Consider the following 132,128-nt stretch of genomic DNA (forward strand, 5'->3'; position numbering starts at 1 on the left):
TCTCGACGCGTCAAATATCTATTTGAGAGAATCTTGACACTGTTTAGGTAAATATTTTCCATTGTTCTTTTAACTTCTTACTTCCCCAGACTCTGACTATCATAATTCTTTCAGGAATTTGATTTTTCTTTTTGGTGATTCTTGGGGATTCTGCTATAAAACCTATACATTACTTTTTTACGACATCGCTAATGATTTTAGGATAAGGATATGCTTTTCCCATATCCCTGCTACGCTAGGATTGTGATATGGATGTGTTGCCACATTGATATGTTGCGCATGCGAAATGTATTTTCATTTGATGACGCAAGCCCATTTGTCATTCGCTGTCCCCGCAACAAATGCGCAAGTATTATTTGGCGAATAGGAGCTCTGAAACTTGTACTTTGAAACCGGAACTACAGCGGCGGCAGACGACACACTTTGACGTGAATGGAATTTGTGTACTCAGGCGATGACAAATATACGAAAACAGCTATATTTGATAGTAAACTTAAGAATAACTAGTTTTACAAGTTATTTTCTCCGTGTTCTTTCAAAAAGGTGATTGAGACAGCGTTCATCAATTGTAGACCTTGGCTTTGGTATTCTATTCCCGACTTACTGGAAAGTCTTGGCAACTTTGAGCAACTCTACAATTTGAAAGGATTTTAAAAGTTGTAAGAAAATTTGAAACCTTAATTTCACGCTGTCAGTGATTTTAACATAACTTTGTTGAGTGACCGTGATATAACTGTGGATTTAATCAGTTGAATCTCTTTAGCGCTTTTGAATATGCAGAAAAGGTGCTTTCAAATTGATTAAAAGAGAGGACAAAAACGTTTGCACCACTGTGGATAGAGGGACTGTGGTTTGCACATATGAATCAGCGGAAACTATTGTGCCTTCTTTTGTCACAAAATACAAATCACAATTATTTAGTACCACACAGCCTTGGTTGTAACAGATCATGAAATGCCGGCAAGTCAGGGCGTTGTTCTGACGGGTGATCAAAGATATTGTCAGCTTCCGCCATCTATTGTTTGAAAACCCCGTGTCCTTAATTAAATGAAGGACATTGCTGCTTATTGTGTCAATATGTAAGTCGTGTGGCGACTATTGTTCTCTCTCATGGACGAATTTTCAAGTATAAGGAAACAGTTGCTCCATAATTTCAAGTGCAGCTCTCTCTCTCTCTCTCTCTCTCTCTCTCTCTCTCTCTCTCTCTCTCTCTCTCTCTCTCTCTCTCTCTCTCTCTCTCTCTGCTGGTACCACTCTACACGGTGTTATTTCTTTATGCCACAATTCAAGTTGCACATTTTAAGTACAGCCGGTGCAGCAGACCTTTTTGTTGGTGGCGCTATTCTCATGTCCCATAGCTATTATTACCATCAAAGACCTTAAGTGATTTACAGGAACTGGAAGAAAATGTTACTTATCACTATGGTAGAACTACTTGTAACTATTGTAAGTATTGCTAAATGAAAATGATCAATATTGGCAATTTTACTGCATTGTCGAGTGGTTTTGTGCTTACAGCAACCACTATGAAAGGAGGCGCTATACTTCTTGGAGAATAGTGCAGAGTTGTTGGCACGTTGTTGCCGTCTTGGCTAATTTCTCAGATGTTGTGCTGATTTGCGGTCTGTTTTCGATAGCAATGTTGGAGGAGAAATCCAATTCAATAAAACTTCTTCGACTAATGATGCATTCGTAATTTTGGTAACACTAGTTGGGGTACAAGTTTGGATAGTAAGGCTATCGGTAACTAAAGCTGCCGTTCCAAGTCTCGAATTCTCCCTATCGTACATTCTTTATAAATTTATATACTTTTTTAATACGGTGTTACTATTCGTTTTTTTCAAGGGGAGAAATTTTATCTCGCGGACTCGCCTTGGCCTGCTGAGAGGTACCTGGAGATTTTCAGTGTATTGACAACACGAGACGTTCAGAGTTCGTTGGTACTACATAGACTTTATTTCTCTGTAGACACGCTTGACAGTTGCCATCGCCCGGGATACGCTTCTCCCATAGTCTTAATGTCTTGGGTCCACTGAGTTCCTCTCTATCTCAAGCGACTATCTTCAAACAACTACCCTCGAGCGACTATATTCGTTGTATTGTTTTAGAACGGGATTTTAAACGTTTTCTTTAAGGCATGGCTTTGATCATACGATAGACATGAATTAAAGATAAAATGATACAAGCAATCATAAAGATCATTCAAACGTTACTGTGACACGTTTCTATCCCATCACGTGAAATTAGCATGTTCCTTCATAAAGTGCTGACTAGTTTCATCATTCAAACATATGTACTTTTTGTCGCAAATATGGTTTGTATGCATATCGACTTATTTTTGAGAGCTTTTTGTTTTAGTTAATCATTTTACTGGTGTGGGTGACCGCTAGGTTCATTAACCTTTGTCTGAGATAAAATATCTCCTTAACAACAGATTTATATACAAATTTATTAACACATTTATCGCACAAATGCGATGTAAATCCTAAGCAAGCAATGAAATATATATATAATATATATATATATATATATATATATATATATATATATATATATATATATATATATATATATATATATATATATATATATATTCGTCTGATGATCGCTACAGAGAGCACATGTAGCGTGAAACTCTGAGTAACGCCTAAGTCCTGTGTTCTACTTGTTATCATTTTTTACCGTATTATATATATATATATATAATATATATATATATATATATATATAATATATATATATATATTAATCACTACAAAATTCTCATCATTACACAATACTCATCACATGACAAATTTCATCAGTCTTTTATTATATCTTAGGATCAAGCAAGATCGCAAGATCACACCATGGAATGTCCGTTATTGCTTGTACTCATTCAAGTTTTTACCAATAAACTAACTGAAAGCTTCAGGCTATTTCCTGTCTCCTTCTCGTACGATCTTGACCCAAACTTCACACGCCTTTAGATAGTTTCTTTTTTATTGAAGAGAGAGGGTTTTTCACTACCACACCAGAAGAACACATTGGTCGGATATCTTTGGACTTTTACAAATGGCGTTTCCTTATCTCTTATGCTATATATATGTATATTGAATCACGCTTGGTAACCGTGGTTGATTATTTTGGCTTTGGCTGAATATGTGGATGGGCGGGGTAGAGTAACCGTGATCTGTGATATGCATTGTAAAACTGTCAGCTGACTTTGAGTGTGTTTGTGAGGTTGCATCTGATTGGTCGATTGTCGCTCTTCACAGCAAACCAGGGAGTTTATATGTATTATTCAAGTACAACGGAAAGATTTTACCAACCAATTAGATGGCAGCTTCAAAATCGCTGCAAGTCGGTCCTAAACTGTTCTATTCAGGTTTCATCGTATCTGCAAGTAGTGGTCGGAATCACGCGTACGCCTTGCGCTGGGAACCAGCATGGACGAAATATATATATATATATATAATATATATATATATATATATATATATATTATATATATATATATATATATATATATATATATATATATATATATATATATATATATATATATATATATATATATATATTCGTCCATGCTGGGGGAAACCAGCATGGACGAAATACCTTGTATACTGTAGGTTTATTCTTTTTCGTCACGCTCGGAACATTTTCACAAAATGACATCGCTCATTGCGGGCGTGTGGGTGTGGTGATCTCTACTATATATGCTAGACGTAGTTTATCATTTACATTTCAAGTATTTGTGGCTAGAGGAGCATCATCGACTTGATTTGATAGGAGCTCCACTAATTATATTCAGTTGCGCTATTATATCAATCAAAGCAATTTGGGATAATCGTAAGAGAGACAATTAGAAGGCAAACTGAATGACGATAAAACTGCGTTGATGTATAGCGGATAAAGTATAGGGTGTTCGAGCAATATTCGTCTACGAGTTATTAGTAATAAATATCATTTGTTTCATTAAAGAAGCCTGATCGATGTCATGTGTGTGCCTGTTACTTTTCCTTCACTCTCTCTCTCTGTATAGTATTTCAAAGAAAACGATTACCTAACCACCCCCCCACCCCCTCCAATAGCCGTCACTAGTATAATCTGCCGATCACCGACTTGGGGGGTTTTGTAATTAGCTCATATCACAATTTCCCGCAAGTTTTATCATGACCAGTGTCCATTGAATTCTCTGTATCCGAGGAAAGATCCTTTCACTGAATTGTGGCAAAATACATCTGAAAAGAATTTCCGGAATGCGCAAAGAGTTTCACTTTTTTGGAGATATCACGCCACTCTCAAACATTCGTCATTGCACACAGAAATTTGGGAAACAACATTGGCCGAAAACATTCAGTGTTCTTTTGGAAGGTAATGTGTTGCCTTTTTTAGAACTCTGATACGATTACGCTCTATGCCTACGGCTTTTTAGTTCTTCATGCCAGGTTGCATTGAGACGGCCGTGTAAGGCTAGGGCATCGTGTTATTATTTACTAAAACGTCTCAGCTTATGGCCCCCTTACTTGCTATAATTGTGAAATCCCGCCTAAAAATAAGACCAATATGTGTGTATGTTCTGTCTGTCTTCCAGGGAAGAGGGCGCTGTTTCAAATGACATCTTTCCTCCGACGCGAAAACTTCATCTCGTAAAAAATAGAATCACAGCCATCACATGAAAAAGGTTTGCAAACAGGATGACTTCTGACTTGCTCTAAAAATGTCGCCACCAAAACAAACATTATTTAACGAAATTCTCCACCACCACCGACTGCAAGATGATTGTACGCCTCTCCTCCACCTTATCCATTAGTACGTCAATTGCAATCGTCTGTTTTTAATAGCTTATCGTTTGCCTGACAAGGTTGCAATGTTGCGCGCAAATTCAAAACGCTTTGACAAATTTAAACTATGTCAATATGAATATTTATGATACTAATTGGTTAAAGTGGAACTTGTTGGGAAAATAACCACGTACTGCGTATAGGCAGCTGTGGCAACTGCAACAAATAGGAATTCCAAAGAGTTTAAGAAAAAAAGAAGACATATTGGGGCTCATACATACATCAGTTATTCCTCATAATTTCTTAGAGCTGTTACTTTTTATCATTGCCAGACAGAGGTGTCTCATGTTAAAATTATCAGGGCATTGACCGACTGTTGGTACAGATAAGTGCATTAAGAGTCATTGTCAACATTGTAACGCCACCACATGGTGGCGTGCTTTCGTCCCGTTAGATGGTCCTTAGGCCTTTCAGAAAACTCAAGGATCTATGGTTAAGCGTAAGTAAATTTTTGAATAACAAACATTTCTTGTGGCAAACTGCAGGAATGAAATTTGTGAGTGTTTATTCCACTAAAAAATACCAGCAACTGTCACACTTTTACCAATGTGAACGTGTCACAGTGATAAAAACTGAATCAGATTGAACCACATGTTTCTAAAAGATGGTGGGATGATCTCCATGTATTCTCATGGAAATGCATGTTATAATTCCAACTTGTGAGCTCCTCATCGCTTTGGATGGTACGACCCATCATCTCTATATGCGAAACCGACGCTCAATACTAGCTCAATCGTATATCACCACTGGGGAGGCACAAAACTTGTGTTCCCTGCACCGCCACTGCTAGAGAGAGAGACAGAGAGACATAGACATAGACAGAAGAAGGGGAGGGGAAAAAGGGAAAAAACTGACAGACTGAGACAAAGACAGCATATCACAGGCAGACAAGCAGACAAACAGAGAAAAACGAACAGAGACACAGAGAGACAGATCGAGAGAGGCAGAGAGGCAGAGGTAGACAGACTGACACACAACTCATATAGCTACTTTGTACTTTATGTCACGGAGTTTCAAAAACTCGACTGTTTTCTTTTCTGTCTCAACATCGGCCAATTGTAATATTGAAGTAAGGGCTAGCTTCATGCGACAACAATGAGAATATGGCATCGTCTGCGAACGCTGGTGCTGGGACATTCTGAATTAGTCCACGTTGGATAGACACTATATGATCAGTAACAGTTTTGAACTGATCACCAAAGCTGATGCTTTCCGGTCAAGGTCCAAAACTTACAACGAGTTCATCTCACCGAACCATGTCGAGAGATAAACACGGGCAACAGTGGGAAATAATAAACCCATTTAAGTCACCTACTTCTAACTGTATTACAAATGGAAGGATATGTACGACAGGAACCCTCAAACACAAACAAGTCATAGGGACTTGTCTAACATCAGCGACTGAATGCAACGGCACCAGAGTTAGTCAATGCCCCAGGGTTCAAAGGAGCTTGTCAAAGGGGTCACACAGTATAAAAAATGAATTACGTTAGACCTATTCATAAACTCAAAGTCGGAGGGACTTAACAGGTTATTTTGTCACCACACAGTGCAGCACGTAGCATGTCGAAATTTTGCACCATCAAGATACATATGATAACGCAATAATTGGACAATACATAAATACATGGTTGAAAGGTATAAGAGTAAAACTGAGATCACATCACTTCTAATGCAATATTCAGAGAATCGTTTACTTCTGAACGAACTTGACACTGACGATCATTCGTTTCTGTTGTGATTAGCTCTTTACACATTTACAAAATATTAAGTAACATTTCGCCGAAAATTCTGTTCGTCTGCAGATTTTGTCGGAAAGTTACAACTAGTGAGTAATCCCACAGCATTGATGTTCAAGCAGGTAATTTATTTTTGGATGTTGCTACTTCAACATGTTCTAAAATAAAGGAATGCCTAACACTTCGCCCTCTGTGATAGTTTATGCCTAACATGTTAAAATGTCCAGCCTGTACGTACTTCAATGTAATAGAATTTTATTGCCGTATATCCTGTACGTGTTGATATACAGTCATGTGATCGCCAGTAGTCAACTACAACCTTGGCGACGTGCCATGCGTACACTTTATTTGTCACTGTCCTGTTTACATTGATGTTTTGTTAGTCTTAGCGAAGTTGTCTGGAGGACGCGTCTGAATGTAGGCCAGGGTGTGATCTGGAAATGAAGCGCGCATAGTATTAACTATCGCGACTACTCGCAGTTACTGTATAAATTTACGTGGTTTAACAATACCGTCCATGCATTAGGCGTGACGGCCTCTGATGACCGACGTTGACGCGACCGGTCAAAAATTAAAATGGCGACCAGTGGTGGTGACGATATTTACGTTGAGAGTCCCGGAGAGGCTCAGGGGATTGAGGAAGGAAACTCCGGACAAAGTCAAGGTGAAACCCAGGTACGGGGTGACACTGAACCCGGTGCAACAGGTAAGGCACATTTTCATAAAAATAATGTGACAAAATGAACCTTCGAAATTAGCAAGCAATGTTGGGCCACGAATTTATGAAGCGATTCGCGGCTACACCCGGTGACGTCAAGCCTCGACTGCGTTATGCATTCAATAATCAAATGACTCGGATTTATTTTATTTCGAAACCTTATAACATATCTCTGTGTTGTTGTTTTATTATGTCGTTTGTACAGGGTCAGCTCTCTACGTAACTGAAGGTAACAGACAATAAACGAAATTACTTCCTCATAGACTCTCTGACCGCCATTACTACGAAGGGCATCTATACTGTAACCCGGAGATCACCCCTGACTCAGCATTATTTCAATCAGCCGAACATTTGTCATTCTTGAACAAGCAACGACCGATTTGCTTTTCATTGCAATTACCCGACTTTAGAAAATTCTATTGAGCGATTTGCAAATTTAAAACAATTAGTGTTGAAAATGCTGGACTATTTTGTTTCACTGGTAAACAAATGCTATGTGTTCCCCTCTTCCCCGCATACAAAGAAATCTATGCTTAGGGCACAATAAATTAATCAAGACATTATTCGCAAATCGAATTTTATAATTTACTCATCTGGAGCTTGCTTCAAAGTGGTCTGTTTAACAGTGACTACTGTCTCCGTGACAGAAAATATACCTTCAGGACTAAAACTTTAAATTGAGTCGCCATTTTCGTTTCTCAAGGTCACACGTAAGCTGTATGTCTAACGTACTGGCGTATCGACAATAGTTTTACATCAGGAGGATCATGTTCACATAGAAAAAGTACATAATATTAAAAGTATACACTCTTTTTGCAAATGAGGTGCCAGTCAAAGTACGGCGGACTTTGTAACTGAACAGCTGCTTGTGTGTATGATCAAGTGGGGAAAACTAAAACGAAGGGGGAAGGGTGAATACGAAGGGTTACGATATTCTCTCTGTAAGTAGATAAAATTTTGATAACACTATGCAAAAGTGAAATTTGTCCTGACTTTGATAAAAATACGCAAAAATGAAATATTAGCCTCACGCTTAAGGGACTTATGTCAGTAGAAGAAGGACGGGGGGCTGGAATTTATGCACAATGCAATATATACCAGCACTAGCACGAACCTGATGGGGCCTATAATTGTCCCTGATACCATTTAGGGGCTATGATATGATATGCACTGTGTTAGTAGAGAACACATATAAAAATATGCAAAAATGAAAAATTGTCCTTACGTTTAAGGTACTGTAATGTAATGTAATAAAGGGAAAGTGGCTTCACACATCAGCCATCTCGTCTTGTATGTGCTTTGATGTGTTTAGTGTCTGAGTTGTGTTTTGGCTGTTGGTGTGGAAATTAACAAGCGAGTCGTTAATTTTCAAATTAGCCATGGCGAGACGTGGGCGTAGTCAGATGTGTCCTTGACAGTGGTCACTTTTTTTATCCCCACGTTTCGAAACCAGAGCGGTCTCTTCCTCAGTCGCCTAAGATATGTGCATATCTTTTTTGTTTATGTCATGTCGATATTGTTGATCTCCTGTGCTTCTAGCAGTGAAGCCAGAATGCTTATGTTTGGATCGTAATGTGTTCGTTCGTTCATTGACTTGTTTCTAATGCAATGGACTTTAGCCTTAATCAGTGTGTCGCTGATGTTCGTATTTCTTTTGTAAGCGATGATCGGTTGTTTAGGAAATAAATTCCTTAATGTTTCGCCTTTTCTACGTGATCCCAGTTTTCACACAGAGCTAGTTTGATAGCTTGTGTCTTTATGTATGGGCTATATCTTGTTGTGAACACAAGTGTGTTTTTCGTTCTGTTTTTGTTCGCTGGTGTTGTAATTGCGTAATTCTGGTGGCGAACTTTGTTTGTGATGTAATTCTAGAGATTTCATCCTGTTTGTAGCCACGTTCAACTAATCTTGCATTGAATGACTTGACTTTAGCACTAAAATCATTCTCATTGTTGCAAGTTCTGATGTACCTTAGTGTTTCGCCTTTGATCAGGCCTTTAAAGGTAGATTTTGGATGGCATGATGTTCTATGTAGGAATTGAAACGTATCTGTGGTTTTCGTGTGCGTTCTTTACCCAGTATTTTCTCACTGTTATGTCGTTGACCTTTGTATACCACAAGATCGAGGTATGTTATCTCATGTGTCGAGCTTTCAAACGAAAATTTGAAAGTAGGGTGCATTTTGTTGATGCCTGATGTGAATTCGTTCAGTTCGTGTTCTGTTCCTATAAAGATCATGAAAACATCGCTCTGAATCTAAGCCAGAGTAATATTTTCGATTTGTATTCACGTATTGTTTTCATTTCCGTTTGATGAAATGTGATATCAGCGATATTTGGTGAAGACGGAGAACCCATTGATACACCCAGGGTTTGTTTATAGAATTCGTTATCGAATTCGAATGTGTTGTTTTGAGAATAAGTGTTAGCATGGCTAACATATATTCTGTGGTGGAATTTTCATTGTTGTGCCCTGGTTGCTGTTTTGGGATCGTTCTGCGTCTACTGCTTCGCCTATAAGTTGAGTGGCTTCGTCGTTTTGTGTGTTGGTGTACATAGAGACCACATCTAATGTGACTAATAATGCATTATCATGAATTTTGATTGTTTCAATTTCCCGGATAAATTCAGTGGTGTCTTTGATGTATGTTGACTGTTTTAGCACAATATGTTTAAGGTAATGATCGACGAATTTTGATATGTTGAATGTTGGGCTTGAGCACCCGCTTATGATAAGGTCACCTGTGAGTTTTGTCTTTGGTGGTGGTTGTTTGTGTATCTTAGGTAATAAATACCATCGTGGTGTTCGTATTTTGAAATTAGACGGATCACGATATTTGAAAGTCTGATAATCTATACGTTTTTTTATTATACATTTCTGCTGTCAGGCTGTATACTTGTTCGATAGTTGGTGCTGTGTTGTCCGCTAGCAGTTTTGTGTAGTATTGTTGGTCGCTGAGTTGCCGTTCACACTCATTGATGTAATCTATTGTGCCAATAATGGCTGTCCCTCGTCCTTTGTCAAAGGGCTTAATTGTAACATTCCTGTTCCGTGATAGCGTTCTAATCGCTATTTTTTCTGCTCTTGTCATATTTTGCCCAGTTTTGTGGAAGGAGATATTTACTAGAGCTAATTTTGTAGCTTCTAGGTAATTCTCTAGATTTGTGTTTTCACTTGTGTGTGAGTCCACGTGGACTTGATTTTAAATTCGTGATTTTCAGTTTTTTTGTGTCGCATTATGTATTGGAGTCTGATTCTCCTAATGAATTTGTTTGCGTCTTGTGCGAGATGAATTCTATGAGGACGGTTTGGTGTTGGGATGAATTTCAACCCTTTGCCAAGTGCATTGATTTCTGCGGTTGTTAACTTGTGTGATGATAGATTCTTGATGAATCTAAGATTCGTGTTGTTATTTATGTTTCTCTGTTCGGCTTTTGTACGGCGTTTAATTGTGTTTGAGATCTTATTGTGTCTCCTGTTGTACCGTGTTTTTCTGGCTTTTTTCTTTTTGTGGTATTTTCTGTTTCTGTGTTTGACACTGTTTTTGTGAATGTTTGTGTTTTGCCATGATGATTATGTTATGGTAGTTCTCTTTTTGGAGAATGTGGTGGCCTTGAAAAAGGCCGTTTGGTATGGGTTGAGATAACATACCTCGATCTTGTGGTATACAAAGGTCAACGACATAACAGTGAGAAAATACTGGACATAAGAACTGGACATTAGATAACATACCTCGATCTTGTGGTATACAAAGGTCAACGACATAACAGTGAGAAATACTGGACATAAGAACGCACACGAAAACCACAGATACGTTTCAATTCCTACATAGAACATCATGCCATCCAAAATCTACCTTTAAAGGCCTGATCAAAGGCGAAACACTAAGGTACATCAGAACTTGCAACAATGAGAATGATTTTAGTGCTAAAGTCAAGTCATTCAATGCAAGATTAGTTGAACGTGGCTACAAACAGGATGAAATCTCTAGAATTACATCACAAACAAAGTTCGCCACCAGAATTACGCAATTACAACACCAGCGAACAAAAAACAGAACGAAAAACACACTTGTGTTCACAACAAGATATAGCCCATACATAAAGACACAAGCTATCAAACTATAGCTCTGTGTGAAAACTGGGATCACATAGAAAGGACGAAACATTAAGGAATTTATTTCCTAAACAACCGATCATCGCTTACAAAAGAAATACGAACATCAGCGACACACTGATTAAGGCTAAAGTCCATTGCATTAGAAACAAGTCAATGAACGAACGAACACATTACGATCCAAACATAAGCATTCTGGCTTCACTGCTAGAAGCACAGGAGATCAACATATCGACATGACATAAAACAAAAAAGATATGCACATATCTTAGGCGACTGAGGAAGAGACCGCTCTGGTTTCGAAACGTGGGGATAAAAAAAGAGTCACCACTGTCAAGGACACATCTGACTACGCCCACGTCTCGCCATGGCTAAATGAAAATTAACGACTCGCTTGTTAATTTCCACACCAACAGCCAAAACACAACTCAGACACTAAACACACCAAAGCACATACAAGACGAGATGGCTGATGTGTGAAGCCACTTTCCCTTTATTACACCCTCTTTGGTATGTGGTGGTGGTGGCTCTATATTATGCATAATATTTATTTATTTTCATATTTATCATAGTCAGGACAATATTTTATTTTTGCATAGTTTTACCCAAGTTTTATCTATTTAGAATGTGAATATCATAATCCCATCGTAATCCCCCTTCCCCTTCGTTTTAGGGTCATAAGCCCTTGGTATCCCCCCTTCCCCCTTCGTTTTAGGGTCATAAGCCCTCGTAGTCCCCTTTTCCCTTCCCCCTTCGTTTTAGGGCCACCCATCAAGTGTTATCGGGTGCACACGTAAATACACTGTAAGTGACCTTTGGTGGCGCTCTCTATTCACCTCCCCGTCCGCAATTGGCCCCATAGTAAAGGAATGTTAGATAAGAACGTGTACTTTTTTATCCTACTCGTTGGGCAAGGTTTCACCGTTACAGATAAGTCTTTGAAATCACTCTAAACGCGACATATACAACAACGCGTCAAACACAGCATATTTGCATGTGGGAATCTATTGACCCGTCTGCAGCTGAGGAAAGCCCCGTGCTAAATATACCCATTGTTATGGCAATCAATCAAAGTCACTCATGTGACCTAGTGGAAATACCCAGCTTTTAAATAGATACGTTACCAGTTTGGTGTCTGGCTATCTTTATTTCTGTCTGTCTTTTGTTCCCTGGCTTTGTCGTGTTCGGTTTCTCAGTGCCGATAAGCCCAAAACACCTTAGGAAGACGCCCTCACACGACTTAATTTGACTATAGCAGCCGCAGTTCTCAGTCCCTACACTGGCTCTCACATTATTGCTTGTTGACATTGGTTTATTGTGTGGTGTTAGTCTTTCTTCTCCTTTGAAAATGGTGCCCTGTTAATGAATTTGTGTTTAGATGAAGCAGATAACAAACCGGCCCTTTCAATAAGCTCGATTTTCTGATTCTACCCTCTGAAGGGATGATGGAATTCATAACAGTAGTTTTACCATTAAAGATCCATTAGCTGTAACTTTGGTCATTTTTTTTTAATTTTGTTTCTTCTGTGTATCATCTGCAGTTTCTGGTTTGAATCCCTGAACCATGGAGAAATTCCTAATATTTAGCTCATAAATATACCCTATATGAGTATAATCTGCATTATTATTGTTGAAATTTTGTATTCAGGTCCGGACTAGAATACATTTATCAACAATAACAATGGTCATTTCACATATACAGGCTGTGTTGGCAAGCAGGACAACGGGCATTGGTCATGATCGGATTATAGTAAAATTCTGTAGTTGATACATTGAAACACAGTAGTGAAAAATTAGTCAAAAGTTACAGCTAATGTCCCTTTATGCAAACAATGAGCAAGTGTTGGCTTGGCTCTGCACGATATCGTGATATATATTTCGAAATTAGACAATTTATGCTACGCTGCATGACAATAAGGACAATTCCAATTTTGATATCATAACCTTTCCCCTACTTGTCCAGTTATATACCGTCAGCGATCATCAGGTGAAACTTACCGTGTACGCCTCGCACAATTCCTGATAAACGGCAGAGCTTGTAACCTATGTGAAGACTTTCGAGTGAGACACAGGGCCTATCTTCACAAAAGCCAGTAAGACAGATTCGCAGAATGTGGGTCAGTGGGATCATCTGAGAAATTCCATGGTAGATACGGGGAGATGATATCAAAATATGTCACATCCGTCTCTCAAGTGACATGTGAAAACGTTAACTTTTTTGCCGAATTACACTTTGTGTCGATCATGAGGTGTGGAGTATGATAGCAGGGTACGCTTACCGATTTTACATACCCGGTTCCACCAGTAATTAGTGGTTGCAGATGACAAAATCTTAATTGCCATTTTCTGTTTGTTTCTTGACTATGTAAATTATTCACCTGGAATTATACTAACTATTGGACCTTCTTGATGTCATCTGTCAAACACGCTGTATTTAAGTACAATATACAATATTATTTTAAATGAAGAACTTCAGACACCAACAATGATATCAACTGTATAGATTTAGACATGGATTTTGTAACAAGATATGTTTTTTTTTACAAATATAACAAAAATGCGGCAGTAAAATTATTACAGCTAATAGATAAATAATGTACTGAATGATAATGAGTTGAAACAAAACACGAAAGCAAAAAGAAAGCGATACATTATATTAGGACGAGACTGCTAGAACCACAGTCGTGGCTCACTTTTTACTGAACTTGATAAACACAGTTACTGCCTCGAAAAAGTTGGAAAACGAGCATAGATTATGCAATATATAATTACCAGGAGGAAGAAATCACCGAACACCTCTTTAAAACGCACCGCCTTTACTTGAAAGCGGTCAATAAAACTAAATTGATGTATTTCTGATCTGACCAGACCAAATAGTGAGAGTGTTACAGATAAAGTGTTGTTGGTCTGTTTGTTTATGTTTTTCTTGTTCCTTGTTAACCTTCGTGTGCCTGCATTTTGTGTAAACTTTGTTTTGAGTTTATCAGACTAAATAATTGAAATGTACTGCCTGTATTTAAGCGTGATGTTGATATTGCGTACTGTGTTTGACAAATACAAAGTATATATTATATTTCTTAGCAAGAACTCGTGCGACAAATATAAAATTAGTATTATTGAGTTGATATTTTCGAAAACTAATATGTTACATATTTCGAAGAAAACCTTATAATTTTCTATTTTCACAGATGGTGGTCTGGTTGTAGACTCCGTTCTCGAGAAATTCGTACGAGCGATGGAAAATGTTGAACGAAGTTCCATTAAAAAAATCGGCGCTAAGTTATATTTATCAGATAACAGTCTGTCTGACCTCGGTTGTGACGACAAAGACAAAGACATCAAAGATCTAAGACGGGCTATCTGCAAGAAATGGCTGGAGACGCACGGCGCAGACGCCAATGTTCCATGGTTCGTCAGCGCTCTACGGCACATCGGCCTCTACGTGGACGCTCACAATTTACAATACGGTAAAATGTCTCTTCGGCAATTTAGTCGCACTGTTTGTGAAAATGATCACGCATTTTGTCTTCTATACCTTGTAGATATTGATTGGCAAGGTAAGGACATTAAAACGTGTGTTAGTATCTAATACAGCAGTACCGAGACGTTCTGACTCTCAAAGCAGTGTTTTCTTTACATATTATCGATTAATAGCCGGCTGACGTCGAGGCTTCAACGAATATCGTCCATTTTAAGGAAGAAATTACTTTCTAAAATTTTAAACTTTTCTACGTTCTTACCAACCACTTTTTTGACGTTTTCTCGTTTACTGGCGACCTATTAACACGACTTCGCAAACTTTGACCCATTGAAAACTGATGAGACAGTGTACACGGTATGATTCGATAATGACTCTCAGATAACACGACGCTCGACACATCTACATCGTCGTCCTCATTTTTGCATTGTCAAGATATATTCAACCAAATCATGTCATATGTCCCCCCTACAGAAAATATCGATGAACGAGAACAAGGTAATGGGACCAGTGCTGCTGCCATGTCTACATCACCACCATCAAGAGCAGGCACGCTAGATAATTCCACAATACAGAGAGTTAACCCAAGTCGAAGAAACAAAACAGGTAACTCAAGCAGTTACGAAAGTTTTTTTGGTCTATTGTTTTAGCTTCTGACGTTTCGGCACTTCATTCGGACATGTCAACAGTTATATGTTACATTCTGTGTCCGTGAGTTCATGTATGCAATCATTAACATAATATTGTATATAAACATATAAACATACATATATACTATACATACATACATACATACATACATACATACATACATACATACATACATACATACATACATACATACATACATACATACATACATACATACATACATACATACATACATACATACATACATACATACATACATATATACTATACATACATACATACATACATACATACATACATACATACATACATACATACATACATACAATCAGATACATGCATACATGTTTTTATCGTAATAAAGTTCTATCGTCTTGTGCTGACAGTGTGAAATGTGTTCGCTGAACAAAATTATGTACTAGTGCATTCGTCACCTTTTAATCCTAACTGTTTTACAGTATCTGGCTGTCATTAATCATAGTGAACGGTTCCCAAGTGAATGCCTTGGTTTCATATTATTCAAGTAATTATCTTTATCTCTTGTCATTGTCTTACAAGGGTGTCCTGTGTCACTGAGGCAACCATGCGACCTTTTCACAGGGGTGACTCACATTGAATGCTGCGATAACATCGAGAAACATTACAACACTCGTCGCGGGCAAGGAAGCGAATCTCACAGGGTTTTAGTTGAGGTAAGAATATCTGGTAGGCTGCTGCGACCAACTTCAACACCGTCCAGATTTTAAAAAATCCAATAAAGTCGATTCATACCAACGCTGCTTCAGATAAGTGTTACTTGCGATGAACATAAGGCTCAACAACGTTATAGTCAATTGTCATTTGTTTCTGTGCGCATACTCATCACAGACACAATAAATTATAAGGTTCTAAGACAAGTATTGAACCATTGACAGTAGAGGGGGAACCTTTACTGTCTATGATTGAACCCTTCCAAGTAATGAACTCTCTGCAGAAAATTAGGCTCGCAGCCCCAACAAAGTATATAGTTTCTGAAAGCCTAGATATTGGCAAGTAGTGTGTTTTGTGTTATCTTACAATTGTTTACATAAGGACCACGTGACAGTCAATTCAATCTTCCAAAGTGTTTCAGCGAGTTTTAGTTTAGGCTCCGGAAAGTTTTTTATGACGCGACAATTATATGACCGACAACTGATCCCTGGCCTAACACCTTTCAAAGTATGTAACATTGAAAGAGGAGACATTAACAAAATTATTTTTCCTGCAGATTTTGATCGGATTGGGAGGTTGCGGTAAAAGTGAGATCTTGTGTCAGTATGTGTGGAACAACTGGTCCAAGTACAAGGGAGGTGTCTTCATTCTGAACGGGCAGTCCAGCAACTACATCGATTTTGGACTGAAGAGACTGTTGACCGTAAGTGAAAAACATGAACTATGTCATTTTATGAAGCAAGAGTTTTTGCATTGTTATGTAGATTCTTCTGTGGGACGCAGATGGCATCGCTCAACTTCTTGGGTATACACGGTGGTTTAAGGTGGAGCTGCATGTTGCCAACGCAATTTTTTTCAAAGCAATATTTCTCATCAAAGATGACAAGGAAACCCCCTAATACCATATATTTTCAAAAAGCATCGACTCTAAAGTGCAGTATGGTAAAAGTAGGTTTACCCGATGGATGAAGTGGGTGTGTATTTGGGGTAAAAATCTCAATTTTTGTATTAATGATAAAAATTAATTTATGTCAAAAACTTGATGCTGTTTTCTGAAATGTAACATTTCATTTGTATATGTAAAAAATACGACTATGTAAAAAACTTCTATTTTATTTTGCATTATCTATGCTCATTCTAATATGGCTTGGGTTGAAAGACTGACACTCCAAAAAAGTGATTAAAATCATGATTATGAAAATCAAAATGCCTCTTATTCAAAATGCAAGAACTTTATTACCAAACAAAATGGTCGTTTTGTTATATAGCACTTAAGGAACATAATGTGAAAATTTTGGAAAAATTGACCCAGTCAGAGAGGAGTTAAATTCTTTGGAAATCTTGAAATTGGGAGAGAGAAAAAAGAAGCCCGGAAATCGGGTGATTTGCATACATTTTCACAAATTAACCTAAAATGTGAACCCAACCAATGTTTAAATCTTGGGTTAACAAGTTAATTAAAATTAAATGAATATTTGCAAAAACGTGATTTTTGAGCAAAATGCACTGTGTCGGGTGCAGCGCCCCTTTAAGGAAAAAGTATCACCATCAAGGTGAGTCATAAACATTATCATGTCGCTAGTCTCAAACCACTGAAAAGTGGATCTGACGAGTATTCCGCTATTTGTCATAGAATTGGGAACGCTTTGTAGAGACGAATGGCCTGACACATAAGCGCATCTTATTAACTGATTGGGAAGTATGCTATGTAGCTTCGTGGTTTTACGAAGAAAAGTGGCATCTTTCTTTGAGAAGGCACCAATTGTATGTTCCGATAAAAGAAAAAGATGGGAAGGGTCGTTCACATTGAGTGGATGCATCACGCTTTGAAAGCGAAATAACCTGTAAAGATATAGTCATTGACAAGAATAGTCAGTAACAAGAATATTTAAATTTGTCTTCTGAAATCTGAAAGTGGCAACCACAGGGAAAGAAGCCGTACACATCAGAATACTTTTAGTTGAAAAGTTCGATCAGTATTTTGACCTACTTAAACTCTTTTGTTACAGTATGTTAAGCTAAATGAAGGACTGCTAGAAGAAGAGACCACCCCAAGTAACATAAGACGCCTGGCTTTAGAATGGCTTAATCGGTGCCAGGATTGGTTGTTAGTCATTGACAATGTACTTGAACCCGAACTGATCAAGACGTACTTCCCCGATCAGCCGCAGTTGCACGATGGCCACATCCTGATTACGACGAGGGTCACTCAAGGCTGGAACAACTGGTACAATGCAATAAAGACACGCGTCCCGCACATGACGGCAAAGGACTCGGCCATCTACCTGCTGCGTCAGAAATATTCAGAGCCCGACCAGTCTGTCTCATCCGCTGATGCTGAACAGATGCTCAGTGATCTGAAGGAAAATAACTTTTCTGAATACGAGGCCTTGATGTGGTTAGGGGATGACGGTGCCTTGCAAGGGTTGCCTCTTGCTCTCTTCCAAGCGAGCAGGTACATTTCGACTTGCAAAGTGACTTTCAAGAAGTACAAGGAGCTATACTTCAAGTGTAGAATGGATGTCTTCAAGAACATCAACACAGATCCGTTGGAAGCCTGGTTGGTATCATGCAAAATTGACAGGAAGTTCGGGCCGGCACTACGAGAAATTGTTCACTCGAACACTATTTTGGTCAAAACGTTAAAAGACCAAGAGCTGAAGGAAGTCGGTATGAAACCAGATGAAATCACAAACTTCAACCAGGCTCGCCAAGAAACAGCGATTGAGCGCTTCGCCCAAATGGTAGATCCCAGCAAAGATGATATACTGACGACGTGGAAGATGAACTACGATCAAGTCTGCCAGAATAAAATCGCAAGAGAATTCATACAGCTGTGTTCCTGTTTGTCATCTCGCGTCCAAGTAGCACTTTTGGTTGACGGAGTTCATCACCTCAACCCAAGTAGCCTCAAGGACTATATACTATCAAGGCGCAGAGGTAGCACAGGGTGTTGTCAGACGGTGATCCACGAGAGGGTCCTCGAGCTGTTCCAGCATCTGCAGCAGTATTCCTTCGCGACCATGATTATCGGGCAAACAGATGATCGTCGAGCCAAAGTGGATCTGAACCGACTTGGCGCGTTCATTGTCCCAAACCTACTCAAGGAGGTCGTCTTCCTGAAGCTCATCAGCAGGGACGAGAAGATTCGAAGCCTCAACCACGCCATGAACATCTTGGAGAAGCTCTTTCCAAAGATAGAAGACGTCCAGGCAGATAGGCTCGACATCCTTTACAGCGAAGCAGTACGGGATTACCACTCGATCATCGCTTTCCACACCCTCGCCCTGGCTCATCAGATGGAGTCGCTGGAACAGGATGACATAACGCACCTCAACAACACCAACCGCCTTTTCAGTAGCGTTGGCACCTACTTGCGACGCCTGGGGCGCTTCCGTGATGCCAAGACTCTCTACAAGCTGATGGTGAGGTTCAGCCGATGGCGAAGACCACCAAGGGAATGCGATCTTGGGGAAGGTTTGTCTATGTTATTCAAATTCAATTTTACATTTCCTTTTCGTATAGGACACAATTATTAACGTTCTAGCTATAGCTAAACACGAATAAATATATTAAGAATAATATTAATATGTTGAAACGTAACTTACCACGTCTATTGAACTGAAATGCTGATGAACTATATATGACTATAGTAGTAGTAGTAGTAGTAGTAGTAGTAGTAGTATAGTAGTAGTAGTAGTAGTAGTAGTAGTAGTAGTAGTAGTTGTTGTTGTTGTTGTTGTTGTTGTTGTTGTTGTTGTTGTTGTTGCGGCTGTATGACGATGACTATAATGATGGTGGCGATGGTGGTGGTGGTGGCGATGATGATGATGATGATGATGATGATCATCATCATCATCATCATGATCGTCATGATGATGATGATGATGATGACGATGATGATGATGATAGTGATGATGATGATGATGATGATGATGATGATGATGGATGATGATGATGATGACGAAGACGATGATGATGATGATGATGATGATGATGATGATGATGATGATGATGATGATGATGATGGTGGTGGGTGGTGGTGGTGGTGGAGAGGGATGATGGTTGTATCGGTTGCTGTATTTGTTTATGTGGCGATAATGGTGAAGGTGATGGTGATTATATTCCGGTAAATGTAATTTTTTCTCTCTGTCCTTTCTGCTTGGGAAAACGTCATGATTTCAGAGCTCCGCTGCCTTGGCAAAGTCTACTATAACATGAAGCAGTTCAAGAAGGCTAAGATCTATTTTGAAGACAGCAGAAAGGTTTTTGAAAAGATGAATGGAGAAGATGACATAACAGTGGCGTTTGGTAAGTGCTAGGCATCATCAATCATCATTCTTCTTGCATTCAACAGATTCATGAGTAAGTAACACGATTGGAACTTATTTGGGAGAATGGAATCTTTTAATTGTTCAAGTTTGTCAATAGTGCTAGATGGCCATATGGTTGAACGTTGCAATATTACAAATTACCAATAAAAAGAAGTGAATCGAAAAAAGTGTATGGGCTTAAATTTGCTGATTAAACTATAATCACCACAATATCCTATTCTCCCCAATTAGTTACAATCGGTGTAGATGAAGACAACACTAGGAAGACATCATTAGATTTGTCCGTTGACCCTATTGCTATGAACAAATATCAGAAACATGTTCCAATCTTTTTGTGACTAATCTTTCATTTACCTTCGTTTTCGGTTCCATCCAAGCTATGCAAGGGCTTGGCAGGGTTTTGCAGAACGATCAAGACTACATGAAAACGGAGCAACACAGAGATGAAGTCGAACAACTCTTGAAGGCCACCCTAGAGAAGAAGATGGCATATTTTAAGAAGTCCGGTGAGAACGACCACTACAGCATTGCCCATGGTAGGTCAACCACATTGCTAATGTTATTCAACATACTTAGATGTTCCTTTGATTGTCAAAATAGCCTTGTAAGAAGCTAGAAAATCACAGTAACGAAGGAGTTAATCTCTCTCTCTCTCTCTCTCTCTCTCTCTCTCTCTCTCTCTCTCTCTCTCTCTCTCTCTCTCTCTCTCTCTCTCTCTCTCTCTCTCTCTCTCCAGCAAAACACCAACTTGGGCGCTTTTACCAAGACACGGGCAACTGCACGAAAGCCCATGACCTTATGAAGGAGTCGTACGAGATGAGAAACAAGTACTGGCTGAGAAAGTATGGTACCATAGAAACAGTGGATGTTGCTGTGGGGATGACGAACTTTGCGAGAAATTATCTTGTAGGGAAAGGCAACGGGGAGTGCAGGAGTCTTGATGAGGCAGAGAAATTACTGTTGGAGGCAGAGAATATCAAACAACAGCGAATGCCTGATTCGAACGAATCGTATCAACTAGGTGAGTTCAGGTTTGAGCACAGAGGACAATTTATATTTTTATATCGATATCGTAATATCCGGCAGGTGATGTGAATTGAGGCCTGTAAGGGAAGGTGTGATGAATTTCTGAGTCCAATGGAATTATTTTGAAACATCCCTATTTCGAATCCTGTGTCTCCAGAGTTCAGGAGACATTAAGAGAGAATGTCCGCGACAAGAGTTGTTGTTTTTGAGATCTAAATATGAATCTCTCTCAGTAAAGCCTATGGTTCACTGTCCTCAATCAGACTATGAAAACGAAGCATCATTTCATCACTATCATCACCAACAGTCGTTCTTGTTAAACGAGGCGGAAAAAACTCACTAAGGGTCATGTCGTGTTACGTATACAGTGACGGCGCTTCAACGTACCGTACTGACTTTTGTAAATGCAAAATATACATCACTTCTGAGAAGTCTCCCTGTATCTGTCGTCATATCTGTCACTATTTTGCTCGACAGCACTCTATTACCTTGCCACTCTGTACCGTGAAAGGGGTATGCTAGAAAAGGCGAAAAAATACCATGACAAGATCATCCTTGAAGAATATCAAAAATTGTTCACAGACATGGAAGGAAAGAAGAAGTATGCAGAAGGTAATCGTCAAATCGCTGTCTGTCTGTTTGTCTCTGTCTTTCTCTGTCTGTCTGCCTGTCTGTCTATCTGTCTGTCTGTCTGCCTGTCTGTCTGTATGCAGTGTATGTATGTATGTATGTATGTATGTATGTATGTATGTATGTATGTATGTATGTATGTATGTATGTATGTATGTATGTATGTATGTATGTATGTATGTATGTATGTATGTATGTATGTATGTATGTATGTATGTATGTATGTATGTATGTAGTATGTTGTATGTATTGTATGTATGTGTGTGTGTGTGTATGTATGTGTGTAGTATGCATGTATGTATGTATGTATGTATGTATGTATGTATGTATGTATGTATGCATGTATGTATGTATGTATGTATGTATGTATGTGTATGTATGTATGTAGTAGTATGTATGTATGTATATGTATGTATGTATGTATGTATGTATGTATGTATGTATGTATGCATGCATGCATGCATGCATGCATGCATGCATGCATGCATGCATGCATGCATGCATGCATGCATGCATGCATGCATGTATGTATGTATGTATGTATGTATGTATGTATGTATGTATGTATGTATGTATGTATGTATGTATGTATGTATGTATGTATGTATGTATGTATGTATGTACGTGTATCCACATAAATGACATGCATCAGCATTGGCATAAGCACTACTTTATAATCTGCGTGTGTTTACCTAAGTGTTAGTTACTTAGTTATTAATTTATGTTACTTCTATTGGTTTGTTTCAGTGTATCCACCAGAGAAAACAATTTGGATGTAATGTTGGAAGGTATCTCATACCAAGGATAAGAGTAATTTTTGTTTGGTATCATATGTCAAGAGCTTGATTTTTCAATCTCACTATTCTTCATAACTTGTAAGGTCTAGAAATATACACAATGCTCAGGGTTTTTGCTACTTTACGGTTGTGGCTTATCAAATACTATGATTGACTGCATCGTTGTCAGTTTCATTTCACCATAAGGACCTTAAATCGGTATGAAGCCATTCGCATTAAATTCTTTCACCACCATGACAGCTTCTATTGTCTAATCTACCAATACCAGAAAGCCAGAGACGACAAAACGACAGCACGAAAATGTATGTTGATGTCAAACACCGTGTACAATTTAAATCCCTGCGTTCCTCATTGTTTTGACAAGGCAGACCAGAGCACTACTCAGTTTGAGAGTTACTATGCTAATGAATAATTACCGATTGTAGTTACTGAAGAATAACATCAAACAGACTCTTTGAAGGATTAATCGACTGCAATATTCGTTTACTCTGGAATCCTCTGTGAAAATTGTAAAGACAAAATGAATTTATATTGTTCATAATTGATTAAAGGTATTTGTAATCAGTAGACTGTGATAAATTGTATTTGAAATAATCGATCACTTCAATGTTATTACTGTTCTCAAGTTTCATAATGTGCTTCCCTTCACTTCATTTTCTTGGTTTTGTACTTTTGTAACGATTTATTATGAATTTACCAAGAGTTTTCTCTAATATTTAATTGCAATAAACACATAGGGAGCATGGCACAGAAACCTCATCAAGAAACAAGACAATATCAAGGAATATCGCTGAAAAGTATGGACTAAGTGTAAATTGTAACACTGGTGCTAATTATTCAACCTTTCGGAAAAACAAATGGATTTTTTTCTAAGTCTTTACGTTTTATTTATCTTTTTTTAAAAGTCTACAACTTGCCTCTAGTCACTATGCAACATTAAGATAAAAGAACTCGTCTACTCTCTTACATGCAAGAGATATTGTCCATCTTTGTAAATGGATGCATAACGGCAATGAAGAAAGGTCGTCTGAAATATTTTACTAACGTGTAGAGTTGAGTTAAAAAGGAGCAGTCGTGTAAAAATCGTGTTTATTTTCATAATTTAGAGCAAAATAGCTTGAGTGTTTCTTCATTGAAAATGCATTTTGGAGATAACGTAAATCTGCTCATTTTTTGTGTTCAATAGTTGCGTATTTGGGGAACTACTTCACGACTCTACTTCTGTAGGATTGACAACTCTGTTACCCTTTTTCTATACAATACTTATTGTATAATTAAGTCAAGTACCTGTTTGCAAAGATTTGTATTACAAAAGACGGCACATAGATGTAACATGGCAGTGTCTTGGCGAGACATCCTGCTCGCATCAATACCCGTTTAGCATGACAGCAACAGTTCTGAGAATAGAGACTTGTGTTAGGTTCTGAAATTTTGATTTACATTTTGCTTGAAGTACGTGTTCTGTCATTTTGCAGATCCGGCAAGTCATTTCTGAGATCTCAAAAGTTCTGATATCTGAAATCTTTCGAATATGCTGTGTCTGAATGGCGATGCTAAAAAACCGTTCGCCAGAACTTTATAGTCCAATGCTGACAGATCTGATTCAGGCCTGTTAATTATTCTAAAATCTTGGCTAATTTATAGGTGTTGTGTCTGGAATTATTGTTGACATCCCCTGTCACAGGCACTGATCTGGCTTATTCAGCGGCATTCAGTTTGAGTATTTTCATTGCAATTAACTTCATTCTAGCAGAGAGTTTTTCTGTACATAGGTGTATGACATGGGGAGGGAACTATCGCCATTGAGTGCCTTATAAGGTTCTGACCGCATCACATATGCATGTCGAAACTGCTTGGTTAAAATTCGTTTACTAACAAGTGTTTAGTGATCTCAGAGATCTTCTTAAGTCCTTTCCTCCACGGGTCTATACTTTAATCATATGTAGTACACACCAAATGTTTTATTCAAAGATTCGGTGACTATGTGCATTACGAATACTTATGTGGCAATTGCTATAATTATCTTTAAACTATTACTGATAATGGCAATCTGACTTATGTAAATACCAAATATACATATATATATATATATATATCTCTATATATATATATATATATATATATATATATTATATATATATATATATATATATATATATATATATATATCTCGAAGTATACAGATGTCCTCGTGGGAAATTACAGTGCTCAATGCAAAAGCAGAGCGTTATAAATAAACAGATTACTTCAAGTACAAAGTAATGAAATCTATTACTATTCTATTATTATTCATTACTTTGTACTTGAAGTAATCTGTTTATTTATATATATATACATATATATATATATATATATATATATATATATATATATAATATCTATGTGTGTGGGATGTGTGTGAGGAGATAGATATGGATTGCAAAGAACATATAACTTAATTGACAGATGAAATAATCTTTCTTTTTTACGCTCTGCTTTTGGCATCGAGCACTGAAATATCCAACGAAGATATATATATATATATATATATATATATATATATATATATATATATATATATATATATATATATCTTTCATTCGGTGCAATGTAACATATTTCGTAATGAGAGTTTTTATGAACTTTTTCTTTGTTATTGGTGTCAGCTTTGTAATATCGTTCTAGTCTTTGTTTGATGTTAGTAGATACCAATATTGTAACTTGAAAGGTGAGCGTGGTATATCGTTTGCAGTTAGGCAAAAGTGATATATTTTTTATGATGACAGTACGTTCAAGATACAGTGTACTTTTTGCCGATATTATGTAAGTTCAATCACATACACTTCCTTGATATCGTGGCATTTTGTTCTTTTTCAATATTTGGATTCTATATTTTCAACGAATCGTTTTTCTCGAGGAAAGAGTCTCTAGTCATCCAGTTTGGATGAAGCACACCTAACTTTTGCTCGGGCATTGTCGTTTAAGTTTAATAAAAAAAATCTATTGAAAAGTAACGTTTGTGTAGTATACGTTCTTCCATCAGCGGCAGATGTATCGGTAGATAAATGGTGCGTTTTTTTATTGATCAAAACTTTGATCGTGATGACTAAGCAAAATCTGAATGAGCGAAAACCAATTTCTGTTTCACCAGGAGTTGTCGATCATTAAAACAGGCGCACTGGATACGTTACTCATTATTTTTAATTTCAATCCCCAAAACGAAACTCACTTATGAGACATTGGTTTCATGAAAACAGTGATGTTTATTCTGTTAAAAACAGTTTGTTGTTCTTTTCATTTACCTTGAACGTGAAGAGACAAACATGGTTATTATAATAACTCCCACCAACAGGCGAGGGACAGAATGACTTTGTGATTTCGCAAAGGTAAACAAAACTCAGGAAAAGTAAACATGTGCTAATAGAGATAGAATTTTCAATTGAGGTGCTGATTGTCAGTCCATGAGATACAACTCTTAATGCGGCATCTGGCTGCAGTGCCCTCTAGTGGTGTATTGGCCTAAGAAGGCAAATGTTTGTTCGATATTAAAATGAATTCCCGGAGTGTTTGTAAACTGGCATCTGCTTGTTGTGAGACACATATATCTTGTTATGCTTGATTGAAAAATAAAATTATGTCCAAAAAGATAACATCTTACAGACGTGTCAGTATGTTCGTATTATAAGCTTACTTTTCTCTGAAGGCCCAACACAGCACAGTTGAAGGGAGTTGATAGCATTAACAAATGAAGATCTAAGTATAAAACAGCTCATCATGTATTTACACATAGTTAAAATGGTAGTCTTCATGTAATTTTGCATATTTTATCATGACCATTAATTAATGCATCATATTAGTCAAAGGACCAGTAATGCTAAATTGTGATTTTTTGTCACTGTTTTTGTTTTCAGTGTCAACCATAATTTCTTGCTCCACTCCCCAAAGTATGTTGATATACACAGTATTCAGCTTGTCAACTCAGCCTCTACGTACTTGTGTAGACTGCATTGTTATTGGTGACAAGTGAATTCTGGTCCGGACTTAAATTCAAATGTAAACAATAAAAGTGCATTTTACACATATAGATTCTATGTTGACATAGTGAATAGTAGGTGTTAAGTAACATTCTTTAGGGAGTAGAATACGAAGTTGCAGTTAATTTACAAAATAAAAATAGAGAAAAATTTATAAAAAGTTGGCATTATTGGCCCTGTAGCTCATTAAAAAAGTTTATTGTGATTAACAAAAGGTTAAACGATATATCTTTCACTGTCAAACATTTGCACTTGCCCGTTGAAAGGTCAGAATTTTGTTGACTGGATATTGTTGATAGCCGGCGTATCAAAATATCAAACAAAGAGAGATTGACAGAAATTTAGTCAGTGTCATCACTTCTTGGTCTTTTGGCCAGAGGTCCATATATCTTTCTTTCATGAATTTGACTTTGTTTGTGTACCGTCTATTTACTGTCTGTTCTGTGCTGTTTGTGTCTATGTTTACAACTATTTTCTTACAAATTCTGACTAGTGTTATTGGATTATGGATTGGTATGATTGCGATTATTTTTTTTCAGAACGATAGTGAGCCAGGATCTTCATCAGGCGTACTTTATTCGTATAGTTATAAATTCCTTTTGTACATATGTGTTGCCCTAAAGCAAACATTACGTAACTTTTTAGCAAATTCCTTGACTACTAGTCGATAATTTGGTGAAATGATCTGACTCCGTCGATTTACTTGATATAAGGCTGGTAACAAATTTTATATGACATTATAAAGTAAATGTGGGACCTTTAAGGAAAATTACAAAGAATGGTGAAGAGAAATCCCTCGGACAATCTTTATTACTTTATGTGTAAATAGTTTGATAGTGGGGTGTTGCGTTCTTACAACGTTCAGCGTTAATCAAAGGAATCGTTCTCATTGTCATTCACAGGCGTTGAGGGCGTTATACTCCCAACTCCATGGTCGTCAATTACATTTAACAGCAACATGATGCATGAGGTGACAGCGTTTGTGACATCTAATGTTCTTCAAAGCGCGCCATAAATGTAAAAAAATATAGAGCGGTTTCTGTTGCACCAAAGTCTTTGAAAATGAAAGTCTTGTCCTTTCTCGTCATTTCTGAAATGATACTCTCCTTCATAGACAAACATAGCAATCTTGAATCTAATCTTGGCGTAACAATAATTTTTTCTATGGCACAGCTTTGTGAAGGCGTGTTGTCTGGAAGACAATAATAGACCTTGTCGCACAGTTGGAGTGCATTTCCACTATTCGGTGGGCATTGTGTGCAGTACATTGCCGAGACACTGTGCTTTGTCCCGTTACTCTATTATCATGGTGTTTACAGATACTTGATATAATAGCCGACAAAGTGACCGTGAATACAGCGTTCTTTTGCCGGCGCAACTGAGACACATTATTTGTTGTGTAGGCCTATACTCGCAACGCTTTGAACAGTGCAGACGACATGCCAACGCTTGTTGCACCGTGACCAGAATAGAAATAGGCCAACATGTAAGCACTGCCCGAGACTATGGAGAGAGTGTGCTTTTATATGCCGCGCAAAAAAGCCTTTTGATGTGGTCGCTATATCGCTGTGTTCAATGCCCGACAACCTTTGTCAGACCACATGTATGTATGTATGTATGTATGTATGTATGTATGTATGTATGTATGTATGTATGTATGTATGTATGTATGTATGTATGTATGTATGTATGTATGTATGTATGTATGTATGTATGTATGTATGTGTGTGTGTATGTGTGTATGTGTGTATGTAAGGACGAAGAGATCTATCTATCTATCCATGTATATAGCTATCTACCTACCCGACTGTCTTTCTATATCTATCTATCTATCTATCTATCTATCTATCTATCTATCTATCTATCTATCTATCTATCTATCTATCTATTTATCTATCTATCTCTCTCTCTATCTATCTATCTATCTATCTATCTATCTATCTATCTATCTATCTATCTATCTATCTATCTATCTATCTATCTATCTATCTATCTATCTATCTATCTATCTAGCTAGCTAGCTAGCTAGCTAGCTAGCTATATATCTTTTGAAAAGCGTGTGCATGTGCTTATTTTTCTTTTCTGAGACATGCCATGTGTCCATGTGAAATATATCACTGCCGTCCGTTGGCAGGCCGCGGCTATATCCTAAGAACATCCGATCAATTCAGAAAGCATTGACGATCATCAACAATTATTGTCGTATGTGTATCTCATTGTAGGTAGACACAGGCGACTGGTCAAAGATTAATCCAAATTTATAGGTAAAAGTTAATTACTCAGCTCCAGAAAAGTCACATTTGTCTGGTGGCTGTATTGACATGACTAATGTTGTGTTTTGCCTGATCTCAACGTAAAATGCTAGTCGAGACTGAGCGCTCAACGTTATACAGTTTGCCTCTTGGGAAAAACCTCGCGGTGCGGTGTCCCAGTTTATGACAACGTAAAAATTGTTTAAGCTGTCTATCTGTCGCCTGTCTATTTTCGACGTTTATGTCGTTCTGTCAGACTGTCTACCCATTACCACTGCCAATTAGAAGACGACGACGACGAAGAAGAAGAAGAAGAACTCGGGCAATACAAATAGGGCCGAAGCCCCGTAGGCTTGAACCCGGAACTTGAACACCTAATTTTTTGAATGGAAGTCAAGATATTCCCTAACAACGTGCGAAGCAAAGTGGTTGTTATAGAGCGCCCTCTAGGATGAAACCGGGAAATGTGTAAACCTTTCACTTGGAATCGCTGGTACTTTCTTATACGTACGTGAGAAGATGGTTATGTGATCGCGCTAACATTTACTTTGGCGCATAATTCCCCTGTGCATGGTCAACACATTATACCTATTGCGATCATTTTCTCTATAAATTTATTACTTTTAAGAAGTACAGAGGAGCGAAATGCAGCGATTGCTTCCATCATTGCTGTTCGCTCGATTAATGTTTGGAAACACTTTTAGCGATGCCAGGTCAGGGGTCAAATTTGATATATGTATGAATTTAATCGCTGAAATTGTAGCCTTTTAGCTGATATTAAATCCCCACTGGTTCATCGAACACGACTTGAATTCCTGTCGCTCCACTGTTATGCAGGCGGCGGAGTGAATGGAGGAGGTTGGCGGTGTCTGTTTTCGGTGTTGGAATGTTCTGCGACGGTCCTTTCCACCTACAAACATCTCACAGATTGCTTGTTCACGAGGCTTAGGAGCGTGACTCACACACACTGGCCGAACACCGAACTCCCGGAACGTCAGGATCGACGCTCGCAACTTTTTTTTCCGTCCTGTCCGTTGTCTCAGCACCGACTCGCCCCCACGCATGTCTCTGAACGGAAGAACAATCACCGGGGTCGTTTGATTTTATTTACATTTTAATTCACTCGGCTGTCATCTCGCGAACAACGGAGCTTGGGGAGATTATTGTCTCCTTGCTACCAACTGCGGTGTACAAACGCGTGCTATAGATCTATCCCCGTCCACCCAGAGTAAATTTCAATAGCTCTGCACACTGACTCGCTGTGTTTTCGGCATTGTGTCGCTGTGCCATTGTGCTGCTCGGGACTTAGAAAAAAAAACGTTTCGCTCACCAATCGATAGCGGTAATCAAATTTGACGCATTCATGGTGTACTAGTGGTTGGAAAGCCATGGCTCCGCTGGGAAATTGGAAGGATCCGAACCAAGGAATGAAGCTGTTTGTACTTTACGCCTGTTACGTAGTACTAGCGTCTCGAGGTGAGTGCTTTTCATTTTTTTTTTATCCCGTACACCCATTTCTGTGTGTACACATTGCATAGGTATTGCGCACTGCGTGTAGGGTTTGGAACAAAACGCTTGGGTCGGCAATGGCCAACTTGTTTGTTTTACGTCTTTCCTATTGTTATCCAGAAAGAAAAAAACGACAATTGTTGTATGTCACCAACATCGGAATGCGTTTTCGTTAATAGGGAAGAGGTTTGTCGTGTGGTTGTTAATCCGAGACAAAGCCTAAGTTAGTTGAGTTTATTGAAACCATGTCACCGTTTCGTTAAAATCTGACATCCCCGAAATATCAGTGTCCTACGATGGTGACAATTTATTGTTGTATCTGACCGTTATCAAGACAATCAAAATCCTCAAGTCTTTTAAAAGGAAAATCTTCAACGCCAGAGATCGACGCCTCTCATGATGATTGGCTGTTGTGTTTTAGCTCTGAGCATTTCCCCGAGACTTTAACTTTAAGATAATCAGACATTTCAACGTGAAATGAATTTGATTACAAGCTGACGCTAAGGTGTTGTATGTGTCTACATGTGTTGTAAATCTGACAGCGCGACTGACGACTTGGTCGTTTTGTTAGATTTAAAACCCAGCGGACGATACTCGTAGCACTGTACTTGTGAATATAACGTGTTCACGGCCCACCACAGTCCCATAATTCATCGGGCAGTTCTTCTAATTGGCTCGACTCCTCATTAAATCAAGATCTCAGCAGATATTGGAACGGCAACCGCCAAAGTTTATCCGAGATGAGATATTTTATCCCTGTTTTACTCGTATTCAGATACTTAAACCGACGCCCCCCACCCTCCGTTCACTCATCTAAAATACAGCCTTTTCTGCAGAATGATGTTTTCAGTGTCTTCCCTGTCGAAGTATAAAAATGGCCATTTTGTCACATTTGTGAGAGGTTTAACATGCATAGGTGGTCCCCCTCGAAAAAGTTTTTGTATTGTTTAACTTTATAATTTCAACGGTTTAGTACATCTTACAGAGGCTAAGTTTTAAACATTAATTACGGACACACACACACATATATATATATCTATCTATATATATATATATATATATATATATATATATATATATATATATATATATATATATATATACTTTGCGCCATTGTCTTGCTTTATATATATATATATATATATATATATCTTTATTGTCTTGCTTTATATATATATATATATATATATATATATATATATATATATATATATATATATATATATATATATATATATATATATTCTGCCCTGATATCCTGCCTGCATGTTTACAACTCAAGGCCTCAGTGATCTGTGCAAATGCTATTCAGAATGCGTGCAGCCTATAATTTCCAATCATAATCCCTCGTCGTCTCCTGGGATTTTCAATTAGCATGTGTTTAATGTCGTTCACTCTGACGAAACCCACGCAATATTGGAGATGGATGGCCTTTGCGTGGAGTGACTTGTATATGGGACATGGAGGCACCCCTCCAAGTATGGAGCTACCCATCGCTTGTCATCGGTGTCTGTGCACAATTTTAAGCAATGCACGACCAACTTTGTATTGAAGATCTCGCCATTGTGCCGCGTATATTGTTTGTAATCGGATTCGAGTTCGAGATGCCCCGTGGACCTGACATACTGGGCGGGATCGTTTGGGGGCATCATCAACGGCCTCCAGACTTGGTTCTTGGTAAAGCGGACATTATCAAATCAATTTGTTGGTTTCGATAAATGTTTTCTGCCCTCCCCACCCCAGCCTAATTTAGCTAAACGTTATCCACGGGGAATCGGTGCCAGAGACTTTGAGCGTGCCCGCTATTTCATTGTGCAATTTAACCATTGGACTGCTTGTCCAATTGATGCAGTTACTATTCACTCGAAATGACAACAGTCATAATTGTGCGTAGAGAGTCTTTCCAATAGGACAATCTTTTCAAACGCAACGGCGCTGTTACATAATATATGTCGATTTCGCTAATACCGATCGGTGCACAGAGCAACAAGGGAATGGGATAATGGTGGGCCAATCGTCGGCGGAAAGTCGTCCACGTCAAGTTGTTTGCGCTGATGCCTAACCACACGCTGACAATTAAGGAAAGCCATCGACATATTTGAACACGGAATTAACAAGCTCTCGAACGGTGTACAAGTGTTCGCCCACAGTATTAATAAGCCGTAGGCGGGAAAGTTGAGGTTATTGCGAGATGATATGTTGCGTGTTGTTGTTCGGTGTAAACGTTAGCCGTATGTGATAGTGTTTTCATGTATTTAAAATATGCTGAGGTGAAAAAACTTGTTTCTATAATAGGTTGTTGTATTATAGGAGTGGGGACAGAGATTTCCTTGCACAATAGGCGTACAGCATCCCACTTTAATGAACGAGTAAGTCATACTGCAAATTGACTAAATAAATTTTCAGTGCAATGGGGAAACAAATGGCGAGCACGCCGATACCGTAGACATTTGTACAATGAGCCCGTACAATGAATTATTTCACGAGCATGTCACAAACCCCATTCTTTTTGTTTGCTGCTGTGTGTATGTAGTTGTGTTGGTAAAGATGGCGAATGTTGAGTTGACAATAGCCAGTGGAGACAAGTGCAGCGTTTAAGGCAATTACGTCATAATGCGTTTGTGACAAAGTAGTCCGTGGTCTCGTCCATTTTTGATCACGACTCATACGCTTCGCAAAAAAGAAGAGAAATTCTTGTGAAGAATTTTGTTGGCGTGGCATTGTTCTTCTTAGTGAAGTCAGTACCATTCAGAAATACCGATACTTTGCAAGCATATTTTGTGATAAAAAACCTCGTTGTGAAGGGAAAATGTTTAACTTTTGTTAATATTTTCCTTATTTATGCTGCAGAAGCAAAAAAATTGTTATTATTCTTCCAAAAATATATTCTTACACAAAGTTTTAGTTCTGGAAGCAAATGCAGTGTATAATTTGCAATTCTGTTGATGACAAGGAAATCTAGTCGGCACTGAAATAGTGGTAGTGACGACAGCATAAGACGGTACACATTAAGAGTTGAACACTGGGTAATATTCGATGTGATTTTCAGTATAGGTAAAATAATCATATATCAGAGAGCGCAAAGACTGCAACACATCTCAGAAGGCACAGCTTCTAGGGCGCTACTAAAAACGTGCTGTTATATAAAACATGTTAATTTTAAGCCAGGAGTTATAACAATTTTGTAAAGACACGCGGAAATCTCTTTTATCAGTATACACTGTAATCAATGACGAAGTACTTCAGGTTCTACATGTGGCCATGTAATGTAATTTCGTTGTACGTGAACAATTTTTTCCTGTCAAAACTCTCTGATATTACTTTAAGGTAGTATGGGCCTCGAAAGTGAAAGACTCAAACATTTTGCAATAAATTTTTCCTCTATGAAACTTTAACAGTTCTCTTACCAAATCAAGAAAAAAAATCAGGGGTCACAGTGCAAACTTTTGTACTGGGGAAACAAATTACCTAATATCTATCGTATTAGTATTTAAAATTCAAAATGGCCACCACCTCTGCTGTGGTAACTCTAGTTGAGGAAAATAACATTTTCGATTTTCGAAAAATTAAGACGGCCAAATGAAATCTTTCTTATATAAAGAGGTTTAATATGAACCCCCACAAGTGGTAGACCAGAAAAGCCTTGAAAAATTTGACAGTCCGAATATCTGTCCCCGGGCACATTCTAACCTTAGTATGCCTTCTGTTGCGTGTTTTTTCACCAAGAAGCACACATTGAATAAAGCGATGCCAAACCACACTCGATGTATTATGCGAATTAATGCAGTCTGAAAATCTCGACTTCACTTTTCAACAAGATTATAGATTTTTTTCTCTCGACGGTAAACGCGCCACGGGGCTTTTCGGCTGTCTGTTCCGTACAAATACGCATTCTAACGATTACGTGTCACATTTTCGTGTCACCATTCTGCTCAGCGTGTTCAACGTTGTTGTATAGGATTGAGGTGCGTTGCAGCTGTATAAATACAAATGATAGTTTAACAACTTGATGTATTATAGAGTTGACAAAAGCAGAAATATGGATCATGAGCAAATGGCTGTCAGACACCGTGACGCTCGTGTATTACTTCGTACGTGACTCGTCATTTTTCAGCCCTTTCTGTCATTAGTCAAGCTAACAGAAATATGTATCCTTGTGCCCCTGGTCAGTAAACACAAAATACCAGAGGTTTTGTCTATCAGATATCAAATTGTACCGTACGTTACAGCCTTTTCCAGCGAGGTTGAGTTTATGACATTGAGTTTCAGAAAATATCCTTCAGAATGTGTCGAAGCTTAACCAGACATCGGAGGGAACCCCGTTCGCTGACGAATTGTGGAAGTTAAAGAGGGTTTTGGTGAGAATTAATGTTCGAGACGGCCTCGGTTAATGATTTAACGTGCCAACTGCAATATCAACTGACACAAAGCTCCGCAATATGCCAAGGTTTTCAGAATTTAACGGTCGGGTAGGCGCACTTTAGGAAGTGAGGGACCGAGTGCCCCAGGTGAATCTATATATGATTATTGCAGAAAACGTACAAAAAGCAGGTTGAGTTGAGTCTGTAAGATGCACTATTAAGGGCCAGATCTCGGCGCTCTTTCTGTACAAAATGAGGTATGGTGCGGCCCATGTGAGATGACGGTGAACTTGATCACTATATCCCGGAAAGTATGTGTCTTCTGGTCAGGGAAGTCGTTAACCCCTTGACTACCTATGGCGCCGGATATATCCGGCGCCATATTGAATTACCATATACCTTGAGTGCCGGAAATATCCGGCACAGTTAATTAGGCGTATTTGCTTCGTTTTTGTCGCTAAAAATCCCGTAATTTCGGCATCGGCACGCAGCGCAACTAAGATTGATGTATTCCGATCTGGCCTGAATGTGATTGCGCCCCAGTACGTCCGAGTATGGCCAAAATCCGGAAGCAAATGTCGTGACCCATGACCTCGACCCTGAAAGGTCAGGCTGATCACAGAAGCATCGCGCTGATTGTTTACAGTTTTCAGAAGTATGGACGATCGCGAATATGTTTATGGTTTGTTTTTGTAATGAAATGAAATGTTTATTTATTGAAAACAAACGATTTATATGTAAATATGTTTTAGTAACAGCAATATTTGTGAATGAAACGAGAGGAAATACAATTTTTTTACTATAAGCCAGTGAAATTTTATAGCAGCCATATTATCAATGTGACTGGTCACATGACTGATCTCGTGTTTTGTCATGTGATATGTTGTTCCCTAAAATGTATTTTTAAATATTGTGAATTATTTTTTGATAAATCATAACCATTTTAGATGCATGTTTCTGCAAGGAAGACATAAAGCAGGTGTTTACAAAATGTTTACAAAATGTGTTGATTTTCAAATACAGAATCATGTCAGATGCTGTTTTTTTATGGTTCATTTACTCTGCTTTTTGTGAGAAAAACCTTAAATACGTACATCTATAAATAAAGTACAGGATAGTAATTATTACATATATGTAAAGACAATGCCCTGAAATTGCAACTGTATTCAAATTTGCGTCATTTTATGGATTCAAAACACGTCCTGATGCTTCAAATATTCATATTCTTTGCCAACTCTGGTCACATGATGTGTCACGTGATCAGTCACGTGACCTGAAAATACAAAACTTATGTATGAAAAAGTGGGAAATTTCATGCTGAATCAGAAAATATATGGTTTATTGGTACTTACTTAATTTTTACTCTAAGCAGTGTTCATGCAATGACCACACCCAAGATTTTATCAATATTTACATAAGGGGCCTGGTATATAGGAATACATAGGCCTTGGTAGTCAAGGGGTTTAAGTCACCGTGTACGGACTCTGTTGACAGCTGCCACTTTGACCAAATACCTGCACGCTACATTGAGAGATGTTCTGTCAATTTGCTAGCGAGTTTTGGACACTATTGTGTGTATTTTACAGAGTGTTGTAAGGTTACAGTCGGTCACATATTTGACGTGTTTCTCTCGAGATCCTGGGCAACTCTTCACTCTGCGTTCCTATCATGTACTGTACATTAACCAGCCACGTATTGCTGTTTTCTGACAGAATCCCCCTCCACTCCAAACCCTCTCCCAGTAGATTCAGATGACGACGTAAAAGTCCCATGGAATTATTGATATGCAGATATGTCGAAGCATTGATTTAAGGTAGAACGCGCCTTGAGAACAGACATTTGGACTCTCAAATTTCTACATTCTTTCTAACCTACCACTCGTTGGGGCTCATTTCAAAGCTCATGGTGCAAGAAAACTTTCACAGTCTTAGTTTTTCGAAAATTTTATTTTTCTCCGTAGAGTTAACACAGGGATGGTGGCCCTTTTGAATATTAAATATCTGTACATCTTGAGTTACTTGTTTCCTTGGTACCAATGTTCTTGATTTTGAAAGAGAATGAGTGAAAGAATTCCATTAGCGAAAAGTTTGAGCAAAGGTTAAGTCATTTACTTTCGGGGCACGTACTGCCTTAAGAAACGATTCGTGACTCAAAACTCCCTGTAACAGAAGAAGACAAACACCTGCAGATCCCTATAACATCATACTTGTCTCTCCTACAAACATAGTTTGTAAGTCAGGAACTTTTTTTAAGCAGTATCTACAAGAAATGCTAATATTCACAAAGTCCGTGCCTGATTTAGCTCGCGTGCATCGATAGATTTGTGTCGGAACGGCATGTTTAAAGGAAGGAGCAGAAGGGGTTAAATTGAGCTCAGATAATTCCGCCGTGGCTCAAAGCTGCAAGTGTATCAAGGACCCACATTTGCTGTTGCCAAACACCCATCACGTTGTAGGCGTACGGTGGTCTCACGAGATCGAAGTGCGATATTTTACGTGCCAGAATTCTACACCATTAACTTTACATGTTTTGACAACCAAGTGAAGTCTGTGGTTATGTATGCTATCGCTGATACACCGCTGATTTTCCATTTAAAAAGTCGTAATTAAATAATTTTTTACGACCATGCATCCCGGCTAATATTTTTATGGCAGGCACGTTCATATTCATGTTTTCCCGCCTTTACCTAAACATATTTTTTTTCATTTTAATCGGCATTGGGGATTCATATACACTCAACACATTTTTCTACCCGAAAATTACATAAATCTTCATCTCCTTCCAAAATAGTGTGTTCCTGTCATGGCGGGAAGGCGTGCAAGAGCATTACCCGATATGTAAACGGAATATTTATATCCCTGATTAAAATATATCATCTGTATGCTACGTGAGCATTCCTTAATACCGTGATACGGCTTAGTGGCTTACGTGTTGTAAATGCCGTTTTCAAATTGGCCAAGCCTGCCATGAAATAAGTTTTAATGCCATCCATTCACAGGACCACTTCAGTGACTCTGAGCGTTCTCGTATTATTCAAGTGCATGGGCGAACAGGTCGTGTCGACCGAACGTGCGCGGCATGCTGATTTTTGTTCGCGCGCTTTGAACGGTGACCCACTTTCGGACAGCTGTAGAGTTCACGCTCGGCTGACGATGATTAAATTGAAAGGTGGAATACACTGTCACGCTGTCGGCGCGAACGGATGGAATTCGATTGTGTGGGATTCTTGGCGGAAGTACGGTGACATGGAGTTGGTTACCGATCTGACACGGAGCCGTTTCTCATGGTGACACCATCTGACGTTGCTGTCGTCTTGTTAGCTGTGCGTGTCAGTTGTAATACCATTCAGGTCACCATGTTCGTGGTAGCGTCGTTGATATTCATGAGGCAACTGTGTACACCCCGGTGGATGCATGTTTTTGAAATGAGAGAAATCGCCCACCATTCGTCATCTCACTTTTTATGTGCATATTTGAAAAAAGGGTGAGGTTGGTTAGAATCGGTGTATACAATGGGGGGAGACAATATTCGGTAAACATTTTTCCGCGGACATGGCGTTGACTTCCAGATGTCTAAAACTTTCTGGAGCTGCAAGTCATGTAATATTTTTGTCGTTGTTGTTTTTGCGAGAGTCTACTGTGAAGATTCTACCCCCTTTTTTATCATATACATGTATATCCAAGATCTCGTGATTGGCCCATTTACATACAAACTGAAGGCAATTGAGTGTCACGCAGAGAAAGCGATGACGATGACACGACGATTATGCACAATCAGATGGAATCTAATTTTTATCGCGTCCCAACTGCAGAATGATATCTCTGATTAGCTGTCTCTTAAATTGTCCCTCTGAAATTTTCAAAGTGAATGATTGAAAAAAAGCAAAGTTTACCGAATGGTACTGAGAGGCGGGAAATATGTGTATGAACAGCATATTGCCCGAAAAGTTAGTTTTAATTAATAGCATTCTATTGTATCTTTGTGAGTTAGTCGTCACTGTTGTACTTTTTGGCACTTTGCTAGGCGGTGAAATGTAGCACTAATTTGTTCCCGTGAGCTATCAAAGCAGATAAAACTATACTGAAAAACGCAATCATGCATGGGTCTCCGCCAAGTTCAACGGTTTACCAAGCCACGACTGGAGGCTCAGTGTTTGGGTTAGAGTTCGCGAGAACCCATACACAACTGAATGTTTCAGTCTCACTATATTTCAACCACAAATGCAAGGTGTCGTTTACGAGCTGGCCTTGGGAATGTAAAGCCTCCTGGGACGAGGCTGAGTCGAAATATTAAGAACAGCAGCGGCAAGGGTACAGCTGCACAGCACTGCTCTGCATGACATTATGCAAAATGGAACGGACATCACGCCAACTTTCATTTCGAAATGTATAATATTCTCTAAAGTTTCAAGATTAATCTCCGGAAAAGGCTTAGGCAACCAGATTACTGTCGTCATTTATGAGGTCTGTACATGCACTGTAGTAATGCATAATGATGATTCTAGTTAAAACGACTGCCACCAAGACGTGTGCTGAATTGCCAATCGATTTGATGTTTGTGTGTGTATTATACATTATTTATATATAATATATATAATATATATATATATATATATATATATATATATATATATATATATATATATACAGATATAATATATGTTTGTTAAGTTTTATACACCTTTCTATATATATATATATATATATATATATATATATATATATATATATATATATATATGCGTGTCTATATCTACGAATATATCAGTTAATCTGTGCGCAATTCTGTATTGCTTGCTGCTCGTATTTACCTTCCACCCTCACCTCTCCCACCCCCGTAATTCGATCAATGTCACACTCTGGAATTCTCTGAACCATTAATTTTGCTTCCGTCGCAGTCTGTCTGTCGTTGAGTCATTCATCTTTCTGAGTTTACGTCCACAGTCTCAAGGTCACAGTGACAACACTTGTCATGAAACGACTGTAATTGTTGTAGATTTTTCTGATGAACTTGTTGCAATTGCGGGCTCATATGAGGTGACATTGTACTCTCAAACAAATTAAAGACATCCCCCCTCAAAATTGAACTTTTCTAAGGGAGGGTTAATGACAGGAAAAAACAGGCCATAAATGACATTCCGCATTGAAGTTATTCAACATGAACAAGAAGTCATATAAAAGGGACTACCTGAGCCAACCTACTCAATTTTCTTAAGACCTTCCCTTTGCGTTGACGCACACTTGCTGCAGACCCTAAAAATGTCCAGTTATGTAACTTCGAAGACGATAGAGCAAACGACCAACGGAGAGTCCATTTAGTGAGAGTGAATTCACGCACTAATCTAGATTAGACTTGCAAACACGATGACTGCAAATAGATTTCCCGCCAATCTGATGGCAAAAAAATTGTCGTTTGCGAAATTCCTTTCGTGAAACATCGGTCTAAGTTAGGAATCAATTATTCTTTGCCTTGCACATTGTACAAGTAGGACGCGAAATTACTCTCTGAATATCATACTTAGAAAAAGAAAATCCTGTCAGCAAATGTGCGGGACGCCCGACTAAGAGGAATTTTAAGAGCCACTACGTCGTCGCGGTGTACGATTCCAATGTTATGCCTTGCTATTCACTAGACTTTTAATCCGATTCAATCCGTTCAACAAAGCGCTTGGTGTTCGTTTTTTCCTGCGAGACATTGGCGGCCGTCACGACGAAGCTTTTTTTTAAATCGAATGCCCCTTCTTCATAGTTTAGGGCTCCGTCTAAACTTCGGAACATTTTTAATCGTGCATGCAGAGAGAGAGGAGAGAGGAGAGAGGAGAGAGAGAGAGAGAGAGAGAGAGAGGAGAGAGAGAGGAGAGAGAGAGAGAGAGAGAGAGAGAGAAAGAGAGAGCCAGACGGAATGTGTGCACACATATTTAAATATGATCAAGATGGAGAAGTTTTATGGACTAGACTGCGCATGTGTTTGTTGTGGTCGCTTTTCCTTTCCCCGTCTCCTCTTAACGACAGTCTTCCACTCTTGATCGCCAAACATCGCCGTCATACAATTTATTTACCGTCTCTATATCCGAGCACTGCCGAACACTTGATATTGGTCGATTATGCTTTAATGGCAGTCTCGATGTATTCCAAGTCGTTAAAATATCTTCCCAGCCGATTTCAGATCGATTTTTGGTAAATAGACTATATTTACCCAACCAGCGTCGTTACGTTGTTACATCGGCAAATCATTAATTCTTTTCCGAATCCAAAAATGTAAGGGAATGCGCAAACACTGACATTTCAGCGACAATTAAACGTGGCGGGCGTTTGAACATATGCTGGGTTAAAAATACTCTGATCGATTCTTAAAAATCAAACAAACCGCTGTACGCCACTCAGTTCCAATGAAAGTACCCGGCATTCCTTCCTGCTTGTTTACAAAGAGGTCGTAACCCTGAACGACAATGCGGCCGTGCCTATAACCGACTTAGATTGTCCCACACTCCGCTCACCTGTTCGAACGGCTCAACCAGTGACGGCGGAAGCGTTTGAAAACGTTGCACTCTGTGCTCCGGTTCGTAATAACGGCTGCCGTTGATGTAACTGTAGCACGGACCTCATTAAGGCAGCTGTCACCCTTCTTCATAAAATCAAATCCGAGCAAAACGAAAATTCCTTCAGCAATCGAATGATAGAATGCGAATTATTTTGGCGTCATTCTAGTTTGCCGACTGATAAAAGGGTTCCTGCGGACCATAATGTTTTCCATAGTTCCGGTATTTACAGTTTCTGTCCCAAACGGAATCGTTTTCTACTGTCCAAGTTTTCAAGCAACAAAATCGAGGGTGTATAAATTTAGCCGAAGACTTGCTCTGTAATAGCTACACAGCAACGTGCCCGGAATTTCAATGTCACGATTTTGATAATCCCTTGTACCGCACAAGTAGTCGTATGCAATCGTCGAATGGTATCCACAACTCTCTTGGATGCAACCGCTATCCCGCGAACGTCACCGTGTAACAGAAAACCATTAACGCTTGTGCTCTAGTCTTTGGATATTGCGAGACTTTGAACATACATACATACATACATACATACATACGTACGTACATACATACATACATACATACATACATACATACATACATACATACATACATACATACATACATACATACATACATACATACATACATACATACATACATACATACATACATACATACATACACACACACACACACACACACACACACACACACACACACACACACACACCACACACACACACACACACACACACACACACACACACACACACATACATACATACATACATACATACATACATACATACATACATACATACATACATACATACATACCTACATACATGCATGCATGCATGCATGCATGCATGCATGCATGCATGCATGCATACATACATACATACATACATACATACATACATACATACATACATACATACATACATACATACATACATACATACATACATACATACATACATACATACATATATACATACGTACAAATGTAATTAAAATAAATTTTTCTCAAAGTTCAAAACATCCGTTTGTTTGAAATTTTGACAGCTTTACACATAAAGCATATGCAAAGTTGCAGTAGTCACAGCAACTAAGCGTTCTAGTTGTTATCACATAAACGCGATGTATCGTCAAATGAGTGACAGTTTTCCACTTTAAAAAAAGTACATGAAACCTGTGCCGAAGTGAATTCCAAGTTCAATACTAGTATCCTGATCGTCAAAATTGTTTCGTTCACTGGGGTCAGCGCCGAGAAGCTGAACCCTTAGAGTTTGACAAATTCGAATTCTTTTAGCGTAGAACAAGAAATCGTGCGAGGAAAGTGAAGTATTATCGTAGATTGTTGATTTGATCTGTCTTCGCCGGTGTAGTGAATATGACACAGTTTTCAGGACGATGCTACGTCATCGTACGACATCTATGTAATAGCCTGTATCCTGCGGTGAGACAACGTATTTCTTTTGCTCCGCACTTTCATACGATATTTATCAACAATACTCAACTGCAGGGTTGTATTGACAAGATGTGTATGACACAGTTTTCAGGACGATGCCACGTCAATGTACGACATCATAATCGTGGAAAGCGGCGGGGCGTCTTCGGAGAGAAGCCAGCCATTTTTGGAGCGTGCACCGCTATTAGGGCTGTTAATTGGTCGTTGCACTTGAAATGGTGATCTATCGTGGGATTCTGTTGGTGTCTGTTCGCAAGATATTTCGAATATGAAACACGCTGTCTTTTATGTGTGTTAGATGTGAAGACGGCCTAGCAGTTGCAGAAACCCAACGAGTGGTTTACAATTTGGTGAAAACATCAGCACAGTTACATATTCTGCTCTCGTTCCATAAATTTGTTCGCAGAATCACGTCATCCCTCACTCTATTTAATTTAGTCATTCGATATATAAATATCAGAAACCGCCTTCACTGGAATCACATTCCGGTGCAACACAACATACTGCCTTTTAGTTAAGCAAAAATCTACGCATGCCCAGGAACTCATGAGGCAAATTTTCAGCCCACAGCCTGTGACTGTACGGGGAAAGCTCTTTAATTTAACATTTATTTTTGTGAAAGTTTTCGTTATTTATATCAGCTGACGGTAGAATCGGGGGGACAATATTTTCACGGACAATTAACCCGCCCTACATGTGTGTCCGTTTGTGGATCAGATGTAGATTCAACAGCCGATAAAGAAATTGTGGCCACACACAGAAATCAATAACGCAAATTCGGAGAAAAAAGAAGTCCGCCAGACGGCTGTTGCTGGCGAGAACAAAAAGTGGTACAAAGGTTTTTTGTCAGTGTCCTGTTTACTGAGCCTCGTATTAATATTAAACAAATACAGAGAGTGACAAGTTTCGGATTCTCGACATAAAGGGAAATGGGAAAAGATCATTTATGAACATCTGACTGCTTGAATAGCGTGGATTTTGAGAACCTTTGAAAATACAGAACGTAAACATTTGTGAAGGCAAGAATTTTCATAGTTATTGATCATCTGGAGGTAGCGCTGGCAGAAGAGGTAATATTTTTACTGTAGAGGAGATCAGAATAATAACGAACTAACGTGTAAAAACAACATCTTTGTAATCAGGGACTACTTTCAGTAAAACTTGCAATGAATATAATCCCAGCCGTGGCAGGATACACATTATAGTAAAGTTATAGTTTTCAGTATGCGAATATAAATAAATGGCGCGCTGGCAACCACTCCCGTTTGCAAGTTAATGGATGAAGCTATCAAGTAGCGAAATGATAAAGGACGTTCCACGGTAGGATTGAATTTCAATTATTAAATAGAGACTTGATGAATGGTCGTCAAGTTGTTCCAGGTCTCGCGGCGAACGCGCGTGTCTGGCGCCACGCGTGTGTACAATTCCCGCGTGGCAGGTTGCCGAGCTACACGATCTCCCTTTTTACAGGGTTCGCTTTTTCAAATGCACCTGTCCATCATTACATTGTAATATGATGACGTCATACAAAAAACAACATTTTCTCAGCCACGCAACCGATCGATACCGCTTAGTGTCCGTCGCACAATTAGCGGCGATGTGGATCGCTTATGATTTAGCGAAATTATTTGTGCTTTCAATTTGCGCTGCGTCAACTGAGCTTTGTATTAGCGTTTCAACGATATCACGGAATCGGTGTCTGACGCATCTCGTGAGAAACCAATCCTCATGAATGACTCAAATTCGCAATAATTGGTTCCGGTGTTTCAATAAAATGTTTAATTTGCTGACATTTCTGAGTACTTCAGGGGCAACTCTGTCAATAGGGAATTTGATGCGATATGATTGTTCCACCATTCGTTGTGCACTTTTCGACGACTGAACTTTGACCTACCAACGGCGCCAGTAGGCTGTGATCATGTACATACTATATGCAGCGCGCTTTATTTCCACGCACGATGTCCGTCTTTCGCTCTGCCAAAGCGATTTAGGTCGAAAATAACCTTCTCCATTAAAAAATCTGACAAATTTTTGTACAGAACGATATCCAAATGTGGCATTTAAAAATATTCCTGTTTGTCGCATTATTCACAGAAAAAATACACAAGGGACTAATAATATTCACGGTGACGGCGGGAACCGATGCACCTGATGTGTCAATGAACGCCTGCTGTATCACGGTGTGATACGTTTGATCAACAGCGGTGATTTTAGTGTGATGAAACCACAGTGCATGTGGAACCAGTGTTGAAACAAAAGACGTAAAAAATAAAAAAATATTCTGATAAAGTAAGGATTCCCTATTGGGTATAGGAGAAAGGGATCGACCCTTCAGAACTTGAGAAGGGTGTCATTGGTCAAATTTTGGGGAAATATGCAAAGAAAAACTTGTCAGGTTTTTGCAACATTGGCAGTTTTTCCAACTATGTATACGCATCACACTATGTATTCGCATCACATCCAAATAGTAGAATTGTAATTTATATCGCATTTTGAACACGCAGAACTGCAAAACGGCGGCATTTTGGCAGCTCCAGACCTAAAGTGCCATCACTATTGAGCTGTACGGTGGACACCGTGACTGTTCTTTCATGTCTCGCGGGATGTGAGAATACTGACGACAACATTGTAACATTGTAACAGGGAACTGCGTTGTTGCGAATCATGATCCAACATAATATGCATGTAGGCCTAAGTACGTATAGTTTTTCAGCTAGTGTCGTTATGCCCTTGAATTAAAAAAAAAATAAACGGTAAAACTATAGTTTCCTTCACTCCACAATTCAAATGGCGGCAATTTCGTTTTTTGAGAGAAAGTATGAAGCGATCAAAATGGTAGATAAAAGTTCGAAGTCAACAAATCTGACATGCATTTCAAAACGACTAATACTGGGTCACAACGCGTTTCAGAACAACCGGGTGTTCACGTCATTGTGTACACGTATGTGTCCGAGTGTGCGCACACCCGTATGTGTGCCGTTTTGCATTTCTGCCTTGTAAAAGTTTACAAGATCGTAAGGATTGTGTATCGCGAGAAATATTGCCGTCGTGAATTGATGAGATTTCGAACGGCTATCTAATACCGTGCTACTGCTGAAACAATGTACTACCGTCTTCCATGATGGCGCGATACACGGACGCAACGAAACATCCCGTCTCGCCTCAATTACGTGTCATTGTTCACGTTCGGCAAACTTAGTGACGTTTACCAAGCGGTCGCGGATCATTTAAAAGTGTAGTTCTGTGTCGGCATCAAATCTCTATTTCGCCCATTAGCTAAAAATTTATTAGACTAAGTTTGGCACAAAGAGAATCTTGCTGAGAAATCCCTCGGGGAGCGCCATTAGCGTCCCAGGAACTGGGAAATTAAAAGGGCACAATATACAAAAGTGCTTTTATTACAACACCGCCATCGTTTACCAAACCTCTCACATTTATCTTGTTCACATTGGCAACCCAACTGAAATTTGGGCCGACGCAAAATAATTGTCCTTTTGGGATTAAATTTGGTCCGTGTCCACACTTACCGGTACCAGAATTAGGGCCGACGTAACTTTACCTTCCTTTGTGACCTCTGACCTGTCAAAGTTCAAAACGGTGCATTGAATATGGCACGCTGTTTCTAATTCTCATGATTTTCCTGTGTTTTTACGCACAAGAAGGGCAAATATGACTACCACTCACCCTTTTAATCATCGGAGAGATCTTCACCATTTATTGGATGAGCATATGGTATATATAAGACCGCAGTGGAGAAATAACCAGTGCGCGGCATTTTTGACATGCCTCTCTAGTCTATTACGTGCACTGTGGAATCGAATGACATGGTCTCGTTTGCGGAACAAAGGTTGGTGGGAAGTTCAGCGTACATGGGATGATATTAAAATGTAAAGACTGGATTGAAAACTTTCGATAGGTGTAAACTTTAGTTTCAAACGTCGTTTGTTTTGTGCGAATAGTGTGACTAGTTCAACTTCGATCCATAGCGGAGGCCTGGTCAACTGGGACCAGGGCCGACGTAACGTGTCCACACTGGCGATTTGCGTCGGACCAAATTTTGCGTCGGCCCTGAGTCGGCCCTGAACCCCCCCTTCTAACCGGGACCAAACTGAGTCGGCCCAGGGCCGACTCAGCGTGTCCACACTGGTTTTTTACGTCGGCCCCGGCCCTGGTCGGGACCTGGGCCGACGCAAAGTCATCAGTCTGAACGTACTTATTAATTGCCCGCAGTATGTATTGATTTTTCGACTTTACTGAAATAAAAGGTACAAGTACCCGTTTACGTTAGCTGTTCCAAGTGGACCCTCGGCCCTCCCGGGACTAAGCAACGAAAGGTCGGGATTTTCAGCGAAGTTGACGTCTGCGCCTTGGGACATAAAATGGTCGTTTCCACTCTGAGGATAGAATTAATTGCGTTACGATGATTGAAGCCATACCCCTGAGTGTGTTTTGTCACGTGGTACAATCCATTACGCACCGAGCAATCTCCGTCACCGGGATACACTGTACTATGTTTATTCAGTTTCTGTACTTACAACGTTTTCGAACGAAACAAATCCTATCAGAAAGCACTTACTGTCATTGAAGGCGGAATTCCTTCAACACAGACTGATAGTTCATATTTTACAGACATGTTTGCGCAGCGATTGAAAGAACTAATCGCTAAATTAGACGATAATATTTAATACGTAATGATACCACTTTCAGTTATCTATAAATATATAATTCAAGTGAGATTGTTTTCTTTGTACATGTACACACATATACAGCTATCATACATGCAGGCTGACATTCGTACGAACGCAAATAGATACATAGATACATACATACATACATACATAAACATACATACATACATACATACATACATACATACATACATACATACATACATACATACATACATACATACATACATACATACATCACCGTCCCTCCACCCACGGTGCATACATACATAGATACATACATAGATACATAGATAGATACATACATACATACATACATACCGAATAAATCTGAATTGTAACATTCTGTTCTATTCGTCTGTACTATTTACGGTTTACGATGGATTTGTTTCTCCCCGTTTGATTTCTCCGTATCGAACTGTGTCTTCAATGAACTACTCATGCCGATAATTACTAATTCATTCACTGACCTTTACACAGAATTAGGGAAGAGAATGACAGTAAAGATGGGATAACTCTGTCGGTAACAGAATAGTTTTCATCTTAGAAATGTCAACATTTTGTCTCAGTGATGCTTTGATATTCCCAAATGCCTCAGTGCGGAAGTCTTCGATAAGAAATGAAAGACTAACTAAAGACTTCCATACTGGTTGGATGGTAACCTAAGTATTGGAACGAACCCATCGATCGTCAATCATAAAGGTACTCAAACTAAAGTCCCCCAGGAAATAAGAAAGAGAGAAACAAAAACCTGGTACGGTAAATGAGAGAACTGACTGTGAACACTGAAACATGTGAAATCAGCTGGCGTTTGTTAGCAGCTGTGAAATTCACAGACTGGAGATAACGCAGCCTTAAATAGACTGCATTCCTATGTCTTTAGTTACCGTGAATGCGGTGAAATTGACACTGACCGTGATAAGGAAGTAATTAACTTATGAAGTCTCGTTCAAAAGTTATTCGGGAGTTCAATGGACGAGGGCGTGTTTTAAAGGGCATAGACCCCGTTAGTTACCAAATAGAGGCCGCGATGACGAGCTATTTATGGAACTTCCTGCAGACCAAACTAGAACAGCATCGGTTTCGCGTTATCCGTGTCAACTTCCGTCGTATTGACGTTATTTACGTCACCCAGTAAACAATGGGATAAACAATCATATATTAATGCTATAAGTGGATCAACAAATAATGGAGCTATGTGCAGCGGGAGAAGTAAACCAGTCGGAAGATACAACAGCCAAAGACGAGCTGTAGCTCAAAAAGATGTAATTTATAAACAAGACTAATATATATATATATATATATATATATATAATATATATATATATATATATATATATATATATATATATATATGTATGTATATCTGATGATTGCTTAGCGCATGAAACAGCCTGCAGAGTGACAACTACAAGCTCCTAGATTATCAGTATATATATATATATATATATATATATATATTATATATATATATAATATATATATTATATATATATATCTCATACTTTTGACAGTGTATCGTGATTGTGTCTTGTTATGTTTTTGCATGGTACTTCATAAATATCATGGCTACCCATTCACGGGGACGGGAGGTTGTTTCTGTCAGAAGATGGGGTCGGATCTTTAGATAATCATCGATAAATATTATATACGACGTAATGAGGTCCATTCTTTCAATTTGTTTATCTTTCCGTGTTCCTCTGTCACAACAGCTGGCAATGTATGGAACGCGATAGCAATCAGCTTTATTGGTGGCGTATCACCACGTTAATGTCCCTGGCCGGCGATCAAGTAATCGATAAGCTTGGTCTCCGAAGAGGTGGAACCCTTCTCAGAGCGATTAAGTTGTTCAGAAATCATAATGCTTTCCTCGTAAGTCGTGTCTTGTATTAGTGTGGCGTGGCAGCCGGACATCCGCCGTTTAACGGCGAATTTAGCTTAAACAAGGACCTTTCAAATGAACAACTTCCGTTGCCTTAGTAGTAATGGATCTAACATTCTGTTAAAATTTGTACATGAGATACAGGAATTGGCGCGCAACCTATATCTCCGTTTTGTTAATATCCCGCCAATCCGATTTCTCTGTGAACATCTCAACAGAACTGTTCCAACAATTGTCAACAAGTTCTCAACCTCATCGGCATAAACACAAGTTCAACCGCGTAGCAATTACTAAGCTTGTGTCGTCGTCGTTGTTATCTAAACAATCGTCGCCGTCATCGTCATCATCATCATCATCATCATCATCATCGTCATCATCGTCGCCGCCGCCGCCGCGGTTATCATCACATAAAAGCCCTCGCCTTTTATTTTAATACTACGAATAACAAGAGATGTGTTGTTATCGCATCCTGGGCGTAGTTTCAGTAATATTTTTCGTCATTCATAAACAATATTTAATTGATGCGTTTTTGTTTTATGGTCGTGAGCATCGACTGTGTCGTTCCCACGGGACATAAGTAGCCGTGACGAAACTGGGAGCGTGGTCTTCGAATTTCAAACTGGCAGCACGTAAATAACAAGATTTGTCCTTTCGCATTAGCGGTTGAAATAACATGTATTTCGTAAGCTTATCGCAACCTAGCCCGGAAACTAATCCTTTCGTGAAAGGAGGCCGGCGTAATGCGAAAACTAAACTAATCTTTAAGTAGGAAAGCGCGATACCATTAAAATTGCCCCAACCATTTGCCGACAGCTCAACATGTCATTGCGTCATACAATGAACTGTCGTCTCCTGTGTTCATTTTTCAGCCGGAGACTTTGAAAGAGGGGTTACGACAAACATGACGTCATATTCGTTAGTTAGTCACATGACGATGTCAGTCTGATGACATCACCTGCACTGACATCTTTATAATTCATTTTTATGCGATTTATTTATCGCAACTTTAACGGCCTTTCTAATTCATAAAAATAACGATATATTTTCTTTGCAGCGATACAAGCTGCTAATAAAATTGAATGTATATTTTACTGTTGATGTATGTCTTCGCTTCGCGGAGACCACGACCTTCTAATGCAGAAATTGTGTAAATTATTGCACTAATACAAAATGTAATTAGGAGCCAGGGATCAATCTCTTAGAGGTCAGTGACCTTTAGTCCTTAGACACAGTAATCAATTTCTGACGTTGGGGTCACGGAGGTCACTCGGAGAGAACACGGCCGATATTCTCGATTTAAAAATCATGTCGAGTGATTAATTTTAAAATTACGTCGTTGCTTGGCGCCATTATCGTTAAGATATTTCCGCTTTATTGTGTGGTGTTTCTGCACTTCTGATTGCATTCATTGCACTTTTAAGAGGAAATTCATGGCTCTCTCTGTCTCTCTATCTCTGTCTCTCTGTCTCTGTCTCTGTCTCTATCTCTTGCCTTTTGCCTATCACCCTTCTTTGCCTGTATTTGTTAATGCCACTTTAACCCATTTTAATCTTGAGATTCCAGTATCGTTCGCCGAATACCACGTGTACTATTTAGAACCACTCACCAAAACCACCTCTCTTAAATAAATCAAAGCAGACACAAATGTACAATGTATTTGGGAACGTCGAATTTTCGCTGCCTTTTATTGTTCCGCTAAAGGTGCGCCAAAATGTGAACAGCAACCCAAAAATCGGATAAGTAAGTGTAGTATTTGTCAGTTATTGCAGGTGTTTTTTGTCATGACCATTACGTTTTCCAAAGAATTTCTTGAACATAAATTCATGTGCCTTGTACTCTAGACACTACGTTCGTTTCAGTCTTGCGCCCATTTCTCCGTTAACCCAGACTTCAGCGTCGTCGCTATAATGACTGGCAGTACATGTACGTAGTAATAATGACGTCTTACGCGAGCATAATGGCACGTAAATTTGATATCAGACAAGTCGTGGACCAGCGCTTCATTTTTTGCTGAAGATATAATCGTTTAGACTCTACTCAAAAGTAGAGGCATAAACCCTCCATATTGCATAAAGATATGATATCCCCTTTGATCGGCGGAATCACGTATTTGACCTACGAATGATATGCAACAGTCGTATCCACTGAGTTTTTGAATGGGCTCCGATTTTCATTCAATCAGCGGTAAACATACAAGCCCTGCTCACAAATTTTACGGTGCGTTATTTCACGATGCTGTCATTGATAAAGAAAGACGAGTTCTCTACGAGGAAATAAAACGATAATAGTTTATGATCCGACACATGTCAACTTGAACTTATGCAAGCTGGCTTTTAAAATGACCAGTACTGATATTGATACTGCTCAGTTGACATCTATAAATGCTTTACTGCCAAAACTGTCTTTCACAATCCACAGATTCGACCACTTAGAGACATGTTTCCGCTACCAATTATTCCTTGATTGACGCAGCCTGACTGCTAACAGCTTATAAGTCGATCTGAAAATTCGTCACACATTATTTCCCTATCATTATATAAATATCCTCATCCAGGACAGGATGAGATAGCCGAGGCTGTGCTTGATTCATTACTTTTGATATGAAAACCATCTCACAATTTTTCCCGAGTTAAATGAGTTCACTCGCACCATGTCAACTGCACCTTCTCAGTAAACACAAAGTCAATTTTTCAAAACAGTCAGAAAACAAAACCCTGGATTTTGCCCAGGTTGCAAACGTTCAGTCGCGCAGACGACAATTTGTTTCCGCGCGCCATTTTGGTTCTGTTGAACAGTCGTGCACTCTAGGTTTGTTGATAGTGTATATTTCATACATTCAAGATATGGATTCTCACATGTGAAGTCATTCAGAGTTTGACCCGTGGGTCGGCAAACGCTGCAAAGATGCTCTCCCCAAAGTCTCGGATTTCAGGAATATTCACTGGAACTTATTAAGAGATAGTTCACTCGTAAATTTGTCATTTTATTGGAGCATTCTTGGCCCGAGGGGAGACTTGGGGCCAGCTTTTGAAAATACCAGAAAGCACAAGGGGTCCATTTTGAGCTAGGTAACACTGCTGCCATCAATGTCGAATATTTAATGCATCGAATTTTTCTGTATGGCGTTTGAAAAATGTCTTTGTTACAATTGTAATTTTAATCGAAAAGGACATTTATTCATGCCGTAAGTGTATCGAAATTACTTTATATAAACTATTGATACAGAGAATATATTCGTCACTGACTGGTATGTTTAAATATTTTAATATTTGTTAATCTCACTTTTGCAATCAACATGACTGTTTGCAAAATATTTGCAACTTGATGCATAGGGTTCAACACGGTGGTGGTTTTTTGTTGTTGACGTAGTGCCGAATAAAATTTAGTTATCAACAATGATAATTATCGGATACGAGACAAATAAACTGCAGGCTATCTTAACAACTTGAACACTCTTTTTGGAACGGTGTTTGCAGACAGACAAAAATCGAAAAATACACATCAAAAAGTATCGCAAATTTTGCCACAGACGGAATAATGAATCGGCAACTTAGACAAATGCAGTGACTAGATGATGCGATGACTATCAAGCATCACAAATCTTTGATTCACTTTCTCGATAAACATTATCGGATGAACCAACGACATGGAAATGGCCTGTTTATCAAATGTCGATTCGATTTTTGTCCCTTTTTTGTAAATACCTTGCGAAAAATTCGCGTTTCTCTTGAAGACGCCCTGCTCAAATTAAGTGTAGCCTCGTAATTCTTTTAATTTTGAGCATGCACTGATCATCTAACTTCATAAGATTTGCAGGATATACAGCTCAAGACGGAGCGACTACCTCAGTGGACCGTCTCGACCACGCCTCCTATGGTGTGACAGTTTAGTTTAGTTTCCAATTATCGCTGGACTGAAAGACAATGTGATTTTCTTTTCATAACATGAGTCACGGATATGGCATCCATTCGACGACACCAAGAAAAATAACACAAATATAGCTAATTTATTGGATAGCAAGTACATAGCACACATTTGACAGTTTTCATGCACGGAGACGAAGGGGCAAAACAATAAATGGAAGGGCGTCAGTGACATCTGTTAAAAGATAAGACAAGATATCTTTTAAGAACAGGCTAACTGCTGGGGATTTCGTGAAAGAATTTTACTGTACTTGTATGTATGTATGTATGTATGTATGTATGTATGTATGTATGTATGTAGTATGTATGTATGTATGTATGTATGTATGTATGTATTGTATGTATGTATGTATGTATGTATGTATGTATGTATGTATGTATGTATGTATGTATGTATGTATGTATGTATGTATGTATGTATGTATGTATGTGTATGTATGTATGTATGTATGTATGTATGGATGTGGATGGATGGATGGATGGATGGATGGATGGATGGATGGATGGATGGATGGATGGATGGATGGATGGATGGATGGATGGATGTATGTATGTATGTATGTATGTATGTATGTATGTATGTATGTATGTATGTATGTATGTATGTATGTATGTATGTATGTATGTATGTATGTATGTATGTATGTATGTATGTATGTGTGTGTGTTTGTGTGTATGTATGTATGTATGTATGTATGTATGTATGTATGTATGTATGTATGTATGTATGTATGTATGTATGTATGTATGTATGTATGTATGTATGTATGTATGTATGTATGTATGTATGTATGTATGTATGTATGTATGTATGTATGTATGTATGTATGTATGTATGTATGTATGTATGTATGTATGTATGTATCGATCTATCTATATATCTATCCATCTATCTACCTAATTTATAAAATCTTAATATTCATGCATCTGAAATGGTACCAGGTGTTTTCCCGACATACAAATCTCATTCCATCAGTTTATAGAAAAACGGCTGTCTTCTTTTATCTAAACCAGGAAGTCATTTTCCTTTGACTATACGTTGCAGGTGCATAAAGTTGTCAACAGAAAGGTGATATATTTAATGTATATAAGAAAATTCCATCGAAGCATGAACAAGCTCGAATATTTTTTATTATTGAACCGGAAGCGATCTTTTGTGACAGCGATGTGTTGCACGGCAGATCTCGGACACGTGTTACCAAAGACATTGATCTGTGCCCCCTATTGATATTGACATTTTTTTCACGGGGACTGACAGCCACTCAATGTCCCCAACTTCAAGAGAACTCATTTGCCTCCGTGGGAGAATGGCACGTTTCGCAGATTTCCAGCAATTCTCGCTGGAATGTCGTTCTCGGCGTGAATGCGTGATTCAGCCTTGGAGCTGTCCAGTTATGTTTATCTAGGATGTTTACGCCGTCAGCGATATTATGAACCACGCAGGGCGATAAGTTCTGATGTTGTCGTACAGGAAGACAAGAACAGGGGTGGGGTGTTGATAGTGAATATGAAATAGGCTCGCAGACAGGCGAGAACGGGCAATATCGGTTTGCAGACCTTTCACAGGCTCTCAGACAGACACACAGGGAGATAGGGAGAGAGACGGTGGCACGAGAGAGAGAAGAGAGAGAGAGAGAGAGAGAGAGAGAGAGAGAGAGAGAGAGAGAGAGAGAGAGAGAGAGAGAGAGAGAGAGAGAGAGAGTCCGGACAATAATATAAAGCAACAGACAATTTAACATGTGTATAATTCTAATGCCAGTAGAGATGCCAGACAGATAGACAGATACAAGTAAATAACGAAACAGTGATAGACACGAACGGAAATACAGAAGGAAAAGCCGAATGAATTTTGTTTTTGCTTTGCTTCTAAAAAGTGTATATGAAAAATTTTGAAAAATACCTCGCGATCGAGTTGAGTTTAATATCTGTTCTGGCGGCAAAAAATCAGGGAATTAATCGTCGACACAGTAATAGTTCGAGACAAGACTTGAAAAGACAGTTAAGTAAGCTTAAGTTAAGGAGCTTTGCACAGAAGGCTTCGCATATGCAGACGCATTTTTAGAGAGATGATGTCTAAGACTCACACAGCCTATGGTGTAGACTTATTGCCCAAGAGCGCTGGCTGAGTGCAGTGCTGAAGTCAATGGGTTTATGCATTGGCCCTAGAGTCTATAGTGTGAGTATTATGAATTCTGGTCACGCACTGTTTTCATATGAAGTTGCCTGCGACGTGCAAGAAACGCTAATTCCCCACGAAATCCTTTTACAGTCGGTTTTCCCTTTCCATCCCAGCACCCGTCCTATCTCAAATCACCTGTTCTGGTTAATTAAATCCCCGTGACCGCTAGATTTATCTGTTTGGCATGAAATTGGAAACAAAGTATTTAAAGACACCTAAGTTGTGTTATAAGAAACAGTCAAACGTCCGTGACGTAGGTGGGAACTGATTGGCTGCCACTCTCAAAGGATAGAACTAATCCGATGACGGCATCAAGTTGGATTTGCGGATTTTTGAACTGATAGCGTTTTGCAGAGAAGCTTTGGTACGTGTATAATTTCTAGTCGCAAAACACGTATTTGGTTTTGTAACTTAGGGCGCCAACGATCCGATCACTAGACCGCCAATGGCTAATACCTATATGGATTCGATTTATACGCAGCAGTATCTAATCATTCGATCGACTTCCCTTTTTATATCTATGTATCTATCGATCAATCTATCTATAGCCATGTCTCTATCGAGCTACCTTCTTATCTATCTATCTATCTATCTATCTATCTATCTATCTATCTATCTATCTATCTATCTATCTATCTATATCTATCTATCTATCTATCTATCTATCTATCTATCTATCTATCTGTCTGTCTGTCTATCTGTCTGTCTCTCCATCCATCCATGTATCTATCTCCATCTATCTATATATCTATCTGTTTGTCTGTTTATTTGTCTGCCTGTCTGTCTGTGTGCCTGTCTGTCTGTCTGTCTGTCTGTCTGTCTGTCTGTCTGTCTATCGGTTCGTCCACCTGTCTGGCATCCTTTCATTCACATGTCCGGACAATACAACGAAAGTCGAAGAACCATAATCCTTCACTGTCATGCTTTTGTCAAACACAATCCTATGAATAAATGTTGGTCGATCTTGAGTACACGGACTTACTTTTATTCGTACTTTCAGCGGTACCCTTCGACGGGTTTACATGATTAGACAATTGGTAATAATATTCAAAAATTCTACGGCAAGCAAAATGTTGCAGTAGCTGTTGTGAAGGAGACGGACATTATCTCTTTACGGTCAGTATACCTTCACGATCAAATAAATATGTACTACATCGGTGTTTGAATGTCTCTTCTACAGTGGGTGCCTTTACTCACTGAACCATTCTGAATTATCATTGAAGCGAGCGCTTGGCATAGATGCATAAGTTTTTGGGCCAATATATATGCTAGCCGAGAATATTTGTCATTTTCCAGATACCGCGTAATCGTGCGATTGTCAGTGACGGCGCCATGGCCGACTGGAATTTCGATCAAAGCAAAATGGAAAATGTAGAGGCAAGGTGCACATAGTTATGGGTTAATGAGTCATCAGTTATATTTGGCAGAATATATCACCTCGTCTCATCGCTTCTTGAATGGGTTTTGCTATGGTACACATTGGAAAGGTCAAAGTTCGCTTGAAATGACTTCCCAGACATATTTTCCAGACGATACTTGCGATTGAAAATTCTTCCGCGCGCCAAAAAAGGCTGTTGGTTAGTTTTGTCAAGGTTTGTTGGATTCCCATCCATCTTGTATTCAGATAAACCACTTCTTCAAGATGTTCGCCGCCTTCTGTACAGAGAATATCGAATCTGACATCGATGAGAGTATGTGTAGTACTTTAGACTGTATACTTTCTGATCATAGAAAATGTATAATTATATCTATATGGCAACACGAAAGGCAGTTCAACCAAAAGGCGTCTTTTCAGTAAATAGCATTCCACAATAGACATAAATGCATTTCATGTGTATGGTGATCGTAACGCAACTTATAAGCATTATAGTATATGACACGGAGCATTGAGTTTTATTATTATGTACATTTATGCAAATTATAATTGCATGTGCCAGTTTCAGGGCAATTTTTCTCTAGCTGAGAGCTCGCGCGTGTTACAACCGTGCTATATCGCGAATATAGCACGGTTCTTTTCATGTCTCGACCAATCAGAACCGCAATCTGAACCGCACGCACGGTGACATCCAAGTTTTATTTTTCGCCATGAGATTGTCCTCACAAGCCATAATGATTTAACGACCTTGGTACCAATTTCCCTAGAAGCATTTTTATTATTTCAATCACGGTTGAACGTGGTAATTACACTTGCCACGTGACGGCCACTGATTTACAATCGCCGCTTGCAGAATGAAATTGTTGTGGGCGCACCCCTCTTTACGTCCGTCAAAGTCCAGTGATGGTGATACGCATTGAGTGGTGTCACTCGCACTGTGACGTACAGTTCAGTCTGTCTCTTCGCGTTCATTCATCATTGAACATTATTGTGAAAAGATGATTTTCCTGCGAGCAGGCCCTTTACCTCGTCATTCACTTAACGTGACAGACTGCGTTATTCGATCCAGGCAAGGTTTTATTTTGTATTCCCGGCGCAAAATGCAACTCAGAAATTATCAGCGCCCAACAATTCAATCACATGTGGCTAAGTAGATAGCACTGATGTAATGTTTCAGGAATGAACCTGAGTGGCGAAACACCGCATTAACAATCAAGTCTTGTTCACGATTTGATTTGTAATCGAGTCTGACATAATCCATGGCATGGAGAAATACGTCGACGGGGTCGATGTAGTTCTTGTCTAATAAAGCGCCACCGACATTGTCTTCACTCCTTGAAACACAAATCGCATGCACTTAAATTAATGACGCGTCGAGTGTTTTCCATCAAATATGGATTCAATTTTAAAGGCTTTGTGCAGTGTATGCTATTTAAGGAATAAACCGCCCTATGCGACGACATGCCACGAGGTTTTGACGAGTGGAAGACATATATGCACGAGCGATAGCGAGTGCATTACATGGAGTGAACTGGTCAAAATCGAGTGGTATACACATTGCTGAGGTGGTTAAGTTCTATTATATCGTAGCAGTATATTGAAATTTTTGTCCGAAAAGTTGAAAAAGGAAATTTTCTCTGGCTGAGAGCTCGCTCGCCTTACACACGTGCTACATCGCGAATATAGCACGGTTATTTTCACATTTCGACCAATCAGATCGCAGTATTTGCGCCATCAATATACGGGAATGATGTAATACAATACATGAAATATGGACACACTGCAGTTAGTGCTGCTGATCGGTGTCTGAGAGCGCAATATTCTCCATCTTCTCTTGTTCGGCTAGTAAGATTGTCTACCGCTATAAATTGTGTCCTTTTAAGTGCGTGTTTTATTGTCAGTGTTTTATATCTCAACATACTTGTTGCTACCAATAATTGACATTTATCTGTACCATGGACACATGTATGCGCCGAGTCAGCAGTTAATTTACAGCGAGGTCGTCAACTGCGCATCGGCACGTGTTGACCGTTGCAAAATCCTGAATAAACATGTCAAAAACTCTACAAAGAATTGGGCAATGGACGCTTCAAGCGCGATCAATATTTACTTTATTCTGCAAATGCTGGATATTTTCAGTCTGTCAATACCTTCTGCATTCTCACGTGCACCATGAAAGCGTTAAGATGAAACAAAACGGCGTTGTAGTAGTGTTGGAGATGTTATACAAACCTCATATATTTTCCCATTCTACAAGCATCTGGTGATACCCTGTGACAAAATGCCTACCCCCACCCAAACTATTCTATTGAAATCTTCTCAACACGCAGCACATTCACGTTTACCGGCCGTGAGGCTGTGATACCCAGACGAACAGGACAGATGATGTTGTTGACATTGACCGTTCGCCTTGACAGATTTGAATCGCTGAGAAGATAAATTTGATGTGCTCGGTCGCCAGGAAGTCACTGTAAAGCGAAGTGCCGCATTTGACGCCTTACACAACGACCGATGTGTCGAAGTGGCATATCTTGACAGTTAGGGACGGATATGACAAATTGTAGAGTGATGACCCACAATGTCATATACAACCTTAGACGTTTTGTCAGCTAATTACAATAGTACAGTTTGCAATGTCTGTTTCTCAAGAACAAAACAAATGCACACATATCGGTTATATCAGAGTAGTTTTGCTGACACTCATCGATGGATTTTACATACATACATACATACATACATACATACATACATACATACATACATACATACATACATACATACATACATACATACATACATACATACATACATACATACATACATACATGCACACATGCATGCATGCATGCATGCATGCATACATACATGCATGCATGCATGCATGCATGCATGCATACATACATACATACATACATACATACATACATACATACATACATACATACATACATACATACATACATACATACATACATACATACATACATACATACATACATACATACATACATACATACATACATACATACATACATACATACATACATACATACATACATACATACATACATACATACACATTTGCGTGTATATGGTGGAGAATTTAGGTATTTTAAATAATGATGTTGTTGTTTGTTCTGTTATAGGCTGTACGTCATCTGAGTCTGCGCAAGCTTTGTTTGATTACTTGCTGCTCAACTATGACACGAGAATTCGTCCAGTCGAGAAGACAAACGGTACTCTGATTGTGAATCTGGGATTGTCCATATCACAGCTTATCGACATTGTAAGTATTTCTGAATTGGATTTGACCTTTGATTGGCCAATTGGCGTAGTCACGTGCTAGCAACACATGGTTTCAGTATGGTATAAAAAAAAACACGCGCCTTGCGGTGCTTACATAGTAGTAAACCAAAAAAACCCAAACAAAACAAAACAAGAGAATACGTGCAAACCAACCATAAGTATGCGCAAATACACGTATTCGTACACGTGGTTTGCTTATACCTTGGTCCATTCAAATTCCGAGTATGACCTTTTGGTTAACATTCTTGGAAAACATCGTTTGAATACAATGGTTTCGCCAGGGTGATTTAGGGCCTGGATAGGTGCTTGTCACGTGACTGAAACGGACGGCATATCAACAGACGTAATGAGTCTGAATGAAATAGGGAAACGCAAGTCATTCTTTGGCAACTCCCATCATATTTGTCTTTCAAAAGCAGACGTACGTACCATTACAATAAGTACCGTATAACCTTAAAGGCGAGGGGAATATAACTATGATTCAAATCACCAGATCTGTGGTAATTTCAACCTGCAAACTGTACGAAAAGGCTGAGGGAAAAGACTGGTCTAACAGAAACAAACTCGCGCAAATTATCAATTTAGGCTTTGTGCTGGAGACTCCGCAAAATGTAGTCAGACGCAATATTGCAGGAATGTCTCGTTTTCTACTTATACGTGAACAGACAAGTGCCACAAGGGCGTATCGGTGAGTGTGACGAAAATGTTAAAGATAACTCCTTTTGATTGATGGAGACTTTAAAGCCATCCTGATAATTGTGATAATTGCACGTTTGACAGCATGAATCGCTCAACGCTTTCGCTGTCAAATAGACTTTTAAAAAATCGTCATCGGCCGACAACGGATCGCAGTTAATGGATTTCGCAAGACCTTTCAGCTGCACCCTTGTAGAAGTTAAAACGGGAGAGGTCATATTTCCATGACCTCGTCGCGAATTTATCTAACTCTATACATGATGACATCGGTATTAATCGATAAAATTCCCCACTTTAACGAAAGAACGAGATTAAGAAATACATTACTTTTGATTATAACAGTTTCACCACGACAGCAGCAGTGTGGAGGCGGGGGAGTGGCGTCGTCTTTGCGACTTGAGGCTTTCTTGTCTTACAACATTCATTAACAAATAGTCTATAATATTATTTCGAAGGTTGTGTGTGTTATGACGATCACTGTAACAAGGACAACATTGTATAGCTAAATATTGTTCTCTAGATCCCTGTATTAAATACACTCTATAATATGAAATTCAGTAAATCCTATAGATCGGATTCGAACTCACAGCGCACGGCACCAAGTCACCTAGCGAAGGCACCACAGTCAAAACCGTGTCTCCCACTTTGTTCCACTTCCAAATCACGTCCAAAGGCCTCCTTTTCAACTGACCAGTTCAGCCTGTACGGATGTATTGCTGAAAATAATTGGTGACGGCTCGACTAGATTGAAGTCCGGAATAGAATTCATTTGTCAAACAGTAACATTGTTTATTGTACACAATTGTATAACATTGTATATTATACACAAAGCAATGTGTTTTGAAGGTTGTATGTCACTTCTATTGTAGTGAGAACACGAAAAAGATGTACTTTGCGCAAAGGAAATAAAACGTTGATAATCATAGAAAACATTATCCCACGATAGAGATAATTTCCCTTAAATGCAAGTTCTGCCACATATTCGTTTGTTATACCGAGACAATCAAGTTTAGAAATTTTTAAGTAGCCAACCTACACCATCACTGAGGAAAGTCCCTGGAAACTATAGCCCATCATGCTCAATCTCAAATACATCTTTTTGAAGGAAACCACACAAAAATAATGGTTGTAAAATTATCGGCCAGAATGGATTATTGTCTCCTTACGCCGCCTTCACTCGACACAGTATAAGCCGTAAAAGGCAATCGGAGACTTGGGTTTTAATACCTTATTTCCATTGAGTCATAATTTAACGACTAATGCCGTCCAGAATTGATTCATAATGCATTAAATAAGATTAATCTTTATAAGCGTGCCATGTCACGTGTCAATCACTTCTTGATGGTGGCGCGGCAACTTTGCGATGATTGATGGCGAGGCGAGTTCCGGCAACTACGTACATACATTCGTCGTACGCCCATTTGTACGCTGGTGAACGACGATAATTGGCACCTAATGATCAAACCTCGATGTATTAGTATTCATTTATGCGGAGATTGTTAATGAGTGTTGTTGAATTATGTAAATGTAGCGATAGTGACTAATACCCACTTCAGAATATCATACATTATAAAATGCGCACCGGCACCCCGTTTCACCCGAGATATTTATGTTTTTACATATATATATGTGCCTTTTGTTAGGTGTATCCGAAGTTCTCAAACTTTTACCGCCCAGCAGCGTAAACTGTAGCTGATTTTTGTATGAGAGGTTTACCTCTTTGTTCATGAATTTTATTGATGAAAATAAGTTTCAAAGAAATCACGGGTATACACCGTTGAGCTGATCGTATCAGTATACCATAACTAGCCTGGTATTACATCTAATTTGACGTACACGATTGCTGTTTCCATTCCCGCCATGTTGGAAATTAATCCGCGCCTCAAATCCCTCCGCATGTTATACGTACTCCCTACGAAGTCGTGGAACGCAGGCAGCATAAGAAATAGACTCTATCACACTAATGTGAAGATGTTTACACCTAAAACTATCAACAATAAATATTACCAATAATTGGAAGGTCAAACTTGAACCCTACAATAAATTAGCCCCCTGACAGAATATAGTCCGGAGGGGGCACTTACCCCCGATTTGGGTACACTGAGGTGTACCTTGAATAGTTACAAATAAACCTAACACAGACTCTACAATTTTCCATTAAATGAGAGATCAAAAGTCTTCATTTTGGCCCAGATACTGTCGTTAAAAAACTCTGCATGATCTTCAACATGTCAAAATTGTGCTTCATACAAAACAAGCGTCTGACGTATTACTCGTTGATACAAAATCAAGCTTGAGGCAAAACAGGGTTCTAACATCTCCATTTCTAATATGTCAAACTTCAAGTCTACCTGGGGCATAAAGCGGGGGGGGGGCTCCAAACCGCAATACATAGGTGTATACCCTTCCTAAAGCAGTGCGCCCCCCGATGGATAATATACCTCATATTTTTCGCGTGCAAACATTGTGCAAGGTCTGAAACAGGTTGACATTTCCCCGGATGTTAGACATTCGGAAGCCACGCGGAGGGATTGTGTGATGTAATGTTTGGAACTATGAGTGATTAGCTCATTTATGAATAGCTTTAACTGCAGTAACAAATATCTCACGCCATCAAACAGAACGAACTTAATGTGATTAATTCATCGAATACCGCGGGATTTCAACAGCTGAAGGCGAAAAATAAATTGAATAATGTGGAAGGTGCTGTTCGAAATTGCCCACTATATTATTTTATAGTTTCGAAGCAAGTGTTAAAATATGCATTTGCATCAGAATTTATGGCAAAAGCGTTGAAAGGGTAATCGTGGCCGACTCATATTTCTTCGCTCTTAAATATTTTACGTCAGCATTGATGAATGTGGCGACCATCGTGATAGATTGTCGTGAATAATCTAAGAATTATAAAACAAATCCCCAGAAAACAACGCTGTGACATCACTATATACGAGCGCATAGCAGAAAAATAACCAATCTTCATGTTTTCTAAAGCAAAGAATGGTAGATCATTATCAATTTGTACATTATAATCTCAGTAATGTGAAGCTTGTCATCTTGGATAACATCTTGTAAAATCTCATTTCTCGAGAACACTTTACCTGAAACACCTCTATAAAGAGAGAGAGAGAGAGAGAGAGAGAGAGAGAGAGAGAGAGAGAGAGAGAGAGAGAGGAGAGAGAGAGAGAGAGAGGAGAGGAGAGAGAGAGAGAGAGAGAGGGGGGGGGAGTCGACCGTGACAGTAGGGGTGCCGATGCCTTACTGGTAACGTCCTTCGTGGCTAATCAATTAAGTATTAACTCTTTCAAGAGATCTCTCCTGTGACATGGATGAACAAATGGACTATCTCAGGAGAGCGATCAGTGCCATCCCGAGTCGCTGGTCATGAGCAAATAGACCCCTCAAAAAAAAAATAAAAATAAAAATAAAAACAAACAAAAGAAATGAAGACATCGCGGAACCTATAAAAATGTTTTTACATCACTGCAAAGAAACCCCGAGATTGAGTTTAAATACATCTGTATTCATTGTTTGAGCAGTGTATTGTCCGTGAAATGAAAAAAACAACGCGACAAATACGCATGTAAAGTTAATGACACGTGCCATGTTTTATAGCCTAGTTTAATACAGACTTGAAACAAGGTCATTGTAAATAATCTATGGGTTACGTAGGCGTGGGATCACTGTGGCACAACGCCCTCTTGTAAAGTCTGACTTTTCAATGAAAGAACAGTCGCCTAAGGTCTGGTTTTGTAAAAAAAATGGACACTCAACAGTAATGGATTTTAAATCAAGCAAAGTCGATTATCTGAAACACTCGGCGATATTACGGTGATTTGATAATACACTAAACGTTAGCTTCATCGTAAATTGATTTATGTCGATGAACGGCGCCCTCAGCCGTCTTCCCACTTGCTATAATAGTTAGCTCGGGTATTTTGGTTGAAACTGCCAGACTATCGAAGAGTTACACGTTTCTTTGAATTCGAGTTTTAGGGAAATCTAACTACGTGTAAAATACGCTGTCATTGTTAACAGTGGGATTCTAGTCCGGATCAGAATTTACTTGTTACAAAATAAAGACAAATATCATAGACAGGTTCCTGTGATGGAGTTTAATAAAATCTCGTTAGAATGGATTTATATTCTCAGTTTGTTTAATCATCTTAATTGTTTCTATTGTACATTCTATTCCAGGATGAAACTAATCAAGTCATGATAAGCAGTGTCTGGCTGAAGCAAGTAAGTCACAGTGCAATAAACAGTTGATTGATTGATTGATTGATTGATTGATTGATTGATTGATTGATTGATTGATTGATTGATTGACTGATTTCGAGTCAAGAGAAAACGAATGTTGCATGATTTTCGAAACTGAAACAGATAAAATATAACCGTTTTCGCACTCAGTTCTTCTAGCTTTTGGTTAACAAATTCTTTTCTAGACTCACTTGAAATTGTCTCGGTCAAGGTCTCTGCTCGCAAATAACACCCGCGAACTTGACCATGGCATCCTTGTCAGACAGCATTGACCTGGAGTAGCTCGAGGCAGCTGTGGCGAGTGGAGCAGATTTGTGTCCAAAAAACTTAATGTTTTTAATGTGTGAGATGTACTGAACCGAATATCTCGACCCGATAGTGCCAGTCATTGTCCGCTACACCATGTATATGACAGCGTAGTTTAAACTGGTTAAATGTTTCAACATGGTTGTACTTTCCATGATATAGTTTGAAAATGACTCCTCCGTGTTTTCGCTGTTATATTCGCCAGAGTAAGTCAATAATTCCTAACGATGCTCCTGCGATAAAAAATTATTTCGGGAGAAAATATGTTTGGCTGAAAGTGGCCATGTACTTCTGTAGTAATTGAAAAAGAATCAAAACACAGCTTTAAAGCGATCATTTGAGGCTTCTGTGTAAAGTCATAAACCCAAAGAATGCTCTCTCGTTTCTGCCAATGTGGCAATATAATGTCCAACGTCATTTCATGACCCTGCGACTGTCATTCTGTCTTTTTTACAGTCAATGGATGGTCTGGGCAAACATAACTGCATGTGTCGAGCGAAATTGTTGTTCTTTAAAACGTGCAGAAACAATTCCCAGCACATTTTTTACGAACTCCTATCACAGCATTGCCCGAATTCCGGAGGCCTTCAGCTGTTGCCCTCCCTGCATTAAATGCTGTGTTATAACCCTTTGATTGTCAGCGCGACTGTCGGGGATAAATATTCCAAGATGGCAGAATAGTTTAAGGATTACATAGTTTGTTCAGGGAGTGTATGTGTGTGTGGCAGACCCCGGAGGAGACGTGACTTCGTTTTTCATTGCCTAAATCGATTTGCCTTCTGCGTGTCCGTGAACTGACGCGACCAGTTCAAGCGATTAGACACAGGAGGCGCCAAATAACGAAACTAGCCCGCCGAAATAATTAGTCCGTAACTTTTCTATTTAATGCTTGACTTCCGTTTTCGGGTCAATGCACCTTGCATATATTTTGCTTTCAACCGTTGACTTGTTGACACACTATCATGTTTGGCACACTATTATCACGTATTGTTCACATTATTGAAGATACAAATGTCGCATTGTAAGTATTGTTTGCGGTGCAGCCTCTTATTAAAGGGTCAACCACTTTCTCTATTTTTTCATCGCCACAGAAGGCGCTGTCATATATCACAGGTTCGTGGAGTTGCCGTGTATGTATACTAGTACATAGAGAGAAGGGGAGTTGCCGTGTAGTGTTCTGTCTATGTACACTGCACGGCAACTCCTCGCACCTGTGTCATATATGACATGCAGGTCGTGCGATTGCAGCCGCAGATCACTTTGTTTGTCGACGTTATCTCTTTCATATGTAATCAGTAATGCTCTTTTGAATTTTGAAACGTTTACCAATTTGCATATTAGGATGCGTTGAACTTTAATAAGACTACTTACACTGTTTGTCCCCCCCCACGATTTTGTTTTTGATAACGATTATCAATTGCTATAATATCAGATATTGTGGCAGTGCAACAGACGGGCTCAGAAAAATAACGTAACGCCCACATTGTGACTATGGAGATGTCAGTTAATGACTATCTCGAACTTTGAACTTCATCGGTACCAAACTTTTAATAGTTTGTAGCAAGAACTATCAGTTGCCATGATCATATGAAGGTGTCTCGTATTCACAATTATTTTCATTGTTGCATTCTGCAGTCATGGAACGACTATAGACTTCGTTGGAATCCAAAACACTTTGACGGCATTGAAATGTTGAATATACCGGTCGGGTCGCTATGGAAACCGGACATCACCCTTTACAACACGTAAGTTGACATCACATGTAAGATGGAAGGTCATTGGCCCAGCAACGTTACGTTAAAGAGTTTATTGTGAATTAAAAAGGAGATGAAATTACGAAAAACATTGGAACGATGACAATTTTAGCTTCGAGGAAATTGCTATTGAATTGGAGCATTTTTGTTATGTATGGATAATCGTTCTTAGCTCACGCTATGGATTTCAATGATACATTCGGTATGTCTGTCTGTCTGTATGTATGTCTGTCTGTCTGTCTGTCTGTCTGTCTGTATGTATATATGTCTGTCTGTCTGTCTGTCTGTCTGTCTGTCTGTAGGCTATGTATGTATGTATGTCTGTCTGTCTGTCTGTCTGTCTGTAGGCTATGTATGTATGTATGTATGTATGTATACGTATATGTAGGATAAGTAGGTAAGGATTAGTGTCATTGCTGTACGTATCTACATGTATCATGGTTTTGCTACCAAATATAATCATACGTACGTCAGAGCTGACAAAATTTTCTTTCGTTACTTTTCACAGAGCTGACGGCGAGTACGATGTACTAGTCGCCAACAGCGCCGTGGTGTTGTACGATGGCACTGTCAAGTGGTCACCCCCGGCCGTTTACAACTCCGTCTGCCGAATAGAGAGCAAGGATTTTCCCTTCGACGAGCAGAAGTGCATCATGAAGTTCGGTTCGTGGACGTACAACGCAGACTTCTTGGATCTAGAACCCATGTATCACCAGGTAGACCAGGCTGATTACTGGGAGAACGGCGAATGGGAGATCGTCGAGACCCCCGTCACACGGAACGTCATCCGCTACATTTGTTGCGACGACAGATACGTCGACATCACGTTCACTTTCGTCCTGCACCGCAACCCACTGTTTTACATAATCACGCTGGTAGTCCCGTGTCTTCTCATCTCGTTCTCCACGTTGCTGGTGTTCTACCTGCCGACCGACGCCCAGGAGAGAATCACGCTCAGTATTTCGATCCTTATCGCCGTCACTGTGTTCCTATTGCTCATACCGGCTCTCCTGCCGCCGACCTCCGACCACGTGCCGCTGGTCGGGCGATACATCTTGTTCACGTTCTTCATGAGCACTTTCTCAATTCTCGGGACCATTCTCGTGATCCACGTGCACTACCGCACGGCAGACACTCACGTGATGCCCAACTGGATGCGCACTGTGTTCATCATCTACCTCCCGCGCATCATGAGACTCGAGCGTCCCTCCAGCAAGAAGGACTACGAGAACCACCTGAGAGAAAGGAGGCGACACCAGCTCAGAAAAGGCTACAGCCCCAGCAGTCAAATCTGGACCAATTATTCCAATGGTAAAATTTACCACACCAAAAAACTGAGCAAGCAGGCCGCCAGGTTCGTCATCGAGGCGGTGAGCCCGTCCCTCTTGGAGGAAATCGAAGGGAGGGAAAGGGGAGACGACGAAACGTCGAGTTACTGTTCGTCCGGAGGGATGGACCCCAGCGCCCTGACGCATGCGCAGTTACGTGTCATTGATTGTATTCATTTCATCGTCAGCAGTCTGAAGGAGGAAGACCAACAGGAGCAAGTAAGTCTGATATTGCATTCAAGTAGTTTACCCTTTCGAAGTTGAAAGTCTTAAACTTTTTTCTGAAAATTTCGCTCAGGAAACTTTAAACCATTTCCTTCCGAAACCAAGAATAAAATTCAGGGAGTCAAGTAAAAAATTGTGGTACTAGAGAAACAACTTATAGATAACCTAACTACCGACACTTGAAACTCAAAATGGCCACCATCTATCTCGATATTCACAAATATAAGCTGGAGAAAACTTATTTAGTCCATAAGTTTCGAAATTAGTTTCTAAAAGTGGTTGACCAAAACATATTACAAAGCTTGACAGTTCGAGTGTCTGTTCTCAGGGCACATTCTCCCGGAGAGTAGAAATCACTTCAGAGACAGCTTTTCAGACAACACTGAACATGATTGTGACTAATTCGGGATAATTTTATAGTGAAGTAATGTCGATTTAATCTACACATGTTATCGCATCTGCTTTTCTTTTTAAGTTACACACTTGTTTTTATGAGTAATTTGTAATATTGCAACATTCAGCTGTACGGCACCCAACACTTTTGAGAAATTTAAAGAATATGAAAATCCAATTATCCCAAAGTTACTAGTAGTTCCAATCGTGTTATTGTCTGATGTCAAATTTTGATATCAAATTCTTACAATACTTTTCTGGTCTACGGGTTGTACGGACTCTTTTGAAGCTGATAATGAACTTTTGTTAGTCTTGTTTTCCATGAATATATAAAATTCGTTTTTCCTTCGAAGAGTTATGATGTGGGATGTTGAAGGCATTTTGAATTTCAAATATCGGTAAATTGTTGATAATTTCTGTCTTCAATTCCAAAATTTGAGCTGTGAATTCTGATTTTTATTGATGTTTATGAAAGAGAATGTTTTAAATTTTCCTTTAGGAGAAATTAAGCAAAGCATTTACATGTTAAGTTTCGAGATGCATACGATCTAAATTACACGATAAGAAGCACAAATATCATGTTTGCTGGTCAGATTATCTCAGATTTCTGAAAAAAAAGGTTCGTTTTACTGATATACTATGGCTGCCGTACACATGCCCATTGACCAGCTCTGCCTCTACAGGTTCTGGTTCTGTATTATTTGTGATACAAGATGAACATAACTGTTTAGAAGATGTCACCGATCCACAAATCACGCCGTCTAAGTTTTTAAACATTGTGCATGTAGAAATGGATTGAGTTGAAATTGTAAGTTTGACGTATGCTAGTTAGTACACAAACGACTTAAACATCTCTCTCTCTCTCTCTCTCTCTCTCTCTCTCTCTCTCTCTCTCTCTCTCTCTCTCGTTATCACCACTTTTTAAAAATCTTTGTAGGTTTCAGATGATTGGAAGTTCGTTGCCTTGGTGATGGATCGCTTACTGCTGGCGATTTTCTTCTTCGTGAACGTGGTAATGACGGCAGTCACCTTTTACGGCCCTTCGGTGTTCTGGGAAGACGAGACGTCCCACGTCACGCCGATTATCGAGAGACCAGTTGTGTTGGACGCCGTCGACTACCGCGGCATGTTCTCGTAGACTCCGTGTCGCTAACTTTGAAGACAGAGTTAAAGGGGATTTTGTGTGGACATTGATGAAATGTGTGAGCTCAGCTCAATGCTTGTAGTAACATGTCGGTTGGGAAGGGAAGAGCATAGCTGTTGATGCTTTCTACGTCCTGGCCGTACCGGCTTCCGGTAGACTGTTTTAAAAATAGAGACGATGACGAACTTATCCCCTTACAGTCTTAGCAGACAACAATTAGGTCACTTTTGACATTTTCGCCATTCAATATTCCAAACGAAATATTAACATGTCCCCTCAACTTCGATCTTCTTTTCTAAGATAGAAAACATAAATTTTGAAAACCCCACACATTGACAGTTCCTGACTTAATTCCTTGCTCATAAAAAGATAAATTCATGTAGTTTACCCTTCAAAACACTAAGTTACCGACTCAGTCTTATAACAATGGTTACTGCGTAAAACTTTCCAATTCAGTTACTGTATCCAGAATAGTCATGGACGGCCAAGCTTTCAAGACAGTGCTGTCAAGTCACGTGATTGCAAATATGGAAAAAAGAGCACATAGACGAGTTTGTACATTGATTTATTCCTGGAATTGAATAATGTCGTTCGAAATTGTCGTTCAATGAAAAGGCAATGTGGAGTACCGCCCAGAGCTTAAGGCGTTCTTTCGTAGATGTAGTAAAACTAGTTAAAACTCTGTATGAATACAGAATTTAATTCAATTTTTCAAAGCCCAAAGAGTACAATTTCAGTGTGACCTGTTTTGAGGTCTGAAACAAGAATCCTAATTGTGTAATCATAATACTAGTGCGTTCATGTGTGCAAAGAAAATTTGACTCTCATTTTCATCGACTGCGTGTTATAATTATGCTGATTGTTTGAAAACAAGCTTTGACAAACAGACGTCTGCATCGCGATTCAAATTTGAAAACCTTAACAATATGAAATTTTATGTTCACCGTTTTCACCCAACCAAATACAGAAATTTACTCGATTTTAATTTATCGATAATTAATTCTATGTGTACATATTACGTTTAACTTCAAAGATGTTGATTTCATTTACCTCGACCAATATTCAAAAGCGTACCATAAGAAGTGGGATCAATGTTTCACCCAGCATTGGGTGATCAAGTCCACTGGGAAAATGTAACATTGCTGTTTTATCAATTTTCACTCTTGATAAATTGGATATATCCTTTCACAACTGAAGAGACATTGTAGAAACACTTATATAGCTTCTGTATATCCATTGAGCGACGACGAGGTCGCTTCGCGTGTTAATCATACTCCTCAAAGTTATTGCGCTCACATTCGGTATTCCAGAGTGAGAACTGTACTATGAGATTAACGTCACAGCGTGGCTGAAACCACTCCTTTTTGCCATTTATTAAATCTGGGGAGAAAAGGCAATTAATAGTTTCAAGAAACTTCATCGTACAAAGACATCGCACACATAAACTGTCTTCATATATAAGTCGGAGATCGAACTTGATTAAGAATAATCTCCTCGGCAAAATCATGAGCGCTTGACATGTTAGAAGACATGCGCTTTGCGAAAAAATGTTGTTAACTCTCTGACTGCTGGGGATGCGACGAGCCGAGCTAAAATTGTAAAGCGCTGGCTAAATTTAAAAACGTTAAATAAATGATATTTCCGATCTTGCTTTCCTCAAGAAGGACTCAAAGAATGAATTGAATTTTGACATAAAGCGATGTTGTGCCTGTATTTAATGTTTTTCTGCCGGGCTTCATTTGATATTTGAATACGACTGCGTGTATGCGACATTAATGTGTAAAATATAATGTCGTCATAATTGTGTGTAATATGTATAATAATTTTTTTAAAGTTATATGCTTTGATCAGAACCGTCTTCCGCGACAGTTTGAATTGTAAAAATAATATTAGAAATCAATGTGTATTCTGTTTATTTGCCCTTATTTATTCTGGTCACTAATTCCAATTTGTGTATTTATGTACTTATTTTGTATCTGTAAATAAATCTCACTTTAATAACTCATTTATTCTTCTACCATGGAGTTTATTGGACGTTCGAATTACAAAACAAAAAAAAAAGATTTTCTTTAGTGTCGTGGAGCGCAAAGACATCTGGGTAGAAATTCCAACGAAGCATGTGCAAAAGTGGATAAAATACGTACTTCATCAATGTGCTAAAGTTTTTCACTGCGCATATACATGCTACAAGTTGGAAAGTGACTAATAATGATGATAGAGGGCGCTTCGCTGGAGTGCAGTTGAATTATTGTCGCCCTTCTTGGACAAACAAAACCAATGACCTGAACTTGAATTATGTGAACTGACAAGGCGCCCATGGGCAAGGGCGTTCAAAGAACGAGCCATGGGATCTTGTCTGAACGGGAAAGATATCAGAACAACTTGTATCAGAGGAAAGTTTAGCCATGATGGAAGTGACTTAAAGGGATATAGTCGTCGGAACTCAAAGGTCGTATGGGACCCATACGACCCATGGCAACAATGTATCCAAGGCACAATGGTGATTGATGACAGTTAAAACATGTCTGTCATAATCTACATCGTATAATTTAAATGTTGCAGCTATGATGATGAGGTGCATCTTGGTATTGTGCACGAAATACATTGTTTGTAAACAAGAAACTCGCACAGGCGCAGTTTCGACGACTATATCCCTTTAAAACATGTGAAATTAAAAAAAGTAATTGTGGGCTGCTAATTTTTGGAAGATATTTGGCACTTATGACGCACTGGCACCGATTGGTCGTGCCACTGTTCATTAATTGTTTTCAATTGTCACAACGCGCTACAGGGAAGTCGAGATACTAGAGATCTGGACCAACTAGTCGCAGTACTTTCAGCCCTACTGCGCAGACTCCACAAGCGTTCTCCGAGAGCACAAGTAATATTTGCGCCCACGAAAGTCAAATAATTTTACGTGAAATACAATGATATACACGACAGGCTATTTCTGACGATCTAGATGTAATTGTACACACGGACTTGAACCAAGTCTATTCATTGGGAGACACGGGCTAAAACTAATATCGGTATAGCTGGGGCGCCAGTGTAGTTCGCGTCACCTGAAAATGTTCTGGCGAATGGTAGACAAGGCTTTCCCAATCATCCACATTGTCCTTTGTGAGTTCACATTGACGTAGGCAGTGGATAAATCGATGAAGCATCTTTTTCTCTGCAGAGCACAATATTTCATCGATGGCATATCGCAAGACATGATATATAGCTACCGTTGGACATCAAGTCAGTATTTTTTCATTATTCTTAATATCGTAGAGAATTTTTTTGCGGCAAATGAGTTTCTTTTCAGAGAGCACCGATTTAATATTGATGGCGACGCAAGATTTTGTACGTCAAGGGATTTAGGGTTGCACTGTCCAACTTTTCTCAAGTCGTACGACCGCGTCGTAGAGTCTGACGAAATTTATTAACCAAATAAGCTCATCCAGACGCAAACATATTCTGTTTCTCCTCAAGAACGGTAGCTCTTCGTACTCTGCGCTGAATTGGGGCAGAGGGAGCTTGAAACTACAAAGCACAAACTCTACAATTTTTCAGTCAGTTTGAGGAGAATGTGGGTGTACTGATAAGTGTACATTTTTGACAGAAGTCTGCCTATGTCACAATTCTCTACTTTCTGATACTCTGTGATGGTCGAATCGCGAAAGAATTAAAAATCGCAGGTAGGGGGATGGGGTGGGGTTCAAAAGTCTACGTAAGGCGAAATAAAGAGAGTGGACGGTCGAAAGCCCAGTACAGAATGTGTAAACCCCTTCCGAAGGGAGTATCAAAACGGGCTCCTTCCGTTTTGTCCCGACAGAAAAGCATCGTTGGAAGGCTTCCGTCTGCCATTGCATCTGATCCAAGAACATTCGATGGCAGGGGGATTAACTCGAAGACTAAACAGAATCTAGAGCAAGTTGGAAGGGGACCTTGCGAAATAAATCTCGAGAGACTGTCAGTACTTGTTTGGAGATGAATGCAGCAATGCTGTCTCGTGTTCTGTGAACGGGGCGGCAATGTGTGTAAATTGGGCGACGGGGTTTACTAGGTCACGGTGCGTGTACGTATTTACCCTAACTGTAAAGGGTCTTTGAGTCGTTTTGCAAAACACGTCTCTGCATAAATAACGATTGAAACGTAATCATCGAATCCTGTGTACGTAGAAGCAGTCACTTTTGAGCCCTCTACTGTAACCCATGCTTTGACAAATTGCGCCCCCATCGTTCGGGAGTGACACGAACTCTTAACTTTCTTATTACTTAACAGTTGTCTCCCTCGCTGGATAGAAGTAATTTCTAACTTAACGTACTTGAACCATAAATAAAATTGGACATGTTTGAATTTCAAGACATCTTTTTCTAAACAGTCCGAATAAATTGTCCGTTATCTGCTCGGAAGATGATAGTTTACCACATTACATCGCCCTCCGCTATTGCTTTTACTATCCTCGCTGCCGGTCAGGGGCAGTACGTGGTTTTCAGCGCACACGAAAAATTACGGGGACATATGTCAAGAAAACCGGAGACAGTGTTAGGATGAATGCTTCTCCTAAGGGGTGGACCATTTGATATCCCCCCCCCCCCTCCAGAGAGCGCCCACGAGCTACGGATCGTTCAGTTTAGGTTGATAAGCAAGTGCCACTCTAAACATGCATCTATGTTTGTCGACATGGTATGCAATGGGCCATGTGCTGCATCCACGAGACTTCTATAATTTCTACTTTTGAAATCTGCCGAAATAAATGACATAAATTTTCGTCTAAAATGGTTCAAAATAATTCCAAACGAGTCATGTTTGCTGGTACACTGAGAACAGCAACAATGTCACATGATGCACACAAAAATAAAGTCACCCAATACATTTCACTTTGAGGTATTCCTGGTAATTCTATTTGAATTGGCAAGGTCAAAGGTACATTAAAAGAATAGATTTATGATTTGTTTCACACTTTTGTTAACACATAGTGAAGCTGCTAGAAGTAAATGTTCTAAAATAATCCAATGGTGCGCTTAATGTGGTAAAACAAAGGATTGTGATATTTGGCCGTAGAGGGCACTATGTATGTCCCTACCAAGGCTGCACGGTTTGAAAGGAAATTTTGGACCCTGTACTGTATAAAGGACACTGGAGATATGAGCTTTCCTTTTCAAGTTGAAACTTATTGTATGATAAAAAACGCGGGAAATCCGACGAACAGATTTTCTGTTCGGTTTCTAAACACTGAACTACGCACAATATCTGAACTGTCACATTTCCTAATTGCATAGAGACAAAGTGATATAACATACAGCCGTGGATAAAGGCAGTGACACCCTCCAGAATATGAAGGAATCACCCCTTCTCATCCCTGTAAATGGAAAGTCCCATTCTACTTCGGCAATGGAAGACTTCAATATTAAACATCTTAAACGGAATAAATGTCATGGGATGTCTACAAATAATCTTAAAATGCTCTAACATGGATTTGTACAGCCTATGCTATACCTAGGTTAGTGCTTTTGTTAAATTTATTGAATCTACGCTAACTTAGTGCCCATTCTAATTTGTGTTGAAACTAGATGTTTGCACTACTAGTTGTAAAATATATCAAAGATTAAGTAAGATGTTTATCTTGCTGTTGAATAAGTACCACACTTCCCCCACACTGCTCAGCTAGGCGACTTCCACCCCTCTCACATCTGAACGTTTGGTTACACTCAATTGATTTTTTAGGAAGGATGGCACATCCCACTCAATGTATAGGGAAGGAAGGTCACATTTTGATTATTATTATTATTATTCCTTAATGCTTTATATCTTTATAAGAGCTTCTCCTTTCTAAACATAAAAACAAACAAAAAAATACTTGATACAAAATACGCTGTAGCACCATAGTTATCAGAAACTGACCTGCAGAGTCAAAGGTCAGAGGGCACAATGGCATGTCAAAGTTCAACTTTTAAAAGAGTAGTATGAAGATAAAAAGGATGGCATTCCAGAAATGCTGGAGTTTTCATGTTGCAAATATTACACTTCGGAAGGTAAAAACTTCAAAACATGGAAGACGAGCATTCTATTCAAGACACAATTCATGTTCGAGAAGTTATTTGTGAGTTAAAATTTCTCTGTACTCTTATCCTCCTTGGCGTATTCTTCCTTCATGTGTTTCTTATCCTTGGCATTCTCGAATGGTTCTTCTTTCTCCAGTGGAATGATCTCCAGCTCCGTCCTTTCTTCCTCCAACTCCTTCTCTGGGTCTACCCAGTCGTCAAATTTCTCAGCCACAGTGAGTTTGGCCACATACGCCTCAAATTCTTCCTGTGTCATTTCTTCTGGTATATCTAGCTCTGTTGAAACAAATCACAATTATTTCATTCTTTTATGGTAGTTTGCGCCTCGAAAGGGCAACAATTAAAATTTTGCTAAAAGTTTCAACCATTTTCTTTCAAAATCAAGGATAAAAAATTGTGGGTCATAGGAAAATTTTGGTATTAGAGAACCAAACGACCCAACATTTACCGATATTTGAAATTCAAAATGGCCGCCATCCTTGTGTTACCTCTAATAGAGAAAATAAAATTCAAAATTTTCACAAAACTAGCCAGTAAAACTTTCTTTACTCCACAAGTTTCAAATGAGTCCCAAGAAGTGCTAGGCAAAGAGAATGTTGTAAAACTTTGAGAGTCTGAATTTCTGTCCTCGGGTGAACTCTACCTTAAGGTAGTATGCGCCTCAAAAGTGAAAGACTTAAACTTTTGCTCTAACTTTCCTCAAGGAATCTTTCAATCATTCTCTTTCAAAATCTAGAAAAAAAACGGGGTTGCCGTGCAAATTTTGATACTAGAGAAACGAATTACCGAAGATTTACCGATATTAGAAATTCAAAATGGCCGCCATCCCTGTGTTAACTCTATGGAGAAAAATAAAAAATTTCGAATTTCGAAAAACTAAGCCAGTGAAAAGTTTTCTTTCACCAAGAGCTTTAAAATGAACCCCCACATGTGGTATATCAGAAGTGAATTGTAAAAGTTTGAGAGTCCGAATGTCTGTCCCCGAGGTGCGTTCAAGGTTAAGCAAACACAGGGTTGTAAATGCATGAAACAGATGTTCTACAGACTTACAGAGATAAAAAGACGGATGGATCCAATATATTTCTTACAGAGATTAGATAATTATATGTAAAAGAAAGAGACTTTCTACTGACCTGGGTCATATTCCTCCTCCTCTGAGATTTCACCATTATCAACAATTGGTGGCATGTCTCCGTCACTCTCATCACAAATCATAGCTGTACACACCCAGTTACCACATGCACACACGCTGTAATGTTCAGAAATTAGGGGTTTAATTTGTGAGAAATGACTGAACTTCCCTCATAGCATATGTACATTATTGAAATATAATACTCACATATCACAAAAAGAGGTAGAGTCAACAAAGATATAAACAATGCATGCAGTATTGAAGCTGCTGCTGGCAGATGGCAGCAGGCAAGTGCGCCCTCAATGCCACATTCTTCGCCAACTTTTGTTCACAGAGAGAGAACTCTTCTGAAGATGGATGACATTATAGTGTAACTGAGTGCATTTCATAGAACTATCTCATTTGCAGTGTGAGTAAACTGAACCTTTTCTGTGCAGAGAATTTCGACATCAAGTTCAGAACATAGACTCACCAGCTGTTACAGTTGACCTTGGTCTCGGCACCATCCTCATAAAACTCATCTTCCAATGAACACCCTACAAACAGGAATACACAGTAACAATGATTACATGTAGTTAGCCATTCCTTTGTAGCTATTTAGTTGATCTACTGAATTTGTATTACAGTGAAACCTGTCCTTACAGACACCTCTCTAATCAGGACACCTCTTTATTAAGGACAAATTTATCACACCAAAAGTTACACTTTGAATAGAATTTCACCTGTCGACTTAGGACACTTCTATATTAAGGACACTTTTTCCATTCACGAAGGTGTCCTTAATAGACAGGTTTCACTGTACTTCTTGTTTCTCTGTCTCAGCTTGGTACACTGCATATACAGGATGGTATGAGTTATTGACTAAAACCGCCTGAGCAGGTTAATCAGTTGCGATACTTTGATGTATTCATTCTCAGCTAAACTTTCACCGTAGTCAGCAAAATAAAATTCTCAGGATGGCATTAAGTCACACCTGGTCTTGCCATCGGCTTTTTCATTTTACAAAGGGGTTTCACAGACTTACTTCTGTGTGGTGGGCTGAACTCTGGGTCCATGCAGTTCTCAAACTCTTTGAGGTTCAACACCCAATCAGCGTCCTCGTCTCCAATGTCGATTAGAGCGTCCACACACAGACCTCTGAGAAAAGACATATGGAAGAGAAAGAAACAAGACAATTTACAAAGTAGGAAGACAACACTGCTCTTTGAAACATGTGGAAGAGCTTCTTTGATGTATCTTTGTAATGTGTGTACAGTTACCCTATTCATAGACAGCAATCAATTATAATATCTGTGGTACCATAATTTGGCCACACATTGTAATTCTGGCAATGTTTCAACACAGTCCTATTGCCCTAGGGAATATATTGATAGTTTAAAAATATTAATTCCTTTTTCATTGGGCAGTTGGTGTTTAAATGCCACATACATTATCTAATGTAGCTACTGTGAATTCTGTATTGAGTATCTCATCTATATAATGAAATACTAACTGCTAAATGGCTTTCTTACATCAAATGGTATAATTTTTCTCACCTGAGAATTTCATTTTCACTCTCAACTTCATCAACTATCTCTTCAATTTCCTCATCTATGGTTTTCGCGGTGTCATTACCTTCCACTAATTTCAGCATCTCATTGGAGTCAAGCTTTCCATCTCCTGTTTGGTCATATTTCTGTTATGCACATTGTCACCGTAAACATAAATGTTAATAAACAGGAAAACAAGTACATGAATAAATAAATAAGTAAATAAATAAACAAATGTATTATTAAATCAATCAATCAATCAATCTGTCCATTGATTTGTAATTTAATCAAAAAATTAATTTATTATTTGCTTGATACTAGCAATGTTAAGTGGCAAGAGCTTACAGGATAGAAGCTGAGCCAGGGTATTCTGATTGACATTTGTGTGAGGGCACTGTGCAAGCAGGACAGAATCTCACTGTGTACTTAGCAAGTGACATTGATAGCACTGAACTGGATCACTGACCTATTCCTTATACGAATAATTGTGACTCGTCTGTTTTCCACTCTGCCTGACTATGGTATGGTGTCAGTTTCTTTCTCACAATGACAATGCACATTAGGGAAGGGCCAAGCATGTGAAGTGCGCAGCGACATGATGTCATTGCGATAAATGATTAACTCTCATAAAAAATGCCAATGAGCACCAAAAATTTATGTGCATACATATTATATTTCAAAATGCCATGTCATTATCAGCAATGTCAATAGAAAAGAATGTATCCAAACAAAGTGAAACAAATGAACAAAAGCCCGCACTGTAAGTGAATTATAAAATTTTTGATACAGTTGTAAATTTGCAGCACTTTACATGAAGTGTTCATGTATCTTAGGGAGGAGAGAAAGGCTTTGACATATTAACAGATTTAGAGAGGCAGTCCATTTCAGGGGATCAGGGCGGTCACTCACATTAAAGAAAGATTTGAGGACTTCGTTGTATGATTTGCCTTCTGAGAACCAACCATCTGGAATTTCCTCGGCCACCATCCAATCAATCATTTTCTGTCTCAGTCTGTCTCTGTCATTCTGGTAACAGACTACAGGCTTGCTTTGTGGTGCCTTGGTCGGTACATCTGGTAATTTACAAAGAAAACACAAATATAGTAAACTCCATACATGCATATTGCAGAAAGTACCACTTGTTTTGTGACTTTTCTTTCGGGAGAGTGTTTTGCCAATAATCCGTTATCTTCCTCCCCTTCTCCCTCTTCCCCCCTCCCTCCCTTCCCCCAAGTTTGCTAATACCCACAAAAATCTGCCATATAAATTCTGTTTGGTGATCGATTGGCCGAGAAAGATCGAAGATTTGTGAAAGCTTGCTGTGAGATGCTTTCTGGACACTGAAATGTCAAGGGTAAAATTACATAACCAACTATGGGCTGTAACAGCATATGTCTTGTCAATTCACTGAAAGCCATCTTGTAAAATCAGCTCCATCTTCACTGACTAGTGTTCAGGTTTCATATGTGAAGTCAGCTCATGAATATTCATATCACGGAAGACTTACAAGCACAGCGGCCATCATGTTCGATGTGTAACTTGATGCCTTCAAGACAGGCTGCACGGTGAAGTTCACAGTGATTGTCATAGGACTTGCCATTGGTAGCACACACTGGTGCCTCCCTGGGTGGACATTTCTGGAAAAGAAACAATACAGAACAAAACTCTTCAGTTTCACAGACACACTTCCCTATCTGTGTGGCACGGGGCATTTCATAATCAGGCATTATTGTAGAATTTGCAGTATAGTGTTTCACAGCATAATCCCAAAGTGGTGTCATCAAGGAATTCACATTAATATAGCATAGTCTAGTACCTATGTGTCAATTTTGTGAAAACAATGCTATGATATAGACTAGGCCAATGTGCAGGAACTCGAAAGGCTGTTACTGATTGGGCGATTGTCATTAATTCACAGCAACTTAAAGAATCTGAAACTAAGGTTATTGTATAGTTGATTGACCTTTATCAACCAAACAAACGTCTCTGAGCTTCCAAGTTGCTGCATATTGCCCGTTTAGCCACATTTCTCTGGTTTTGAAGCATGATAAGAAATGATAAATTTGCATGAGAATAAACAAAGTGAGATACCCTGCTGATAAATTAATGCAATGGATTCTACAGGAAATAAACCCTTCATATGGATTTAACCCTTTCACCCCCCGTTCCCTGTACACAGGTCCAAATTTACCATAGAAAACAATGGATTTGGAACAAACCATGGTGGTGAAAGGGTTAGAAAACATGAACCTGGCTACTACCTGTCAACATACAATGAACAACTGACTTACCTTTATACATTCACAGGTAGGTTCACCGTTTTCATCTTCAACACATTCCCTTCCTGACCCACACTGTACTCTCTCTTTCTCACAGACTGTCCTCTCTTCTAAAAACAGAAAGACATGGTATACATGTAATGATGACACTTCAAGCAATGATGTCAAGTCATCACCAAAGACAAATCTTGTGATCATCAAAATATTCAACAACACGTACATTTGTAACTGAACTTGCTTTTTTCATGAAAACTGAAACATGGGAGTTCACTGGAAAAATTCATAATTCAACAGAGCTTCATTTCAATAATCTCTGATATCTACTCAACAAGTCTTTTATTCTCTGCTAGTCAGTAAACACAAATGCCAGAAGATATACACTATCAGATAACAACAGAAGCCAGGTTCTAAATACAAAACAAAATAAACCCCTCTTCAACCTGTGGGGGCGCCCTTTAAAACTGGCTTTCATTTGGAGTGCACAAGGACATGGCAGACTTACTTTTGTGTTCCTTCTTTATTTCCTTTTCAGAGAGATTTTCCTGGAAAATGTGAAAGAAAACAACACAACAACAAAATTAGACATTTTTTCTATGCTACAGTAGTCTTCCTCTAAAGTCTACAAACTCTGTTGTGCTGCTGAATGGCTAAACTTTGGTCTTCAAAGGATCAGTGAACATTTAATAAATTTCTCAACATCTGAGGACATCACAGGAAGTACAATAGATTCTTGGAGCTTTCAGAAGTTTGTGACAAGTTTTCTTTGCTTTATTTGTCACGTAAACACTCCTGAAAGCTCACTTCTGGTGAGATTTGTGTCTGTTGGTTTTACTGCGTTCACAGAGCTGTTATCTTAGCACAGGGAGCATAGGGGAGTGAAGTCAGCAAATGTGTGACTTTGAAGTTTCCTCAATATGCACATCAAGAAGCCTTAATACTGGGTAAAATTCTTGGCTATGAATATCAAAGGATGCCTTGAATACTACAGATGTGGGATGTGTATTTCCAGTATAAGCATTTACATTGGTGTATATTGGGTGTTCAGGAAAGGGGTCTTCAAGACATAAATGACGTATGCATTTGTTGTCCATGGTATGACTTGAAATGCTATAAATAGTTATTTTTGTTCTTCCTTCCTTTCAGTGAACACCGGATACCAACCACATCATGAAAGGTCAACAGACTTTGCCATCTCCATGACAATTGACATGTACCTGGGCTGTCTACAGAGTAGCCTTACAAAACATTGGCTCATACATATAAGCAAATTAGTCATTCACTTCAAGTTGTTTACTGAAAATCGTTTCGCTTCATTACGACTTCATACGGGATACACACACCAAGTCAGCTGTACTTGATGCCTACACTGGTACAGTGTACATCTTTTGATCAGATGAGTGGATATGCATTCTTGTGTGAGCGGTGAAAGAACTACATACAAAGCCAACATCTACAGTACAGTCAGGAAAAGGTTCGCTGACTCGGCTGTTTTTCTAACTCTTTTTTTTGGATAAAGCATACCTTTTTATCTCACAAGAGATGGAAATATACTGCATTGAAGTGAGGGCGCTTTCTCTCATAGCATTGGGTTGGGACATAAGTTGAAAGAGTCATAGAGTGTGTACATGTATTTATGTTCATTCTCTCACTCCATCCTTCCTGAACGGGGGAAGCATTTGTCAGGCCATTTCAAATCATTATTCAATTAGCAAGTACTGTTTCCTGTACCTGCCATATTTGGTGACGTGTGTAACAGGAAGACATACATGTATTTTCTGATAGTTTGATTACAAAATGTCATTTTTATTCCATGAGGAAGAGTGACTTATTACTCAAGTACTTTAAATGATGCAATACATCAAATCTATACAATGTCATTTGCTCTACAAATTCTACTACTGTATTTGTACTCTGAGCAATGGCTATCATTTGATAACTTCATGATTTTCTTTTGAAAAAAAACATCTCTTTCTCCTTAAATATGTCAAAATGCAAAGTTCAAGCCTTACAAATATAGCTAATTATCTAAAAATTGTGTATTTGCAATCATTAAAAAAAGGATGTCTCGGTACCATCCAGATGAAATCTGAGTTGTTGATGACAACAATGGCCTGAACACACAATGTGGCTACGTGAATGTGTTGAACACTGGGCATTTCAAAATGATTTGGAGAGTAAGAAACTGTACTTTACTTCAACAGCACAAAACTTGTAGAAAACACATCGAAACTACACCAGTTGAATTGAAATGAATTAATAAGGATTGCATTCAATTAGTTCATTAATTCTGAATGCAAAGAGTACTCACAGTAGTTTAAAAGGAGAAACACCTATTAACAGAAGGGACCCTGAGAGAATTTATATTTTTTCATTTACCGCATATTAAGTGACTTGATCCATAATTTATGTACTCTGGTGTTCTGTCAGAGATTAATCTTGTATCAGGACAACTTGCACTCTACCCTGTACATCTGGCAAGTTTCATCGTCTAGTGAAGGGGCCAGAGATTGGTGGTGCTAGTACCGGTACTTGGCTCTCAGTGGAAAACTTTTGCAGGCATTGTGCCAACTTTACCCCTCTTACTATCACTGGTATGGCCAAATGCCACGATTCTCTATCGCAATCTCGAACCTCCAAAGAAAGTGAAGGCTTGACAGGGTACAGCCACTGAATCCAGAAGTTTATTTTGATGCAAGAAAACTTCCATTCAGTACATTATGTATTGATATTGAGCCGACTACTTCCCAAAGCCTAACATTGTCTCAGAAAACGAAAAAACCTTGTGAGTTTGAAATAATAAAAACACATCCTCTTCCTCCATACAAAATTACCAGAATGTAATACCCTCCACTCACTATAACCATGTGCCTATGAAACCACTTTGTACTCCTCACTAAAATTCTTTTATGCCACTGCACAATGTCTGCAAATGCTAGGAGATGACATGAAAGGAAATTTAGTCCATGCACTGTTCAACTGTTCCCAGTTGGACTCTATGAAGATGACATGTGTTTCTCTTTAAAACAGAAAACTTGAAAAGTTTTCACTTACACCAGTGTTCGTGACCTGTCAAGGATAGCATGCATTCCGTGGACATTAACAGACCTGTAAATTTCCATTTTGTTTTCACATTCAATAGCTGCCAGATATGTCTGGTACACTACCTGCCTGTATGTTTTTGAATAAACTTAAATCTGCCAAGGGAAGAATTATATAAAAGTTTGCCAAAGACAAAAACACCCTTGTTAGAGGTTATAGTTACACAACTGATGGCACCATTCCATCGTTTGCTAAGTTTCCCATGTGTAGCCCCCATTTCGAACAGAAACTACAGTTTTGAGCAGTTTAAAAATCTATGGTCATATTCCAAAACACCTTTGGGCGGACATTTCTGAGGTTTGATAACTTTGTTATTCAAAGTCACTCTATTTTAGGATGACAAATTTGAGAAAGCGATCCAATTTTTTCTTACACAAAATACAAGTGAAGAGCTTCCTATAAACACTATTATATCAGACCAGTATATTGATGGTGCAAATACAGCGATCTGATTGGTTGAGGTATGAAAAGAACCATGGTATATTAGTGATTAACCATGGCTGGCACACGCGTGAGCTCTCGGCCTGAGCAAAATCCTTTTTCAACGTTCCATGCCAGAATTTCAATATACTATTATGATATAATAGCAATAAATCATACCCAGCGATGGTATACCACTCGATTTGACCAGTTCACTTCATATATGCACTCATTATCGCTTGTGCATGTCAAGAACTGGTCAAAATCTAGTGGTAAGAGTGCTAACATTGCTTAATTATATAATCTGTGTGGTGAATGGACTGACAACATGATGCTAGAACCTAGCAAAGTTCATGCACTGTATATATATATATATATATATATATATATATATATATATATATATATATATATATATATATATATATATATATATATATATATATAATATATATGGATGTAATGGGAATTTCTGACACAAAACTGAGATACCTACATCATACAGTTACGAGTAAAACTACTTTAGTGTATGTGCATTAAAAAATACACCCATCAGCTACAGCTTGTTTAAATGTACCGGTATTAATTGGTTATTATTATACACGGGCTAAGGTCTGTTTTGAATTCAAAAATACCTTCAAGATACCCCCTAATACATCTTACATAGATTTGTACCCATGTCTACTAGAGTAGACTAGCGCAAACTTTCTCTGGAGTCTAACAAACCAACTTGCGCATATTTTCTATGGAGACAAAAGCTCTCCCTTGTCTGAGCAGGCAGCAGTGGTCCTAGTGAAATGACATGACGTAATTGGCTGAAACTTTGCATTACTCCATCGCAATTGCAGACAAAGGCAGCAGGGTATTGTATGACTTTCAAAACACACATAACTTGCAAATCAAAAGCTGTCTACTACTGTACCTCAATGTATTGACTTCCCAGAGAAGTAACACAAGGCATAGAGGGTACTACTAAACCAACTAAAGTGGATTTGTAAAGCAAGGAGGGATTAATGAGACACAGAATTCCAGTGTGGCTGAATAAAGAATTTGCTGTTGAAGAAACCGTACTCTACTAGATTTCAATATGGAGACACCTATGCGTCTGGTAAGGGTGGCCACCCAATAGGATGTGAACTTTGACCTGCATTATGTGAGGAGAATATCAACAAACTCATGGCAAATGAATGTGCAGTTTTTTTTTCAAAACTGCTGCTTGAAATCTATCGCAAGACTAACTGGGTTTTTTTTTGGTTCACCAACAGTTGAGATAATGCAGCCACTGATAAGCAGCATTTCTGTATTCTGTCATGTTTACATTGAGTCCATTTAAAGGGGCAGTTCTCGATCCCTGGTTTTCAGATTACTTCTGGTTGACATTGAGTACATACATGGTGCTAGCACTTTGTTTTCCATTGAAATTTTTATCAAGTTTGTTAATTTCCTATTAGATAAAGCTGATAAAAGACTTGCCCCCTTTCACCCCCAGTTCCCTGTATACAGGTCCAACTTTACCATAGAAAACAATTGATTTGGGACAAACCATGGTGGTGAGAGGGTTAAACTGTACAGTTACTAGATTTGGCCAGACAGAGAATAAAGACTTATTTGCAGCAAACAATTGCAAAGTCAGATCATGATACAATCATGGTTACTGGTGACATAATAGAACATGTAAATCTCACAAACACTGGGACTCCTCTAGTGCCAAATTGTTTATCTACATTTACACTGCCTTGCTGGACGCAATACTATAACATAACTTGGTACACAGACATGGGCCAGATGAGCCTGTGACAGTTCCAGACTTCTGAACTTAATGACATGAACCTTAAAAGAAATAATTTTGCCATTTTGTTTTCAGTCAAAGGGCAAAATCACACAAATCTATAAATACAGAGAACATGAGAACCTAAGATAGCAGCAGGTTAAACCAGCTTCAGTGGTGTGCTGTAGTTTCGCTGGTTACGGGGACGCTGTGATTCACTTGGAGCTGAATGATTATACATTCCAACTCCATTCATTGAACAATTATTTGCAACTTCATAGGGCTTCTGTATACAATAAACACTGCACTAGAAACTTGTCCGAAACAATCATAACGACTTCAAGACAAAGCAGGCCTGATGACACATACATGAACACATTACGGGTTAATTAATTTTTGAACCTGTGTAGAACCAGCCTTGGTGATCACAGTAACAGTAGAACAGCCAGTACACTCACTACACTGCTACACTGGACGGCAAAACACATACATACATGTACATACAAAGACTGCATGAATACTGCCCAAGGCCCCATAGCTGAACACTGTAAATATCAACCCCCCCCCTCCTGTATCTATTTCATTATCTAGTTTATTTTACAAAATCAACCTTCACAAATTGGCGCTAAATGATTGAAAGTTTACATTGGCAGTTTAAAACAATCAATTTATGTTGATCTAATTGCTGATACACAAACTCAAAGTAAACACTTGGACCAGATTTATTTCACTTGATCGTGGAATGTGAGTTCTCACTTCAGCTTTTTAGCAATCACTGTTCTGGGTATAACACTGTACCAGTACAAGAGGGCACTTTAATCTGTACAGCACAATTGAAATATCTGACCATGAATATTACAAGTACATGTACAGTAATTACCCACCATTATCTATCAATGATTGCCTCATCATGTTTTATAGCTGTGTTTTAAAAATTACCAAGTGCCCTCAATGTGTCCTCCATGATAACCTTTATGAAAAGATTTTCATTGAGGACAAACCAATGGCAGTTATATTATCAAATTCAAGGAATCTGTGTGTGGGAGTATGAGAACTTAACCCTTTTCCTGCCAGACAGTAATAACTGTATTCCTTCCCCATCAGCCAAGTCAGTAAAAGCGTATTGAGCCAAAACATGACGTATTTTCACCCACTTGGCTTGGTATGTTATAGCATCTTTTGTCCCAAAAAAATCAACTTTACAGTATTATGTTTTCAACAGCCTTAAAATGTACAGTATTATGTTAAAATACACCATATGGAATACGTTGTGTTTCATTAATTTTAACCATCTTGACCTGGTGGTGAAATATGGACTTGGCAGGAAAAGGGTTAAAGAAGCCAGATATTTATCATGTTGCATCAAAATGCACGTCTGTGTCTGTATTTCACTACCCAACACTGACAATGTCAGGGATAATCATGTGACTTTTTTCACACAAACTAAACACAGCACACAGACAATCAGATGTAGCATTCCTTATCAAGCTTACACATGTACCAATTATCTCGCCTAGTTATGATAATTTTGATTTGATAATGGCTTTTCCTTTTTCGTCTTTGAGAATCTTCACCTGACGGACAGTATCAGCAACTACCGAACGTTTACTCAACACTGACTTGGAGCAAAGAACTGTAAAACTTAAACAAGACGTTTTATGGACCGGCAGTTGTGCCCCAACAAAGCCAGCAGTGTTTGTCTACGATCTGCTAGTTGAGCTTGAACACACATGCAAACACCGATGTTGTCCGACATATTTCTGTTTTTCATGGAAAACAAAACACTTTCCACATGAATTAGTTCTCTTCAGCCAAGGCATCACCAGCATGCATATTGCAGTGTCACGCTCACACAGACCACACTGTACGACGGTATACACTTACATAGCCCTGTGTTCCGCTACAGCTAATAGCCCCGCTCACCACAGCCCTGCAAAGACCCGTACGTATAGGGTCGGTGACTTCAAATCCATTTTGGGACTTGACGTAAAAAGCCAAATTACTGCCGAAATTCAGCGTTCTTGGGCCCAAGTTGTATCCCTGCCTACCTCAGCTACTCGACCGCTTCCAAAAATGCCAGTCTTTTATTCACTTCTCGTAAATAACCGTCGATGTTGGCAACTCTCTCGCTAGCCCTGCGTACGATGCTGTGTGTTGTAGCCTAGCGGCCAACACACAGCATCGTACGCAGGGCTAACACTTACAGTGCATAGAAAACCATGTCTCATACTGGCCTTGCAGAGTGACTACCGTTTCAACGTATGCGTATCAAAGGACTCCCTCGACTGATTGATCGATTGAAACAGCCCTGTAAATACAGTAGTAATATAAACTTACATGGCTTTGTTTCTCAAGATGTGAAGATACAAAATCAATCACATAACCTCTACACTGGGAACTTTGCATACGTCACTGCATGTACCGGTACATGTATAGATCTGTTCTACCCAGTGAGTGACAAGATTTCCTCTCAATCTGGCAGAAGATTGCCTTGGTTGCCAGATTGCCTTGACACACATGTCAGCTATACTGCAATTTCATTACAAGACTCTGAACTTCATATAGTTTTCAATTCTATGGTTGTAACAAGTTGTGTTTGCTCTCAATATAATTGAAGATTTTTGCTTAGGTGAACTTCCATCGAGCTGTCTGTTGTTACATCTTAAAAATGTACATAAAAATTTCTTTCTGATATCTGATAAACACTGAAGTCAAGATAGATAGTTTGAGAGGGCAAACAGATCTTAACTAACAACTGTGGGCAAATCAAATCATATATAAATAACACCTATACAATTATCAAAGTATTGTAAACACTTTCACTTGCACATTGTTAAGAGTTTTCAGATTTTCATTGAGATAAACATGTTTTAATTTATCTCAAATGACATTTATACCATGGTAAATATAGGGGAAAGATTAACCCTTTTCCTGCCAAGCGCCCTTGTCCGTTATCCTGCCAAGTCAGTAGAAAACCGCCCCATAATATGTGCCTGCAAAAGATTGGCTCTCCTGCACGTTATCCTGCCAGGCATTTTGGCAGAAATTGCCCATTTTCAGGGTAGTTTTAGCCGTACTTATACGTGTTAGACTTCGATAATTTCTACAAGCCTGTTGACAGGGGAAGGAGCTCAAGGGTTACTGCAGAAAAAAATTGAGGTCACTGGCTTTGTTTGCCCCTGGGAGTGCGTCATTTTATTGCGGTTTCATGTTTATTTTTTCTGAAATAAACTCCTTCAGTATTGCGCATGTCCGCTAGGCACAAACATCACCTCACTCGTCTCTTGGTCAGAGACCCTGGGGGTCGTGCTAGGGGTGCGGCAGCACCGGCAAACCTGTCCTGTTTCCCCAGGGTAGGGTCAATTGAATACGTACCTTCAACGACTTGACAGTGTAACACAAAACTACGTTTTTGCCGTTGTATTAACGACATGGCTGAGCCATTGAAGCACAGCTCCACGTAGTTTAGCCAGCTCATTTGGGAGTTGGCTTACGAGTGTTACCGTTCATTACCGACTTAATCGAGTGGTCCTCAGTCAGGTACGGGTTTGTACTTACATGGATTGGGCTGCAGCTAACCAGTGATAACCAGTCACTACACCCAAGTCGTCAGTCTCACTTTTGCGATGCACGGGTACAACGCAATATGCTTCCATTGTTCTAGCCATTGACGTGTCCACATGCCTGCCAGCCATATTGTACTGCTAGCTGGTTTGCATAACAAAAGCAGTCCCTGCTAAGTGCAGGCGGTATCCCCGTAGCATATTGACCTTATGTCACCTTTTGAATTCTCTGTACAGCAAACAGCGTATGTAGTTACCAATGCATCGGCAAGAGGATACGTTTGCCTGCAAACCAGAGCCAATACTTCGGACGATGGAATAAATAAAAATCCAAAGCTACGTCCATTGAATGGCACGGCCAAGGTGGTGAAGGACGTTGCCTGGCTTGAACTTGCAGAGCTGAAGCCCAGCTTAGTACGTCGGACACCAGTTTGTAATGGTATTTCCAAGTCGTTCATATCCGTTCCATCGGAGGAAACAAGTCGAGCCGTCCCGTCAAAAATACGTTCTCATTTTCAGTCACGCACATACTGAATAAGTGACTTTCGTCTCGCACCATCGGCACCATCTGCCAAGTCGTTTGCAAGAGGTAGCCTTCTAGATTAGCATTGCCGAGTTGGTCAAGTTCGGCAGCAATCTCTCTAGTGCCAGGCAGCCAAGTACGTCCAACTCCGCCAGAAAACGTCACCATGCTATCCTGCCAAGTCCGCTAAAAAGCGTAAAAAAACCCCAGCCCCCTCAGGCGTGGGGGACTGGCGGACAGGTTTCTGCACCTTTCCCTGTCTATCGACTCCCTGCGAACTCATTTCGAGGGGAAAAGGCGTTCCTTGTCAGAAAACCTCTCCTCGGATGACCCCTAAACGCACAGGGGATAGCAAAACATAGTGCCGTCGACTTGGCAGGAAAGGGGGTACCCAAAAAGGGCCCGATTTCCACCGGGTTGGGAGAATAACGGTCACCAGTGCTTAGATTCTGGCTACACCGAATTTCAAGCGGATTTTCACCGACTTGGCAGGAAAAGGGTTTAAATTAGCGGGATCTTAATTTAGTGAATTGACAGAATTGGCTAAATTCACTGAAAACTGGATGCTAACTACAAAAGACATTTTACAGTAAGCTACAATGTACTCTATAACTACAACTGTCTATAAATACTCTGAGGATACCAGAAGTATGTACATGTATGTATTCAGTCAGTTCATGTACTTTGTAGTATATATCCTTGGGGAAGTCCCAGAAGTCAATTCAAATACTATCATTGATTTCTTCTAAGGACACACATACCTTATCCACAAAATGCTTTCTCCGGATCAATTCTGAAAGCTTTTGATGTAAACAATACTTAGAGTATACCACATTTCCCAAGGTTCAATAATTTGCACTTGACCTTTGACCCACAAAGAGTTAATTCCCATGCCTATGAAGTTCACTGATTACAGTCCTGTAGCAGTTGCTTCAACATCTGTACAAAAGTACAAATCAATTTTTGTAAATTGTATGTTAAAACTTAGGCCATTTAAAGAAAATTCTTTGTTTGCCGTCCTTGGATTTTTCAAAAACCTACCAGTCAGCCAGGGAATAAACCAAACACAGACAACACAAGTGTATTAGCATAAGGTCAATTTTTACCCGGTTTCCTTTGGAAAAATAATATTGTTTTGTAATGGTGTTAACATTGTTTTCTTAATTTTCCCTGAAAACCTACCAGCATGCAGATGGCAAACAATGAATTCTACTTCAAGGGCCTTATCAATATTTCTCGACCAATCTCCACATAACTCTTTGGTGTCCCAAGTAACAATATCTGCAGCTTGAAAGGTTAAAACAAAATCATTGGTTAAATTTAAAAACATTAATCTTCTCAGAAAGGAGGCAGTGTCAGTTGTATAAAATGACTTGGCACATAAATGAGTACATGTAGCTAGGTAAATACAAACTGTCATTTACATGTATTCAAGACAACAATCCCTGTGAGTTATGAAAAATTCACCAACCCTTTCATGAAAACTGTGTCACTCAAAGAATTGGTGACTTTCCAAATTTATTTTTCAATCACACTTTTTATTTCAATTTCCATCCCATCAGGTTGGTACATGAACGGAATGCATGTGTGGTATGTAATTCTCCTCCACAACAACCGCTGGAACAATGAAGTGGGTACGACATAGTTTTGGCAGCAAACAAACCTGACATTCCTCAGCCAGAAAAGAACACATCAACCGTGTGTATGTACCATGATTTCTGTCATAACACAGACCAATGAACTCAACTTCCTTTCAACTTTCAAGTAACACAAATAACGCACTTACACGTAAATGCCTGCGGCGTCAATGAACATAAACATCAGCCTTGAAGTCAACCTAACAATACTTTAATCTCTTCCAATGAAGTCAAAGACATTTCACTGACATCGTCTCTCCTTCAAGCACTTCATATAATGGAGTTAACTTTTTCTAAAGGAGATGTGCAGTAGGCAGGAAATCAAGTAAATGGCCATACTGTCTTTTGTAAACATCCACTCAGACTCAATGCATGGAAGACAGCAGTCCATTGACAGGAAGCAGTGACAATATTCAAATGAATATCCTGTGTATGTTCAGAATTCAATTTACCAGGACAATGGAATTCCTGTCATTGATGACCTTTGACTTTTGTCTTTATCGCACCATCCCCTTTCATTTACCTTACAAAGTTGAATTTCTGGGGAAGTAGAAAGTGTTTTCCAGGGTCTGAGACCACCGTAAAACATTCATTCTTTGAACTTAATGTTGTCTAAGTTTTCCAATTAAATTTGTGTTCGCTACATATCCCTCAGGTTTGATTTTGACTTTTTGTCTGTGTATTTTTAGTTTTGTTTTTGTACGAATAGTTCTCGACCTGACATTTTTTATGATCCTAAAGAACATTTTGGCTGCAAAGCTGCTTCTGTGAGTGTTCGGAATATCTGTAGTAAAAGAGAAACTTGCATGGCGTAATGACAGACAGACCGTTCTATCAAACAAATCACAAGGTTACTTAAACTCTACTTCCAATGGCTGTTATGGTTACTGAAGGATAACTGCCAGGCATGCATTCCGGGACTCCAACAATAAATGCTGAACTGACCCAACGATCATTTGGGGTCACAAGGTCAGTGTGTACACCGAGGTCGCACATCCACTTGGACAGCCTTGAAAACAAACAAGGTTGGGGTACCCTTAATGAGGCTTATCCTGTGTGTGGGTCTGGTATCAACATGAAGTCAGATTTGATAAAGCCAGCTCCCTCTGTTGAGATTTTGACGCTTCAAAGTCATACGCACTACTTATGACTAATCTTGTGCAAATGTACGGCCACATGGAAGTCCAAAAAATGTGAAATCTAATTGTGTCAATTGTTTAGGTGATGGGTTTGATTGGTTGGATCAGGACTGAGACCAGCAGTGACAACAATTTTGCCCAATGGCTTCTCTTTGAGTTCAAATCAAAGAAATCGCCATGATATTTCAAATCAAAGAAATCGCCATGATATTTCAAATCAAAGAAATCGCCATGATATTTCAAATCAAAGAAATCGCCATGATATTTCAAATCAAAGAAATCGCCATGATATTTCACAAATGATATACACTGTGTGCTTATACAGTATGTGGTACGCCCTGCACAGTAGAATTTGTATTCCCATTTGCATCAAGGATGGACTCCATACTACTTTGGACCATGGTAATGCCTCAAATTGTGTTAGCTCACACAAACATTGCATATATGTATACTTAAAGTGTACACACTGCATGAACAGCCCTTGACAAGTGTTGAACTCTTAGGTCACCCTGTCAGAAGTTTTCAATTAGATCTCACACATTGAAACCAGCCGTATGCCTTGAATAGGAAATTAGAATACCCATTTACAGTTTGGGATACTTCACTTTAGGACCATGCCTACACTACAGTGTACCTTCAAGTTTATGTTCTCTCTTCTATAGGGCATGATATGGAAAATTGGAAACCTGAAAAGTTTAACAGACAGACACAAGGATAAGTCATATCAATCAATCAATCAATCAATCAACCAAAATAAATTGATACGGCATCCTACATCCAAAGACAATCATCAGTGGCATTTTTGCATTTGGCATCTGATTTGGCAAGTTGAGTATATAGGACCTACAGGAAATCAGGGACAATCACACAGATACACGCTGCTAGATATTGTAATTCAATATCACAGCTGCTTGGGTTCTTAAAGCCCCATTACATATGGCGGTATCTTTTTGCAGCTTTTTTCAATTGACTTGGAACATTGTCAGACACTAGGGAAATGACCATATTTCATCCCCGAGAGTCCATTTAAAATGCAAAAAGAGAATGAAAGTGTGAGACGAAAAGTACAACATAGTCTGTACTGATGTCTGTATTATCAGTGAGTCTATGGCAACAACAAACAACATGGAATGTTACATACACATGAGAACAGTCAACAGTAAGCATGTACAGTTCTTCTCTCTTCAGAGTCTGATTGTGTGCTCTACAAACGTAATACACATTCCTGTACACTGTTGTACACACAGCCCTGGCATGTTTGTATGGTACACAGTGGTGAGAAGTCCAAGCAACCAATCCTGGTTTGACTGTAAGTAGACATTTTCAATTAAAAGCAACGCCTACATGTGAACTCTCTCCATATTTGCACAGCTAAGTGATTCTATGTATATATGTTTTCACTGTAGATCAATGTTTTGTTGCAAGTTTACACTACAGTGTCTTGCATATTACTGTTGAGTCACACCTTTTGCTACTGTGTGTGTGTATAAACTCACCACTTACAAATGACATAGGGTGGACGCACTTTCAAATAGGGGTGGCTATCTTTAGTGTCATGAATACAGAGTTCACTAGTAATATTGAGATAAAATTTGCATTTATGTTAATTTTTCCAGTAATGTAGAGAGTTCCGTCATAATGAAATAATGGAATAAAAAATTAATTTGACTAAAACCATAGCTGACACAGTGACAGCTCAGCTCCACTGTATATGCTTAGAGTGCCTTGCAATGGCCACCACAGTGTATAAGTTGCTTGTGGAAGGCAATACATGCCTGTTTAATTCTCACAGGACAATCTGGATCCTGCAGACTGTACACAAAACACCAAGCTTGACTCTTATCAACACTGTGTCAGCTGTTCATTTTCACAGAACTCAGAAACTGGTTCAAGAACCATTCACTTTGACAACTTTTTAGGTCAACATTGAAGACGTGGTACATACACAACCACAAACTGAGATCCTATCATAAATGCCACTGGACAAAATACATCACTGACTTGTACTTCTTGAATGCTGCCAACTTTAGTGAAGCCATACAGTGTTTTTCCAGTGGAAAGACAATGGGTTGACTGGTTTAGACCACAAGGGGCTACAGTGTGTTTACTGCAGATAACCAATGATTCACAAGTCACACACACACACAGCAGATTTGGCAGAAGTCCTGGCTGAAAATGTTTGCTGACAATTTACATTAATATACAGTACATGTGTTTGCCTGCACTTTCATCAGTACGAGTGAAAGTAACTGAACTGTTTCCTGTCAAAGTGGCAACACCTTAGACAAGCTGGAATGTTGAAGCAACACTTACAAAAAGAAACTAATTTTCCAGGGTGCTGACTGCAGACAATTTGATATGCTTTCTCAATGAACGAGTTGAAACTTTGAGACAACAAACAACTTGGTCTTGACAGCAAACTCGGCTTCCTTAGACAAAAACCATTATATTTTTTGAGTTTATTGACTAACAAAATTTACTGAACTCCCGTCAAATTCTTCCAAACAGCCATTAGCATTGCCTGTGCATGTTTACCATGGGTGTTCCAGTGTTGACGGGGATTACTTTAATCCTGATGTCCATCTCTGATCCAAATTAATCAATAAACCGGCTACAATCTGGGCGTGGAATGAGACAGGTGCACAGGACCTGTACACTTTGGAAGTCTTTAATTAAGTCTGTATTATTTGTCTTGCGCAAAACACTCCATGGAGGTAAATACAACCTACTCTATTTTCCTCCTGAGTGGATGGGTCAGACAGCATTCAAGTCAAAACTCTGTCAGTGTCACACTATGTGTAGCATAAGGGGTGAACGTTTTCAAATCAGCAGACTTCTCTGTGATATCACAAACCAAACAACCCTGTAACTATGCACACATTTTGATATCTTCAAGGGCCTACAATAAGTAATCTTGTATGGAGAGATAAGCTTTGGCAGCAATGTGAGCATGAGTCAGACCATGGACATAAAAAATTGACGTCCGTGGACAGACAAAGTGTAGAAAGAGATGACTGAAATTACAATTAGGGCACTAGGGCACATGAAATTCAGCTGGTACTTGTAGTGGAGATGTGAGCAATTCCACCAGAGGTCATGAGCCAGTGTCAACATTGTATGGCATGGCTAGGAGTAGTTTTGCCTTTTTCTGCCTGTTGAAGAGACAACTGAATTATTCAGCTGGTAGCTACCATGTTGATAAGTGGGCTGGTGGAAATTGAGGTAGAGTAATTACATGTAAACAATTATTTTTTGGCTGTCATACAAAACCATTCAAATAAATCTGAAAATGATTTGTCAACTCCAGCGCAATTGCAACTGTGATTGCTACCTATTCATATCATACAAACAAACAAGAGCAGTGCAAATATCCCACTGACACCTTGTTTTGATCTCTTCCTGCATTTGTCTGCCAAGTAATACACAACTCTTTACAGTCAATCACAGGCAGTCAGTCTCAAATAATTATTTGGTTACAGGTCTACTCCACTGGCTGATGTGAAGATGACCACAGGCCTGTACGTGTAATAATGCCATATGTCAGTTAATATTGCTGACACCACAGTGTTGTGTCCTATTTCACTGTTGACAACTGAATTTCTGTTCAGATTTAGAATTTTTCTTTTCAACGGAAACATTGCATATATACAAAATGCAAAGTGTATTAAAAGGGCTAATAATTTGTATTTCAACACACTTCAGAGGTAAGCTAGGACAATTTTAAAGTTTCCTTTGTACAAGAAAATTTGTGAAAATATCATTAAAGGTTAAAGGTCACTTTTCCTTTAATTAGGATGCATTGCAGAGACAATCAGTATCAATGATTGAAGAGTTTGACCCAGAATTTATTGCAGCATTTATTGGTATAGACTTGAGATCAAGTGCAATTTGGGCCTTTAAACTTAAGGTCAAACACGGCACCAGATATATAAGCAGTAAAATTGATTAAACTTATTGCTAGAAACTAATTCTCTTTTAAGTTCATGAGCTTTGAAAGATACACTTTTGCCACGCTGGTACAATGTGCATTCAAGCCTGGCTTTCATATGAATACGCAGCCGCCTTGAAACACTTGCTGTGAAAAAAAACATACCAAATGTACAAGTGTCCAAGCCAAAATTTTGGACCCAAGTCTGAACACAGTCTCTGCAGTGGTCTGAATAAGGAAACAACATTGCTACAATTTTAAAACACATTAAAAAGCAAGAAAAATGGCTGATAAAAAATGCATGCAGGTATTGAGAGAAACGAGTTTTGCACATGAATTTTTGAAGTCCTTCCACAAGTAGACACGATCTGTTATTGACCACACAGACATTGACCACACAGACAATGACCGGTGTAAAGTTATGCAAGAGGTAAAACTGATGTGATCAGCTGTTGGTGTTGGTTGCGTAATGGCGATGAATCATAATACAATCTGGGAGAGAGTTTCCTCTACAGCTGATGTGACTAAACTCACATACTGCAAACATCCATGGAGATAGAAACATTTCTAGCTCCATGCTGCAAGCTAATCCTTTGATCATGATACACAATTTGTTGAGCACCAGCATTATAATTTCTTTAATGTGTTGAGAAAACATTCAAATCCTGTCTGCCAATGGTGTGATTTGTCACAAAAGCTTTGAGGCAAAACTATTGTTTTATCACCCATCACCAATGCAGAAAGGAGTTTAAAATCATAAAGGGGAGGGGGTATTTGGGGTTGGCACTGAGGCCCTTGAACTTTAACACTGTGAACACCTCTAAAGAGCTGGCAAACAACACCATAATGTGGAAAATAGTTACCATGATTATGACAATATTCACACAGATTGTGAAAAAAAAGAGTAGTTACAGAGAACAGGCAGGCCTATTTTCACTTGAAGATTGGCGGTGCATAAATCATGTTGAAATTTCTTTCTCATTTTGGCAGTGGAATGGAAAGAGTGAGGCCCTACTGTGTTGCCGTGACAAGTACAGAAGCTACTAGTACTCCATGTAGTTTCTGAGTTACAGGCCTATCAATTGCCACTTGGCCACTGTAATCTAGTTTTGTTGTATCACATTACACTGTGAAAACTGTCATCAGAACTTTGGGACATACAGGACACAGGTCCGCAAACAAATCACTGCAGCTTCCCATTGTAGCTGACAGCAGATTACTAAACTGACTGTATTTTCTCTGCAAACTTGAATCTAAATATAGCTGTATGTAATCTGCATAAATTGGCAGCTAGCTCTTTTGATTTCAAAGGTCTGAAAACAAGCAGTTATTATCATGCATGATTACGTCACCAGAAAGCTCTGATGGGGTGACTACCTGGAGTAACAATTGGCGTCGATAGCGTATGCATGATGAGGCATACCAAACATTCCGAATTTCGGTCAACGGGTTACCGTGACAACTCCGCCTACCGAACTAACGGGAGACCAGAGTACGTCATCGATAGCAAAGCATACTACGCAGGAAGGGATAGGCTAAAATTTCTGTTGTGTTTTTATGTGAACGCTGGCTGCCACCATTCTGCAGAAGTCGACGGCGGTGGTCCCCGGGCTAGCAGTTCTCCCACCCACGTACACTCCAGGAACAAGTCGTTGGAATCATCAGCGAGGTTCACTCTATGAATGACCGACCCTGGCTCGCCGCACAATAACTCGATATAAACAATTAACTACTCAGATCCCCACTGCTCAAGACTTTTTAACCACGGACTCAGTAAGGACACTCGCCAGCAAGGTATTCCTATTAACGAGGACACGGCTCAGGACGGGTTTGCATTTGTTAGATCGAAATTTGCGATTTTAAGAGTCCTTGGTGGGGGAGAAGAAAAGAACGGAAATGGTCTCTCAGCCCACGGTCCCTCCACAAAACTCAGCCCTACCTTCGACGGAGCCTTGTGATCTTTACCCTGTACAGCGACGTTGGCCAGAAGTACCACTACCACAACTACGGCGAAAGTTTTGAACTCCTAAAAGTCGTCAAAAGAAATTGAATGTTATTTCAGCAAGGTCTTAGAGACGAATTACTATGTGAAGAAACCGAAAAACTACGAAAACGTCATCGTTTCAGTTACCATTTTCTCCAACGACGTTGCAGGTTCAATCACTGCACAAACTTCTGGCTCAAAAGTTCAGCAGCGGAAAGAGTCGAGACAGTGAGTGTAAACACTGATCATCATCCCACTGGTAGAACAGTTTAATGATATTCTGTTATTTTTATGTGGACGTTTTCATGTGTTTAACACAACAGGTTTCATTATAAATAATAAAATAAATAATACGGTCAGAAAACTTTCGTTATAGCACATTTTAGTACACGAAATATCAATAAGTTGTCATGTGAAGAGGGAGTATGTAAAGTAAAGAAAATAGCTACACTGAGGGCGCTGCGCAGTAGCAGTAGCTGATTAGGATGAAAGGTGATACACGAAAAATAAACATTCTCACATTTTTCAACGTATTAGGGACTGGTCAGTTTCTTTGGCCTGGGGGTGGGGGCGGTGGATTCATGGAGAGGGTCACCCTGTTTTTGACTTCGGCGATAGGGGGGTCACCATGTTTTTGAAATGCCCAATAGGGGGTTCAGTGTGTTTTTGAATTTTGACATGGCTCATACATTGTGCCAGCCACAAATTTCATCATGCAGTTGTATTTTTCGGCGCGCTCTTCGGACGCGTAACTTTCATAATAATAAGACATATTTTCCAGAGCCCCGTCCTAGTGCAAAACTTCAATATATCAGACATACCGGTATATATATATCTGAGATACCTTTATGTTTAAAATTTTTCGGCGTGCCCTTCGGGCACATTTCTTTAAAATGTCAAACAATATTTTTCGGCATTCCGTTCAGCTGCATGACGTTCATATATCAGACATAGATAAATCAGACATATATAAATCAGAGATATCTGGATGTTGAATATTTTGCCGTGCGCCCTTCGGGCACAGTAAATTAATATATCAGAGATATATATCAGATATATCTTGATGTCTGTAAATTGAAAGTCTGTTTTGCAAAGTGTACTAATCATTATGAAATATGCATTTCATATGAAAAGCATGACAGGTTCCTGATACTTTTCTGTTTCTTCCATGAGAATTCAGTATTAGAAAGCAACCACATGCACTAATATTTCACAATTAATTAATCACATTTTTCTTACAACAGTTCTGGACATCTGCTGGTTATGCATAAAAGAGTGGAGTACATTCACAGCTCATTCAAATCACTATATTCAGAAACTTTAGAATTGACACTTTTAAGTTCCTATCTTACAATTGACATGACAACAATTTTGTTACAACACAGAATGACTGAATGTTTAAATTATACCCCAAAAATTATATATATATATATTATATATATATATATATATATATATATATATATATATATATATATTACTAGTATACGCACACTGAATTATTCAATTTATATTAAAACCTTTTGTTTTACCTTTGTCACCCTGTTTTCGAAAGGTGGAATAGAGGTCAACCACTTTTTACGTTGGCAAAAAATAATCCACCGCCCCCCCCCCCCCAGGCCGAAGAAACTGACCAGTCCCTTAGTCGATTTTTGAAGGAGGCAAAAGTTGAAAGGTTGCAAGGAACGCATTTTTAAAGAGTAAAATCAGTCCTGCGAATTATTTTGACCACTCATTCATTAGACATGGGCAGTCTACGAAAAAAATGACGAGGTGTTTTTGCCAGCGGAGATTTTCATGAGCAAAGAAAGGCCAAAAATCTCCGAAATTCAAACCAAAATACTTCGTCGAGGGACTAGGCTACTACCGTCTGAATACGAATAGGGGTAATTTTTCTAGGGTTGACAATACACACCTGTAGTAGTGAGCCTCATATTGCTGGGATTGCTACTCAGAACAGAATTAACTCACGAACTGTACTCAGCTTTGGTTATGTGGGCCTACAGGGCCGCCGTATTGAAATGACAATGGATATTGACAGTTGTGCCAGACGAAGTAAATTATGCAAAGATTGTTTTAGTATTGCTTGAAAATAAAAAAAAAAAAAAAAAAAAAAAGAAAAAAAAAGAGATTTAGTAGTTTTTGCTTCAAGTATGATAACGTAATTTTTGACTACTATAAATATTCACTCTCGTTCTTGGTTGATCCCATTTCATATATTACATGTAATTTTAGAACATACAACGCAGGGTTCTGACCTCGACTTTCTCTTATAGTCTTGTAGCGGTCACAGTGTCAAATGTTTTCTATCAACAGAGACGACACTGTTGTTTCTATGTATCTTCACAATCAAATTTCAGAAAGTGATATTACTTGTTCACCTTGTTCCTGATAACATAAGCACTATTACATTTACATCTTTGAAGGAACAGAATGATACGTGATAAACTCACTGAATATCCCATTTCCCCACTCCCTGCCGGGACTCGGCATAACTTTGTTGATGTGAAATTTATGAAATAATGAAGGTACATTTATGCACATACATATTTCATTTGCCCATCTACGACTTTCTGTATGTAAACAATTTCTTTGATGACATTAGATATAGAAACAAATCAAGAGAGTAAGATTTTCGATGTTACTGTTAGATGTTAGTTGAAATAGCGCGGTATTGCAGCTACTGCCGTTACTTTCCTACCCAAAGTCGATTAATGCATTCAATAACTTAGCCGTTTCTATGTTTGTCAGTCGTGTTGGAATCAAACGTTGTTGTTTGTTGTTTTTGTTGTTGTTGTTTATTCTTTACTTTTAAGGAAATGCAGACGGATGTGGCGATGTGCGTCGTCAGAATCGATTAAACACACAACTCGATGTTTATGTTGGATTAAATTATAATCGACCATTCTAAAATAACCTTTCCCAGACGCCCACTCATTAAAAAGAGGTTTAAAAATAAAATTGTTGGACGGGTCATATGAAGAACGGTTTCTGAGAAGTCACATCTTCATTCTCAGTCATTCAGATAGCAGAAATGGTAGGCTGACAGTCCGTTCGGCAGTCCTTTTTGTGCTTTAACAGATAATATTCAATGGTGCTGAAGCTATTGGATTTTTGTCATTTTTGCCTCTGTTTATCAATCACTTTTGTGAATGTGATTCGTTTCGGAATATCGAATATGAAATCTTACCGCGGAGCCTTGTATACTATGAGCTTCATATGAGGGCGCCATCTCCTGTCAAGCCTTGGGTCAGGGGTCATTCTTTCAAAATGTCTGCCCCCATGTGAGCAACTCGTCGCGAGTTCGGTGCCTGCAAACACGTGAGGTAACGTAACATATTATCGACTATTCTGTGCACAGGCTTTAGATATTTTCACTAAATTTCTAACGTGGCTTCATTTTCCTTTGGTAAAAAAATTAAACCCTCCTTGAATAGTTGTGAAGACGCAGGCTAGTTTAGCCTGTCATGGACCCACAGCTAGACGGTAGTAGACCTTAACTGGCCCCCATTCGCCTGGCTTTTCTTGGCAGCTGAGTTACTGCTAGCTGGCCTTCCGACCCAAATATTAATATCCAGGCAAAACCTCGAGCTACAGCACTGCAGCTAGACCTAATGTAGCCCTGCGTACGTTGAACGTTGTACGGCCTGGGAGGCCGTTGTACAGCCCTGGGAACATAGCTGCAAAATTGTAGCGCTACGGTGAGGCGGTCGGTGATTTTTGGTTTTTGCGACTTCGCTCACCAGTAGCGCTACAAGGCCGATGGCCCTGGGGAGTATCATATAAGCGCGTCGTACTCGACCAGGCGTTTTGATGTGGAATGCAACATATTTACTGCATTTGGTCGTACCGATTTATCACCACTGAAGACTAAACAGTATACTGCACTAACTTTGTCATTTATGGGGTTTGGAATTTGTTCAAACACGACGATCGCGTTCCGAAAACATTTCTGGGAGCCGTCATTACCAACTTCCGGTAATGGCGGCTCCCACAAACACCGACGCCCCACGCTCAATGTTTTCAGAACGCGATCGTCGTGTTTGAACAAAATCCAAACCCCATAAATGACAAAGTTAGTGCAGTATACTGTTTAGTCTTCAGTAGTGATAAATCGGTACGACCAAATGCAGTAAATATGTTGCATTCCACATCAAAACGCCTGGTCGAGTACGACGCGCTTATATGATAACTCCCAGGGCCATCGGCCTTGTAGCGCTACTGGTGAGCGAAGTCGCAAAAACCAAAACGACCGCCTCACCGTAGCGCTACAATTTTGCAGCTACTGGGAACACAGCGTCGTACGTAGCTGCAAAATTGTAGCTCTACGGTGAGGTGGTCGGTGAGTTTTGGTTTTTGCGACATCGCTCACCAGTAGAGCTACAATGCCGAAGGCCCTGTAGCATACAAAATAAGCGCGCCACATATGGCGCGGCATTTTCATGTGAAATCCCACATATTTACTGCACTTGGTCGTACCGATTTATCACTACTGAAAACTAAACACTACACTACACTAACAACCTTGTCGTTTATGGGGTTTGGTATTAGCACAGACACGTCGATCGCGTTCCTTAAACATTGAGCGTGTTTCTGGGAGCCGCCATTACCGGAAGTTGGTAATGGCGGCTCCAAGAAATGATTTTGGAACGCCATCGACGTATTTGAACAAATACCAAACCCCATACACGACAAGGTTAGTGTAGTATAGTGTTTAATCTTCAGTAGTGATAAATCAGTACGACCAAATGCAGTAAATGTATGGGATTTTACATCAAAATGCCGTGCCATGTGCAGCGTGCTTATTTTGTATGCTTCAGGGCCTTTGGCATTGTAGCTCTACTGGTGAGCGATGTCGCAAAAACCAAAACTCACGACCGCCTCACCATAGAGCTACAATTTTGCAGCTACGTCGTACGCAGAGGTAGACGAATGGAGTCCTAATTACTGCCCGTAGCTGCGCGTCACTGCCCTCAGGAAATTAGCCTTCCAATTAATGAAATCAGTCGATCCTTCAATACCAAGAACGACTAGTCTTTGTAAAAACAAACGAAGTATAATATTCCCAAATCCGAAAAACGTTGATTTTCGAACGAGTAATCGTGTGATCGTACATGCATCCTGTCCTCCTAATTACTGCCCGTCACTGCCCGTCAGGAATTAACCTTCCAATTACTGTAATCTGTCGATATATCTATACCAAAGACCACATATAATAGAAAGCTACAAAATAAGAGTCTGTTTTACTCCAAATGCCCGAGTCCTGTCTCAGAACTAACGTGAATATTGGAGCGCTAAGTTCTCTACTCAACGGGCAGTGATGATAGGCAGTGTTCGGACATCGATTACGATCAGCGTTGCCACTCGTTCGCAAATCAACGTTGTTTGGGTCTGGGACGACAATTTTGTTTGGTTGTATAGTAAGTAATGTTTTTGATATGAGAAATTTCCCGACGGCAGTGATGGGCAGTGGTCGGATGTCGACAGGCAGTATGTACGGCCAATGGTGATGCATGTACGATCACACGATTAGCGTTGCTACTCGTTCGAAAATCAACATTTTTCGGATCTTGGAATATTATTTTGTTCGTTTTTACAAAGAGTAGTGGTCCTTGGTATTGAAATATCGACTGATTACAGTAATTGGAAGGCTAATTTCCTGACGGGCAGTGACGGGCAGTAATTAGTAGGACCCCATGCATAACCACTGGCCACTTACCGGTACATACTGCCCATCGACGTCAGACCACTGCCCGTCAGGAAATTTACTTTCCAATTACTGTAATCAGTTGATATCTCATATCAAAACACGGTCCCTCGGACCGTGATCAAAATCATTATTTGATATAGAACCAAACAAAATTGTCGTCCCAGACCCCAACAACGTTGATTTGCGAACGAGTGGCAATGCTTTTTGCATTTGATGTCCAAACACTGCCTTTCAGGAACTTAGCCAATATTGACGGTAGTTTTGAGACAGGATTTGTGCATTGGGAGTAAAACAGACTCATATTTTTTAGCTTTCTATTATATTAGTATAAGAAGTCTTTTGTATTGATATATTGACTGATTACAGTGATTGGGTAGTCGACGGGCAGTGACAGGCAGTAATTAGTAGGACCGGATGAATGGCTGTTAGTAAATCTGCATGGCAGGGCTGTGTGTCACGAGCTATAGGCCTTCACCCTCCAGCATATAACCGGTAACACAGCCCTGCCAGGCAGAACCAGCCAACTGTACACTCCAAAGCACCAGTGGGTCCATATCTGTGGTGTTTTGGGATGGGATTTCTGCCTTTTACAGGCTGCTTTTGACGTATGTTTTTTAACCCTGCCACCAGCTATAATGGCGGGGTTAACCCTTTTCCTGCCAAGTCCATATTTCACCACCAGGTCAAGATGGTTAAAATTAATGAAACACAACGTATTCCATATGATGTATTTTAACATAATACTGTACATTCGAAGGCTGTTGAAAACATAATACTGTAAAGTTGATTTTTTTTGGACAAAAGATGCTATAACATACCAAGCCAAGTGGGTGAAAATACGTCATGTTCTGGCTCAATACCGCTTTTTACTGACTTGGCTGATGGGGAAGGGATACAGTTATTACTGTCTGGCAGGAAAAGGGTTAAAGACGTACAAGTCAAAACCAGCCATTAAAAGGCAGATATCCCATCCGAAAACACCACAGCTATCCTGCTTGTTTTAGCTTCGTAGCCCACAGCTTTTCCTGGCGGTTGTGTGTGCAAAAAGAGACATTCAAGAGTTCTTCACTTCTGCATTTGTAGAAACAGGTTTCGCTCAATTTCACTGCATCGGGTAACTCTGTACGATCCCACAGGGGCGGTCCTACTAATTTACTGCCCATGACTGCCCGTAGCTGCCGGAGCACTGCCCGAGGAAAAGGTGGACCAAATTTCGCCCATTTTAACACTAGGCCAATAGGTTCAGTTTATATCATGCCCAGCCAACCAAAAATATCATTGATTTGGTGTTAACCTGATGTTTTTTCCGGCAGTTTTTGAACACGGAAGACGTCGGTCTTGTAGGACGTCGCCAGCTTGATAGTGAGATCATACCATTCAGTTCGAGAGGTGGCACAATAACCTCGCCGAGCGCATACAGCCTGACAGCCTACCATCCCTTGCACTGAATGGTATGATCTCTCAATCAAGTTGGGGACTTCTTTCTCGTTTAAAGCCTGGCGTCTTTCGGGTTCTAAAACTGCTACAGAAAACACCAAATCAATGATATTTTTGTTGGTTGGCTGGGCATATTATAAGTTCAACCTATTGGCCTAATATTAAAATGGGCAAAATTTGGCCTACTTGCTCCTCGGGCAGTCCTCTCTACGGGCAGTCACAGGCAGTAATTAGTAGGACCCCACAGGGAAGGGGAAGAGAAGCCAGGGTGTGTTCAACTTTTGTGGAGTGACTGTGATTCTACTTACCATGACATCCTTTATGGTATGTTTATATTTACTCATCACAAAAATCATCTTCAGGTGAGCATTTAATACTGTATGAGACATACCCCGGTAGGCAAAGTGCATTTCAGCTGCCCATTTTGTCAATGCAGTTATAGCATTTAGAATCCCCAAATATAACTACAAATAGTGTACATATAGAAGCTATCCAGTATCTTCATAATTTTTCAGAATAAAGTTTAAGCTTGCATGAAGACCTTGAGTTTTAATTCATGGATGATGGTCTTTATATATTCATACAAAACTGGGGGTTCAATCACACCAAATGTAGTTATACAGCCATGCGGGTTCCGACCTCCGTTACCCTGGTTGAAGTCTGTAAACATTTAGCTCTATAGATAAAACTTTATCTTCCCTAAAGTTCAAGGATAATGCTTTAAGAGGGTCTGGGATTTTTGAAAGATTGTGGAAATTTTAGAAATTGAAGTTTTAACTTTTTGCCAGCAGGTAGGTGTTTGTGAAACTGTGTGAAGACATCATACACTGGTGTAAAGTGGCACATTTTATTGTACATTGAACTGCATCAAGCCATGTAAAACAGGTGCTGATACAAGAGTGAAATTCCAGCCTTGTCACAGGCCTGTGTGTACAAAAATATACACAGTAATGTCTTTGCAGCACTGTCTTCCGTTACTTATTTTACCTGTACTGTATCAGCCCTCAACAGCCCTGTGCTGTGTTGGCAGACGCAGGCGTGTGACACAAATTTTTGACGGGAAACACACTGTCTGTTACAGGATTGAACATGTTTATGCAGTTTATTTGAGGATTTAACAAGCATGGCACTCTCTTAGCATACGGATAGTGAACGTTATTACCATTGCATGCTATTTACACTACAGAAGTGATTTACTGTTTTACACTTTACATGAATAATGTGAGAGTACTGTGTGTTCAATTTAACATTCGCTGTGTATAGATACAGGGATAGAAATACTTTTTTATTTCTTGTGGCAAAAGTTTGCCACCGGATATAAAATCAGGTGGCAATTATGAAAAATCTGGTGGCAGTTTAACACATCATGTGATCGATATAATACAACATTTTGTCATTATTGCCACATACTCATTCTAATTTATTAATTCTTGAAAATATGGTGAGTACACGTCACAAAAGTCAACCCATACTACAGGCTTCAAAAAAAAGTTTGCAAACTTACTAACCGCGGGACACGTGAATTTCATTTTTACTTGGCCGAGAGGAAAAATTACTTGCCCTAAATTTCTAATAACTGTACCAGTAATTTGTAACAGAGAGCAAGAGTTTGGCTATATGAAGTGAATTCAAAGAGGGAAAAAACATTTTCAAACATGAACTACATGTACATCTTGTTAAAATGAAGGACTATTACCAAATCTGAAATGTCACAGAAGAAATGTGAGAATACTTTAGTCTTTTCTGTAGATTTGGCCATCTAGAAAACATCTTTGAATTTGGAATTTTTCCACAACCTAATCCAAATTAAAATCTTTGCATAAGAGTAATAAGATTGTGTGATTTACAATGTGCATGGCTGGCTGCTGCTCTTTATTATCAAGCTGAGATCACAAACAACTGCTCTGCTGGTGTTTATCTGCCAACGCATGCGCACATGTACATCTGCAACCCTTTTACCTGTTTACATGTTTGCTCACTGAGCACAGCAGTCTTTCAAAGTTTTATTTGATAAACGTATTCGTCAAGAGAGTAGATTCAAGTTTCGTTTCGTTACTCTTCAGTGCAGATTTGTTTTCTGTAAGTGAGAGCCGATCCCTAACAACCAAGGTCACGTAATTTGAAACTGTGTGCATCTCATGCACTACGTAGCTGCAATGTGTGGCCTCCTTGGTCAACTGAGCCCGTTTCGACTACGATGTAAACTTGTAATTTTTCAACTGGCTGTTGATTTACGTTGAACAGTAAGCATTGCCGAGATCCATGGCTTCGAATAAGTTTACATCCATTTACTAAGCACATGGTGCAATTACACTATTGCATGAAGCCGATCGACTGTCATACGACTCATACACTTGCATAGCTGTGATATCGCAGCGGTACACAGTACAATAAATTACCCACAATTCTCTTTGATTTGTACACATGAAGGTTACTTTTCTAAAAACTTTTACAGTTCTGCATGTAAGCACTAGTGTGCAGCATCAGAATAATTGATAAATAATATCTAGTAAAAGTACGTTTAGATATTTCAGTGAAAATTTCAAAATCAACCATTAAATAACCATAAAAGTCACATTCTGTAGGTACTACAAATGCCTTGCTTTTGGCAGCAAGTTATGACGAACTGAAGGTGTCATTCTCTGAGAAAACTTAGCATGCAAATTTCTTGGTGATGGAGTGATTGTCACTTCCATTGCAAAAAATCAATATCCTTTTGTTTCATAAAACAGGTGCAACTAGTCTCCTACTTTCCATTACATTATTCTGTATGGCTGAGGACACAATCTTTGGCAAATTTCACAAAAATACTATCTCCTCTCTCACTTATGCATAATTTTCCAAATTATTTAAAATGAGAATTGAGAAGAATGGTGTGCATAAAGGTACGTTTTCAAAATTTTGATAAATAGTCTATGAATTTGTCTACACATGGGAGACATAGTAGACTTCACTCAGGTATCTCCGAGGATACAAATCGCAATGAATTATGGGAAATCTACAGTACTGTGCGGTACTTGTGGCGTATATCGAATGCGCTCGGGTCATTGGGGTCATCGCCACAGTCCCGCTGCGAGCCAAACCATAGGCTTCGTTGGCAGTTTACTACGAGACCGACCGGTGTCGTAGATTTAGCTCGCAAAATAATAAAATAGATAAAGCTTGCAATAAATAAAATTATACCTACTGTATCACTGACTATCTACGACTCATCTTCTACTCCTGCTAACGAACCCGACTGTGACAACATGTATTTTCGACCGTTTTTCGATGAGTCGTCGATGGTTCCTGCTTGAGTTTGAACTTTTGACCTCCAACGTATTCAGTGTGTTGTACGCGCGATCGAGCAAACATCGTAGAAACCGTCGACGGCTCACGGGAAAATGGTCGAAAATACGTGTTCTTATCTTCAAGGAAGTTAGCAGGCGTACAGAATGAGTCTCAGATAGTCAATGATAAAGATGATACAAGTTTATTTATTCAAAGGCTAATGTAGTTCATTATTTTGCGAGCTAAATCTACGACACCGGTCGGTCTCGTCGTAAACTGCCAACGAAGCCTATGGTTTGGCTCGCAGCGGGACTGTGGCGATGACCCCAATGACCCGAGCGCGTTCGATATACGCCACAAGTACCGCTCACAGTACTGTAGATTTCCCATAATTCATTGCGATTTGTATCCTCGGAGATACCTGAGTGAAGTCTACCATGTCTCCCATGTGTAGACAAATTCACAGACTATTTATCAAAATTTTGAAAATGTACTTTTATGCACACCATTCTTCTCAATTCTCATTTTAAATAATTTGGAAAATTATGCATAATTGAGAGAGGAGATAGCATTTTTGTGAAATTTGCCAGAGATTGTGTCCTCAGCCATACAGAATAATGTGATGGAAAGTAGGGAGACTAGTTGCACCTGTTTTATGAAACAAAAGGATATTGATTTTTTGCAATGGAAGTGACAAAAGAAATTTGCATGCTAAGTTTTCTCAGAGAATGACCCTTCAGTTCGTCATAACTTGCTGCCCAAAAAGCAAGGCATTTGTAGTACCTACAGAATGTGACTTTTATGGTTGTTTAGTGGCTATTTAGTCCCCACGGACACCGTCCGGGGGGACTTATAGGTTTGGTCATGTCCGTGCTGCGTGCGTCCGTCCGTGCGTCGCGTGCGTCCGTCCGTCCGTTCACGCAGATATCTCTGAGATGCCTGGAGCGATTTCATTCAAACTTGGTACAAGGATTACTTCATATGTCATACAGATGCACGTCATTTCGTTTTGTGATACGATCCAATATGGCCGCCAGGCGGCCAGTTTATTACGATTTTTTCATGTACAGAGCCATAACTCAGGCATGTTCCAACCCATTTTATTCAAAGTTGGTACAAGGACATTGACCAATGTCATAGATATGCACGTCAATTTGTTTTGAGATACGATCCAAAATGGTCGCTGTGCGGCCATTTTATTACAATTTTTCATGTACAGAGCCATAACTCAGGCATATCTCAACCGATTTTATTCAAAGTTGGTACAAGGACATTGACCTATGTCATACAGATGCACGTCAATTTGTTTTGTGATACGATCCAATATGGCCGCCAGGCGGCCATTTTATTACGATTTTTTCATGTACAGAGCCATTACTCAGGCACGTTTCAACCGATTTTATTCAAAGTTGGTACAAGGTTATTGACAAATGTCATACCTGTGCATGTCAATTTGTTTTGTGATACGATCCAAAATGGCCGCTCTGCGCCCATTTTATTACGATTTTTTCATGTACAGAGCCATAACTCAGGCATATCTCAACCGATTTTATTCAAAGTTGGTACAAGGACATTGACCTATGTCATACATATGCACGTCAATCTGTTTTGTGATACGATCCAATATGGCCGCCAGGTGGCCATTTTATTATGATTTTTTCATGTACAGAGCCATTTCTCAGGCATATCCGCATGTTTCAACCGATTTTATTCAAAGTTGGTACAAGGACATCGACCAATGTCATAGCTATGCACATCAATTTGTTTTGTGATGCGATCCAATATGGCCACTGTGCGACCATTTGTTACGATTTTTTCATGTACTGAACCATAACTCCGACATGTATCATGCAAATTCATTCAAAAGTATTTTTATCACAGACCTAATGAAGAGCACTCTATCCTCTCTGAGGACCTGTAATCAAAATACCCATTAACGAGTGGGGACTGTGTCATCAACGATGACTTGTTTGAAACTTTCACTGAAATATCTAAACGTACTTTTACTAGATATTATTTATCAATTATTCTGATGCTGCACACTAGTGCTTACATGCAGAACTGTAAAAGTTTTAGAAAAGTAACCTTCATGTGTACAAATCAAAGAGAATTGTGGGTAATTTATTGTACTGTGCCGCTGCGATATCACAGCTAACACTTGCACAAAGAGAATGGCAACCACTGTCAAGAGCATACCACTTTACGGCATACACATACAAAACAGTAAATTCACTCCGTGTCGTCGGAGAGAACATGTCGCAAAACTCTATTTTTACGACTTTTTGTGTTTTACAACAGCAAGAACGATTATTTTGCGATGTCAGGCGGATTTTCAAGGGTTTTCAGAAAAACTTTGGAGAGTTTGAAGGACTTACAATGATTGTAGGCGTGTACAGACATAATGAAATACATTTTCAAGCTTGCATTGTCCAGGGCTTAGTTAATTCAACCGCTGGTGCACTTGCCCATCGGACGGGAAGCATACTGTTTTTACTTGCCCGAACGCAAAATTCACTAGCCACGGGGTCGGGCGATAGGAATTTTCGAGGCCTGTTAACTGGCTAATGAATTGCAAGTATTCATGCAGGCTGCAGTTTGGCTTTGTTTTCAAAATGTCACAACATGCTTTTATCTTGTGCCCTATGACTGCATATGCGGCTATCACAGAGGGCAACAACATGTCAAGTGTAACAAAGCTGCTGTCATCGATATGGAGATTAGCCAATCACAAGTTTGGATTCACACTATGTTTTCATTCATGCCAAAATGTCGCAATTAGTTCGTTTTTTTTTGCTAATGAGTTTTTTCCGCTGTCAGACAACGCGTGTTCCTTAAGTGTTCCTTCGTTCAAGCCGTAGGATCAATGATATGATGACCCAAATTTAGTGGCAGAAAAATACCACCAGAAAAAAATTTTGGTGGCAGATTGATAGTTTTTGGTGGCAAATGCCACCATTGCCACCGATTATTTCGAACACTGAGATACCCTCTAGAAATATGGTAGTGTTTATCATTGTTGCAGGACCAAAGCTTTACGAAGGAAAGGAAAAAAATGGAAAACTGTCACAGACTTGGGATGCTGTTGAGGATACCAGAAATCCGCAGGATACAGCTACGTCACTATAAACCTGCAAAACTAGAAGAAATTAAAACACGGAGGAAACGCAATCCAAGTGTTTCAGTTCTCAATGCAAGGTAAGTATGCAACATTGTGAAGTGAATTTCATGTAGTAAATATGTATTCTCTTGAAAAAATTCTCTGATCAAATTTTAGAGACCTCAACTGAAACAGCTGTGCTGTGAAGGGGGTACTGGCTCTATGAAGCTCAATGGCCATGAAAACAGTGCCATCAGTGGTCATACTGCCATTTCTTTTGTTGTGTACAAACATAATTATATCATGACCGCGGCATGTACCGGTACATGCACCAATGTATGCGTTCATAGAAGCACACTAACATTGATGGAAAGTGCAGAAGGCAAGCTTCATAATAAATTTATTGACAGATTGTGAACGTATCCTACAACAGAGCTGCCAGTTTCCAAATGTAGGTCCCGATATCATTCAAACTGTCACACCTGATTATGAATTTTCCCTTCAGGATTATAGGAGTTGAGCAAAAACATGAGCCAGTGGAGGTCCATGATTTTAGGAAGAAGGTGAAAAAGCCGATAGAGGAGCATGTCTTGTACAAAGAAGAGGCATGTTACTTCTTCCAGCAGAGAACCAGACTACTGGAGGGTGTCAAGCAAGCATTGTATCTATCCAAGTCTAAAATGATGGCAGAAGAGGTAGGAATAACATCAGACATTGGTGGGTTGGAGATTGTCATAAAAAATGAACATTACAGACTTTACAAAGTCCTTTATTAGTCCCCGCGGACGCAGTCTGGCGGGGACTTATAGATTGGGTCCCGTCCATCTGTCCGTCCGTCCATCTGTCAGCAGCGGTTTCTCTGTCACCCCTGTGCCTATTTTTTCAAAATGTGTGCAAGGATAAAGTACTGTGGCATACAAATGTAGGGTATGCCAGACGGCCATTTTGTTGCAAATTTTTCATGCATTTGAACCATAACTCGACTATCTTGCAAACCAGTTTCATTCAATGTTAGTACACAGGTAAAGTACAATCATGGCATGTGTATGCACGTCAATTTATCTTCTGATACGATCCAATATGGCCCCCTGGGCGGCCATTTTGTTGCGATTTTATATGGTTTTGAATCATAACTCAACTATCCCTAAACTGATTTCACTGAGTGTTGGTACACAGATTAAGTAATGTACTATGGCATATATATGCATGTCAATTTATTTTGCGGTACGATCCAAAATGGCTGCCAGGCAGCCATTTTGTTCTGATTTTTCATGTTTTTGAACCATAACTCAACTATCCCTGAACAGATTTTTTTCAAACTTGGCACACAGACATTGTATTGTAGTGTGCATGTGCATGTCAATTAATGGTGCGATGCGATCCAGTTTGTAAATGCAACTATTGATCTTGCCATGGAAAACACCAACAGCCATAACTTTACTCTCCCAAGTACACAAACATGCCCCCCCCACAACAGACAACTATCATGTGATTTCCCAACATTTAACAAATTCACTCCTCTTCCTGTACTGAAGCTACGAAGCATGTAGTTCAATCACCGTAATTCAACCTCCAAAATCAAGCAGGGACTGTATCATCTGTAATGACTTGTTTGTTGTGGTCCTGAGAACCAGATTCTGATTAAAGAGCAGTGGTCGTCGCGCTGCGTATGCTCATGTGGTCCCCCCCCCCAAACATATCCAAGGCTGCCACACTAAGTCACGGTTTGACTACAATGGTTGCAATATTACCACTTGTTAAATTGGCGGCCGGTGTGTCCCAAGTATTCTCACTTACCAAAGCTAACACACAATAACAGGTCAAGTAATCTGAGTTAAATATCTGCTGAATACACGCTGTATTTAGATCACATTTGATCATGATTTTCTTGAATTGGGATCGGCTACTGTTATCGCTCGAGTGTACTTGAGAACATTCACCCGTGCACGTTTTACAGTTAAACGCCAACACACTATCAAATGACCGGGCTCTAGTCCACGACATCACTGGCAAAGACGATCTAGCTTTATTTCCAAAGGCCCAACAGGAGTCCAGTCAACAATTAAGCAAGTGACAGAAATCTACGTAGCTCAATCGCAGAGCAATGCCCCTGCGGCAGCTGCAAGGAGAATGTGTTCCGTGGTCTGTGTGAACGTCGGTGTCAAGAGATCGTGTATATGGTGCTCCCGTTCAGCTGTGGAGAATACGACTCCACCACAAAGTTTGCCTCCATGGTGTGGTGCAACCTATAATTCCGAATACAGTTATCAAGTCAAGCGAAGGACCTGTGATTGGTCTTTTTGTGGTGTTATCTCATTTGAATGAGGATACAGACCCGCCCAACACTCAGGAGGTAAAGTTTGCATAGCAGCGGTAGGCCTACACTGGTCCCTTCGATCACTGTCATGACCATTGTACTCACAGGATCTCTCAACACGTCCCTATGCGTAGCCTTGCAATTTTCGTGCCAATTGCCGTCAAAACCCGCTGGTTTTATCTATTTTTTCCTGTTATTTGACTATTTCTTGCCACGCATTGCTAGTAGAAGAAGTTAGCAACTGTGATCAACAGTGGGTCATGAGTCAAGTCTGTCGCGGGGCCGGTACATTGTTGGACTGGATTCTCTTGTATCCGTGTACGTCAATGTGGTGACCGTTCTCCCTTATCGATGCAACAGCGTCTCCAGTCGCCTGCTCTTGCTTACCGATCATTGTGTGTAATTTTTGTGTGAGGCATTCTGCTTGTTGCTGGCCTAAATATATATACAATGTTGATCATTTTACCGATGTTTATTGCTGTACTCTACATAGCATTGTGTACAACCAACGTGACCACTCGTGATCAAACCCCATTTGTTCACCGTAACTTATTGCAGTAATATATACTCAGCGATATAATAGTGTATTGATAGTGTATTGTCTCAATGTTCGTAGCCTTACACGAGTTTATAAATAGAATTATGCCACTGAAGTTCGTTTCCGATCTTAATATTTTACTGTCGCATCATCTTGAGTCTTAGAGAGGCATTTAAAAATTGAGGGGCAGCTTCCATCTCACTCCTATTGAAGTTGAGAAGGCTTATGTTTACAAGAATTTATGTTTATCAACAAAAAATTTGCGCACGCGCAGTGTGACGACCACTGCCCTTTAAACAATTGCCTTAAACAATTGCTTTTCTGACAGAAACCCTACTCCCCTTTCATAATCAAGAATGGAAACTAGGGGTCACTGTGCAATGTTTATGATTAAAAAACTATGTTGATCTTGAAAATGGCAGGTGCACACTGCATTGACTCTGTGAGGAAAATTGTACTATTAATGTCACAAGACAAACTTAATTTACTTCACATATGATTCTAAAAACATTAATATGAGTTAAGAAAAATACTGCTAATTTATAATTGTCCATAAAATATCCCAGAGGATTATTTGTCCTTAAAACCAATGGCCCTCCCGCTTTTGGAAGCAGGCTGGTAAGTTACAATCATCAGATTTTCCTAACCTTAAAGCTGTAAGATTCTAGGTTTCAAAATCTCATGGATTTGCCCTTCAGACCATTTCTTTAGAACATCCAGAATGAATCACTTCTAAAATCTCTTCAACGAAGTGTAGGCTGTGAAGTCGTCAATGATTCATACACTTTATGCCATGTAGAGAGACCTGATATCTGTCTTTTGGAAAGAGCTATTGAGTATACTGTTAAAAATGAAAAGTTCTAAATTGCCTTGTCAAAAAACTTGCTGTACAGGTGTATGCTAGTGATCTGTTTTTTGAATGCGTCCCTCATTGACAACACTGCTGTTGCAGTCTTCAATGATGAAAGAATATCGGGAAACTCAACAATCACCCTGTCTTGACGATATGTCCATTATCTGTCAATCTTGAACCCAGCTGTAAATGTATATTCTTTATCATTTTTTCAGATGCCATCAAGGTTACAACATTTTGCAGACACAGTGGAGATACCAAACCAGGAGATGAAGTGTTCAGGTCAATAGAGAAATCACGACTCTTTGATGAAACTGTTCTCAGAAAACCATGGAGACGGAGAAAGAGGTGGGCTCCACCAGAGAGATTTAGGTAAGAGTTTCCAGTGTTTAATTATGAAGCCACAGTGTAGCTATAATTTTGGACTGTTTCGGTAAAGATCTTTTGTGCCCAAGCTTGTGCTTTTCAATCTGTTCCGTCCACTTCCTGCCGAAGAGTAACTATGTAGACTTTCTGAATTGAGAAAATATTTTCCAATGTTGTACTGAACTATTCTATACTTTACATTGCTTCCTCTGTAGGAAGAAACTGTCTCTTTTTAAGTTGTATTTATATTCACATTACAGCTATACTCAGCTAATGTGTTTTCTGAATCTATGTGGTCGACTCACACCACAGTATCCCAACCTTCTCCAGAGAGCCATCATCAATGACTACACACTAGCAGCACCATATCGCAGAGGTAAGACTCTTGGAGAAATTTCGTGGAACCTTTCATCTCAAATATGGTAAACATGCAATAAGTGACATTTAGCATGTTTTCAAGACTTTCAATCTGTATGGACAATTTATACTTTCTTAGTCGACTCTCTCTTGGAGAAAAAAATGAACCGAAACGTTAGAAATGCATAGAAAGTTCAAGATAACAGATCTTTCATAAAATCAAACTTCATATTCCCTGGTCTTTCATGTGTATCAAACAGGCAAAGATCGCATACAGATTGGTGGAAGGGTAGGCTCTCTCATCACCTCAAAGCTACCTCTGTTGCCACTGGCAACAGACGAAGAAGTCCAGGAGACGGCATCACATCAGTTGGAGTCGTTGTACCCCATCGCGCACACCATTGACTTGGCACCACTCCATCACTACAGAGATGATCATGTGACAACAGGTAAATTCTATAGTATTATCTTACATCCAGAAAAAGTCGGGGATTACAATACATTTGGATCACTAGAGATCGGTTTATAATAATTTATTTATGGTTGGAGCACAAGTTTTCACAGTACCAGTATGTTTCTTTTTATTGGCACAGCATATGGCAATGTGACAACTTTTACAATCACATTGTGCACCATAATATTTATACATCGCAAATTAAAGAAAATAAAAGTTGAATTCTATTTTTTCCCTGCAAACTGTCCATAATACTAGTAGATTGTAAATGTTAATGTTCCAGTATTTTCATCAAGTTGTCAGCAAAAATTGCATGACATGTTTTGCAATGTTCAAATACTAAAATGAAATGAAATGAAATACTTTTCTCAGCTACTATTCGTGATCCGTTTTTCCATTGACAATCCTGCTATAGGAAGATTCATACGTGTATGTATACAAGGCTACCGTATACAGTGGCCATGCACATATTTTTCGGACACAGGAAATGTAGCCACGCTATTAAATTGTACTGTTCCACTACTGGTATACAGATCATTTTTAGCTCACATTTGGTATACCAATGTGAGGTTATCGTATAAGCTGAATCAGTTCATTTGCATCCGATTTGCATGTATGTATGTATGTATGTATGTATGTATGTATGTATGTATGTATGTACGGTATGTATGTATGTATGTATGTATGTATGTATGTATGTATGTATGTATGTATGTATGTATGTATGTCCGTCCAAATCAAAAACACCTAAACTGCAGCACCTACTGTCTTAGTATTTGGTGTATAGGTGCACCTAGGGGTGGAGATGTGAATTTGTTCAAATGAACTTGTCAGTGTCAAAAATATGCAAATGAGGGGAAAAAAGGAAAACCCCTGCAAATTGCTAAAACTCTGTAACCGTTGGTCAGATAGGGTTGAAACTTGGTGAGCAGGTTCCTTTAGGTATTCAAAATAAGGTGCTTAAAATTTTGGATGAAATTTGCATGTTTCTATTTTTGGGGTAATTTTTTCAGTTTTTAGTCAAAAAATGTTTTTCTCTGAAACCACTCATCTGATTGCTTTGATATTTGGTATACATGTTCCTCAGGATGACTTCAGTCAAGTTCATACAAATTGAATTTAAATTTTCATATTTGTAATTTTGGGCAATTTTCCGAATTTTTGGTCAAAAATTTGTTATCTAAAAATTACTCATCTGATAGCTTTGATATATAGTATACAGGTCCATATGTGGAAATTGTCCTGAAATATACAAATTTGTATTTTTAAGACAATTTTGTCATTTTTTGTCAAGAAAACTTGTTCTCAAAATTACTTGTCTGGTAGTTTTGTAATTTGCTACAAAAGTTCAGAGGGATGTTATTAGATAGATTTTCTGCTCAGAGAGTTGGGAAAACCCCAAATTTTTATATTTTAGGTAATTTTCTCAGTTTGTGACCTTAAATGACCTTCAACAACCCAGGATATGTTGTGAGAGAGTTTCGAAGGCTGTGAACATAATTTGTCATATTTGATATCAATTTGTCATAAAATTTGATCCAGAAAACAAAGCTGGGGTAATTTTTTTCATTGTGAACCAATTTTTGCAACTTTTGCATGTAAGACACACAAGAACTGATGAGAAATTTGGATCCAGGATAATTCCAGATGTTGTAATCCCCGCCCACTGTGGAAGGCATTTCACTATCTGTAACTGATTTAAGTGCTGTTTACATTAGAATGATAACACTCATAGCATTAATTAAAACATCCCCAAGGTTGTAAATACATTTCCTCTCAGCTGGTCTCATGTAAACATGATCAACAAAGGAATGGAACATTTGATATTCAGGAGGGGGTAGGGTCTAGAAGATTGATGAGGTAGCATATACTTTTTACCAGATCCCTTGTATATTTTTTCGCCACTCTCCCACTTTTTTGTCACGCTTCTCTGGGCTAATATTTTTGTTGACATTTGTTATGTATTTAGGATCTGCTTGTCCCATTGCTATAGAAGTTGATATGCATGTTCCTAAAGATGACCTCCAGTACCTAAGTTGCAGACCTTATTTGCTTTTGTCATTATTGTTTTTCTGGTTTGAATATTTCTTGAATTTACCAATTCAAATTGAATGTGAGCACATGTCCTTGACGGTATTTTTATCATGTGTCTGAAGCACTGCTACAGTGCAGTGTCACACACAGCAGCAGAATTACTGGAGAGCATACAAATCTTTGTTGGCAAAATCTGCACATACTTGAATCACCTAAATCAGTTAAATTATAGGTTGGGGCGGTGGCATTCACAATGACTAGTTTAACATGTTTTCAGGTTTAGCAGAAGGATACCCTTATCCCACATGCACATCTACTACTGGTACTGAACACTGAGGGCTGGCTACCTGAGCATCTCGATGCCAAATTAATTCTCTTTGCCTTTGGCAACTGTTTAGCAAGAGCTAAGCTACAATACGGTGTCCAGGTAAGAATTAAATGGCTGGGATTGGATGAAACATGAAAAAACTTCCATTATGACACAACAGAGAACTTTCGTGATATAGTGTATTTATGTGCAATGTTCTTCTTAGAATACAATCAGAGTGGCGTTGTCACCAATTTGCTTCGATGTGCTGTCTCTCTTGCTCTGATGGCCACCACTATGCTCGGCCAGATCACCGTTGTCTACACTTAAAGAGTTGTGTACAAGTGGTCAGTTCATTTCTTTCCATTTCTTTACTGGCCTTTGATCATATTGTTTACCTTCAGTGGCGCTGATAGATGCAGTACACATTTAGTAAAATTGAGTTGAAAAGACAAGAGAGTATTTTCTGGACACCAAAGACTCAAACTTACATTTGGAGGTACAATACGAGGTAAAGCATGTCAGATTTTGAAAAAAATAATCATTTTACCGTTTCATTTACTGTCCTGCAGAACGAAGACGCTGATTTGGAAACTCCCATTGTCACACATGCTGTTGGTACTAATGGAAGGCGGTGGTCATTTGCCAGCTTCCAGCTAAACACTCTGAACTTAGAGAAGATGATGGAATCAAAAACATGGTGTGGTTGGAGAGTAATAAATTGCTTTATTGGACAATTACAAGGAAAGACAAGAGAATCGCTGGAGTGAGACCTGAAGTGTTCAGGAAATTCCTTGCATACTACCTTGATGGCGGGGTTTCAGTGTAGAACTGTGGGTCTTTTGTTCTGCATTACACAGAAAATTTAGTACAACAATTGTTTGCAGTCCAATTTTCAAGAGCAGTATATAATCAAATGCAAATTTAATTGTGTGTTTTTTGAGACAGAAATACCTTACACATTAATGTCATAAATGGACACATGTTTTCATACCTGGGTTTGACATCCAGTTTCGCCATAAGTGTATCAGTTTCTACACAAAATTGTGAATAAAGCCTAAACTTCAACATTACAGCTTCAGTTTTTCATTAGACTCCTCTTTCTGTATGTATAATCTAAGCGAGTTGTTGGTCTCTATAGTTTGTATAACACATATTTTGCCCAACAAGGGACTACTAACCAAGGGCAGTTGACTGTTTAAGCTTCTGACATCAGGCAAATGGTGTCTTGCCTCAAGGGTATTTAGTCCCATGTTTGGACAAAAAACGTTTTTATTTAAAAAGTGTCTCACAAAGATTTTGCTCCAAATTAGGAGTTTATTTGCAAATGACATCATACAATTTATCTATATGTTAGATTAAAAATCATTTAAAAACAACTGAATGATTTTCATCATCAAATGGCGCATTGACATAATTACATACTGTTATATAGTTGATCGATTTTCGTGCATAATTTTCGAAAAACTGGATTTCCCATGTTAAACATGATTTGATCATTTGTATATCCAAAATTGTCAAGATGACTATATTTGGACAGCTACATCATCAACATGTTGCTATTACATCATGTGGGGTATACCTTCTTTGATTTTAGAGGCATGTAATAGCTCGTCTAGTGAGCTGCCAAAGGTGGTCACAAGCTGCACACTAATATGCCTGTGTCAGTTTATCACGATAAGCTTAAAATTCTTCATGGCATGGTCACTGCCATTGCAATCTCATGATTCTTGTGATTGCATCATCGTGCATCATGGCCCAGCTTCCATTGATTTTTACACGTAGACACTTGATTATTGATATTAATGTACTTGAATAGACTGGGGTGGTTACAAGAGCATATGTGTACAAGCATTTACTTTGGAATTTCACCGAAAATATTAATTCACTATACTTTGTAAATTATGAGAAAACTATGAACAATTTTTTAATACAAAATCAGCTAAATCCGTGTATTAAAAAACGTTTGATAATTGATATACAGTTTGCCACATGTCCCATTATGTTTTTGTCTCTTGTCTGTCATAAGTTTTAACTGTTCAAGGTGTTCAATGTAAGATGCCGTGCTTGTTAAGCTTGTGGATAATGTGTATGAGTTTAAAAGAATAGGTGAATTTTGTCGGTGATTTTCTGTTCAAGAAATATGACATTGACAATCAAAGGTTAAAGGTATACTGTCACCTGTTCAAATTTTACCACAGTTACCATGGAAAGAGAAAATCTAACTAATCACAGACTTTAAGTGGTGGCCGCTTTTTAAAAACAGCACCTCGTGTTGGCATTTTGAATAACAAGGAATGGCCCTTTGACCATATATGGGCATATTTAGATTACAGGTGACTGTATACCTTTAAGCTCTAGAATCAGCTTTTGTTAAAGGCAACCCTCCCTCAATTACCCAAGCCCACCCCACCTGTAATTACTGAAGACTCTTCACAGGGCAAAGTGTTTTGATTTAGTCATAACTATGTATATTTTGACGTCTGCGTAATTTTCATGACGGAAAATTTAAGTCTTGAAAAGGAAGGATCGTACTGACTACAGTTACAAATGTGGGCTTTATGTTGACCTCCCCTTGTTTTAACAAAAAAATGAACAGAACGACCTGGAAGATGGTAAATGAGAGAGTTTGCATGTAAGCCCATATGTCGTACCCAAGAGGATGCATGATAATATTATAGTTTACTCAGGTAAATCTGCTTACTAGCTAACGGGTCAATCAAAATCAAAGTGTTGGATATGAACCATGGTATGATGTCATATGCGCTGATGTGCGTATTTAAAATTCCAGTTGACAGGCAACGTGCCTGTACTTGGGAACGGCAGTTTTATGGTTCACTTGTCTAGATCACGTGATTTATATTAAAGAATACCTGCTTGCCAATTCAATTTTGAAGGAAAATTTCTTCTCGAAAGTCACACAGTCAAACCATTGGGTTCCAAATTCCCCGGTTCCAGGGGTCAGTGTTGTCGTGCATGTAAACAATATTTTCATCTGTCACATGCGTTTATTGATGGTTTACATCATATAAGATCGTAGATCTTCTGGCAAACTTTGGCCATTTTGTTGTCAATGTGAAGTCTGAGTAGCTCAAGAAATGTTAAGACACTAAAGATTGATTTTAAAAAATAGAAAATTGGGAGATTTATCTGTAGAGCGGCGCTGCATAAACATGCCTGTCAGCAGTCTTCGATGGACTTTCTATATCACTTTGAAACTTTACAAGAGACTTGTCAGTTTTACTTTTGTTTTTAGCGAATGGTTTAATTAACCCACGTTAATTGCAAATTATGACAACTCCAAGAGAGTGCGTGTATTTTGAACCGTGAAGATTACAAACTTATAATGATTTAAGTCAAAAGTTTAATGATCTTAAGTAATATCACACCCGATTACCATAGTGGTACCTTCCAGAGTGCAAACAGCACACATTTATAATGGTGGGGCCATAATAAAATTCTAGCCAACAAGAGTTTCATAAACACATTGCTGATACCATGCTGTGTAGTGCCAGAGGTTTCACGCATTGAATAGGATGTCAGAGGCTTCATAAATTAATCTTGTAGGCTACAGGTCTCATTTCCACAACTGCCTCAAAGGTTAGTAATAACTTCGTGGGCTATCATCAGTATATCGCGATCATTTCAATGGTGGAGCTGCCTGTCAGCAAGCAAATTATTATGGAAATAGAATTGAGATGACCGGAACTGGTGCAGTGATTATAGAAAACATCTACCTAACATTGTGTGCAACTTATGCAGCTACAACGCGATATAAGACACATATCTGTGTTACCATTGACGCCTGCGCTGGTAAGAATCGTTAATCATTACCTCAGTTCGACGTAGTGGTTGACATGCATACTTAAGGTAATATGCACCTCGAAAGTGAAAGACTTAAACTTTCGCTCTAACTTTCCTCAAGGAATCTTTCAATCATGCTCTTTCAAAATCAAGAATAAAAATAGGGGTCACCGTGCAAATTTTGGTACTAGAGAAAGAAATAACCCAAGATTTACCGATATTAGAAATTCGAAATGGCCGACCATCCCTGTGTTAACTCTATGGCGAAAATAAAAAGTTTCGAATTTCAAAAAACTAAGCTGGTGAAAAGTTTTCTTTCACCAAGAGGTTTCAAATGAACCCCCACATGTGGTATATCAGAAGAGAACTGTAAAAGTTTGAGAGTCCGAATGTCTGTCCCTGAGGTGCGTTCTACCTTAATGAAGTATGGCGTCCTGTTAGTAATATCCCAATGCCAATTCGGGCCTAAAACGCTTTGAAATCTTGCTCGATAATCATGGAAATGAATACTAAATTTTGTTTAGAAAATCACACATATCCTAGGAATTCAAATCACTGGATTTCAACGGTGCGAATTTTTAGAGTTTGAGTGAACCCATGACCTCGTAAACGTTTTGAATGTTACAGTATTGAACACTAAGCCTTTGTGTACACAATTGTGACACACATCAACCCTTTGAAGTGTTTTCGTTCACTGCATTTCAATACGTTTGTAAGACAAGACGTCTGGTTTTATCTACCGGTACCTGGATATCCAACCTCCTTATTTAGGATATAAGTGAGGATAAGACTAACAACATTTCAACAGTCAGCAATCAGATTGGTGAAAGGCTAAGGAACAGGTAAATCTTATACTTCCCATTTTTGACTTGGCTGTATATAGGCCTAAAGTATCCATAACTGGCCTATAATATTTAAAATAGATGTTGCAGTGGCTTGATTGAGTACTTGAAAATATGATCCCAACCTGGAACAGATTCTGTATGCAGAGTATTACGTGTATGCTATTATATGTTACAAGACGTGGGTGTGAATTAACAGCAGAAAAAGGATGTGGCTTTAAATACAAAGAGAGCAGCTGTTGGCAATAGTGGACGCCATTTTGTTTGAAAGTTGTGGAACACGTCCGTGACCCAACAGAGTGTGACATGTCAAGTTGCCAAACATATGTCGAAAATATTTAGCAACTTAATTGTGGAAAACGTCATTAAAATACCCTTAAATAACATGGAATTCGTCCGTTATAATGAATCACTGGTAATAGTATGGTCGCAAAATAGGAACTTTGTTCACGCAAAAGGTCATGTAAGGGGTGAGACCTTTAAGGATTTCATGTATCACACTGTCTCAGCTAATGCAAGGTTTCTCAGCCCAGGCTGTAGTACATGAGCCATGCTCCGAAGTTTACAAGACTGGGTGATTTTAGTCTAGTGTGTGAGCTGTGGAAATGAACTCTGCCCTTGGATAGAGTGTCATCGACTTCCAGAAAGTCCGGTTTCCTGTCATGAGTTGGCCATATTTATTCGTATTGAAACATGGACAGACTATAGTTTTCAATACCGGTTCAGTAGGTGTCGAACCGATAATGTCCCAGCACAGAAGAGAGCTTTAATTTGTAAACATATATTAATGAATCAATATCAACGTGGCTTATTCTTTGCTCACGGATCGTCTGATACATAGGTTAGCCCCAGAAGTTATGTTAAGTTAATCCCTATAATATTATCGGAAAACTGAATGAATAGTTTGAATTTAACGGATTCTCCACCAAGTTCAGTTTCCCTCGCATGGAAGTTTCGCAAATGCAATAACTGATTGCATGACTAATATAGTTAGTGGCCTTAGTCAAATGTATTGCCAGTTGAACAATATCTTAACTTATATTTTGACTACTTATTCATTGAACATTACCAGGCCTAATGTCCACTCTACTCTACAAGAAATACTATAATTTTTCATTTCTAAAATTAAACTGTATTACCCAAGTATGACAAGGTCTCTCCTGGAGGAGAACTTTTTCCCCAAAACACCAATTATTTAAATTTGCACTAAGTATGCCTGCAACACCCAAAACAATGAACGTGCATATGTATGGCACAGTGTAGAATCCTTGTACCTAGTTTGTAAGGAATAGAGTGTCTGAGATGTCGGCATGGACGGACAGACGGAAGCTCGTGGCTTAATCCATGAATACCCTCGGCCTTCGAGGACTTAAAAGTTTCCACTAACAGTTGATCCAGTGGGTACTATGCAGTTGACGATGACTAGTTCATAAACATCACGGTATATCAAGAATATTTATAAAATATTTTCATGAAAAGCTCAAAAATCTAAATGAATGAAAACAAATAGAACTAGTGAAAATATGAAAAGTGATGGTTAATGCAAATGCACATTGTACCAATCGCAACGTTCATTCATTACTGTCATTGACCATCACTAGGATTACATAGGGTAGACATACCATTGACGTGATTCATGAAGTTAAGCCAAGCTTGAATACTACGATTTTATGCTTATGATTTCATCTTGCAAAGTTATCGCATGTTTGGTGCTGCGACAGTTTGTTTTAAACTATTTCCATTCGCCCATGTGTGATAGTTTGAAAAGCAAGAAACTTCCGTTTCATTATCGTGAAAGAGCGAAGCCAATTGGCCGCGCATACTCAGCACACCATGGTGTGCCATCCGCCTAGTACATTTATTTCATTCGACGTTGCCATTAAGTACACATTGGAACTGTTACATTTCGACGATGAACTTGAATGTAATGAGATTGTGTAGGCTTCAGATTTGTGTTTATGTATCGACACCTGTGTGCGGTGTATTGAGAGTGTCCCAGTTAAACAGGAAACAGACTGAATGTCATAAAATACTAGTAGAAAGCTAAAATTCGAAACATGATCTGACATTTTTTCACGAGATTGTATTTCCTGAGATTGCCGCGGAGATTGTTGGTTGTACACTTCAGTTGTAGAATCTTGCCCGGCTTTTCACAAAGACTCGTTCACAAACCTGTCCAGGGGTGAGTATTTGTTTGAGGGCTCCCTCGGTGACCTAAATGCTATGAATCAATGAAATGTGAGGTGCAGCGCTGGTATGAAGTAAACAAGTTTTATCACGTAGCTTATATCCCACTGAATGGACTCAATTGACGGCCACACACCGGTACATTCAATTTCGACACACAGGCAATAACAGGCCAACAAGTATACTGACTGCTTGCTCTGAAATATTGGAAGTTTTGACGCAAGAGTGTTTGATTGTAGGGGCAATAAGTAAAATCGCAATAATGAATATGATATGCCTTACACTTTATCGCTTGCTATGGATGATTCCAAATCAGACATTCCTTGGTAATGTGGTTTCAACTGATTCATTTAAACAATCTTCACACTTCCGAAGTTGTCGTTCATTATTATCGAACCGTAAATTTATAGCAAGGCTAACTTTGTGTAGTTTTATAAATCGAAATATGGAAAATTTGAATTTTGGAAATGAATGATCGTACAGATTACAGTTATAAATGTGGGCTTTATGTTGACTTCCCGTTTTAACAAACAATGAACGGAACAACCTGGAAGATGGTAAATGACAGAGTTTGCACGTAAGCCCATGTGCCGTACCCTAGGGGACGCATGATAAGATAGTTAGGCCTAAATCCGATAAATCTGATTTTGCAACCAATCGGCCAATTAGGTGTTAAATATGAACCATCAAGTAAAAAACGTGGTACTTGCAAAGACCAGTGTATGCTTGTATACCTGTTTGAAAATTTTGAAGGCAAACTGTTTTCCGTTGTTCTGTTCACTGTTTGTCAAAATTCAACGACTGAAACCAATGTGTTGCATAATTATTGAAGGTTACACTTCCCCATCCTTTCAATTGATGCTAATTTGCATTCCATGGTCAGCGTAGGCATACATGCAGTCACAGCTCTCTTTGATCCATCACACATATTTGATCGTTCATACCTTACAAGTTCGTAGATCTCCATGCAGATTTCGACCATTTCGACCATCAATGCTACCGTAAATTCGTATCTGTTAAACTCTGAGTAACCCAAATATTTTAAGACACCCCTCATTGATTCCAACTATTGCCATTGAGAGAAAAGTCAATAATTCGGCTGTGCATGAACATGTCTGTTAGCTACCTTTGATGGACATACTCCATGACTTTGTAACTTCGCAGGTGACTTACGGGTACAATTTTGTTTCTAGCTATGTAAGTACTTCGCATATGGTTTGTGTTAAATCGTGTTAATTGCAAATCATCAAAACGCTATGAAAATTAACGTACCTTGTACAAACTATGATCGTAAAATTTAACTTAGGCATCGCATCTTCAAAAACATCGCACCCCATTTCCAAAGTGGTACATTCCCGAAGGTAAACATATTCTGAATTGCCTAGTTATTCCACTCTTAGGGAAGGACGATGATACAATTCTACGTTAAAAGGGTATAAACAATGCTGAACACATAGCGTTTGTTTACACAGTGGTTATACACATCTACCTGTCGAGGTATTTTCGTTGACTGCGTCTGTGGTTTTCAATACATGACGTCTAGTTCATCGCTTAGAGCCTGGATATCAGACTCCTTATTAAATATACAAGTGTGGACAATACTCATAGCGTTTCAACAGAATGTAATCAGATTCGTGAAAGGCTAAGGAACAGGTGAATCTCATGATTTCTCATTGTTGATTGGGTCATATTTGACGAATTCCTAGCTCACCTGAAACATTTAAGGTAGATGTTGCAGTTGCTTGATTAAATACCTGTGGATTTTGTTTAAACCTTGAACAGGTTTTCGATGCAAACCATCACCTGTATGGTATTAGGCCCATGTGTTACAAGACGTGAATGTGAAAAAAAGAGCACAGCAACCGGATGTCGCAGCTGCAGTTGATGGTGAATGCCAGCTAGTTTAAATATTGTTGTTCGCTTCATAACTTTAGCTTATCGAAGGGGACGGGAGTTCTGGACTTTCGCTCCAACAGTGTCGGGGGTTTTCTGTTGTCATTGTCCATCTAGATGTAATACATCACGTTGCCAAAATAACCAGCAGTAGTTGAAACCGGATCTTATCATAATGATTCAATATCAATATCAGCTTATTCTTGGCCTTAGGTCGTGCGACATATAGGCCTGCATGAATAAACTGCATTGTTCACAATATCTAAAACTTCTGTTTTGACAACATATTCATTACATACTATTGCTATTCGCATCTAGTGAAGCTAGAAAATGCAAACATTTGCTAAGTACAGTTAAGATTTAGCATACCGCGAATTTATAACGTTGTTGTGCAATGGTTTCCAGTGTAGTTGTCATTCCTTGGATCAAGTAACAATCACACGGTACGTTTTCAACCACATTTGTAAACAAGTAGAGGCTTTGTGTGTTGGTTGTTTATCAGCGCATAAAACAGGCAAAAACAACAGTAATTTTTCGTTTGAATTAATATGCGAATAATTTGGGCTAATTCAGCGTTTGTTTTCCTACCGCTCATGGTAAATCTGTAAATGAACTTAAACAACATCAAATTTCATACTTTGCCTTCGATCTTGATATGATGCCAGCGACATTTGGGCAACGTGTTTAATATTCTGTTGCATTCGCGGCATTCGTAACACACAATTGTCCCATGGAATTTAATGTGAACTGAAATGAATTTTACACCATATGGATGCTTGCAAAACATTACAACATGCTTAATTGACTAGTCGAAAAACAACACCTAACATGCAAACATGCGTGCAATGCTATCTTGTTCAACTTGTGTAATAGGCTTGGAGATTACGATCGGAGGCAACAACTGATACTGATACCTACACATTTATTTATGAGAAGATTCATTCCTTGTGTAGTGGACTTTTCAAGCGAATGTTATAAGGGAATGTTGATAGAGAAACATTTTTATATTTCCGAAAAGGCCTCATTTGCCTTTAGAGACTATCCAAAGTCATGTCAAAAAGTATTTTATATTATCAGATATGAAGCGTTTGTTTGAAGTAAAGTGATATTGGCGTTTGATCATTGTACGTTTGCTAACCGGAGGTAAATGTGATCCACAGCTCCCCTTTAACTTAATGCGATTTGACTTTGCTGATATTTCGCAGACAGATGTGATCCCTCCTCACCTTACAGCTTCAAGCTTCCATACGCTCGTGCGGTCTATACTAAGATCCTATATTTAAGGGCCCAAGTCTGGGGGCTGGGCCGTATTGTTTTTGTAGGCGATCAAGATTCTTCTTCTTCCTCTTCATTTTCTTCTTCCGTAACTTTTTGCTCACCTAGAACTCAAAACACGCTTGACGTAAACTTCTCAAACTTGCAGGGTTAATAGGTACCTATCAGTAGTCGTGCCTTGACCCTATAAATTTCGATTGGTCACATGACCTGGCGTCCATATTGGATTTTCAAAAAACCTTAAAATGGCTCCCCCTGATGACCTAGGGGTCTGGTCGATTTGAAATTTGGTTTATAGCAAGCATGACCTTAGGTCTTGGAAATTTGTCGATAAAATCGCGTGCGGTCGTGTGTACATGGCCGCCATCTTTAAAATCTCCTTCTCCAGAACCAACGCACCGATTGACCTGATATTTTGAGTACTTTTAACTTTGCGAGAGGCATATGAATCGATTATGTGGTTTGGCCGCCATATTGGATTTTGCAAAAATCCCAATTTTATCTTTAAAAATATTCTTCTCCGGAACCAACTCACCATTTACTTTGAAATTTCACTTGTGTCATCCTTAGTTTTAAATACTTTGAAGTTTGCAAAAATCATTTCTATCGTGCGTGGTTTGGCGGCCATATTTGTTTTGCGAAAAACCTACAATTGCCAACGAATAATATTCAAAAATCTTCTTCTCAAGAACCATCGCACAATTTAAACTGAAATTTTGCTCATGTTATCATTAGTGTAATTACTTTGAAGTTTGCGAAATACATATGGATTGGTCAACTTGTTTGGATTTCAAAAAAAAAACCTTTAGTAATCTCTCACTGTCACCAACATTACAAATATCTTTATTAACATTCGAGATAAATTAGAATTTAAGTTTGTAAACTTAGTCTATGTTACCAAGACGACCGTTAAAACCAATAACCAAAGGCAGTTGCTTTAATTGTTCACAAATAGTAAAGTACTGCACTGTATACATTATTGCAAAGTGTGTTACAATAAAACTTGACCCGGCAGCGAGATAACCTTTCCAACTGTTGTTTCACACCTGGAGCTATCAGTAAAATGTAGTGCTGCAATTATCTGTTTAATTTACCTCGACATAATATCATGACGGAAGGAAATGATACACTTTCTTCAGAATCAAAGCATAATTTTGTTCTTATTGCTTAGAAGAAACTGTCGAGAAACTGTAACCTTTTAAGACATTTAATCAGTATGAGCTGATTTGGATTGGTTCAGTGTCGCAGTGGTGTAATTGAGGTAAAAGGCGTTTACTGTGGGACTAGTGAGTGCCTTCTTTGAAATTGTCTTGATTCTTTCGATTAGTGTCTTATTCACGATTCATGCGCTATGTTTTAAGTAATCGGAACTTAAAACTATTTTAATTTTGTTTACATTACATTATTTGTGGGAGAAATGTAGTGTTTTTATCTGATTGGAATATTTAGCACGAGAGAATTGCTATGAGAATCGTCATTATAATAGTATGATGAAAATATGAAACTGAATCATTTTGTAATTCAGGAAAAATTATAGTTCTGGTCAGAAGTACCTTTTCAACTCGTACACTACTTTCATATCAGTTTCAACAAGTATCTTTCAATTGTTAACATATGAAACTTCTTAAAACTTTTTAGACAAGCATGTAATTTTGTAAAGTTTACAAAAAACATATCGCTAAAAGCTCATGCCTCAAGGAAATTTGTGGCTAAGTAGGGTCAAATTTGTAT

At 39.0% G+C, this 132,128-nt stretch overlaps 3 protein-coding genes and 1 pseudogene across 4 annotated transcripts; 3 read left to right on the forward strand and 1 right to left on the reverse strand.

Moving 5' to 3' along the window:
• Positions 1 to 6,850: 6,850 nt before the first annotated feature.
• LOC139127425 (uncharacterized) lies at positions 6,851 to 24,158 on the forward strand. Its single transcript, XM_070693352.1, has 11 exons — positions 6,851 to 7,274; positions 14,591 to 14,869; positions 15,355 to 15,486; positions 16,090 to 16,223; positions 16,778 to 16,924; positions 18,231 to 19,698; positions 20,407 to 20,532; positions 20,933 to 21,091; positions 21,292 to 21,576; positions 22,059 to 22,193; positions 22,959 to 24,158. Exons 1-11 carry the CDS (start codon positions 7,145 to 7,147, stop codon positions 22,988 to 22,990), a joined length of 3,027 nt encoding a protein of 1,008 aa, XP_070549453.1. The 5' UTR covers positions 6,851 to 7,144; the 3' UTR covers positions 22,991 to 24,158.
• A 6,081-nt stretch (positions 24,159 to 30,239) lies between these two features.
• Positions 30,240 to 72,610, forward strand: LOC139127413 (neuronal acetylcholine receptor subunit alpha-3-like). Its single transcript, XM_070693332.1, has 6 exons — positions 30,240 to 30,749; positions 60,343 to 60,482; positions 65,393 to 65,437; positions 67,397 to 67,506; positions 68,024 to 69,062; positions 70,399 to 72,610. Exons 1-6 carry the CDS (start codon positions 30,662 to 30,664, stop codon positions 70,597 to 70,599), a joined length of 1,623 nt encoding a protein of 540 aa, XP_070549433.1. The 5' UTR covers positions 30,240 to 30,661; the 3' UTR covers positions 70,600 to 72,610.
• A 2,861-nt stretch (positions 72,611 to 75,471) lies between these two features.
• On the reverse strand, positions 75,472 to 100,090 carry LOC139127416 (follistatin-related protein 1-like). 2 transcript variants are annotated; one of them, XM_070693339.1, is made up of 11 exons: positions 99,804 to 100,090; positions 99,612 to 99,698; positions 82,098 to 82,137; positions 81,608 to 81,705; positions 80,824 to 80,953; positions 80,226 to 80,389; positions 79,323 to 79,462; positions 78,812 to 78,924; positions 78,260 to 78,323; positions 77,789 to 77,904; positions 75,472 to 76,931 (listed from the first exon to the last, which is right to left on the reverse strand). In XM_070693339.1, exons 1-11 carry the CDS (start codon positions 99,804 to 99,806, stop codon positions 76,699 to 76,701), a joined length of 1,188 nt encoding a protein of 395 aa, XP_070549440.1. In that variant the 5' UTR covers positions 99,807 to 100,090; the 3' UTR covers positions 75,472 to 76,698. The 2 variants fall into 2 exon arrangements, with proteins under 2 accessions (XP_070549440.1, XP_070549441.1); XM_070693340.1 differs by having other exon boundaries at positions 81,608 to 81,702; positions 99,804 to 99,896.
• A 2,815-nt stretch (positions 100,091 to 102,905) lies between these two features.
• Positions 102,906 to 121,471, forward strand: LOC139127404 (large ribosomal subunit protein mL37-like; annotated as a pseudogene).
• The last annotated feature ends 10,657 nt before the right edge of the window (positions 121,472 to 132,128 follow it).

This window comes from Ptychodera flava, unplaced genomic scaffold (assembly GCF_041260155.1).
Source record: "Ptychodera flava strain L36383 unplaced genomic scaffold, AS_Pfla_20210202 Scaffold_31__1_contigs__length_3010019_pilon, whole genome shotgun sequence".
NCBI classification, from domain to species: Eukaryota; Metazoa; Hemichordata; class Enteropneusta; family Ptychoderidae; genus Ptychodera; species Ptychodera flava.

What these genes read in the sequence shown, in the direction of transcription:
- LOC139127413 (XM_070693332.1), top strand. Translation starts at nt 30,662, where the DNA reads ATGGCTCCGCTGGGAAATTGGAAGGATCCGAACCAAGGAATGAAGCTG. An exon ending in GACATCACCCTTTACAACAC is followed by an intron (nt 67,507 to 68,023) that starts GTAAGTTGACAT and finishes TACTTTTCACAG; the next exon opens with AGCTGACGGCGAGTACGATG. An exon ending in AGGAAGACCAACAGGAGCAA is followed by an intron (nt 69,063 to 70,398) that starts GTAAGTCTGATA and finishes AAATCTTTGTAG; the next exon opens with GTTTCAGATGATTGGAAGTT.
- LOC139127416 (XM_070693339.1), bottom strand. An exon ending in AATAAAGAAGGAACACAAAA is followed by an intron (nt 81,706 to 82,097) that starts GTAAGTCTGCCA and finishes TTCTGTTTTTAG; the next exon opens with AAGAGAGGACAGTCTGTGAG. An exon ending in GGAGGAGGAATATGACCCAG is followed by an intron (nt 76,932 to 77,788) that starts GTCAGTAGAAAG and finishes TTGTTTCAACAG; the next exon opens with AGCTAGATATACCAGAAGAA.
- LOC139127425 (XM_070693352.1), top strand. Translation starts at nt 7,145, where the DNA reads ATGGCGACCAGTGGTGGTGACGATATTTACGTTGAGAGTCCCGGAGAG. An exon ending in CACTGAACCCGGTGCAACAG is followed by an intron (nt 7,275 to 14,590) that starts GTAAGGCACATT and finishes CTATTTTCACAG; the next exon opens with ATGGTGGTCTGGTTGTAGAC. An exon ending in AAGTCGAAGAAACAAAACAG is followed by an intron (nt 15,487 to 16,089) that starts GTAACTCAAGCA and finishes TTGTCTTACAAG; the next exon opens with GGTGTCCTGTGTCACTGAGG.